At 41.0% G+C, this 125,930-nt stretch overlaps 4 protein-coding genes across 5 annotated transcripts; 2 read left to right on the top strand and 2 right to left on the bottom strand.

The window, feature by feature from the left end:
- The first annotated feature begins 6,053 nt into the window (after positions 1–6,053).
- Positions 6,054–61,676, top strand: LOC118398336 (probable ATP-dependent RNA helicase ddx6). 2 transcript variants are annotated; one of them, XM_052470639.1, is made up of 14 exons: positions 6,054–6,295; positions 7,934–8,913; positions 11,468–11,531; positions 11,648–11,752; positions 12,134–12,263; positions 19,889–20,035; positions 25,738–25,832; positions 26,142–26,264; positions 31,940–32,068; positions 37,707–37,823; positions 38,938–39,001; positions 41,786–41,887; positions 42,019–42,240; positions 46,809–61,676. In XM_052470639.1, exons 2-13 carry the CDS (start codon positions 8,726–8,728, stop codon positions 42,225–42,227), a joined length of 1,473 nt encoding a protein of 490 aa, XP_052326599.1. In that variant the 5' UTR covers positions 6,054–6,295; positions 7,934–8,725; the 3' UTR covers positions 42,228–42,240; positions 46,809–61,676. The 2 variants fall into 2 exon arrangements, with proteins under 2 accessions (XP_052326599.1, XP_035649465.1); XM_035793572.2 differs by lacking the exon at positions 6,054–6,295 and adding an exon at positions 6,538–6,766.
- Positions 61,677–70,937: 9,261 nt separating this feature from the next.
- LOC118398337 (apolipoprotein Eb-like) lies at positions 70,938–78,765 on the top strand. The gene is made up of 6 exons (XM_035793573.2): positions 70,938–71,040; positions 71,393–71,456; positions 71,703–71,856; positions 75,325–75,612; positions 75,942–76,098; positions 77,829–78,765. Exons 2-6 carry the CDS (start codon positions 71,414–71,416, stop codon positions 77,997–77,999), a joined length of 813 nt encoding a protein of 270 aa, XP_035649466.1. The 5' UTR covers positions 70,938–71,040; positions 71,393–71,413; the 3' UTR covers positions 78,000–78,765.
- Positions 78,766–79,813: 1,048 nt separating this feature from the next.
- On the bottom strand, positions 79,814–94,486 carry LOC118398338 (uncharacterized). Its single transcript, XM_035793574.2, has 4 exons — positions 94,340–94,486; positions 93,119–93,183; positions 92,774–92,923; positions 79,814–92,658 (listed from the first exon to the last, which is right to left on the bottom strand). Exons 3-4 carry the CDS (start codon positions 92,873–92,875, stop codon positions 83,833–83,835), a joined length of 8,928 nt encoding a protein of 2,975 aa, XP_035649467.2. The 5' UTR covers positions 92,876–92,923; positions 93,119–93,183; positions 94,340–94,486; the 3' UTR covers positions 79,814–83,832.
- A 184-nt stretch (positions 94,487–94,670) lies between these two features.
- On the bottom strand, positions 94,671–98,569 carry LOC118398339 (myoneurin-like). The gene is made up of 2 exons (XM_035793575.2): positions 98,268–98,569; positions 94,671–97,418 (listed from the first exon to the last, which is right to left on the bottom strand). The coding sequence occupies exon 2, from the start codon at positions 97,333–97,335 to the stop codon at positions 96,277–96,279; it is 1,059 nt and encodes a 352-aa protein (XP_035649468.1). The 5' UTR covers positions 97,336–97,418; positions 98,268–98,569; the 3' UTR covers positions 94,671–96,276.
- Between the last annotated feature and the right edge of the window lie 27,361 nt (positions 98,570–125,930).

The following is a 125,930-nucleotide window of genomic DNA, read 5'->3' as shown; positions in this document are numbered from 1 at the left end:
GGCTGTAATGTAATAAAATGTGTAAAAGGTCAATGGGTCTAATACTTCTGAAGTCACTGTAGGTACTTTGTGTGTGTGTGTGTGTGGTGAAGCTTGTTTATGTATTTACAATATAGAACTACAGTATTGTATTGACAAGGTGATGTTGACCAGCAGCGGATGAGTGTGGAAATGACTTGGTTGAACATGGACATGTTTTTGTTTGGGTTACTGTTTTGAACAAATATGTATTTAAGGCTAGATGTCAAATGTACTTACTACTTACAGAACACAACAATTATTATCTATTACCTTTCATGACTGACAAACTTTGGAACACCAGTCATCTTTTTTGGCTTGGGGATGCCTAATACAGACAGGCATGTCTGTTCTATGAAATATATTCTCAAATGTATTCTAAAATATTTTATTTTCTCTGTTACTCTGTGTGCACTGAACTGACATGCATGAGTATTGATGACACTCCGATGTTCAGATTAAGGGAATGAAGTAGTCTATAATGCGCACCACACAGTGCTCAAATCTGTGTGTAGCCTACTGTAGCTGCTGGGAAAATGTATTCAAAGCCTATATTTTATCACTCTGGATGTAACTTTTCAGTGCTATTTTTGTATTGTTATTAATGAAACAAAACCAAACAACCCCATAGTAGAAAAGTTGACCTAGTAGAAGTTACCTAGTAGAAGTTACCTAGTCAGCTTGTGTGTTCATTCTCGAGGCTCATTGAAATTGCTAGAGCCATAGGAGGGACAGATGTATTCTGACAAGCAGTCAATGCACAACAATGTTTAATGCAATCGCAGGAAAACCTTTGAAAGCCGTTTTGGCCTTTGTTAAAAGAAAGAGGGGATCCCAGTTTTACATTACTACCACGTTCATAGTAGTGTCCAATGGGGTAAATGCAGTTAGCCACTACACTTCATCAGTTGGTCTACAGGTGATAATTCTTATTGCCGATAGCACATCTGATAATACAGATAGGCTGATACAATGTTAAAATATATTTTCTACCTTTTTTACCAAGATGTTATTAGACCCATTTCTGGAGGTTTTATCAAATGCAGACAGATACTTGGTTCGTTCAACATAGTTAATTTTACAGACAAATAAAACCATGTGAAAAATGGCAGTGAAAACATATGCGCAATTTTTTAAAAATATAATAACCATCAAGTAAACTTGAATCACGCGATGATATGGTATGTGGTGCTCCCACTGCGACTCGGGAAACCATACAGTTTATTAGGCTACAGATTAAATAAAATAGGAACTTCACAGAGTGGTGAAAATGCACAGTGATCTTTCCATTAAATATCGAGGGTCTTATTCTGGTGACATGATGATCAGTGCTTGACTGCCGTTTAAGAAATACATATATTTTTGCTCTTATCCATAATAATAATCTCATCATGTAGACTAGTCTACCTGCACAGTATCTGCCAGCTTTTGGCTAGTGCACACGTGCCAAGACTAGAGTAGGCACTGTCGTGTCTTTATCATTAACTGAAGAATTCATAGTTTTTATCAAAGATTCTCTGTAATTAATTATTACGCGATTAGACTGATTAATCATGTAACCGTAATTACTAGGAAGTCGGGGCACCAAGGAAAAATATACCGATTTATAAAGTTATCATTTCCTTTAAAATAACTTTTCAGATATTTTATCTGATCAATTAGTCTTCGAATGAATTAATTATTTACTTTACCTCACGTTAATCTCATTCCAAACGTTGTAAATTGTTGGTTATCTGCACGAACCCAGTCTTCACTATGAGTCATCCATACATCAATTGTCTTAAATCATTTATTTATTACTAAGTCATTCACAGAAATGCATAAACAAACAAACAACCAAGTGTAACCATGTGGTTACATGAAATGATAGAATGTTCCCTAGTGGGCTAAACCGGCATGGCGGCTTGTTAGACAAAAGGGGAAGTGGGGGTCGACTAAGAAGTCACTACAAAGTGATAATTATAACAATTGAAATGCTAATCCTTTGCACATGAACACTCACTAATTCGGGAACAATTGCAATCAATATATATATTTACGCTCAGTGTGTCGTCTTGAACGCTGGTGAAAAGTTCATTTATTTTGTAGAATTGTCCGTCTCTCTCTCTCTCTCGGTTGTGGTTAGAGGGGATTGTTCAGAGTGACATTCGTTATAGGACGAATGTTTCGTCGGTTGTTGTTCTTCGCGTTCAATGATACCGAATTCCTAGCTGCAGACTAGTAATTAATATCAAAGACTTGTTCTTATTCTGTCGGTATCGATAGTCTAAGAGTTTAACCACGTGGTATGGTTAAAATATTCAGCAATGGTCTACAACCTTTGTCCTTCTGATGGGGAAAAACATGGTCTGCAACCTTTAGCCATCTCGTAATTGAGGTAATGTCGGTCTGCTGATCGAAAACCAGAGTGGGGGTTTTATTCGGAAGGGCCGAAGAGTGCTGTCCCAGGATGTCTGACCCTAACTGGGCTCAGGGGCGTCCTCTGATTTAGTTCAAATTAAAAAAAATCTTCATTAAACAGTCCAAAATCATATTATACAAACAGTATCATACTCACTCATTCATCTTATACAACAATTAGATGTAAACCTCATATCTGAGGCTATTATATAAACAGCGTTATGGTAATGTGGCCACACCGTCTCCCATGAGCTTCCGCAAGTTGTGACAAACGGACTAGTTCGTAGCTGGATTCTTCACCGATCTTTTATACTTTCTCCGGAACGTGACATTTGTTCGTACCTCAAGTTCTGGAAGGAAGGTGGAAGGATTTCCTTTGTTCTCCATGAAAATCTACTCTCTATATACTGTGTGTCCATGAGGAGATTCTCAGGAATTTACGACGTCTCTCTGACCACAGCAACCTAGTTGAAGGAGGAAAGGGGGAGGCAGGGAGAGGGGGATGGGCTTGCTATACCCAAAGAGGCCAAAGTCATGACAGCACATTTGCTATTTAACGCAACAGTGTTTGTGACAAGTGACAACTATCGGTAGAGTTAAATGCGATGGAAACACATTGAACTTTAGATTTTTATTTGGTACATGAAAACTTAGCGCACACAAAATGTACTTTTTTTGCTTATGTCACCATGCACTGATTTTTATCCGAAACAAGTCTGTTTGTTGGAAATGCACCACTGGTGGACCACTGGTGCACCACTGTATATTTTCTTTATCTGGGTGGAAGGAAACCTAGCTACTGTCAACATTGACACAGCTAACCATTTCTTGAAGTTATGTATTTTTATCTGGATTGTAATAATAATTCATTTAAAGACATGCTCTGTTACTTTGGTGACTAAAAGTATTTTTAAAACCTCCAGCTTTGTGCTGGATGTGTCAATGTGTAGTTCATATATGCATAATCTGATCATAATTACTGTTTTACCTTGATTAGCCACAAAATCCCTTGTTTGAAGGTGACTGTTTTCTTGAAGCTGTGCCTAGCCATTTTCCCTACATTTCCCCCAACGTGGACGAGCTCCCTAGTAATTTGAGTTCTAACCAATGAGCTTCAGCCCCTCACATTTGAGTGACAGCTAGTGTCCTGCCCAGCATAGGTGGCTGGTGTCACCTTAATTAGGGAGGACGGGCTCACAGTAATGGCTGGAATGTTTAGAGGGTTCCATACCCCCCAAAGGAAGTAAGTTAATTCAGTATGTAGAAGACCTCTTACTGTGTTCTGAAACTTTAAAAGCATGCGAAGTCGACACCAGAGCTCTGTTAATGTTCTTAGCTGAGAATGGCCACAAAGTCTCAAAATAGGGACCTTGGACATGATGTCACTTCTAATGGGAGACAGTTGAATGCTGAAAGAATTCAATTTATTTTGGCTATACCATTGCATGTTACTAAGCAGCATATGTACACCCTTACTGGGAGAGCAGGGTACTGCATGGCATGGTTGGCCGAATATGCTCAAGTAGTACAACCACTTGCTGATCTCATCTACGGCCACAAGATGGTGGCGAATGACCTCATTAAGTGGACTTAATGTTGTATTTTGACAAGGTTGAAACAGATTCTTATCTCAAATCAAAACAGTTTATTTGTCACGTGTGCCGAATACAACAGGTATTACAGTGAAATGCTTACTTACCGGCTGTAACCAATAGTGCAAAAAAGGTGTTAGGGAGCAATATGCAAGTAATGAAATAAAACAACAGTAAAAAGACAGGCTATATACAGTAGCGAGGCTACATACAGACACCGGTTAGTCAGGCTGATTGATGTAGTATGTACATGTAGATATGGTTAAAGTGACTATACATATATGATGAACAGAGAGAAGCAGTAGCGTAAAAGAGAGGGTGGTGGGACACAATGTAGATAGCCTGGTTAGCCAATGTGCGGGAGCACTGGTTGGTCGGCCCAATTGAGGTAGTATGTACATGAATGTATAGTTAAAGTGACTATGCATATATGATAAACAGAGAGTAGCAGCAGCATAAAAAAGGGGGTTGGGGGGGCACATAATGCAAATAGTCCGGGAAGCCATTTGATTACCCGTTCAGGATTCTTATGGCTTTGGGGTAAAAACTGTTGAGAAGCCTTTTTGTCCTAGACTTGGCACTCCGGTACCGCTTGTCATGCGGAAGTAGAGAGATCAGTCTATGACTGCGGTGGCTGGGGTCTTTGACAATCTTTAGGGCCTTCCTCTGACACCGCCTGGTGTCGAGGTCCTGGATGGCAGCCAGCTTAGTCCCAGTAATGTACTGGGCCGTATGTACTACCCTCTGTAGTGCCTTGCGGTTTGAGGCTGAGCAATTGCCGTACCAGCAGTGATGCAACCAGCCATGCTCTCGATGTTGCAGCTGTAGAACTTTGAGGATCTAGGGACCCATGACAAATCTTTTAAGTCTTTTTCGTGCCCTCTTCACGACTGTCTTGGTGTGTTTGGACCATTCTAGTTTGTTGTTGATGTGGACACCAAGGAACTTGAAGCATGCACCCCTGTGGAGCTCCAGTGTTGAGGATCAGCGTGGCAGATGTGTTGCTACCTACCTTCCAAAGAGCCTGTGGTTGTGGAGGTGGCGTATGATGGTGCCTTTTAAATCTGGTGACCCCAAGATGCCACCAAGGCCTGCAATTCTTTCACAGTGATTCTTGGGGATTTTGTTGCTTCTCTCACGATCCCCCTCCCTATCCTGGGGGGCAAAATGCATTTGCGTCTTCTACCTGTGAGGTTTTCAACTGTTCCATATCTTTTTGAATTTTTTAATAATTGCCCCGACAGTGCTCAGTGGTATATTCAATCGTTTGTGGATCTTCTTGTAGCCATTACCAGATTTATGAATCTGTCCCTTTTGAACTGACAGTTCTTTTATTTTCTTCATGGTGTTGGATGACAAAGGGATATTGCATGCGTGTTACCTCATTTTTATACCCTAGTAAAAAAAGGAAGTGATGTAATGGCTCAATTTAGTTCCTTAACACTTAGATACACTTAAATAAGTGGATTTTTAAAGTGGCCTTTTATTGTTGGTAGCACAAGGTGCACCTGTGTAATGATCATGCTGTTTAGTCAGCTTCTTGATATGCCACAACTGTCAGGTGTATGGATTATCTTGGCAAAGGAGAAATGCTCAGTAGCATGCATGTAAACACATTTGTGCACTAAATTTGAGCGAAATAAGCTTTTTGTGCTTATGGAATATTTCTGGGATCTTTTATTTCAGTTTATGAAACATGGGACAAAAACTTTACATGGTGTGTTTATATATTTTTTTCAGTGATTATACACGATAATTCTAGCAATACTAACATATGACCAACTGCTCAAAAGAGTAGTAGTTCGGCGGAAGCAGAATGCTGTGAACCTTTTACCTGGAAATCCTTTTATGATGTTGTGCAGGTTTTTATTTTTAGTATTTTTTAATTTTTAATTTTTTATGTTATTATTAACAACAAATCCATACAGGAAGTACATGTGGGAACAATTATATGTGAATAATATACAATGGACAATCGGGGCTAGGGGCGGGACTAGGGGTTACAATATCACATTACACAAGGACCTTAATGAAGTGGTTGGCAGGATAATATTTATGAATAATGATAAGGAAACTTCTTTAATTTTGTTATCAACTAGGTATGTGTGTGGCAACATCCAAACTTTTTTCCAACAGATATGATCAATAAATCCATTCCAATAAGGCATGACATAAGGTATAGATAGATACAACATCCTCCTGAAACAAGGTTCGTATTGCTCTGTTGAATGGACCAAAAGAGAAACAAATCTTTCCTACTGATGAGTCAACAGGGTCAACGGAAGGTAGGCGTATTCACGTTCCTGAATTTTAAAAAAGCAACACCTGAGGGAATGGCATCTAAAACAATTGCAAAATCTTTAGGTGTTACAGGGACCTTGTAAAGTGATAAGAATTCCTTATAACTGAGTAAAAGACACTCTGCATTTACCAGTTGGCTCACCAATAGGATATTATTTCGGAACCAATATTCTAGAAACAAAGAAGTATTTTTATACAATATATCCCGAATATTCCATATATAATATCTGTGTGGAGATGATGTTGTGTAGGTATCGTATTGCAATAGTAGATGGCAGCATCGTTTTGAAACGGCATGTGATTTCAATCGGAGAGGACGAAGAAGAATGCGACCATGTTGAATTAGCAAGAAAAAAACACAATAGAGACGGTTTATTTGGAGTGAATGTAATCTAACGGTAAAGTGTCGATCTGCCGCAAAAAAATGTGATATATAACATCAGAGGGATAGAAAGGTGAGCGTTTCGGTCTTTCGTGTTCAATTTGCATTAGCTATAAATATTTCAAATGAGTCGACTTTCGCTAGGCAAGCTAGCTAATCCTGTCAGACATTGAAGACGACTGCCCGGTAGCCATCCAAGTTGACGAAACTGGCTAGATAGCGAGCTAGCTGGCTAATGGCAATTAACTATAACGTTAACCTGGCATAAATAAATCATATATAACCACTTTCATCTGTGATGTAATGCTAGTTAAATAAATTAGTATTTACAGTACTGTTATGTAGCTACGTTAGCCAACTTGCATGTTTTCGTCAAAGCTGGCGTGGCTAACGTAACGTCAGTAGCTAGCTAACGCTAGCTAGATGGCAAAGTTAACTGGCTAACTAAATATCTTCCTCTAAAGTTGGCACTATGAATGGCCTTTGTCGCACTAAATCAAATCGCGCACGAAGCTAACTGTTACTAACTGGAACATTAGCTGACTTCCTATCTTTATTGGCCTAGAACGGCACCCCTGTTGTTCGATCAGTTTTCTAGCTATAAAATTAGCTAACTTGCATCGAATGTCAGTGCTAGCATAGCTACTAACGTTATTTGGCTAGCTAGGTAGGTCGCATCTAACTATTCATTTTCGTAGCTAACGTTATGCCAGTTACTTTTTTAAATTAAATTGTCCATACATTTGGACTTTCATTTAATTCAGATGCTTCTAATATCTTCAAAGTCATTTAAAACTTTGCACGTTATACCGGTCCCACATTCTGTTGACATTATAGCCTGAAGTTTCGCACGTCTATGATCTGGTCCCTAACTGTATGCGCTTGTAGTGTAGGCAACTCTTTTGTCATCTGTGGTCATGCCCTACACGAGTTGACTAGAATACACTACAGACTGATCCACCGAGCCAACACTAGACATTTACATTTACATTTAAGTCATTTAGCAGACGCTCTTATCCAGAGCGACTTACAAATTGGTGCATTCACCTTATGACATCCACCTTGTGCCTGCCAGCCAAATACGTCTTTTATATTATGTAGTTGGGGACTTGAACAAAATGTTTGGGCATCTATTCTACATTGTATTAAGTTTTAACGTTAAAATTTTAACAAAGTCTAGGGCTTGGCCTATATAGTGTTCATCCTGACTACTAAATCAATTGTTCCTTCTTCCTGTCAGGTGACACAGGCTTGAGCTGAATACCGCCTGACTCGCACACAAAGCTACACACTTTGACAGAAGACCTGTGGTGTCAACAAGAGAGGGAGACCCAGCTGAAACAAACAGGACAGACAGAGGGGATCGTAAAGCTGTTTTGCGATTTGGACTACAATTACCCTTTATTTGATTTTCAACATCAGGAAACTACTTTCACATGTGGATGGACATGTATATACACACAGAGTGGAAAACAAATATTGAACAATAAGGACCATATGATTTTGGATAAATATTTGTACAAAGGTTTGAAAAACCATTTACAAGGACATCGATGTTGCGCAATTCAAAGGGACTCGACGCAAAGCAAGGAAATGTTTAATCAAAGAAAGAGATTTAACTTTTGAACAAAGATTATATTACTGATACTACTCCCTCGGTTCAAATTGTCTTAGCAGTTCTATTGCAGGACTTAAACTCCTTGATACTTGTTTACATACCATTTTTTAAATTTTGTGTGCAGGTATAAAATATTTATGCATTTGAATGCATATAGCTCTTCATTTGGAAGAGCTCTTGTGTTAAGACTTTTCATACGTCAGTAAACTCTGTAGGGGACTAAACTGCATGTGTGTGTATATGAAAGAACTACAAATATACTTATGTTGTAAAAGCTTTGGACTAAAAATAATGGAGGATATTGTTGAATGCTTTTTTTAGACATCTACTTTTGAAGAGGCTTTTTAAGAAAAGGAAGAAAAAGCTAAGGGAGGGTAAGACGTAAATCTTTGAGAGTAAAAACAAAGGAAAGACATGGCATCCGCAAGAACGGAGAACCTTGGCCCTATCGGCATGGGACTGAACAAGCAGAACGGGCAGCTCAGGGGGGTGCCTAAACCGGCCTCTCCTCAATCAAGACCCCTCGTCCTGGGCTCTCTGTTAAGCAAGGCTGTAGGTGCACCCCAGAAAGCAGGTGCTTCCCTGGAGGGAACTGGCATTAGGTACACATTTCTCTTACACACCTGTTTCACCCCAATTGTGTGCTGCTCGTATAGTATATTTTACTTTCATACCAAGTGATTACCCAGTAGAGTTTTAGTTTTTTTTTTCACAACAGCAGTGAGTGTGTTCAGGTGTTTTCTTAATACCCTCTTAGAAGACCTGCATGGTTCTGGTACTGGTTCCGACCAACATTTTCACTTATAAATCGCTCTGTGGATACCATGGATCAAAATGGCTTGCGTTGAGCAATAGCCTTGGTTCCCACGGACACTAGTTTTCTGAGCCTGTGTGATGCAGGATGTGACATCTGAAACCACTTGAAGCTGGGATGTCTCTTCTACCATTTAATTTGCTCTTCTGACTGTCCATTAACTTCTGGTTGAACCCTACATCACACATGCCTGCAGTCATTATGTCGTAGTGCAGCAGGAGTGAGTGGTTTCATCACGGTAGCACATTCAGAGATCGATTTGTAGCCATTCATCTAAATTTCAGATTTTAGAGCTCTGAGGTCTTCACAGCGATGGGGGCAGACGTTCTGATCAAGAGGGACCTTTAGAAAATATGCACATCTATATATTCTCCACTAAACATACACATATGTATTTTAGTTAGTCAGGTCCATAAGTATTTGGACAGTGACACTGCATCATTTTGGCTCTGTACGCCGCCACAATGGTTTTGAAAGGAAATAATCAACATGTGCTTTAAGTGTAGACTTCGTTTTTAATTGAAGGGTTTTGTCAATTATTGTATGAACCGTGTAGAAATTACTTATTTTTTTATATATACATAGCCCCCCAATTTTAGGGGCTCAAAAGTAATTGGACAAACGAACAATCATAAATTAAATTGTGAGTTTTAATACTTGGTTGCAAATCCTTTGTATTCAATGATTGCCTGAAGTCTGGAACCCATAGACATTACTAGATTCTGGGTTTCTTCCCTGGTGATGCTCTGCCAGGCCTTTACTGCAGCTGTCTTCAGTTCCTGCTTGTTCTTGGGGTGTTTTGCCTTCAAGTGAAATGTATGCTAAATTGGATTCAGTTGATTGACTTGGCCATTACAGAACATAATACTTCTTTGCCTTAAAGTATTGGGTTGCTTTCGCAGAATGCCTCGGGTCATTGTCCATCTGTACTGTGAAGCGCCGTCCAATGAGTTATGAAGCATTTGGCTGAATCTGAGCAGATAATATAGCCCTAAACACTTCAGAATTCATCCTGCTGCTTTGTCAGCAGTCACATCAATGAATACAAGGGAACCAATTCCATTGGCAGTCATACATGCCCACGCCATAACACTACCTCCACCATGCATCACAGATGAGGTGGTATGCTTCAGATCATGGGCAGTACCTTCCCTTCTCTATACTCTTGTCTTCCCATTATCCTGGTACAAATTGATCTTTGTCCATAGGATGATGTTCCAGAAATGTACATGTATTTATTTGTATTTTTTTAGTTTTTTTGGCCAACTCTAATCTGCTATTCCTTTTTTTGAGGCTTACCAATGGTTTACATCATTTGGTAAACCTTCTGTATTTACTCTGGTGAAGTCTTCTCTTGATTGTTAACTGACACAGTTACGCCTGCCTCCTGGAGGGTGTTCTTGATCTGGCCAACTGTTGTGAAGGGTTTTTTTCTTCACCAGGGAAATCATTATTCTGTCATCCACCACTGTTTTCTGTGATCTTCCAGATCTTTTGGTGTTCCTGGGCTCACCAGTGCCTTCTTTCTTTTTAAGAATGTACCAAATAGTTGACTTGGCCACGCTTAATGTTTTTGCTGTCTCTCTGATGGGTTTGTTTTGATTTCAGCCTAATGATGGCTTGCGTCACTGGCAGTGATGACTCTTTGGACTTCATATTGAGGGTAAACGGCAACAGATTGCAGATGCCATACTTGAAATCAACTCGAGACTTTTTTTTTATCTGCTTACTTGTAAATGAACTAATGAGGGAATAACACACACCTGGCCATGGAACAGCTGAGCAGCCAATTGTCCAATTACTTTTGGTCCCTTAAAAAGGGGACAACCACATATAAAAGTGCTGTAATTCCTACACTGTTCACCCGATTTTGGATGTAAGTACCCTCAAATTAAATCTGAAAGTCTGCACTTTCAACTCATATTCATTATTTAATTTAAACTCCAATATGCCGTGGTAGACAGCTAAATAATAGTAGCTTGGTCAATGTCCAAATATTTATGGACCCGACTGTATAAGGAAGGTTAAATCTTATAGATGCTGGTTTTATAATTTGATAATACTATATTTATAAACATGTAATTTCAAGCCTTATTAATACAGTTTTGAATAGGAAATACATAAAATATTTCATTTTTATCATATTTGTACTTTAGCTTGTGTCCTCAAGTGACAACTTTTTTTTACCTGAAAGGTGGGATTGTAACCTTTTGAGCATGCAGCATTGCTAGTTATTGTTTAGCCCTCTCATGAGGGCCCACATTTTTTGGGATTACATAGATGACATTTTCGGTTGCATTTAACTGGTTAATTGCACTCTTCTCATTGGTGCCCTTCATCAGATTTGGAGATGACTGGAAAAAGAGCCTACAGCTCCCTCCCAAAGACACTAGAGTCAGAACCTCTGTAAGTCATGGTACAATGCAGCATGCTTTGTTTCACAAACTCACAGGATGTTCCCAGTGTAATTTTAATCAAATCTGGTACTTCTGATGTCTAACCTCTTCTTTGCTGTGTCCCAGGATGTAACATCCACTAAGGGAAATGAGTTTGAGGACTACTGTCTGAAACGGGAGCTCCTGATGGGCATTTTTGAGATGGGCTGGGAGAAGCCCTCCCCTATCCAGGTACGACACTCACTGGGAGCTTCTCTGCCCACCGATCACCTTTGAAACTGGGGGATTCCCTTGCTGTAAATTGGCTCCTGTTTCTGATGCCTATACAGCTACTTTAATGTGATGCGCTTGAACTTTTGTATCATTTCAGCCAATAGTTATGAGTGGTGCTCACGAGCCATAACAGGGCCCCGTTTTTGTGTACTACATCATCCATTTCATATGATATGTTAAGAATTTGTTGAGTTTAAGATTCTGGACTTTAAAGTCTTTAAAGTTCTGCATAACTGAAGTCTTGACTTTTGGTGGTTTGTCATAGTGATAATGTTACATTGTTTTTTTGTTACATATTTTTTGCTACAATATGTTAAACCAGAGTTTGTCACCTTTCAGGAGGAGAGCATTCCCATAGCCTTGTCAGGACGAGACATCCTGGCCCGAGCCAAGAATGGAACAGGGAAGAGTGGGGCCTACCTCATCCCCATGCTGGAGAGAATAGACCTGAAGAAGGATTATATACAGGGTGAGATGAGGCGCTTCACATTACTCTTTCCCTCCTTTTTTTTTACTCTACTTATCTCTACTACTCACGGCTCCAGGCTAACATTTTCCCCTGGTACTTAGGGCTGTGGCGATCATAAAGACAACCGGTCTCACAGTAATGGACTGTTAATTAACAAACACATTTAGCATCTCCTGGCCTCCGCATACAAAAGCTGCTGATGCACGCCTTATGTTTTTAAAAAGTAATACATCAATTTGATATACACCATCACAATACATCCATTATTTTAGGCGGGTCTAAAGAAACATGATATAAAGAAAATGTATTTCAGAAGAACAGAATGAGTTGGCCTACTGTATGTTATCTGGCTATGCGCCATGCCATAGGCCAGGGATGGGCAACTTTTGTAGACCTGTGGACCAATTTCACAGAATAGCATGAATTTAGTTATAAAATTGCAACATTTTTTTCTCTACCACATGGCAAAATGTGTAGAATTGCAGCGAACTTGCTTTAAAACGGCAACATTTATTCTAATTGCTGGAAATGTATTTTATATACGGATGTGGGCACGCAGACCCACGAGCAACTGCGGCCCCTCAGTTCCATTTTCTTTTTGTGACCCCCAATCGAAGTTGCCCATTCCTGCAATATGCTTGTTCATTAAGCAGACAATATACAGTGTGCTTAAGGCCTGTGCCATTGTTTTATATTATGATTTTATAGTAAGAATATAATTGAACATAGCTGAATGAAATGGAAAGGATTTTTCCCATTCAGTAGTTATTTGGCAGCTTTGATAGTGGTTTTTGCGTGAGATTTTATTTATTTGTCCATACGGACAACTTAAATCTATATTTTTGTTGTCAGGCGATTTATTTGTCATTTTTATTGTAGACCTACATTGACAGGCCCCAGCGGTCTTTATATCATGCAGTCGTGAGATGCGATTTGAGTTCAAAGCAAGCTGCGTGTGCACATTTGTTGATATTCATTGCTAGTTAGTGAGTCATTTGCCCAGTTATAGCTAATTTTTGGTCAGCAATGAAAGTCCAGGAAAAGTCATGGTATGTGCATCATCTGCCATGACCGAGGGTATCACATCTGCTGCAGGCGCAGTTGATGAGCTTATTTCTCTAGTCAGTTGTTCGAATGGAGCTAGATAGTGTGTTCATGTTTCAAACATGTTCTCAAATGCCATTGAAATGGCAGCAACGCTATGACAACCAGCACATTCATGAGCATGAATTACGACTTTCCTCAGTACAAAATCCTTGACAACCCACTGTGCTGTCAGACTCGGAATGCTCATGGGGCTAATATCACTGGTCCAAATGTCAGTCGTGAAGTTAATAGCAGTGACACGATTACTGTGTAACTCCGGTAGGACAACATCTGAAAAATAGAGCACTTGGTATTGTGTACCAGTGCTTGACCAGTTGGCGAAAGCCAACATCACCCACGACAGAGAATGGTTGATTGTCAAGGGTAACAAATTCCATTACCTTGGCTTTAATGGATTAAGCCTTTGAGTTCTCTCGCTGAAATTTTCTTACTGTTTCAAATGGCTGTTCCATATGCACTCGAAAAGCGTTTGGAGGCCGCTTTCCCTCCGGTTTGTTTTTCAAGCCATCCGGGTAGGCTACTATAGTTATTTCATACCACACACCTGGGTTAGAGGGACAATAGAGCCCTGACTACCAGGCCAGTAGTGACGTGATGATCGTTAGCAAGTTGTTTTACCAATGCATGTCCAGTGTGCGTAAGAAGAGATAACCGTGACTCAGCGGTCACATGGAATTTTACTGCCGTCATGACTGCCAGTGTGGAAGTAATACGTCACCGCAGCAGCCCTACTGATGCCATTAACTTTTTCATTTGGTGGCAGCGGGCCATGACTTGGTCGCACCAATCTTTCATCCCGCAATATAATTTTTGGGTTGTCTTTCGCAGTGATTTATTGAAGTGTTAAATACCATCTCAGTAGTTATATGTTTTCATCATGTGTTCCTGTTTAAGCAGGAATGCATGATTCAAGATATTGATGTACAACCTAATCCAGTGATAGTCATGAATTTTTAGTTGACAATTAGGTTTTACTGTTAAAATAGTACTCCAGTTTTTTGTTCAATAGATATTAATTTGCCTACATGTTTATGTGCACTAATATAGGCTGTTTGGGGCTAACATGCTGACCACACCGCTCATATGCGTTGCAAAATTACATTTACACATTATTTAATCATTGCACTACTAGTGAGCGTCTGTGTAGCTAGGCACTAAACTCAAACTTGATATTATTTGTGACACTAGATGCGCTGCAAGTCCTGCCTCTCCCATCTCCTCATTGGTTTTTAGGAGTATATATATATATATATATATATATACGTAGTGATTGAAAGATGAACTGAGGTCCACACTCAAGTCCAGTTGGTGGTATGCACCTTTTAAAGTTGCTTGCCAACCGCCATAGAAAGTCCAAAGAAGAGCACTGAAGGAGGAGAGATTACTAGAAACTAACTAAATTTACCTTGTGCATTTCAGGTAAATTAACAACCCAATGTTTATATTCCAGGACAAATCATCTAGCAAACGCAAGCTAGCTAGCTAAATTGCCATAAATGTTTGCTTTTTGACCTGTCCCAAAATTTATGTTGTTGGTTCAGAGTTAATTTTGATATTTTAACCTGTGTTTCCTGATCGCATGCGAGCTGTCTGGTCAGCATGTAATTCACCACTTAAGTGGAAACTCAAAACACATTAGCTAGATTGCTAACTTAAATGTAATACCCACTGGTAATAGCCATATTAATCTGACTGTATATGTAATGCCCTAAATAAACTTAGCTGTCGTAGTCTACTACCCAATGAGGACCATGCACTCGTAATGGCCAATGTGCTCTCCGTATCTCAAACCTTATCAAATATTTTGCTATAGAGATCAAACTTCAGTTGAGAAATAAAACATCTACATACAGAAATCTGAGAACCTCTCCAGTTGTAACAACAAGTATTACAGAGGATAAATATTTTTCCCAAAATGTGGATTTTGACATTTATGCAATCCAGGGTGCATTTATTTATTCATTTATTTTCCCCTGGAGCGAAGTGGGAGAGTGTCAGGGCAAACACTTTCATTACAGGAATCATGAGGATAATGCGGCAGCTCTATCCTTGAGCTCAGTGTGAATGTTGCCTGTATTCATGGCTTCTGGTTGGGATGTGTACGTACAGTCACTTTGGGGGGGACGTCATCGAGAACTGCCCAGTGACACGAGCCTACCAGACAAGCTAAATTACTTTTATGTTCGCTTTAAGGCAAGTAACACTGAAACATGCATGAGAGCATCAGCTGTAGGATGGTGTGATCACGCTCTCTGCAGACGATGTGAGTAAGACCTTCAAACAGGTCAATGTTCACAAGGCCGTAGGGCCAGACGGCTTACCAGGATGTGTACTCCGAGCATGCGCTGAACAACTGGCAAGTGCCTTCACTGACATTTTCAACCTCTCCCTGAGTCTGTAATAACAACATGTTTCAAGCAGACCACCATAGTCTCTGTGCCCAAGAACACTAAGGTAACATGCCTAAATGACTACCTACCCATATCACTCACATCTGTAGCCATGAAATGTGTTGAAAGGCTGGTCATGCCTCACATAAACACCATTATCCCAGAAACCCTAGACCCACTCCAATTTGCATACTGCCCCAACAGATCCACAGATGATGCAATCTATATTGCACTCAACACTTCCCTTTCACACCTGGACAAAAGGAACACCTATGTTAGAATGCTATTCATTGTCTACAGCACAGCATTCAACACCATAGTGCCCTCAAAGCTCATCACTAACTAAGTACCCTGGGACTAAATACCTCCCTCTGCAACTGGATCCTGGACTAACAACACATCCGCCACACTGATCCTCAACACGGGGGCCCCTCTGGTGCGTGCTCAGTCCCTTCCTGTACTCCGTGTTCACTCCCAATGAGATGGCCTATAGGGAGGAAGTCAGGTTAAGAGCTTCAAGTTCCTATGCGTCCATATCACCAACAGACTACCGTGGTCCAAGCACACCAAGATAATGGTGAAGAGGGCACGACAAAACCTATTCCCCCTCAGGAGACTGAAAAGATTTGGCATGGGTCCTCAGATCATCAAAAGGTTGTACAGCTGCCCAATCGAGAGCATCCTGATGGCAGTGATGCAACCATAGTACGGCAACTGCTTGGCCTCCAACCGCAAGGCACTACAGAGGGTAGTGCGTACGGCCCAGTACATCACCGGGGCCAAGCTTCCTGCCATCCAGGACTTCTATACCAGGCGGTGTCAGAAGAAGGCCCTAAAAATGGTCAGACTCCAGCCACCCTAGTCATAAACTGTTCTCTCTGCAACCGCATGGCAAGCGATACCAGAGCGCCTAGTCTAGGTCCAAGAGGTTTCTAAACAACTTCTACCCACAAGCTGTAAGATTCCTGAACATCTATCAAATGGCTACCCAGACTATTTGCGTTGCCCCCCTTCTAAACTGCTGCTGCTCTGTTATTATCTATTCACTTTAACGCATGCATAGTCACTAATAACTCTACGAATGCATAGTCACTTTAATAACTTACCTACATGTACATATTACTTTGACACCGGCTCCCCCTACATGTGGACAGACTCTGTATCGGTATCCCCTGTATATAGCCCCGCTATTGTTATTTACTGCTGCTCTTTAGTTATTTGTGCTTCTATTACTTTTTAAAGTTTTTTTCTTAACGTCTGCACCTGTTGTATTCGGCACATGTGACAAATAACATTTTATTTGAATTTGCAATTTCACCTTTGAGCAAAACACTTGGGTGAACCTTTGGAATCATGGAAATAGAAGATTTTTCTAATTCCGTTGTTAGAATATAATAGTGGGCACTTTGAATACAGTGTTTGACTTGACAACAAATGAAAATGCCAGGGAGCAGTTATTGTGACAGGGTAGGAACCAAAATGTCTGTTTCCTAGGGGATGCTATAATCTTTGGCTACACTGAATGTGAATGTTTTCTCTTAGCTACTTCATGTAGCTAACATATTCTTGCTTCATGTATTCCTCTCTGATTTATTCCTAAACTGGGGTACGCGCAATGCTGTCGGGGGTACGTAAATTAAAATGTGATTCACATTTCATATTTTAAAAAATGTTAAAAATTCTCCTCACATTTTCAAACAGTAAATTTATATCTTCCAACGGGGCTATACATTTGGGTGAGTATTTTTTTTCTCAGAGTATCCTCGTTTCACTTCCAAAAATAAAATTGAACCATCTAGTGTTCAACGAAATAACACCATAATGTCAAATACAGGTAGCTTAGTCAAATAATTTTAACATCCAATCACATTAACCATTACTCTCTTGCGGGAATACCACTAATGGAGGAGCCAAACGTAGCTCCTGCTTATGTTGGTATCTGTACTGATGGCGCGAAAGCCATGACAGGGAGACACAGTGGAGTGGTAACGAGCGTGCAAGCAGTTGCTCCCGATGCCACTTGGGTACACTGCAGCATCCACTGAGAGGCTCTTGCTGCCAAAGGAATGCCTGACAGCTTGAAAGATGTTTTAGACAATACAGTGAAAAATGGGTAACTTTGTAAAAGCAAGGCCCCTGAACTCTAGTGTATTTTCTGCACTATGCAATGATATGGGCAGCGACCATGTAACGCTTTTACAACATTTTATTTAACTAGGTAAGTCAGTTAACATTCTTATTTACAATGACAGCCACCCCGGCCAAACCCGGACGACACTGGGCCAATTGTGCGCCATCCTATGGGGCTCCCAATCAAGGCCGGTTGTGATACAGCCTGGAATCGAACCAGGGTGTCTGTAGTGACGCCTCTAACACTGAGATTCAGTGCTTTGGATGGCTGCGCCACTCGGGAGCCCAGAGAAGAGTGCTGGTTATAATGGAGCAAAGTATTGACACATTTTCTTTGAGAGCTTAAAGTTCTTGACTGACCATAACTTTCACTTGTCTGACCTCTTGCACGATGACGAGTTTCTCACACGACTGGCCTATCTGAGTGATCTGAATCTAGGATTACAGGGACCCTCCAGGGACTATATATTCAATGTGCGGGACCAAATTGAGGCGCTGATTTAAGAAGTTGCAGCTCTTTTTTTTTTTTGTCTGCATTAACAAGGACAGCACGCAGGTCTCATCTCTGTATGATATTTTGTGTGAAAATTAACTCAAGCTTATGGACTATGTCAAATGTGATATAGCGAAGCACCTGAATGAGCTGGGTGTGCAGTTACTCAGGTACTTTCCAGAAACGGACGACACAAACAACTGGATTCGTTATCCCTTTCATGTCCTGCCTCCAGTCCACTTGCCCATATCTGAACAAGCAAGCCTCATTGAAATTGCAACAAGCGGTTCTGTGAAAATGTAATTTAATCAGAAGCCACTGCCAGATTTCCAGATAGGGCTGCGCTCAGAGTATTCTGCCTTGGCAAATCGTGCTATTAAGACATTTTATGCCATTTGCAACCACGTACCTTATGTGAGAGTGGATTCTCGGCCCTCACTAGCATGAAAACTAAATACAGGTGCAGACTGTGTGGAAAATGACTCTCTCTCCCCAAATACAACCCAACATTGCAGAATTATGTGCATCCTTTCAGGCACACCCTTCATTACCCTGTGGTGCGTTATTCACATTTTTTTATATAAACAAATAAGGTTTTATATCTAAGATGGTTAAAGAGCAAAATGATTGATTATTTGTGTCCTGGTCCTATAAGAGCTCTTTGTCACTTCTCATAAGCTGGGTTGTGACAAACTCACATTTATTAAAAATAGTGTGTGTGGGGCAGGCTTTCAATGATGTCAAAAATCTACATTTGAGAGTGCGCTGGAGGGGGTACGCAGCTGGAGGTTGAATGTTTGAAGGGATACTGGACTATAAAGTTTGGGAACCACTGATTTAGAAGATACTGTTGCACAAACAACATGCTGATTTTGGTCTAAACCATCACTGGCATTATCAGGCTGTATAGCTAATTAAATTTGCTCTGACTCCGTTCATTTAATTAGCTAGTGATTCACATTAGCAGCTAACAATATTTGGCCCAACTTGCTAAGAAAAGACAAACTAGCTGTTTGCAGATGTAAGAAACAAACTAATGGTGTAATTATAGACCGCTAGTGGATCTACATTAAGAAGTAAAGTGAAAACGGCATTGTTGTCATCAAAATAGTTGCATGTTGACCATGCAGACTGAAAGCAAGTGTCTAGTGGTTAAGGATCAACGGTGCGCTCCTTGGGTGATGGGGCAGGGCTAGGTCTGTTTGGAAGGAGGAATGGAGGGAGAGAGCACAGAGAGGGGTGACTCAAGTAACGAAGTAAACTATAAAAATGGACATTGTGCACAGCATGTCATTTTAACAAACCAATCATGCAAATACCATTTATAGAAGGTAAAGTAAAAACCCCTGCATCAATACCGGTATATCGTAAAATACAGTATACCGCCCAGCCCTACTGCGCCCCTCTTCCTACTTTTCCCTCCCTCTCTGCCAAACCTCTGTCTTGCACTTTCGCTATCTATACCTCTTATACTTACCCATATCCACTTCATCCTCTCTCCCAAGCTATTGTGATGGTGCCCACTCGTGAGCTGGCCCTGCAGGTGAGCCAGATCAGTATCCAGATCAGCAAGCACCTGGGCGGAGTGAAAGTCATGGCCACCACAGGTGGTACCAACCTGCGAGATGACATCATGCGCCTGGACGAGACTGGTAAAGACCCAACAGCATCACATTGTCACTTCATACCAAGAGTGGTGTCTTGCGACGTGTACACAGTTGAAGTCGGATGTTTACATACACTTTGGTCATTAAAACTAGTTTTTCAACCACTCCACATTTTTTTTTGTTAACAAATTATAGTTGTGGCAAGTCGGTTAGGACATCTACTTCGTGCATGACACGTAACCTTTCCAACAATTGTTTAGACAGATTATTTTACTTAGAATTCACTGTATTACAATTCCAGTAGGTCAGAATTCAGAATTCAAACCAACAGAAATCTCGAAATTAAAATTCCTCAAACATACAAGTATTATACACCATTTTAAAGATAAACTTGTTGTTAATCCCACCAGTGTCTGATTTCAAAAAGGCTTTAAGATGAAAGCATACCATGCGATTATGTTAGGTCAGCACCTAGTCACAGAAAAAACACAATTTTTCCAGCCAAAGAGAGGAGTCACAAAAAGCAGAAATGGAGAGAAAATGAATCACTAACCTTTGATCTTCATCAGATGACACTCATAGGACTTCATGTTACACAATACATGTATGTTTTGTTTGAAAAAGTTCATATTTATATCCAAAAATCTCAGTTTACATTGGCGTGTTTTTTGCAGAGAGCCACATCAATTCAATTCACAGAAATACTCATCATAAATGTTGATGAAAATACAAGTGTTATACATGGAATTAAAGATATACTCCTCCTTAATGCAACCGCTGTGTCAGATTTCAAAAAAGCTTTACGGAAAAAGCACACCATGCAATAATCTGAGTACAGAAAGACCTGACTATATATATATATATATATATATATTTTAATTTTTTACCCTTATTTAACTAGGCAAGTCAGTTAAGAACAAATTCTTATTTTCAATGACGGCCTAGGAACAGTGGGTTTACTGCCTGTTCAGGGGCAAACGACAGATTTGTACCTTGTCAGCTCGGGGGTTTGAACTTGCAACCTTCCGGTTACTAGTCCAACACTCGAACCACTAGGCTACACCACTAAGCAACATCTCGAGACATCAGTCAGGAAGTTAAAGCTTGGTGGCAAATGCGTCTTCCAAATGGACAATGACTCCAAGCATACATCCAAAGTTTTGAAAAATAGCTTAAGGACCACAGTCAGGGTTTTGGAGTGTCCATCACAAGTCCCTGACCTCATCCTGTAGAAAGTTTGTGGGCAGAAATTAAAAAGCGTGTGCGAGCAAGAAGGCCTTCAAACCTGACGAAGTTACTCCAGCTCTGTCAGGGGGAATGGGCCAAAATTCACCCAATTTATTGTGGAAGGCTACCCAAAATGTTTGACCCAAGTTAACCAATTTAAAGGCAATGCTACCAAATACTAATTGAGTGTATGTAAACTTCTGACCCACTGGTAATGTGATGAAAGAAATAAAAGTTGAAATAAATAATTCTCTCTACTATTATTCTGACATTTCACATTCTTAAATAAAGTGATGATCCTAACTGACTTAAGACTGGGCATTTTTACTAGGATTAAATGTCAGGAATTGTGAAACTGCGTTTTAAATGATTTTTGTCTATGTAAACTTCCGACTTCAACTGTATACAGTGCCTTTAGAAAGTATTCAGATCCCTTTACTTTTTCAACATTCTGTTACGTTAGACTTATTCTAAAATCGATGAAATCAAACATTTTCCTCAGCAATTTACACAATACCCCATAATGAGAGAACTAAAACAGGTATTTAGGAAATTTTGAAAATGTATTACATATACACTGCTCAAAAAAATAAAGGGAACACTTAAACAACACAATGTAACTCCAAGTCAATCACACTTCTGTGAAATCAAACTGTCCACTTAGGAAGCAACACTGATTGACAATAAATTTCACATGCTGTTGTGCAAATGGAATAGACAACAGGTGGAAATTATAGGTATCTAGCAAGCCACCCCCAATAAAGAAGTGGTTCTGCAGGTGGGGACCACAGACCACTTCTCAGTTCTTATGCTTCCTGGCTGATGTTTTGGTCACTTTTGAATGCTGGCGGTGCTTTCACTCTAGTGGTAGCATGAGATGGAGTCTACAACCCACACAAGTGGCTCAGGTAGTGCAGCTCATCCAGGATGGGACATCAATGCGAGATGTGGAAAGAAGGTTTGCTGTGTCTGTCAGCGTAGTGTCCAGATCATGGAGGCGCTACCAGGAGACAGGCCAGTACATCAGGAGACGTGGAGGAGGGCAACAACCCAGCAGCAGGACCGCTACCTCCGCCTTTGTGCAAGGAGAAGCACTGCCAGAGCCCTGCAAAATGACCTCCGGCAGGCAACCAATGTGCATGTGTCTGCTCAAATGGTCTGAAACACACTCCATGAGGGTGGTATGACGGCCCGACGTCCACAGGTGGGGGTTGTGCTTACAGCTCAACACCGTGCAGGACGTTTGGCATTTGCCAGAGAACACCAAGATTGGCAAATTCGCCACTGGCGCCCTGTGCTCTTCACAGGTGAAAGCAGGTTCACACTGAGCACATGTGACAGTCTGGAGACGCCGTGGAGAACGTTCTGCTGCCTGCAATATCCTCCAGCATGACAGGTTTGGCGGTGGGTCAGTCATGGTGTGGGGTGGCATTTCTTTGCGGGGCCGCACAGCCCTCAATGTGCTCGCCAGAGGTAGCCTGATTGCCATTAGGTACCGAGATGAGATCCTCAGACCCCTTGTGAGACCATATGCTGGTGCGGTTGGCCCTGGGTTCCTCCTTATGCAAGACGATGCTAGACCTCATGTGGCTGGAGTGTGTCAGCAGTTCCTGCAAGAGGAAGGCATTGATGCTATGGACTGGCCCGCCCGTTCCCCAGACCTGAATCAAATTGTGTACATCTGGGACATCATGTCTCGCTCCGTCCACCAACGCCATGTTGCACCACAGACTGTCCAGGAGTTGGCGGATACTTTGGTCCAGGTCATGGAGGAGATCCCTCAGGAGACCATCTGCCACCTCATCAGGAGCATGCCCAGGTGTTCTAGGGAGGTTATACAGGCACGTGGAGGCCACACACACTACTGAGCCTCATTTTGACTTGTTTTAAGGACATTACATCAGCCTGTAGTGTGGTTTTCCACTTTAATTTTGAGTGACTCCAAATCCAGACCTCCATGGGTTGATAAATTTGATTTCCATGGATAATTTTTGCGTGATTTTTGTTGTCAGCACATTCAACTATGTAAAGAAAAGTATTTAATAAGAATATTTAATTCATTCAGATCTAGGATGTTATTTTAGTGTTCCCTTAATTTTTTTGAGCAGTGTAAAAAAAATAATAATACCCTTTTTACTTAAGAATTCAGACCCTTTCCCATGAGACTCAAAATGTAAGTTCAGGTGCATCCTGTTAACATGTATCATCCTTGATGTTTCTACAACTTGATTGGAGTCCACCTGTGGTAAATTCAATTGATAGTACATGATTTGGAAAGGCACACACCTGTCTATGTAAGGTCCCACAGATGAGGGTGCATGTCAGAGCAATAGCCAAGCCAAGAGGTCGAAGGAATTGTCCGTAGAGCTCCGAAACAGCATTGAAGGGGTCCCCAAAACCACAGTGGCCTCCATTCTTAAATGGAAGAAGTTTGTAACCACCTAGAGCTGACCACCCGGCCAAACTGAGCAAGCGGGGGAGAAGAGCCTTTGTCAGTGTGGTGAACAAGTACTCAAACTCACTCTGACAGAGCTCTAGAGTTCCTCTGTGGAGATGGGAGAACCTTCCAGAAGGACAACCATCTCTGCAGCACTCCACCAATTAGGCCTTTGTGGTAGTGGCCAGATGGTAGCCACTCCTCAGTAGAAGGCACATGACAGCCCACTTGGAGTTTGCCAAAGGGTACCCAAAGGACTCTGGCCATGAGACACAAAATTCTCTGGTCTGATGAAACCAAGATTGAACTCTTTGGCCTGAATGCCAAGTGTCACGTCTGGAGGAAACCTGGCGCCATCCCTATGATGAAGCATGGTGGTGGAAGCATACTGTGGGTATGTTTTTCATCGACAGGGACTGTGAGACTAGTCAGGATCAAGGGAAAGATGAACAGAGCAAAGTAAAGAGATCCTTGATGAAAACCAGCTCCCTCCAGAGCGCTCAGGACCCCAGACTGGGATGAAGGTTCACCTTCCAACAGGACAATGACCCTAAGCACACTGCCAAGACAATGTAGGAGTGGCTTCGGGACAAGTCTCAATGTCCTTGAGTGGCCCAGCCAGAGCCCGGACTTGAACCTGATTGAACATCTCTGAGAGACCTGAAAATAGCTGTGCAGCTAGGCTCCCCATCTAGCCTGACAGCTTGAGTGGATCTGCAGAGAAGAATGGGAGAAGCTCCAAATACAGTTGTACAATATACAATGGGGTTTGCAATAGACACCCTTGATAAACATGAGCAATAATGACTGGAAAATTGAATAATTGAATTACTGAGCCAATATTGACTGCTCAATTTTTAAAAATGTATTTAAAAAAAATCTCAAATGTTTTACGAGTTGGTTAACACCATTGGAAGGTATCTTAGACCATTTCTCCCATACAGTATATTTTATCATTCATCTGCGCTTATGGACTGCCCTCCAAGTTTTTAATGCGTTTAAAATCCAGAGACTGAGATGGCCTTTGCAAAATGTAGATTTTTGTGGCCAACTGGCCATTTCTTTGTGTGCTTGGGGTTATTGTCTTGCTGGAAGATCGACTTGCAATCAAGTGTCAGCCTCCTGGCAGAGGCAACTGGGTTTTTGGCTAAAATGTTCTGGTACGGGGTAAAGTTCATGATGCCATTGACCTTAACAAGGGCCCCCAATACCAGTTGAAGCAAAACATCAAAGATCCACCACAATATTTTACAGTGTGTCTGGGGTTATTTTCTGCTAATGCGTTCTCATTTCGATGCCTCTGGTGTGAGTGGCCAAAGAGCTCTATTTTGTGCAGAGAAGAATCCAATACGTACTGTAAATGATGATGGGGGGTGCTCTTTGATGTAATGTGGCTATTTTTCTTCCACTGGTCCTGGGGCCCTTAAGGTCAACCACATCATCAACCTTATCCCGTACCCAGGACATTTATCAAAAACCTGGTTGCCTCTGCCCAGGAGGCTGATACTTGAACGCAATCTTCCAGCAAGACCGTAACCACAAGCACACATCAAAATTCACAAAGAATTTGTCAATTGGCCATAATCAACATTTTGCAATGGCCATTTCTCTCTCTGGACCTGAAATACATCTGTGGTTTGAATTTAAAAGAGCAAGTCTGTAAGCTCAGCCAAAGGATATCAACAATCTGGAAGGATTCTGTATGGAGGAATGGTCTAAGAACGCTTGTAGAACATTTTAGAAAAAAGCTCAGTGCCGTTATCCTTGCAAAGTATGGTATTGCAAACATGTGTCAATCATTTTGACCCCCTACCTTTTTTGAGAATAAAGTTTTGTTAATTACTACTAATTGTTAAACAAAATCTCCTGAGCAATTGTATTAGTATAATATAATTTCCGATTTTGTTTTGCGCATTAGATATAGTGCTGTATTTGAATTATTTGTCATTTTTGCTAGTCTTTATCAAGGATGTCAATTATGGACCCCACTGTACACTACAAGCAAGTCACACAATCTCAAAGCTGTACACTTGCGCATCTGTAATGGTGGTGTTTCTGATATTTATTTATTTTTCACTCTCAGTGCATGTGGTCATAGCCACACCTGGCAGGATCTTGGACTTGATAAAGAAGGGCGTGGCCAAAGTGGATAGAGTTCAGATGATGGTGATGGATGAGGTGAGTGTGTGTGAATACATGTGGCACTTGAGTCAATCAACCACTCACTATACTCAGCTACTGTAGATGACTCCAGAGAATCAGTCCATGAGCTATTTTGTTACAAGCCACTCAATATTCTTCATCAGGGCCCATCAAATCTGTTCTGGTGCATCTATCTACCAAAGAGGTTCAAAGGGCTACATGTAATATTTTTCCCCTGCAACCAGCTCCGTATGTCAATTACATACTAGTAGTAGCAAATTAATTTATACTTTTTAGAACGCTGCTAATGCTCCTCTTAATAATAATGTAATATCTTCCTCACAGGCGGACAAGCTGCTGTCTCAGGACTTTGTGGTGCTCATCGAGGATATCATCAGCTTCCTGGGCAAGGGCCGTCAGATCCTGCTGTACTCTGCCACCTTCCCCATCAGCGTGCAAAAGTTCATGGTGAGTAGTGCCACATGGCGTTGAGCCACAAGTTGGCAGCCATGTGGTCTCACCAACAGGCCAGTCTGTTTTGCTCTTCCATAATGATACGATATACAGTGCATTTGGAAAGTATTCAGACCCCTTAACCCTTGCCTTATTCAGACCCCTTGACCCTTGTCTTATTCCCAAATTTATGAAAAAATATACATCACTTATACACACACTACCCCATAATGACAAAGCAAAAACAGGTTTTTTGATATTTCTGTAAATTTATTACAAAAATAAGTATTCAAACCCTTTGTTGTGAGACTCGAAATTAAGCTCTGCATCCTGTTTCCATTGCTCATCCTTGAGATGTTTCTACAACTTGATTGGAGTCCACCGGTGCTAAATTCAATTGATCGGACATGATTTGGAAAGGCACACACCTTTCAATATAAGGTCCCACAGTTGACAGTGCATATCAGAGCAAAAACCAAGGAATTAGGTGGAAGGAATTGTCCGTAGACCTAGACAGGATTGTGTCGAGGAACAGATTTGGGGAAGGGTACCAAAAAATGTCTGCAGCATTGAAGGTCCCCAAGAGCACAGTGGCCTCAATCATTCTTAACCTCTTGAAACTAGGGGGCACTATTTTCATTTTTGGAAAAATAACGTTCCCAAAGTAAACAGGCTATTTTTCAGGACAAGATAATAGAATATGCATATTTACATTTACATTTAAGTCATTTAGCAGACGCTCTTATCCAGAGCGACTTACAAATTTATAGCCTAACTAGACGATAGGCTATAAGGCCTGGGGAAAATTGTGTAATTTAAATATAACTTTAGGCTACTTTGGTAAATATATATAATTGACAGCTTAGAATAGAAAACACTCTAAAGTTTCCAAAACTGTAAAAATATTGTCTGTGAGTATAACAGAACTGATATTGCAGGTGAAAGCTTGAGAAAAATCCAATCAGGAAGTGACTCTTATTTAGAAACCTCTGCGTCCCTATTGAGCAGTGAAAGGGATATCAAACCAGATTCCTTTTTCTATGGATTCCCTAATGTGTCTAGTGTCACAAGACATAGTTTCAGGCTTTTATTTTGAAAAATTGGCGTGAGTGACAACATTGCGTCAGTGGTCACCTGGTGGCTCTCAGAGTGATATGTGCGTAATAGACAAATGCAGCCATTGTTTCTCTCGCTCCTACTAAGAAGCCAACTGACCCGGTTGATATATTATTGAATAGATATTTGAAAAACACCTTGAGGATTGATTATAAAAAACGTTTGCCATGTTTCTGTCGACCATTATGGATCTAATTTGTAATATTTTTGTCGTGACCGCAATTTCCGGTCGATTTCTCAGCCAAACGTGAAGAACAAACGGAGCTATTTCGGCTACAAAAAATAATCTTTATGGAAAAAAGGAACATTTGCTATCTAACATGGAGTCTCGTGAGTGAAAACATCCGAAGCTCATCAAAGGTAAACTATTTAATTTGATTGCTTTTCTGATTTTCGTGACCAAGCTGCCTGCTGCTAGCTAGGCATAATGCTATGCTAGGCTATCGATAAACTTACACAAATGCTTGTCTTGCTTTGGCTGTAAAGCATAATTTCAAAATCTGAGATGACAGGGTGATTAACAAAAGGCTAAGCTGTGTTTCAATATATTTCACGTGTGATTTCTTGAATGTGAATATTTTCTAGTAATATTTTTTGTCTTTTGCGTTATGCTAATTAGTGTCAGTTGATGACAATTCTCCCAGATCCGGGAGCGGTAGTTCCAAGAGGTTGAATGGAAGATTTTTGGACTCTTCATAGAGCTGTCCACCCAGCCAAACTGAGCAATCTGGGGAGAAGTGCCTTGGTCAGGGAGGTGACCAAGAACCCAATGCTCACTCTGACAGAGTTCTAGAGTTCCTCTGTGGAGATAGGAGAACCTTTCAGAAGGATAACCATCTCTGCTAGACTCTAACAATAATGGCCTTTTATGGTAGAGTGCCCAGACAGAAGCTACTCCTCAGTAAAAGGCACATGACAGCCGGCTTGGAGTTTGCCAAAAGGCACCTAAAGGACTCTCAAACCATGAGAAACAAGATTCTCTGGTCTGATGAAACCAAGATTTAACTCTTTGGCCTGAATGCCAAACGTCACATCTGGAAGAAACCTGGTATCCTCCTTATTGTGAAGCATGGTAGTGGCAGAGTCATGCTGTGGATGTTTTTCAGGGACTGTGAGACTAGTCAGGATCAAGGGAAAGATGAGCCGAGCAAAGTCCAGAGCAATCTTTGATCAGGACCTGTCTATGGCAATGGTTCACCTTCCAACAGGACAACGACCCTAAGCACACAACCAAGACAACTCAGGAGTGGCTTCGGGACAAGTCTTTGAGTGGACCAGCCATAGCCCGGAATTGAACACGATCAAACACCTCTGGAGAGACTTGAAAATAGTTGTGCAGCGTCCCTCCCATCCATCTGAATTTGAGAGGATCTGCAGAGAAGAATGGGAGAAACTCTCCAAACACAGGTGTGCCAAGCTTGTAGCGTCATAGCTAAGACAAATTGAGGCTGTAATTGCTTCCAAAGGTGCTTCAACAAAGCACTGAGTAAAAGTGTCTGACTACTGAGAATGTGATATTTCAGTTTTTTTTTTATTTGAATACATTTCAGAATACAGCTGTACCATAACAAAATGTGGGAAAAGTCCAATTGTCTGAATACTTTCCAAATGCACTGTACAGTCGTGGCCAAAATGTTCAAAGTCTGCTGCCTCAGCAATTTGCATATACTCCATAATGTTATGAAGAGTGATCAGATGAATTGCAATTAATTCCAAAGTCCCTCTTTGCCATGCAAATGGACTGAATCCCCCCAAAACATTTCCACTGCATGTCAGCCCTGCCACAGAAGGACCAGCTGACATCATGTCAGTGATTCTCTCTTTAACACAGGTGTGAGTGTTGTCGAGGACTGGAAGGCTGGAGATCACTCTGTCATGCTGATATAGTTTGAACAACAGACTGGAAGCATCAAAAGGAGGGTGGTGCTTGGAATCATTGTTCTTCCTCTGTCAACCATGGTTACCTGCAAGGAAACACGCGCTGTCATTGCTTTGCCCAAAACGGGCTTCACAGGCAAGGATATTGCTGCCAGTAAGATTGCACCTAAATCAACCATTTCTCGGATCATCAAGAACTTCAAGGAGAGCGGGTCAATTGTTGTGAAGAAGGCTTCAGGGCGCCCAAGGAAGTCCAGCAAGCGCCAGTACCGTCTCCTAAAGTTGACTCGGCTGCGGGATCGGGGCACCACCAGTACAGAGCTTGCTCAGGAATGGCAGCAGGCAGGTGTGGTGCATCTGCACGCACAGTGAGGGACGACTTTTGGAGGATGTCCTGGTGTCAAGAAGGGCAGCAAAGAAGCCACTTCTCTCCAAGAGAAACATCAGGGACAGACTGATATTCTGCTAAATGTACAGGGATTGGACTGCTGAGGTAAAGTCATTTTCTGATGAATTCCATTTCCGATTTGTTTGGGGCATCCGGAAAAAAGCTTGTCCGGAGAAGACAAGGTGCCCCCTGCATTGCAGCCCGCAGAGTTTGGACTACATGTTCAGTCTGACTGATTATAGCCTTATTATCCACTGACTTGTTAGCCCACTAACAAGCCAGGAAGCAAAGTCTGCACACACTATATATGGCAGGCGTAGTTGGAGAGTATCCTGGTGTTGACAGTCCGTTGTCTGAGTCTGCACAGGAGGTACAGTTGTTGTTGGTGTTTTTATTTTTATTGATGTTCTGCCTTAAACGTGTGTGCTGTCCATGTTTGTTCCCTTGTACTTAACTCAATCTCTACACCACCCAGGACTAGGTGGCTCATTGATTTCCGGAGGAAGGCAGACCCAATGTGCAGTTATTTTGTTTTGAGTCTGAGGTAGTTATTGCACTAGTCATGAACCATGTTTACTTCTGTTTTGGAAATGCAGTGTGTCATCGGTGAGGTCGACACGCTGTCATCTTCATATTTCACTGCCATGTTATATAGCCTACACCTTAACAATATGCATTACCTTATATTACATTTTCAATACCTTGCTTATTTAGACAACTCTAAAATAAATAAGATATGAAGAAAATGTAGTCTTTTTCAGAAGAACAGAATAGCATACTCTTGAGTTGTCCTGGTGTGGCTATGGGCTACATTTAGCAGACAAGATTTGCTTAGAATTCCGGGGCATTATTTTATAGTATGAAGAATACAATTGAACAAAGCTGAATAAAATGTGAAGGATATTTTCTTCACAAACGATTTGAGGGAGCGCTTACATGCGGCTATTCTGTGTTGAGCGGTTAACAAAGAAATAGGTATTCCTATATGCTTAATTTAGAGTTATTAATGTAACTTTAGTAGTTCTACAAATGTTGGGCTCTGTTTGGATGTTTTAATACATTGTAAGGCTGCATGATGCGACTAATGATTTGAAAAAAGTAGCTTGAAAGGCATGAACTCTGCATTGTTTTTTTCACAATTTAACAAGTACTTGATAATACCTAGAATTTCATGGCGGGATCCCCTTCATGTGGCTGTAATGCACCCTAAAAGAAACCATGCCGTCTACGGCCAGTGGCCATTGTGCCCTTCTCCCTGAGTGCTCCGAAGCACCTCTCACTCACATGGCTCTCCATGTGACTGGGTCTTTCTCACAGGCTACAAGTGAAGACTGACGCAACTGCGCGCGTCCTTATCCATGTTCCGTTAGCGGAAAACACTATCAAAGGTGACCGCAAATTAAATAATGCATGTAATGATTTTATTATAAAGGGGCATTTTTATGGTGAAAATGAACTTCCCCAAACTTGAAACTCATGCACTGCCAGTTAGGCTCTTACAGCCCTTGTAAAGTGGATTAATGTGCTTAATTTTCATAAATTCATTTAAAATCCTACAATGTGATTTTATGGATTTTTTCTCTTATTTTGTCTGTCATAGCTGAAGTGTACCTATGATGAAAATTATAGGCCTCATCTTTTTAAGTGGGAGAACTTGCACAATTGGTGGCTGACTAAATACTTTTTTGCCCCACTGTAGCTTGGTAACCCCCCCCAGCTTAGACAGATCTTCGATGTCTGCCAGCTCATCTGCGCTTTCCTTCAGTAGCTGTCCCTTGATAAAAAAAAAATTGTCTGGTCCTTTTCGCTTTGTTGGATTTGACTCTTGAAGACCTGTCTCACACCTCAATGGTTTGCTCCATCCAAGGCGTAGAGGTTCAGTTGCTGCCTCTGGCTTTCTGTTACAGTGGAAAAGTCATCATTATAAAAGTGTTGTTTATTGACAAACTGGTCCTTGTCATTTTTGTTTTTCCCTTGGGGTTTCTTCTTGGCTTGCCCCGGTAGGGTTTGCAAGGCCCTGCCAGGCCTGCTTGAGGTTCACTGTGTGGAACATGGTTCCACTAGCTTTTTGTAGTTGTCCTTAGCTTGGGTTATATGTTTTTTTTCTGTCTTTTGCAGGGTTTTCAGTTCTTGGTTGCCAGCAGAAAAGGCTGTCTTTTTCGTCTACAAGGGTCTAAGCCGTGTGTGTAGGCAGGCGCACATGTGTGTAGTTATTCCAGCATTGATTTACTCAGGCACTTCCATAACCCTCTACTCTCCCTTTTTTTATTTCCCTATCCCCACTCCCTGTCTTCCCTCTCTCCTCCAGGCCAAGCACCTGCATAAGCCCTATGAGATCAACCTGATGGAGGAGCTGACTCTGAAGGGCATCACCCAGTACTACGCCTACGTCACTGAGAGACAAAAGGTCCACTGTCTCAACACACTCTTCTCCAGGGTAAGCCTTGGCACTAATCACCACAAACACATGTGAATGTACATGTAGTCTGGAATGTGGGCACAGATTAGTATACCATAGAGCCTTTACAGGCAACCTTTATTAACATTTGTCTAACTCTGTAGTTCCCAAACTTTTTATAGTCCTGTACACCTTCAAACATTAAACCTTCAGCTGTGTAGCACCAGGTTCAGCGCACTCAAATGTTGTTTTTTTGCCATCATTGTAAGCTTGCCACACACACACACACACATGCTATACAATAATACATTTCTTAACTTCTTATGGCTGAGATCCCGTTACCAGGAGCGATATAACAACATCCAGTGAAAGTACAGGGCGCCATATTCAAAAGAACAAATCTCATAATTAAAATTCCTCAAACACACATGTATTTTATATCGTTTTCAAGGTAGTCTTGTTGTTAATCCCACCACAGTGTCTGATTTCAAATAGGATTTACGGGGAAAGCACCACAAACGATTATGTTAGGTCACCAACAACTTACTAAAATACACAGCCAATTTTACCAGCCAAAGAGAGTGAGAGAAAAAGCACAAATAGAGAGATTAATCACTAACCTTTGATAATCTTCATCAGATGACACCCATAGGACTTCATGTTACACAATACATGCATGTTTTGTTGGATAAAGTTCATATTTATGTCAGAAAATCTGTTTACATTGGCGTGTTACATTCACTAGTTCCAAAAACATCCAGTGATTTTGCATAGCCACATCATTCAACAGAAATACTCATCATAAATGTAGATGATAATACAAGTTATACACATGGAATTATAGATATACCTCTTCTTAATGCAACCACTGTGTCAGATTTCAAAAAAACTTTACAGAAAAAGAAACCCATGCAATAATCTGAGATGGCGCTCAGAAGTAAAAACACCACAGCCGCAAAGATGGCGTCAACATAAACAAGAAATTACATGATAAATATTCCCTTACCTTTGATGATCTACATCAGAAAGCACTCCAGGAATCCCAGGTCCACAATAAATGTTTGTTTTGTTCGAAAATGTCTGTTATTTATGTCCAAATACCTTATTTTGTTAGCGCGTTTGGTATACATATCCAAACACTAATTCTGGCCAGCGTTATACTTCGAAAAGTAATATTACCGGTCGAAGAAACATTTCAAACTAAGTACAGAGTCAATCATTAGGATGTTTTTATCATATAGCTTCAATGAAGTTCCAACCGGAGTACTCCTTCTTGTCTTCGTGAGCAATGGAATGCAAGTGACTACCATGAGGAATAAACATGATCAGAAAATGGCTGACTGCCAGACACCTGACTGATTCTGCTATCATTCACTCCCACAACATCATAGAAGACTCATTATAATTTCTATTGATGGTTGACATCTAGTGGAACCCCTAGGCAGTGCAACATCATTTATATCTCAAGGGGATTTCATTGGGGACTCTGGTGAATACATACAAAGCTCAGATTTCTGACTTCCTGTTTTGATTTCAACTCAGGATTTTGCCTGCCATATCAAATCAAATCAAATGTTATTTGTCACATACACATGGTTAGCAGATGTTAGTGCGAGTGTGGCGAAATGCTTGTGCTTCTAGTTCCGACAATGCAGTAATAACCAACAAGTAATTGAGCTAACAATTCCAAAACTACTACCTTATAGACACAAGTGTAAGGGGATAAAGAATATGTACATAAAGATATATGAATGAGTGATGGTACAGAGCGGCATAGGCAAGATACAGTAGATGGTATTGAATGCAGTATATACATATGAGATGAGTATGTAAACAAAGTGACAGTTAAAGTGGCTAGTGATACATGTATTACATAAGGATGCAGTAGATGATATAGAGTACAGTATATACGTATACATATGAGATTAATAATGTAGGGTATGTAAACATTATATTAGGTAGCATTTAAAGTGGCTAGTGATATATTTTACATTTCCCATCAATTCCCATTATTAAAGTGGCTGGAGCTGAGTCAGTGTGTTGGCAGCAGCCACTCAATGTTAGTGGTGGCTGTTTAACAGTCTGATGGCCTTGAGATAGAAGCTGTTTTTCAGTCTCTCGGTCCCAGCTTTGATGCACCTGTACTGACCTCGCCTTCTGGATGATAGTGGGGTGAACAGGCAGTGGCTCGGGTGGTTGCTGTCCTTGATGATCTTTATGGCCTTCCTGTGACATCGGGTGGTGTAGGTGTCCTGGAGGGCAGGTAGTTTGCCCCCGGTGATGCGTTGTGCAGACCTCACTACCCTCTGGAGAGCCTTACGGTTGTGGGCGGAGCAGTTGCCGTACCAGGCGGTGATACAGCCCGACAGGATGCTCTCGATTGTGCATCTGTAGAAGTTTGTGAGTGCTTTTGGCGACAAGCCAAATTTCTTCAGCCTCCTGAGGTTGAAGAGGCGCTACTGCGCCTTCTTCACGATGCTGTCTGTGTGGGTGGACAAATTAAGTTTGTCTGTGATGTGGACGCCGATGAACTTAAAACTTACTACCATCTCCACTACTGTTCCATTGATGTGGATAGGGGGATGTTCCCTCTGCTGTTTCCTGAAGTCCACAATCATCTCCTTAGTTTTGTTGACGTTGAGTGTGAGGTTATTTTCCTGACACCACACTCCCAGGGCCCTCACCTCCTCCCTGTAGGCCGTCTCGTCGTTGTTGGTAATCAAGCCACCACTGTTGTGTCGTCCTCAAACTTGATGATTGAGTTGGAGGCGTGCGTGGCCACGCAGTCGTGGGTGAACAGGGAGTACAGGAGAGGGCTCAAAACGCACCCTTGTGGGGCCCCAGTGTTGAGGATCAGCGGGGTGGAGATGTTGTTGCCTACCCTCACCACCTGGAGGCGGCCCGTCAGGAAGTCCAGTACCCAGTTGCACAGGGGGGGGCCGAGACCCAGGGTCTCGAGCGCGATGACGAGCTTGGAGGGCACTATGGTGTTAAAAGCAAATTGGAGTGGGTCTAGGGTGTCCGGTAGGGTGGAGGATATGGTCCTTGACTAGTCTCTCAAAGCACTTCATGATGACGGAAGTGAGTGCTACGGGGCGGTAGTCGTTTAGCTCATTTACCTTAGCTTTCTTGGGAACAGGAACCATGGTGGCCCTCTTGAAGCATGTGGGAACAACAGACTGGAATAGGGATTGATTGAATATGTCCGTAAACACACCAGCCAGCTGGTCTGCGCATGCTCTGAGGGCGCGGCTGGGAATGCCGTCTGGGCCTGCAGCCTTGCGAGAGTTGACACGTTTAAATGTTTTCCTCACGTCGGCTGCAGTGAAGGAGAGTCCATGTTTTATTTGCGGGCATTGTCAGTGGCACTGTATTGTCCTCAAAGCGGGCAAAAAAGTTATTTATAGTCTGCCTGGGAGCAAGACATCCTGGTCCGTGACGGTGCTGGTTTTCTTTTTGTAATCCGTGATTGACTGTAGACCCGGCCACATACCTCTTGTGTCTGAGCCGTTGAATTGAGATTCTACTTTGTCTCTATACTGACGCTTAGCTTGTTTGATTGCCTTGCGGAGGGAATAGTTACACTGTTTGTATTCGGTCATGTTTCTAGTCACCTTGCCCTGATTAAAAGCAGTGGTTCACGCTTTCAGTTTCACGCGAATGCTGCCATCAATCCACGGTTTCTGGTTTGGGAATGTTTTAATCGCTGCTATGGGAACGACATCTTCAACGCATGTTCTAATGAACTCGCACACCGAATCAGCGTATTCGTCAATGTTGTCGTCTGACCCAATACGGAACATATCCCAGTCCACGTGATGGAAGCAGTCTTGGAGTGTGGAATCAGATTGGTCGGACCAGCGTTGAACAGACCTCAGCGCGGGAGCTTCTTATTTCTGTCTGTAGGCAGGGATCAACAAAATGGAGTCGTGGTCAGCTTTTCAGAAAGGAGGGCGGGGCAGGGCCTTATATGCGTCGCGGATGTTGGAATAGCAATGATCCAAGGTTTTTCCAGCCCTGGTTGCGCAATCGATATGCTGATCAAATTTAGGGAGTCTTGTTTTGAGATTAGCCTTGTTAAAATCCCCAGCTACAATGAATGCAGCCTCCGGATATATGGATTCCAGTTTGCAAAGAGTCAAATAAAGTTCGTTCAGAGCCATCGATGTGTCTGCTTGGGGGGGAATATATACGGCTGTGATTATAATCGAAGAGAATTCCCTTGGTAGATAATGCGGTCTACATTTGATTGTGAGGAATTCTAAATCAGGTGAACAGAAAGACTTGAGTTCCTGTATGTTGTTTTGGCCACACCAAGTCACGTTAACCATAAAGCATACGCCCCTGCCCCTCTTCTTACCAGAAAGATGTTTGTTTCTGTCTGCGTGATGCGTGGAGAAACCAGCTGGCTGCACCGTCTCCGATAGCGTCTCTCCAGTGAGCCATGTTTCTGTGAAGCAAAGAACGTTACAATCTCTAATGTCCCTCTGGAATGCTACCCTTGACATGGACTCAAAACATCCAATGTTTCTCTATCAACAATTGATATTGAGAGTGAAAAACCAAAATTAATTTAAACAAAATACAGCAGTATAGTTTGAGTAAATATCAAACATGTCTGCTTTCTTTTTTTTTAGGGCCCCCCTTTGTTTTATTTCCCATTATTTGACCGTGTATATTGGCAGAACAGTGCACTACTTTCTCTTGTACACTAAGGACCTGGGGAAGAATAATGTGCCTATTTAATGGCTAGTGGAAAAAAAGAGTAGTTGGAGGTTTCTTTTTTTCTTTTTTTTCTAAAAGTAGCTCTCATGCTAGAAAAGGTTGCAGACTCCTGATTTAGATATCCTTGAGTTATACAGTGTTTCAAAGTAGGCAACAGTGTTTTGAATGGTGTACAGTGAGTGAATTTTAAAGCAAATAGTGTTAACAAACTAGCATAGCCTACCTATGTATTTTGCTTAGTGGCGCGCACTGTTGAGTTTTGGCCACATGAGCGATGCAGTGGTGTTTGTCTTACTGTAACCTTATTCTATGCTTTTATATTTGTTGCTTCTATGTAGGAATACTATTGTGATCTTGCAGACATTTGATCTAACTTTAGTTAACACGCACCATTTGCCTGAGTAGCCTGTTCTTTACTAGCCTGGGAACCAGTCTCTTTAGCTAATCCAGCCAAAGAGACTGGCCTTCCTGCCATCTTCAAATATGAATATTCTATAATGAGTTTGAGGAGAACAGAGGATTTGATTATGTAAATATTGGAACTTTTTTTGTTTGTCCAGACGAAAGTCTGTCGACGTTTGCTAGCTCATGTCTAAATTCTCACACTAAATACAAAAACTTGCCTAGCTAAAAGCTTCTTTTTTTACATTCAATTTTTGAGGGACAAATGTTGTCATGGGAAAAAAAATGAGCAACTCTGCCGTAAATGAACGTTGAGATTGCCGAAAGGCCAATTTCTTTGCAATGTCCGGGAAAAGTTGGAACCACAGCCACTGATCTTTTAAACCCACTTCAGATGTGTTTACATTCATGTTAAACCATTGCCTAAGACCTGCCAGAACCCTGTATTTGTTTTTGTTTTAGGCTTTGAGATTCTCATTATAATGAAAAGTGCTATATGAAGTACATCTCTTGATTGTTTGTTTGATTGTTTTAACATTTCCTTTCTCAGTTGCAGATCAATCAGTCCATCATCTTCTGTAACTCCACCCAGAGAGTTGAGCTGCTGGCTAAGAAGATCACCCAGCTGGGCTACTCCTGCTTCTACATCCACGCCAAGATGATGCAGGTCATCGATTTAGATTCACGTTTATTGTCCTATAAGAGGAAAATCTGCAGCCACTTTAAAGGAAGGGAAACGTTATCAGGGGTTGAAACCGAAATTATTTTCCAATTTTTTTTTTTTTTTTTTTTTACTGTTCCGACGAGCAAAATATGGTTCTGAACCCATTTAATCCCCAAAAGAGTAACGGCTTATCTTTCCTTTCTGTTCCTTTTTTAAACTTCTGAAATTGTATGTATTTTTTTGCTCGACATTTGAAGTAATTTAATCAGTGTAGATAGATCAGCTTGCTATGGAGCAGGCAAGCTATTTACATGCATTGGACAGACGAGTGAAGGATGCGAATTAAATTTGCCATGTCGAGCGAGGGTGGAGGAGGCTTTGCTTGAAACGCCGGGCATCTTATGACATGTATCTGAATTAGGCCCATAGAATTATACCTACGAAGGAGTGGCTTCTATGAAGGAACTTTGAATGTTATTCGAAGTAACAAGCTTATGTGTGCAGAGCGGCAACAGAATTAAAATGAAAACGTCTTACCTTACTGTAGTTAATAAATCCAATGTGAAACATTGTCACTGCATTATTCTTAACTAGCATTGAAAAGGTTAATTCAATCTTTAATTAAAAATATATCTTCCTAACTTCTGAATCACGCTTGTAACGTCAGTAGGCTACTAGACTATGCTTCTGAGGGGCAGGTTGCCTGCACACACTGGCAAAGATTTTCTGGCAGGCAGACACTGGAATACGTTTGAGTGACAGAGTGGGCTTTGTTTTATTGTGGGACTTGCCCTGAATTTGTAAAATGTTATTAACCGGTTCCCATGCTTTTAAAATAAAACTGTATAGATCACTTTCATTTGTGATTCTGTTCCCTGAACCGGTTCCAACTCCTGATTTTTATTATTATGGTCTACAAACCATACCAGATTTAATGAACAGATTTGTTTTTATTGTCATACAAGAGAAAAAATCTGACCAACGAGGAGACTACCTTTGGACAGAAATATGAGGAATATATGAGTTTGTGCTAGTCAATGTATGGGAGCCGTGAGAAAATATGCAATTCTGAGGTTGTGTTCAGTGCTCTCATGCAGTGTTCTTTTAATCCTCACAGGAGTACAGAAATCGTGTGTTCCACGACTTCAGAAATGGACTCTGCAGAAATCTTGTCTGCACTGGTACGTGTCCATGGGGCTCTAAAGTGCGACCATTTTGGCATATGCTCCTAAATATTTAGCTGTGCGACCTGGAATATTAATTTGGGAGCACCATTGTGTCCAGAAAAACTAGTCTGACTTGTGAATCATATCATCACTTGTAAAATGGTGCCCAGCATAAGAAATGGTGCCGTTTCTAGCGACTTTTTATAATCAGTCGCATACCTCAAGTAGCCTAGGCATGTATATTATTTTGTGTCCTAACTAAAGTGGCCAAAAAAGCATCTTTAGGGATCTGACCCTTTTTTTTATAAAAATATATATATATATTTTTTTCCCCCGCCTAAAATTACATACCCAAATCGAACTGCCTGTAGCTCGGGACCTGAAGCAAGGATATGCATATATTTGATACCATTTGAAAGGAAACACTTGGAAGTTTGTGGAAATGTGAAATTAATGTAGGAAAATATAACACATTAGATCTGGTAAAAGATAATACAAATAAAAAAATATGCGTTTTCTATTTTTTGTCCCATCTTTGAAATGCAAGAGAGGCTTTAATATAGTGCAGTTTAGGCGAAAATGCAAAGTTTCAGATTGATCCAATGAAGCACTGCAATAACAAACAATATTTTGTATCAAGTCTGCCAAAATGTGCTGAATTGGTCAATTGATACATTTTCAAGTACATAACTATAGAGAACAGACAAAAATGATATGGTAATACAAAATATAATTTTACACACTCCCAGGAATGTCATAAAGCTTTCATGCCTTTCAAGCTACTTTTTAGTCGCATCATGCAGCCTTACAATGTATTAAAAATCCAAACATATAGCCCAACATTTGTAGAACTGAAGTTACATGAATAACTCTAAATTTAAGCATATAGGAATACCTATTTCTTTGTTAACCGCTCAACACAGAATAGCCGCATGTGCGTGCACGCACACTCCCTCAAATCGTTTGTGGAGAGAATATCCTTTTTATTTTAATAATAATTCTAAGCAAATCTTGTCTGCTAAATGTAGCCCATAGCCACATCAGGACCTAACATAAGGACAACTCAAAGTATGCTATTCTGTTCTTCAGAAATAGACTACATTTTTTTCATATGCTTCTTCAGACCTGTCTAAAATAATGTATTTATTGTGAAGGTGTAGGCGATATAACATGGATTTAGGAAGCCAGGAGATGCTAAATGTGTGTATGTTAATTCACGGTCAATTACCGTGAGACCAAGTTTTATTTGTGTGACAATCACTGGCTGACAAAATTTGGTGACCGCCACATCCCTAGCAGCAACCTATCCTCTATTTATTTTCTAAAACTGATTTGAAGGGGAAGCACTAATCATGTTTATGCAACCAAATAATCACCCTTTAGAATACTTCCGGAACTAACTTCATTTTTTATAATAAATTGAGAATCAACAATAGAAATTGGCCCACGCTAGTCGTCATTGATTGGGATGCATGTGAAGTTGCACAGTGGTTTTATACCAATGAGCGACCCGACCAAACTCAGAAATGTGACTTTCATTGAGTCTGAAGCAGTAGATCTGGTGTGCTATTTCTATGCTTCCCGTAAAAAAATGTTTTTATATAACTTTAGTTTTTGTACATCAGCTAAATAAATAAATAAATAAATACATTTATTTTGTTATCGGAAAGATATTTCACCGCGGTTCAGATGGTACAATGATTCTCAGCCCGTGACAAAATTAAGTGAACTTGGCGGTATACTGTATTTCGATTTTTACATTCTGTAACGATATTTGAATGTTTGGTTAAGTGATATGCCGTGTCACTTTTTTATTGTTTTCTCCACTACTTGAGTTCTGTGTCTCTCTGTCTCTCTCTCTCTATGTCTCTCTCTCTGTGTGTGTGTGTGTGTGTGTATGCCACTTTCCACACAGACCTATCCCCGCCCAGTCACTCAAGGAGCGCATTTGTTGTTTCTTGACCACGAGACACTTACGTTCAGTCTGCATGGTCAGTGCAGCACATGCAACATTGTTGATCCCAACGATGCTGTTCTCATTTTGCTTCTTAATATAAATCCACTAGTATTCTATAATTACACTTAGTTTGTTTCTTACATCTGCAAATGGCTAGTTTGTCTTTTCTTAGCAAGTTGGGCCTCAATCGTGTGAGCCGCTAATCGCTAGTTAGCTGGCTATACTGAGTCAGAGCAAACGTAACTAGCTATACAGCCTGATAATACCAGTGACGGTGTAGATCTAAATTAGTATGTTTGTGCAACAGTGCCTGCTAAATCAGAGGAATATGCAAAGCGTGAATAGGTTAGCTACATGAAGTAGTTAAGAGAACATTTAATGTAGCTAAAGATTATAGGGTCCCCTAGGAAACACTTTAACACTTCGGTTCCTACCCTGTCACAATAATTCCACCTGATATTTTAATTCGTTGTCATGTAAAACAATAGTGTTCGAAGTTCCCACTATATTCTAATTATTTTACATTTGAGTCATTTAGCAGAAGCTCTTAATTCTAATCCAAAGCGAGGTAGGGTCACGGGCTACTCATCAAACAAATGTAGAACTTTTGTCATTCAAAAACATAATGCCATCACTTATTTTATATATATATATACAGTGATATATTTTGGCTATGTCTCACCAGCCCTGGGCAAACTATTTTATACTTTTTGCAACCAGGAAATGGCTGAGCAAATTCTGCATATGAATTTGACTGAATATTTTGTTTGGTTATATCAGATTTTACATGGGTATGTAAGTACAGTTGATTAAACTGTTTTATGGTTTACTGTTTGAAACAGATCTCTTCACCAGAGGTATTGACATCCAGGCCGTCAATGTCGTCATCAACTTCGACTTCCCCAAGAATGCTGAGACATACCTGCATCGCATCGGACGATCAGGTATGGAAACCTTTTTATGTGCTTCTTTTGGTATTATGTCAATGCTTTCTATCTTCTTGTAATTTCTGAATGCTTTGTTTTGAGAACATGGCCACATGCTCATTCCATCCCTCTGTGATATTGTCTCTTAGGGAGGTTTGGCCACCTGGGCCTGGCCATCAACCTGATCACCTCTGAAGACCGCTTCAATCTGAAGTCCATCGAGGACCAGTTGGTCACCGACATCAAGCCTATCCCTGGCAGCATCGACAAGAGCCTGTACGTGGCAGAATTCCACGCCACTAACCCCAATTGCGAGGAGGGGCTGAAGGAGACTGGCCGTCAACAGGTGGAGCCCTAGAACTCCTCAACTGGTGAGTCATTCCTCAGAAGACTAGTTGGATCCAGTACTTAATTGTTTAAAAGGCAGTATTTTATTTGTATATACACTGCTCAAAAAAATAAAGGGAACACTTAAACAACACAATGTAACTCCATGTCAATCACACTTCTGTGAAATCAAACTGTCCACTTAGGAAGCAACACTGATTGACAATAAATTTCACATGCTGTTGTGCAAATGGATAGACAACAGGTAGAAATTATAGGCAATGAGCAAGACACCCCCAATAAAGGAGTGGTTCTGCAGGTGATAACCACAGACCACTTCTCAGTTCCTATGCTTCCTGGCTGATGTTTTGGTCACTTTTGAATGCTGGCGGTGCTTTCATTCTAGTGGTAGCATGAGACGGAGTCTACAACCCACACAAGTGGCTCAGGTAGTACAGCTCATCCAGGATGGGACATCAATGCGATCTGTGGCAAGAAGGTTTGCTGTGTCTGTCAGCGTAGTGTCCAGAGCATGGAGGCGCTACCAGGAGACAGGCCAGTACATCAGGAGACGTGGTGGAGGCCGTAGGAGGGCAACAACCCAGCAGCAGGACCGCTACCTCCGCCTTTGTGCAAGGAGGAGCACTGTCAGATCCCTGCAAAATGACCTCCAGCAGGCCACAAATGTGCATGTGTCTGCTCAAACGGTCAGAAACAGACTCCATGAGGGTGGTATGAGGGCCCGACGTCCACAGGTGGAGGTTGTGCTTACAGCTCAACACCGTGCAGGACGTTTGGCATTTGCCAGAGAACACCAAGATTGGCAAATTCGCCAATGGCGCTCTGTGCTCTTCACAGATGAAAGTAGGTTCACACTGAGCATGTGACAGAGTCTGGAGACGCCGTGGAGAACGTTCTGCTGCCTGCAATATCCTCCAGCATGACCGGTTTGGCGGTGGGTCAGTCATGGTGTGGGGTGGCATTTCTTTGGGGGGGGCCGCACAGCCCTCTATGTGCTCGCCAGAGGTAGCCTGACTGCCATTAGGTACCGAGATGAGATCCTCAGACCCCTTGTAAGACCATATGCTGGTGCGGTTGGCCCTGGGTTCCTCCTAATGCAAGACAATACTAGACCTCATGTGGCTGGAGTGTGTCAGCAGTTCCTGCAAGGGGAAGGCATTGATGCTATGGACTGGCCCGGTCGTTCCCCAGACCTGAATCCAATTGAGCACATCTGGGACATCATGTCTCGCTCCATCCACCAACGCACCACAGACTGTACAGGAGTTGGCGGATGCTTTAGTCCAGGTCATGGAGGAGATCCTTCAGGAGATCATCCGCCACCTCATCAGGAGCATGCCCAGGCATTGTAGGGAGGTCATACAGGCACGTGGAGGCCACACACACTACTGAGCCTCATTTTGACTTGTTTTAAGGACATTACATCAATGTTGGATCAACCTGTAGTGTGGTTTTCCACTTTAATTTTGAGTGCGACTCCAAATCCAGACCTCCATGGGTTGATAAATTTGATTTCCATTGATCATTTTTGTGTGATTATGTTGTCAGCACATTCAATTATGTAAAGAAAAAACTATTTAATAAGAATATTTCATTCATTCAGATCTAGGATGTGTTATTTTAGTGTTCCCTTTATTTTTTGGAGTGTATTTGTATTTATATATAGTACCAGTCCAAAGTTTGGACACACCTACTCATTCAAGGGTTTTCTTTATTTTTACTATTTTCTACATTGTAGAATAATAGTGAAGACATCCAAACTATGCAATAACACATGAAATCATGTGTTAAGCAAAACAAAGTATATTTTCTTTTCTTTAAAGTAGCCACCCTTTGCCTTCATGACAACTTTGCACACTCTTGGCATTCTCAACCAGCTTCATGAGGAATGCTTTTCCAATAGTCTTGAAGGTGTTCCCACATATGCTGAGCACTTGTTGGCTGCTTTTCCTTCACTCTGTGGTCCAACTCATTCCAACCCATTTCAATTTAGTTGAGGTCAGGTGATTGTGGAGGCCAAGTCATCTGATGCAGCACTCCATCACTCTCCTTGGTCAAATAGCCCTTACACAGCCTGGGGGTGTGTTGTCATTGTCCTGTTGAAAAACAAATGATAGTCACACTTACACCATCCCATCTGGTTTGCGCTATCACTGCAGAATCCTGTGACAGCCATGCTGGTTCAGTGTGCTTTGAATTTTTTTTAAATCACTGACAGTGTCACCAGCAAAGCACCATCACACCACCACTTCCATGCTTCACGGTGGGAACCACACATGCGAAGATCATCCGTTCATCTACTCTGCTTCTCTCAAAGACACGGCGGTTCAGACCAAAAATCTAAAATTTGAAGTCCAGACCAAAAGACAAATTTCCACCGGTCTAACATCCATTGCTCTTGTTTCTTGGCCCAGCAAGTCTCTTCTCCTTATTGGTGTATTTTAGTGGTCGTTTCTTTGCAGCAATTAAACCATGAAGGCCTGATTCAGGCAGTCTCCTCTGAACAGTTGATGTTGAGTTGTTAGTTACTTGAACTCTGACGTGTTTATTTGGGCTGCATTTTCTGAGGCTGTTAACTCTAATGAACTTATCCTCTGCAAATCAAATCCAATTTTATTGGCAACATACGTGTATAGCAGATGTTACTGTGGTTGTAGTGAAATGCTTGTGTTTCTAGCTCCAACAGTACAGTAATATCTAACAAAACACACAAATCTGAAGGATTGGAATTAAGAATATATAACCTTTAGATGAGCAGTGTCAGAGCAGCATAGACTAAGATACAGCAGAATAGAATACAGTATATACATGAGATGAGTAATACAAAATATGTCAAACTTATTAGTGTTCTACTATTAAAGTGGCCAGTGATTTCAAGTCTGTGTATGGGGCAGCAGCCCCTCTGGACTGGTGATGGCTGTTTAAAAGTCTGATGGCCTTGAGATAAACGCTGTTTTTCAGTCTCTATGACCCAGATTTGATGCACTTGTACTGACTTTTCCTTCTGGATGTTAGCAGGGTGAACAGGCAGTGGCTCGGGTGGTTGTTGTCCTTGATAATCTTTTTCGCTTTCCTGTGACATCGGGGGCTTTAGGTGTCCTGGAGGGCAGGTAGTTTGCCCTAGTGAAGCGTTGGTGATACAGCCTGACAGGATGCTCTCAATTGTGCATCAGTAAAAGTTTGAGGGTTTTAGGTGTCAAGCCAAATTTCTTCAGCCTCCTGAGGTTGAAGAGGAGCTGTTGCACCTTCTTCACCACGCTGTCTGTGTGGGTGGAGCATTTCAGTTTGTCGGTGATGTATATACCGGAAACTAGAAGCTTTCCACCTTATCCACTGCGCTCCTGACGATGTGGATAGGGGGGTGCTCCCTCTGCTGTTTCCTGAAGTCCACGATCAGCTTATTTTGTTGATGTTGAGTGAGAGGTTATTTTTCTGGCACCACACTCCTAGGGCCCTCCTTCCTGTAGGCTGTCTTGTAATTGTTTGAAATCAAGCCTACTATTGTTTTCGGACGTAACTCTGGCTCTTCCTTTCCTGTGGCGGCCCTCATGAGCCAGTTCCATAATAGCACTTGATGGTTTTTGCGGCTGCACTTTCAAAGTTCTTTGCATGTTCTGTATTGACTTACCTTCATGTCTTAAGGACTGTCGTTTCTCTTTGCTCATTTGAGCTGTTCTTGCCAAAGTAAGGACTTTGGTCTTACTAAAGAGGGCTGTCTTCTGTACACCAACCCTACCTTGTCATAACACAACTGACTTGCTCAAACACATTAAGCATGAAATAAATTCCACTATTTAACTTAATAAGGCACACCTGTTAATTGAAATGCATTCCAAGTGACTACCTCATGAAGTTGTTTGAGAGAATGCAAAGCTGTCATCAAGACAAAGGGTGGCTACTTTGAATCTCAAATAAAATGTATTTTGATTTAACACTTAGTTTTGTTATTAAGTGTTATTTCATATTATCCTTATATTATTATATTATCCTTGAGATGATTATTTCATATCATCTCAAGGATGAGATGCATCCTGTTCCATTGATCATCTGAGCTCAATTTTGTGTCTCATAGCAAATTGTCTGAATACTTGTGTAAATAAGATTTTATTTTTATACATTTACAAAAATGTCGTGTGTGTGTGTGTGTGTGTGTGTGTGTGTGTGTGTGTGTGTGTGTGTGTGTGTGTGTGTGTGTGTGTGTGTGTGTGTGTGTGTGGAGATTGAGGATTTTTTTATTCAATCCATTTTTAGAAAATAAGAATAACGTAACAATATTTGGAAAAAGTAAAGGAGTCTGAATACTTTCTGAATGCACTGTATGGCTGACATGCCAGTGAAAATGGCTAATATTTTAGGTCACCCCTAACGTGGATCTGAAATGGTCAGATGGGTGTAAGGAATATGGTCAATTCCTCAGATGGCAAGCTGACTCGATTACCATCTTCCTTATGTCTATCAAATAACTGTGGCTATAAAAGGGATATGGGATATATTTGTGTGTGTGTGTGTGTGTGTGTGTGTGTGTGTGTGTGTGTGTGTGTGTGTGTGTGAGACATATATTTTTAATCCTTGCCACTTATCTTCCATCCAGGACAACAGGATGTACCCGGCTTTTGCACAACATTCAGCTCTTGCAGCTCAGGCACCTCTTCAACTTATCTTTTCTCAATCTTCAGAACTTGGCACATGGATGTATTTGTTTTTGCTGATTTGTATGTCCTGTTCTTGTTCCCCTTTTATTTTATTTTATTTAAAAGATGATTGCATTTTTTGGCTAAAATAGTCTTAACCATGTTGTTTTGCACCAAAGGTAACTTGCCAAATGCACACTGAGTTATCAGTCCTTTTTTGGCTTAAGACACATAGGCTTATGTTTTTTGGATTGTATCCTGGTATTGCAAGGTAATAATCAGCTGAAAAACTTGAGATAGTTGAGGAACATTACCTTAAAAAGAAAAGTAAGAACCATGTAAAATATTGATCCAAGTTGTATTGTTTCCTGCTGAATACATCATCCACTTTTATGGCTAGTAGGTTTGGGCAATATACTGTACACTGGGATATTATATTTCGAAATAGTGACTGATTTTCAAAACTGTTTCAACTATGTTTTTGGGGGGGATTGGGGGCACCTGGGGGCTGCAGGGTTGTGTGCTTATAACTATACGAAATCTATGATGTCATTATAATTTAGATCCACCTCAGGTCTCCAGCTTTGCATTTGGTTTGCTAACTTGCTATAGGTACCTAAGTGGCTAGATGTCAAGATCAAGCTTCTTGGTTACAGCAGACATTCTAACCTGGGTACCAGTCTTTTTAGCTAACATTCCACTCCTTGCCACTCCTTGTCATTGCCAAAGACGGGCTTTTCTGCCATCTTCAAATATGAACATTCTATCATTAATGAGCTCGAGGAGAACATAGGAGTTGTTCCTAATTCGATAACCCCCACCTCTCTCCTCCAATCACAACGGTTATCCTAATATTGGAACTCAATTTTTTTCCCCTCCTCCACAGAACATAAACTCAGCAAAAAAAAATACATCCTCTCACTATCAAATGCATTTATTTTCAGTAAACTTGTTGAATCTTATGTTCATACAAATATTTACACAACTGAGACATAAACTGAACAAGTTCCACAGACATGTGACTAACAGAAATGGAATAATGTGTCCCTGAACAAAAGGGAGGTCAAAATTAAAAGCAACAATCTGGTGTGGCCACCAGCTGCAGTAAGTACTACAGTGCATCTCCTCCTCATGGACTGCACCAGATTTGCCTGTTCTTGCTGTGAGATGTTACCCCCACTCTTCCACCAAGGCACCTGCGAGGTCCCGGACATTTCTGGGGGGAATGGCCCTAGCCCTTAATCCACAGGTCCACCCTCCATCCACAGGTCCCAGACGTGCTTGATGGAGTTGAGATCCGGGCTCTTCGCTGGCCATAGCAGAACACTGACATTCCTTCCTTGCAGGAAATCACACACAGAACAAGCAGTATGGCTGGTGGCATTGTCATGCTGGAGGGTCATGTTAGGATGAGCCTGCAGGAAGGGTACCAAATGAGGGAGGTGGATGTCTTCCCTGTAACACAGAGCATTGAGATTGCTTGCTATGACAACAAGCTCAGATGCTGTGACTCACCGCCCCAGACCATGATGGACCCTCCACCTCCAAATCGATCCCACTCCAGAGTACAGGCCTCGGTGTAACGCTCATTCCTTCGATATGCGAATCTGACCATCACCCCTGGTGAGACAAAACTGTGACTCGTCAGTGAAGAGCACTTTTTGCCAGTTCTGTCTGGTTCAGTGACTGTGGGTTTGTGCCTATTGGTGATGTTTTTACTAGTGATGTCTGGTGAGGTCCTGCCTTACAACAGCCCTACAATCCCAGCCTCTCTTCGCCTATTGTGCACAGTCTGAGCACTGATGGAGGGATTGTGTGTTCGGTGTAACTCGGGCAGTTGTTTCCATCCTGTACCTGTCCCGCAGGTGTGATGTTTGGATGTACCGAACCTGTGCAGGTGTTGCACATGATCTGCCACTGCGAGGACGATCAGCTGTCCGTCCTGTCTCCCTGTAGCGTTGTCTTAGGTGTCTTACTGTACAGACATGGCAATTTATTGCCCTTTATTGCCCACATTTGCAGTCCTCATGCCTCCTTGCAGCATGCCTAAGGCACATTCATGCAGATGAGCAGGGACCCTGGGCATCTTTCTTTTGGTGTTTTTCAGAGTCAGTAGAAAGGCCTCTTTAGTGTCCTAAGTTTTCATAACTGTGACCTTAAAACCCGCTACCTACGACAACAGCCGGTGAAATTGCAGATGTTCAAAATACAAAAATCGTAATATTAAACATTCATGAAAATACATAATTTAAAAGCTTAACTTCTTGTTAATCCAACCGCGTTGTCAGATTTCAAAGGCTTTACGGCAAAAGCATACCATGCGATCTATCTGAGGACAGCGCCCCACACAAAAATACTTTTTCAACCAGCACATGCATCACAAAATCACAAATAGCGGTTAAATTAATCACTTACCTTTGAAGATCTTCCTCTGTTTGCAATCCCAAGGGTCGCAGCTACACAATGAATGGTCATTTTGTTCGCTAAAGTCCTTCTTTTATATCCAGAAAAGTCTGTTTAGTTGGCGCCAATGATCTCAGTAATCCACTCTTTCAACATGCATACAAACAAATCCACAAAGTTACCAGTAAAGTTCGTCCAAACAAGTCAAACGATGTTTCTAATTAGTCCTCAGGTACTCTATCTAAATAAACTATAACTGAGTGTAGTATGTTGAATAGGGAAGATGAGTAACAAAGTGCGCACACCTCATGCACGTGCCAACAAGACCACTTTTCTAATGAGAGAGTACTTGGAGTTCTTCAAACTACAATCTTTTCACAAAACAACCCTGAAACCCATCTAGTGGAAGCCATAGGAACTGCAATCTGAGTCCTATCTATTTGTATATCCCATAGGCAACCATATGAAATAACCTGTGACCTCAAAAAAATATATATATTTCGGATGGATAGATTTTCCTCAGGTTTTTGCCTGCGATATAAGTTCTGTTATACTCAGACATTATTTTAACAGTTTTAGAAACTTCAGTGTTTTCTATCCAATGCTACCAAGTATATGCATATCCTAGCTTCTGGACCTGAGTAACAGGCAGTTTACTTTGGGCACGTCAGTCATCCGAACAATAACCAGCCTCCAAAACAGGTTAATTGCCTACCGTCTGTAAGCAGTTCGTGTCTTAACGACCGTTCCACAGGTGCCGGTTCATTAATTGTTTATGGTTCATTGACCAAGCATGGGAAGCAGTGTTCAAACCCTTTACAATGAAGATCTGTGAAGTTAATTCATAAAAAATCGAAATATCTTTGGAAGACAGTGTCCTGAAAAAGGGATGTTTCTCTTTTTGCTAGTTTTTTTGTATCTGGTTGCTGAGCAACTTTTAAAAAATTGTCCAAACGAAATCAGTCTGTCAGAAGTTGCTAGTTCACGTCAAAATTTTCTAAGTAAACCAAAACTTAATTGCTTTGATTTTAGATGCATTCAAGATCCTTGTTGCCTAAATTGTTTTGTGCGTCTCAAAAAATCTATTGTATTTTTCAAATAGTGCCCCTTGTGTGCACTTCCGGTAATACAGTATACCCCAGTATGGTACAAAAAAGGTATGAAAATCTGGATAGCACCCAACCCTAAAGGGGTGGGTTCTAAGCTACATATTTAATTGTTTTAAGATGGTCAAAGAAAGGCAGTGAATAACAGTCCCCCCAAAAATGTAAAGGAAGTTTGTTCAGAAGTTTCAATCCTTTATCTGAGAGATGTAAGAAAGATCAGGGAATGTTTTAGTTTTTTTATTACATGTACTTATTCTCTTATTTTAGGCACTAAACTACAGTATCTCCATATACTTCCATTCCTTTAAAAAATATATATATTTACTGATACCGGGGACCTTCAGACGAGTCGTGAGGCTTGTGGGCATCCTAAAACTGAACACCATCGTGAGAGTCTCAGCTTTCCACAGAGGAGACATATTAGTGTGCATCCAAAACCAATGTTTTTGTGAGAAGACTGGTTTTACGGGATGTGTAATGGTCTGTCAAACACCGCTCTAACTCTGCCACCTTGCACCGCAGATGCCGAAGTGTGATATCGGCGGATGCTTAAACAGACTGCTTTTGATGGGGATTTTTGTATTGTTAATTAGATTTCTGCAAGGATGTTAAACAAACCAGAGTCATATTTATAAAATGCTTTTCGGCAAAAGCATACCTAGCCCAGAACATACCTAGCCCAGAACATAGCCCAGTTGACAAATTATTACAAACAGTAACCAGACAAATTATTACAAACAGTAACCAGCCAAGCAGAAGTGTTACAAAACTCAGAAATAGAGATAAAATTAATCCCTTACCCTTTGATCTTGGTGGTAATCAGAAGACATTCATTTACTCAATAAATGTTCCTTTTGTTCAATGAAGTCTCTTTATATCCAAAAACGCGAACAAAACTGAGGTTTTCTTCAGTAATCCACAGGCTCAAACTCAGTCAAAACAATCAAAAAAAAAAAAATCCAAATTGTATCCGTAAAGTTCATAGAAACATGTCAAACGATGTTTATATTCAATCCTCAGGTTGTTTTCTAGCATAAATGATTTATAATATTTCCACCGGACAATAACGTCTCCAATATAAAAGGTAAACAAGAAATGCACATGCGCCTGAAAAAAATCTGCGTCACGTTAGGGTCCACTCGTTCAGACTGGTCTTACTCCCTCATTTATAAGAATACAAGCCTGAAACGATTTCTAAAGACTGTTGACATCTAGTGGAAGGCATAGGAACTGAAAATGGAGTCCTAAGTCAATGGATACTGTAATGGAATTGAATAGAAATCTACAAAACAAAAAAACTACTATTTTTCTCAGGTTTTCGCCTGCTAAATCAGTTCTGTTATAGTCAGACACTATTTTAACAATTTTGCAAACTATAGTGTTTTCTATCAAAATCTACCAGTTATATGCATATCATATCTTCTGGGCCCGAGTAGCAGGCCGTTTAATTTCATCATGCTTTTCATCCAAAATTCAGAATGCTGCCCCCTACCCTAGAGAGGTTAAATAAATGCCTTTAAATTAGATTCCTTATTCTTTCCCCCTTTGTGCGCTGGACTGAAGTAGTTGGCAGGGACACATGGCCCCATTCAAACATTTAAACTTGTCTTTCTCCCAAGATACGGTGCCTTCGGAAAGTATTCAGACCCCTTGACTTTTTCCACATTGTTATGTTAAAGCCTCATTCTGAAATGGATTAAATACATTTTTTTCTTGAATCCACACAGTACTCCATAATGTTTGCACATACAGAAGTATATTTCAAATTGAGCTCAGGTGCTTCCTGTTTCAATTGAGCATCCTTGAGATGTTTCTACAACTTGATTGGAGTCCACCTGTGGTAAATTCAATTGATTGGACATGATTTGGAAAGGCACACACCTGTCTATATAAGGTCCCACAGTTGACAGTGCATTTCAGGGCAAAAACCAAGCCATGAGGTCGAAGGAATTGTCCGTAGGGCTCCGAGACAGGATTGTCAAAGAATTCTGCAGCATTGGCTGTCCCCTGTGGCCTTCATCATTCTTAAATTAAAGATGTGTGCAACCACCAAGACTCTTCCTAGAGCTGGCTGCCTGGCCAAACTAAGCAATCGGAGGAGAAGGGCCTTGGTCAGGGATGTGACCAAGAACCTGACAGAGCTCCAGAGTTCCTCTGTGGAGATGGTTGCCCTTCTGGAAGGTTCTCCCATCTTTGCCACACTCCACCAATCAGGTCTTTATGGTAGAGTAGCCAGACAGAAGCCACTCATCAGTAAAATGCACATGACTGCACACTTGGAGTTTGTCAAAAGGCACCTAAAGGACTCTTGACAATGAGAAACAAGATTCTCTGGTTTTGATGAAACCAAGATTGAACTCTTTGGCCTGAAATGCCAAGTGTTTCGTCTGGAGGAAACATTGGCACCATCCCCAGGGTAAAGCATGGTGGTGGTGCCAGCATTGTGCTGTGTGGATGTTTTTCAGCGGCAGGAACTGGGGTCTCGTCAGGCTTGAGGGAAAGACCACGCAGGAGTGGCTTCGGAACAAGTCTCAATGTACTTGAGTGGCCCAGCAAGAGCCCGGACTTGAACCCGATCGAAGATCTCTGGAGAGACCTGAAAGTAGCTGTGCAGCGCTCCCCATCCAACCTGACCGTGCTTGAGAGGATCGGCAGAGAAGAATGGGAGAAACTCCCCAAATACAGGTGTGCCAAGCTTGAAGCGTCATACCCAATAAGAATTGGCTGTAATTGCTGCCAAAGGTGTTTTTGTTTTGTCGTTTTTACGGTGTGTGTGTGTGTGTGTGTGTGTGTGTGTGTGTGTGTGTGTGTGTGTGTGTGTGTGTGTGTGTGTGTGTGTGTGTGTGTGTGTGTGTGTGTGTGTGTGTGTGTGTGTGTACAGTTGAAGTCGGAAGTTTACATACACTTAGGTTGGAGTCATTAAAACTAGTTTTTCAACCACTCCACACATTTCTTGTTAACAAACTATAGTTTTGGCAAGTCGGTTAGGACATCTAATTTGTGCATGACACAATTTTTCCAACAACTGTTTACAGACAGATTATTTCACTTAGAATTCACTGTCTCACAATTCCAGTGGGTCAGAAGTTTACATACATTAAGTTGACAGTGCCTTTAGACAGCTTGGAAAATTCCAGAAAATTATGGCATGGCTTTAGAAGCTTCCGATAGGCTAATTGACGCCATTTGAGTCAATTGGAGGTGTACCTGTGGATGTATTTCAACGCCTATCTTAAAACTCAGTGCCTCTTTTTTTGACATGGGAAAAAGAAATCTGCCAAGACCTCAGAAAGAATTTGTGGACCTCCACAAGTGTGGTTCATCCTTGGCAGCAATTTCCAAACGCTTGAAGGTACCACGTTCATCTGTACAAACAGTAGTACGCAAGTATAAACACCATGGGACCATGGGACAAAGCCATCATACCGCTCAGGAAGGAGACACATTCTGTCTCCTAGAGATGAATGTACTTTGGTGCGGAAAGTGCAAATCAATCCCAGAACAGCAGCAAAGGACCTTGTGAAGATACAGGTGGAAACGGGTACAAAAGTGTCTATATCCACAGTAAAACAAGTCCTATATCGAACTAACCTGAAAGGCCGCTCAGCAAGGAAGAAGCCACTGCTCTAGAACCGCCATAAAAAAGCCAGACTACGGTTTGCAACTGCACATGGGGACAAAGATCATACTTTTTGGAGAAATGTCTTCTGGTCTTATGAAACAAAAATAGATCTGTTTCTAGGGAAGGCTTGCAAGCCAAAGAAAAACATCCAGCACAGGGGTGGCAGCATCATGTTGTGGGGGTGCTTTGCTGCAGGAGGGACTGGTTCAATTCACAAAATAGATGGCAACATGATTAGGGAAAATTATGTGGATATATTGAAGCAAAATCTCATGACATCAGTCAGGAAGTTTGGTTGCAAATGGGTCTTCCAAATGGACAATTTTCCCAAGCATACTTCCAAAGGCTTCGAAATGGCTTAAGGAGAACAAAGTCAAGGTATTGGAGTGGCCATCACAAAGCCCTGACCTCAATCCTGTAGAAAATGTGTATGTTAACTTTTGACCCACTGAGAATAAATAAAAGCTGAAAAAAATAATTCTCTACTATTTATTCTGACATTTCACATTCTTAAAGTGGTGATCCTAACTGACCTAAGACAGGGAATTTTTACTAGGATTAAAATGCCAGGAATTGTGAAAAACTGAGTTTAAATATATTTGGCTAAGGTGTATGTAAACTTCCGACTTCAACTGTATGTATGCATGCATGCATGTATGGGGGGATTTAATCAATTTTAGAATTGGGCTGCAACATAAGATGTGGATAAAGTCAAAGGGTATGAATACTTTCTGAATTCACTGTAGATTCTTGTAATGGCTCACTAACACCAGCCATCCATTCCCGCTTACATTCACATGCCTTTTGCCACTCAAGTGCCTTGATTACGCTCCCATATGCACTCATTTCATCGGTCTTTCTCTCTCACACCACAAACAGAATACAAGCACAATTTAAGCTGAATCAAAACAATGGTTTATTCAGAGATAATTATGCAAGTAGAAAGTTCGGTGTGCACTCCTAGGGAATCTTGTTCCTGTTCGAGATGTTGTTCAATAACCAAGGCTCAAACTCTGACTGACATCATCTAGAATGTGAGTACTTTTAATATAAACATCGCAGCTTTTACTTAGATGCAATGTGATTGTTTTCCTGTCACAGTAATCAATTGTGTGGAGAAGATAAGATATAAATCCGATGTAAAACCGCATAGGTAACTAGACTAGGCCCATTGTAAAAACTGTGGATGTAAAAACTGTGGCCTACAATTAGGTTGCTATAGCACAGGACAAGAATTTACCTATATATATATATATATATAAACAATCTCAGACCAGTACAGGAGCAGTCCATGAAAAAGAAAGTTACAGTAGTGTCCAATTACTGAGCTTGTGCTGCATTTTATTCCCTATAAAGTGCACTTCTTTTGACCAGGGCCCATAAAGTAGTGAACTATATGGAATAGGCACATGTCTGCAGCTATGGAAAGAACTGGTGGAATTTACCATCTGATCAGTCGTATGCATCCAATTTCTGAAAGATGCACAGGGTATTGTTGGCGATTACGATTCGTTTTTAATTTTTTTACCTTTTATTTAAGCAAGGAGTCATGCTGAAACCATGGTCTCTTTCCAAGATGAGCCCTGAATGCACACATCAGTAAACACTACATATCTAATATATACTGAACAAAAATACAAAAGCAACAATTTCAAAGATTTTTCTGCATTAGTTCATATAAGGAAATCAGTCAATTGAAATACATTTATTAGGCCCTAATCTATGGCTACAGAAAATGTATCCGTTGGTCACAGATACCTTAAAAAATGTAGAGGCATGGATCAGAAAACCAGTCTGTCGTGCTGCATGAGGCAAATGGTGGTCCCATCTCCTTTTCATAGTTGATCAGGCTGTTGATTTTGGCCTGTGGAATGTTATCCCACTCCTCTTCAAGTTGCTGGATATTGGCAGGAACTGGAACACGCTGTCATACACATTGATCCAGAGCATCCCAAACATGTTAAATGGGTGTCTGGTGAGTATGCAGTCCATGGAAGAACTGGGACATTTTCAGCTTCAAAGAATTGTGTACTGATTTTTGTGACATGGGGCTGTGCATTATAATGCTGAAACATGAGTTGGTGGCGGTGGATGAGTGGCACGACAATGGGCCTCGGGATCTAGTAACGTTATCTCTGTATTCATATTGCTATTGATAAAATGCAATTGTGTTCGTTGTCTGTAGCTTATGCATGCGCATACCATAACCCCACCACCATGGGGCACTCTGTTCACAACGTTGTCATCAGCAAACTGCTCGCTCACACGACGCCATACACGTGGTCTGCGGTTGTGAGGGCGGTTGGACGTACTGGCAAATTCTCTAAAACTACATTTGAGGCAAATTATGGTAGTGAAATTAACATTGAATTCTCTGTTGGACATTCCTGCAGTCAGCATGCCAATTGTGCGCTCCCTCAACTTGACAGCTGTGGTGTTGTGACACATCTGCACATTTTAGTGGCCTTTTAGTGGCCTTTTACCACAAGGTGTGTAATGATCATGCTATTTAATCAGCTTCTTGATATGTCACACCTGTCAGGTGGTTAGATTATTTTGTCAAAGGAGAAATGCTCACTAACGGATGTAAACAGATTTGTGTATAAAAAAAGAGAAATAAGCTTTTTGTGCGTTTGGAACATTTCTGGGATCTTTATTTCAGATCATGAAACATGGGACCAACACTTAACATGTTGCATTTCATATTTTCAGTATACATATCAATTACACTATTACTTGAAAAGCAAACACAAAATAATACGAAAATAAATATCAAATGAAACAAACTCGATCTTCTGCCTGAATTGCCCTAGAGGCAATATTGCAGTTTACTTTGTGCAAAACAACATGGTTTAACATATTTTTAAGACCTGCTTTTTCTTTCTCAATGTAAGGGTCCCTTAAGTCATCTTTTTTGTTTTTTAGGTAGACGTTTCATGTTGGTAAGACTGGCCTAGTTTTGTGGGTATGTCTTTAGGGTAAGAGTCTAATTAGAATCGATATCCTAAGTGTGTTTTTTTTTCATCTCCATAATGGCAATTTTAAAGTTTAAATGTATTAATTGTTGGTATTTACTGTGCAGCCCAATGGTGCATGCCAAGCCCAAAATGTATTTTGACTAAAAACGAGGTAACAAACCATGCTTTTATTTTCAAATCTTCAGAGCTCTTGAGTGTGCTGTTCCTCACTCTGGCTCTGATACATATGAGCTGAGAACTTGGCAGACCTCTCATTTGTTATCTCTGCTATTCATTAGGACCCTGGTGTTTTTTAATTTAATTTTATTACATTTCAGACAGTTTTGTTATTGTGCAAGGCTGAGGGACTAATCTCATGTGGCGTGGGTTTGCTCACATCAGAATTATATATGAAAGCGAATTGTAGCATCTTCAAACTGGCAGCTGTGATATTTTCTTTGTCCCGCAAAAATGTTCGATGCGGATAAAAGCAGATGCATTATTTTTTTTGCTTTTAAATTATTTTTGGAAATGTTTGCTGAGGAGGGAGGGGGGCAGTGCTTTGGGGCACTAGGTTTGTGTGGGTTTGCGAGCCACATTGTCTTCAATATGAGGTGCTGAGGCATCTTGAATATTTTCTTTACTCTGGTACTTAAAGTGGAACTGAGATTTTCAGCAACATGAAACCTTATTAATCTGTTCATATACACCCCCAGGAAGAATATTTAATATTTTCTGACGATCGAGCACTTAGATATGGACATTTTCATTAATTCATAGAATGTTTAGTAAGGCATTTGTCAAAATTCTATAGCAGTTTAGAGTGGGAAAGCGGCCAAGCGTTGGCTAGCCGTTCAGTGAAAAAGAAATACCTGCCTGTCAACTTTTCATTGCGTACTGCCAGTAGACTTAAATGGTTCTTCACCAACATCTTCAGTGTTTTAACCAAATCATGTCTCATTTGCTTTACAGACAAATCTTATGTTTTTGAGAAAGTAAATAAGTTTAATACTAACATATGAATAATTTAGGTAAAAAGTTGGATATTAAATGTGTGGTGTCGCACAGTCTAATTGTACAATATACAATGTGTCCCACAATTTAAAAAATAAATAAATATAGAAATACACAATCGTGGACAAAAGTTGAATGACACAAATATAAATTTTCGCAGTCTGCTGCCTCAGTTTCTATGATGGCAATTTGCATATACTCCAGAATGTTATGAAGAGTGATCAAATGAATTGCCATTAATTGCTAAGTCCCTGTTTGCCATGCAAATGACCTGAATCCCCAAAAAACATTTCCGCTGTATTTCAGCCTGCCACAAAAGGACCAGCTGACATGTCAAAAAACCAACAACTGAAAGCAAAATGTATAGAACTGTAAACAAAAATAAGACATCAAAAGCAAAACCCATACACTTGTAAGCAAATAATTTTAAAGCGCAAGCAAAACTCTGACAAAATATTTGAATTCCCTGTCGATCAACATTCGGCGGTGTTGGTAACTGGTTCGCCATACACCTGCGCCGGACGTTGTGCAACAGGTAATTCATATGTTTACTTAAGTAGTTAGTTTGTCATTAAATGTATTAGATATACATGCTTCTAATAGCCGTACGTTATTGACCCGTGACTGACAATTTTGAAGTATGTTAGCAAAAATCCTAAAACGAGGTGACGTCAGACTTAAGTATGCAATAGAAAAAAAGCGGCAAGAGCGTAGGCAAAATCTATTCAATAGGATTGGTGGCTTAGAAAGTTTTTAACCAAAAAAGATTTTTGCATTCGTTTTCAAATATTTTTTAAATAATTTGTTTGTTTTGTTCTCGCTTTAAAATTATTTTGGGTTTTTGCTTTTGATGTCATTTTGTTTACAATTCTATACATTTTGCTTTCAATTGTTGGGTTTTTGATTTCAACATCCATTATTTCATCCCGTCCTCGAATATATAGCGTTTACGTTCTCAACTTTATTTTACATGTTCACAATTGGTTTTATTTTGAATTCAATACATATGGTGTGACATTGTCCCCATAGTGGCATGCCTGTACACCTTCCCTCCACTGTGAACTGTAAACGGGACAAACGAAAGCAGCGAAATGTAAGTTGAATTGACCGACGTGAGCCCACGAGGCTGTAATTTCATAAAGTAGACTCAACTGTTGACTGATTTTATACTCTTGTGTGTCCTATTCGGCTGGCGGACCTTGTGTTTGGAACGTGCGCTAGCCAACATTATTACTGGTGCAGCAGGGTAGCCTAGTGGTTAGAGCGTTGGACTAGTAACCGGAAGGTTGCAAGTTCAAATCCCCGAGCTGACAAGGTACAAATCTGTCGTTCTGCCCCTGAACCCACTGTTCCTAGGCTGTCATTGAAAATAAGAATTTGTTCTTAACTGACTTGCCTAGTTAAATAAAGGTAAATTACTGACTTGTGATCATTGCCCCTGCATGTTTTATTGTATTCTCATTCTTAGTTGCAGTCGTCCGTTTTTGTTCAAAATATTGAGTCATTGAAACTGAAACGGTGCATCCTGAGTGGGTTGTGGCAGCCAGCAATGTACCAGGCCAGCTGTGATTGACAACCTAATAGGAATCTTTTTTTTATTGGGGAATTATATTAATCATGCATGGAACTGCATTCATCTATTCTTTCAACAACCAATAATGCCTTATTGTAAGTCATGGAGTTAAGTCAAATAGTACCTCTTATAAAGTTGGTTTTGAAGCATAAACAGGGATTTTGTTTTATTTTGACTGATTTATATGAATGTTTGTTTCATGTCTGCAAAGTAGTTAAAATGCTGTCAGTTCCACTTTAAGAACTCCAGCACGACAGTGGACCAACCAATAGGGTTTGCAACAGATCTGACAGTCAACACATTTGTAATTTCTCCCAAATTACAAAGAAAGTATAATATTTTGATCATGTTTTTTTTTAATGGAGAGTGCTACCCCAGCTCAGTCATACTGGTTAGCTAGGTCAATCTTTTTACGAGGTGGTTGGTAATCATTTTGAGGAAATTGGTTTGTAAATTATTCATAGTTCACACAAGTCGTTTACAAAAACAGTATGAATTTGCTTCATTGGTAGAGTTGAAATATATCCTTTTTTTATACTGACTTACAGGATTTATATTGAACCTAAACCAAAAAAATAATAATTTAATGTTTTTGTGTGCTTTGCGTGAGTGACTGTCAGTAAGGGTTTTATATGTGCGTGTGTATTGTAGAGAGAAGGGTGGTGTGTGAGAGACGAGGTTGGTTGGTGTGTTTGAGAATAAGTTAGTGTCCCGTCACATTTGTTTGTTGGTGTGGATGTGATTGCCTGTGTGTCTGAATATGAATGACTGTAAGATTGTTTGGGTGGGTGTACAATTGGCTGAATGTGAATGTCTGTATGCAACTGTGTTTCTGTCTGCTTGTTTGTCAGTGATTGTGAGATTGACATACAAGGTCTTTTAATACCCTTATTTCTGTTTTCCTGGCCTGTTTTCTGACAGAATAACACTCGCCTATATAGTGTAAACCCCAAACTTGCCCAAGGCAGAGTTTGCTTCAGATTCCCCTAACCTAATGTTCTTTCCAATCAATTGGCACAAAGGGGGCTAGAAAATGGGCAATGTTAGGTGTTGAGACCGAGTATTTGGTCTGTCAGTGGGTAAATGTCTTTGTATGTCAATGTCTAGTCCTGTGTATGCTCTTGACCATTGAGTCAAGTTGTGACCGTGTGAATGAGTACAAATGGGGGAGGGAGGGTTCAATTGTTTAAATTCAAGATGTTTGGAAAGGGTAATCATGTTCATACTCTTTAAGAACACGAGTAAGAACTAGCCAATAAGACCTATGGCGGGGAATGGTGGAAGGGGTTTGGGGTACAATGCAATAAAGGCAACAAATGATGGTATTGCAGCATTGGTTTTGGAGAAAATAAACTAGTAAAGAATTCTGAAACCACAATATCCCTGATCCCCAAATTGCAATACAGCTAATTGACAGTGACGCCTCATGTATCTCCAGTTGCACCAATTCTGAATTGGATGTATAGCTGTGTTGTGCTTTTCTAATGCAGAGTCATGTTACATGCCGAGACTGCATTCAATAAACTGTGAGACTTGATTTGTATTCTCTTCCTGGAACCTGGATAGGAACGACTGGTCCTGAAATTCTAATTTGCTTGCTGAAATTCACACCCTTAATTGACCCATTTGTAACTGCAAAATTACTTGTTTGGTAAAAATGTTCACAACACCTTGAATGACGAGTAAAACATTTTCTGTAGACATTTTCAGGGGGAGAAGCCATTTTGGAATTCAGTTGTCCTGTTTTTTTCTGCAGTTCTTGTATGTGGGAATGTACACCTTGGTGGCTATAACTTTTTCTTTCTCATTTGTTCTTTTCAAACCTGTTCAGTCCCAGGAGTGAGAATTGCAGAATCAGTTTTAACACTGACACTTTGACCAGGTAGTTTTCTGATGTCTTACAAATCAGACGAGTAGTCAGCCACGATATTGAAACATGTACGGTTGTTCTCCTGATGATAAAGTCGATGGGTAAAGTGGCATCATTGATTCACTTACAATGCACCCCCCCAGTCTCCCTAGAATCATAAGCAATACAAGAAGCGTATTTTAAATGTTTATACTTCTATCACTCTGTCCTAAACTGTAGTTTAATGACATTGGAATTAATGCAGGGGGTTATAAAACATAATAAAAATGAATTTGAATTCAAAGTGTGTGTTTTTCATTGTTGCTGTCTTGAAGGCTTGTGTACATACCAGGCTGTGTGTTTGGATTTGACAGCTATGTGTGAAAATACCACAATCACATTTTGTCACATGCCTCATAAACAACAGGTGTAGACTAATAGTGGAAGGCTAGAAAAAATACTTTAGTCTGTCTGCACTTTCAGCTATGTAGGATTACATTTTTACATTCAGCAGATGTTCTTATTAACCAGAGCAACATATAAAGTCAGTGACTGCTCAGGTCATTAGTGTAAGTGAAAGGTAAAGCTTCTATAGATATTGACAGGATTGTGTCAACACAGCACATATTACACAACACTTGTGTTTGTTAGTGGTTGAGAATTTCTGCAAGTTAAAAGTCCACTCAGCAGAGAAAGATGGTAGGGCTGGGCGGTATTCTGTATTGCACTATATGCTGGTAATGCTGCACTGAACGGTTTGAGTTTTTACTTTACTTTTTATAACCGTCTTTCATTGTTTTGCTAAATGTGATATGGAACTCCGCCACGTATAATGTCAGTTTTTATAGTTCACTCCATTTGCTACTTGAGTCGTCTCGCTCTCCTGCTGCTGCATGCCGCTAACCACAAAAAGCCCCCTGTCACACAAGGAGAGAGCAGTTCTTCAAACAGAAGTTCACTCTGCATGGTCAGATTGATGCAACAAAGTTGGTGACATGCCGCTTTGCACAAGCATTCTATACACTTAGTTTGTGTATCTACTGTCCGCAAACTACTCTCTGCTAGTTTGTCTTTTGTTAGCAAGTTGTTGCTAAAATAATTGTTTAGAGGCTAATCAATAGTCAGCTGGCTGGCTAGCTAGCTTGCTAAATGTACTAAGAGTCTGAGCAAATGTAGCTAGCTAATACTGCCTGTTTGTGCAACGGTATCATATCAGAGTGGAATAGGGTCCAGCTGCAACATATCTCAGAGCAGTCTGTCATGTGAACATTTTCCCAGCGTGAAATAGCTACCCACTTTGGTGTGATGATTTCCACCTTTTAATCACACCATTCATATGGTGAATGTGGTACCACACGTGTAGTACGCGTTACCTTTTTGAATAGTGATTCCGAACTAGAAGGCCAAAGTTCAACTGCCATTACTAGGCTTCCATTTGCAGTCTTGGCTACATGGAGTAATATTATCTAGATTCACGTACAGGTAAATCTTTTGTTTTCGCTAGGTTTTTGTTCTTCGGTGGGGTTTTAATGGTGGACTTACAACCCAAAGAGGTGTGTTTCTGCCACCTACTGGATGTGGTGATTCTAAGTGAATACACCCTAAATCAAGCTTATCCAACTGGCCGAATTTGGCCCGTGGTTGGTTTTATTTGGCCCCGCAAGTTTTCTCTGCAAAATAAATAAATAAGAAATGTAAGTTTCATTCCAGATGCCTAACAGTAGACCGATTCAGACCAAACACACGGCCGGACAGTAGGTTGTACATACGTTGAATATGTTAAAATGTAAATGTGTGACTTGTGTAATAACTTTTCAGTTTTTTTTACTGCATGTAATATATTGTGTTTGTATGCTGACGTTTGCAAATTAATTTCCATGTAAATTGACCAAGTACCATGTAAATTTTAAAAAGTACCATGTAAAATGGATTACATTAATTTGTTTCCTCATCAATCTACACACAATACCCCATAATGACAAGCGAAAAGTTTTTATTTCTTGAAAATAAAAAACCTTATTTACATAAATATTCAGACCCGTTGCCATGAGTCTCGAATTTGAGTTCAGGTGCATCCTGTTTCCGTTGATCATCCTTGATGAAGACTATCTGTGTCCTGAAAGGCACACACCGGTCTACAGTATATAAGGTTCTGCAAAAAAAAAACAAGCCATGAGGTTGAAGGAATTGTTCGTAGAGTGCCGAGACAGGATTGTGTCGAGGCAGAGATCTGTGGAAGGGTACCAAAACAATTCTGCAGCATTGAAGGTTCCTAAGAACGTTGTGGCCTCCATCATTCTTAAATGGAAGAAGACTCTTCCTAGTGCTGGCCGCCAAGCTAAACAGCAATCGGGAGAAGGGCCTTGGTCAAGGAGGTGACCAGGAATCCGATGGTCACTCTGACAGAGCTCCAAAGTTCCTCTATGGAGATGGGAGAACCTTCCAGAAAGACAACCATATCTGCAGCCAGAGCCGGGCGGCCCTATACGCTCACTACGCAAGTTGCGTAGGGCCCCGCCAATTGCGCAAGGGCCCCGCCTCCCCCTTATGTCAAAGCGGGAGTCAATGTTTACAACTTCGATGAGAGGATGAAGCGGAACTATCCTTCTGGTCACGAAAAGAAAAGGGGGAAAAAACACCATGAGAGTGAATTGCGGGACAGCAACATAAGTGCCATGAGATTTTCAATGACCACAGGAAAAGGCGGGCCGAACAGGCCTCCATTAACATTGATGGGGCTGTAGTGGAGCGGGTCAAAAGTTTCAAGTTCTTTGGTGTCCACATCACCAACGAACGATCATGTTCCAAACACACTAAGACAGTCGTGAAGAGGGCACGACAACAACTTTTCCCCCTCAGGAGACACAAAAGATTTGTCATGGGTCCCCAGATCCTCAAAAACTTCCACAGCGGCACCATCGACAGCATCCTCACCGGTTGCATCACCGCCTGGTATGGCACGGCTCTACAGAGGATGGTGTGGTGTGCCCAATGCATCACCGGGGGCAAACTCCCTGACCTCCAGGACAGCTACAGCACCCGATGTCACAGTAAGGCCAGAAATATAATCAAGGACATCAACCACCCGAGTCACGGCCTGTTCGCCCCGCTATCAACCAGAAGGCGAGGTCAGCAAAGGTGCATCAAAGCAGGGACCGAGAAGCTGTTTTTCAGTCTCTATCTCAAGACCAATCGGACTGTTAAATAGCAATCACTAGCCGGGTTCCAACCGGTTACGCAACCATGCCCCTTAGAGGCTGCTGCCCTATATTCATAGACTTGGAATCACTGGCCAATTTAATAATGTTTACATACAGCTTTACTCATCTCATATGTATATACTGTATTTTATTTGACTGTATTTTAGTCAATGACACTCCGACATTGCTCAGTCTAATATTTATATATTTTTTAATTCCATTATTTTACTTTTAGATTTGTGTGTATTGTTAGATACTACTGCACTGTTGGAGCTAGGAACACAAGCATTTCGCTACACCCACGATAACATCTGCTCAATATGTGTTTGTGACCAATACAATTTGATTTGATTCATGACAACTGGGAACATGGAAAAAAACAAGGTTGAATCATGACGTCAGTGATTTTCAGGTCGGAGCTTTAGAAAGAGCCCGAGTTACCAACTTGGAATTCCGAGTTGGATGACCGTTCAAAACGTACTTTACCAGTCGGAGCTTGTTTTTTTTTTCTTCTGAGTTCCTAGTTGTCTTGAACTCACTGAAGTCTAAGATTTTCCAGTTGTTTTGAGAGCGGCAGAAGTCATGCTAGATTGACAGCAGGGCCAATGTTTTCAACCTTTTCTAGCCCATGGTGTGGTCGCAAGTGAATGTTTAGCTTGGAAAAGAGACCCTTAAACCCAGAATTGGACCATACACCTACACTGAAGAGGAGGCTAGTGATTGCTTTGCAACACTTGCACTTAGCCACTGATTCCATTCAAACCACTCATTGTTGAATTTGGAATTTCCAACTATAAAATTTCCAACTATACATTCACGTGCACATGCATCTATCTATTCAATGTTATCATGATTTGTTATAAGACATATTATACTTTAGTAGTCCACATGACCTGGTGATGTAAAAGTTTAAATTACATTATCTTCCATATTCCTAGAAATACCTTTAAAAATGTATATTCCTTCAAAAATATTGCCTACAGTTACCGTGTAAGGCACTGCAGGGTTGGGTGACCAGGGTCATCTGGGACTGCCTCCTGGGGGAAATCAGGCATGTGAAGACTATCTGTATCCTGGGTCACTTAATGAGGATAGACACGAGGACCAGCAGTGGCTCTGAACCTCGCCACCGTGTGTCAGAAGTGAGGTCTGCTGCTCTGCAGGATGTTTCAAGGATGGAGGCAATCTGTGTGCGAGAGATCTTCACCTCCTACTTCTTTGAAGAGGGTGCTGTTCCCTGGCAACACCATAGACTACACTATGCACAACCTAAGGCTCTTTTAAGAGCCATCCACATTGCAATAAGAGTTTTCTTCCATTCCTTCTGGAAATAATTCAGTATTTTTCCACATTTTGTTACGTTACTGCCTTAAATAGATTAAGTTATTTGTTTTCCTAATCAATCTACACACAATACCCGATAATGACAAAGCGAAAACTGTTTTTTATAAACATTTGCAAATGTATAAAAATAAATACAAGAAAGATAACTTATTTACATAAGTATTTAGACCCTTTGCTATGAGACTCGAAATTGAGCTCAGGAGCATCCTGTTTCCATTGATCATCCTTGAGATGTTTCTACAACTTGACTGGAGTCCACCTGTGTTTAATTTAAATTGATTGGACATGATTTTGAAAGGCAAACTCCTGTCTATATAAGGTTCCACAGTTGACAGTGCATGTCAGAGCAAAAACCAAGCCATGAGGTCGAAGGAATGGTCCGTAGAGCTCCGAGACAGGATTGTGTCGAGGAACAGATCTGTGGAAGGGTACCAAAAATGTCTGCTGCATTGATGGTCCCCAAGAACACAGTGGCCTCCATCATTCTTAAATGGTGATTACTCCATAGTTCCTCTGTGGAGATGGGAGAACCTTCCAGAAGGACAACCATCTCTGCAGCACTCCACCAATCAGGCCTTTATGGTAGAGTGGCAAGATTGGAAGCCACTCCTCAGTAAAAGGCACATGACAGCCCGCTTGAAGTTGGCCAAAAAGCACCTAAAGGACTCTAACCATGAGAGTCTGATGAAACCAAGACTGAACTCTTTGGCCTGAATGCCAAGCGTCACTTCTGGAGGAAACCCTAAGGTGAAGCATGGTGATGGCGGCATCATGCTATGGGAATGTTTTTCAGTACAGGGACTGGGAGACTAGTCAGGATCGAGGGAAAGCTGAACGGCGCAAAGTACAGAGATCCTTGATGAAAACCTGCTCCAGAGCGCTCAAGACCTCAGACTGGGGCAAAGGTTCACTTTCCAACAGGACAACGACCCTAAGCACACAGCAAAGACAACTCAGGAGTGGCTTCGGGACAAGTCTCTGAATGTCTTTGAGTGGTCCAGCCAGAGCCCAGACTTGAACCCGAACAAACATCTCTGGAGGCCTGAAAATAGTTGTGCAGCGACACTCTCCATCCAACCTGACAGAGCTTAAGAGGATCTGCAGAGAAGAATGAGATAAACTCCACAAATACAGTTGTGCCAAGCTTGTAGTGTCATGCCCAAGAAGACTCAAGGCTGTAATTGCTGCCTGAGGTGCTTCAAGAAAGGGTCTGAATATTTATGTAAATGTGATATTTCAACAATATTTTTGTTGAAATTATTTATCATTTCTAAAAACCAGTTTTTGAATTGTCATTATGGGGTGTTGTGTGTAGATTAATGAGGGGGAAAAAACGATTTGATCAATTTTAGAATAAGGCTGTAACCTAACAAAATGTGGAAAAGGTCAAGGGGTCTGATCACTTCCCGAATGCACTGTACACCACATGACCATAAGTATGTGGACATGTGGACGTCAAACATCTCATTCCAAACTCATGGGCATTAATATGGAGTTGGACCCCCTTTGCTGCTACAACAGACTCCACTTCTGGGAAGGCTTTCCACTAGATGTTGGAACATTTCTGCGGGGACTGGCTTCCATTCAGCCACAAGAGCATTAGTGAGGTCGGGCACTGATGTTGGGCAATTAGACCTGGCTCGCAGTCGGCGGTCCATTCCCAAAGGTGTTTGATGGGGTTGAGGTCAGGGCTTAACCCCAGCAGCAGACATTTTTGGTACTCTTCCACAGATCTGTTCCTCGACACAATCCTATCTCGGAGCTCTACGGACCATTCCTTCGACCTCATGGCTTGGTTTTTGCTCTGACATGCACTGTCAACTGTGGAACCTTATATAGACAGGAGTTTGCCTTTCCAAATCATGTCCAATCAATTTAAATTAACAACAGGTGGACTCCAGTCAAGTTGTAGAAACATCTCAAGGATGATCAATGGAAACAGAATGCTCCTGAGCTCAATTTCGAGTCTCATAGCAAAGGGTCTAAATACTTATGTAAATAAGTTATCTTTCTTGTATTTATTTTTATACATTTGCAAATGTTTATAAAAAACAGTTTTCGCTTTGTCATTATCGGGTATTGTGTGTAGATTGATTAGGAAAACAAATAACTTAATCTATTTAAGAAAGTAACGTAACAAAATGTGGAAAAATACTGAATTATTTCCAGAAGGAATGGAAGAAAACTCTCGATAAACCATTTCTGTATGGACCTCACTTTGTGCACAGGGGCATTGTCATGCTGAAACAGGAAAGGGCCTTCCCCAAACTGTTGCCACAAAGTTGGAAGCACAGAATCATCTAGAATGTCATTGTATGATGTAGGGTTAAGATTTCCCTTCACTGGAACTAAGGGCCCTAGCCTGAACCATGAAAAACAGCCCCAGACCATTATTCCTCCTCCACCCAACTTTACAGTTGGCACTATGCAATGGAGGTAGTGTTCTCCTGGCATCTGCCAAATCCAGATTTGTCCGTCAGACTGCCAGATGGTGAAGCATGATTCATCACTCCAGAGAATGCGTTTCGAATGGAGGCTTTACACCACTCCAGCCGACGCTTGGCATTGCGCATGGTGATCTTACACTTGTGTGTGGCTGCTCGGCCAGCTTCTGACAAAACAGTTATTGTGCTGATGTTGCTTTCAGAAGCAGTTTGGAACTCGGTAGTGAGTGTTGCAGACCGGTTCTGTGAACTTGTGTGGCCTACCACTTCGCGGCTGAGTCGTTGTTAATCCTAGACGTTTCCTCTTCACAACAACAGCGCTTACAGTTAACCGTGGCAGCTCTATCAGGGCAGAAAGGTGGCATCCTATGACGTTGGAAAGTTGAAAGTAACCGAGCTCGTCAGTAAGGCCATTCTACTGCCAATGTTTGTCTATGGAGATTAAATGGCTGTGTGCTCGATCTTATAGACCTGTCAGCGTCGGGTGTGGCTGAAATAGCCAAATCCACTAATTTTAAGGGGTGTCCACATAATTTATTATGTAGTGTTTGATATACACTGTGTACAAAATATTCAGAACGCCTTCCTAACGCTGAAGCTCTGCTTTATAGTGCGATTGACAATTAAAGGCATTATATTCCTGTGGTCGGGGAGAATTCATTCATGGTAAACGCTATATGTCGACTCAATCAGAAATGACTTTTAAATTCTAAAGCGGATCTTCTGCGATACAGATTGAATCCAGGCCTTTAAGGCAATGTTCCCACATTAGCAGAGACTGCATTCATGGTAAATTCTACATATATCGGTTCTGTCTGAAATTACCTTCACATTTCTATTGCGCACTCTGTAACGCTTCAGCGATACAGATAGAATATATCCCCAAGTATTGTATCAAAGGACACTTCTCTGCACTAAACATTTTATAGACCGATGCTGGATGTAGATATTTCTGTATTTAATTTTCAATACATTTGCTAACATTTCTAAAAAGATGTTTTCACTATGGGGTATTATTGTGTGTAGATGGGTGAGAAGAAAATCTATTTAATCCATTTTGAATTCAGGCTGTAACACAACAAAATCTGGATTTAATTTGTATTATTTAACCTTTATTTAACTAGGCAAGTCAGTTAAGAACAAATTCTTATTTACAATGATGGCCTACCAAAAGGAAAAAGGCCTCTTGCATGGACAGGGGCTGGAATTAAAAATAAATTAAATTAAAATATAGGACAAAACACACATCACCACAAGAGAGACAACACAACACCACATAAAGAGAGACCTAAGACAACAACATAGCATGGCAGCAGCACATGACAACACAGCATGGTAGCAACACAACATGACAACAACATGGTAGCAGCACATGGCAGCAGCTCAACATGGTACACACATTATTGGGCACAGACAACAGCACAAAGGGCAGGAAGGTAGAGACAACAATACATCACACAAAGCAGCCACAGCTGTCAGTAAGAGTGTCCATGATTGAGTCTTTGAATGAAGAGATTGAGATAAAACTGTCCAGTTTGAGTGTTTGTTGCAACTCGTTCCAGATACTAGCTGCAGCGAACTGAAAAGACGAGAGACCCAGGGATGTGTGTGCTTTGGGGACCTTTAACAGAATGTGACTGGCAAAACGGGTGTTGTATGTGGAGGATGAGGGCTGTAGTAGATATCTCAGATAGGGGGGAGAGAGGCCTAAGAGGGTTTTATAAATAAGCATCGACCAGTGGGTCTTGTGACAGGTATACAGAGATGACCAGTTTACAGAAGACCGTAGAGTGCAGTGACATGTCCTATAAAGAGCATTCGTGGCAAATCTGATGGCAGAATGGTTGATGTAAATTGAGAAGAGCGTGAGAATAATGGTAGTGGTAATAACACTGCAATAACTTCTCACTCACTGTTCATTACTCCAATGAATTCCTATCCATGTGCTAGTGTCTGAAACACTGACAATGACTTCAAAGGTCAAAAGTATTCCAGGTTATAGACAGGATCAAGAAACATTGACCAATGTATTGGAGACCAATATAAACCATGACAGCATAAGACTTGCTGGCCAAAGGCCGCTAAACAACATTACATATCAGTGTGATCTGAGCGTTCTGATTGATATCAGGCATGCTCTCTGCATTCTTGTCATTAAACATAAACCTTTGGAATAGTACATTGATAGGACACTTTCCAATTGGCTGAACACTATGAATACTGACAATTGGCTTTCTTTACTCGTCCGTCTCCTTACCTCGATCTGAAAAGATAGGGTCGGTTAAACCGGTGACCAAGGGATTTGGTTTCACCTTTTAAGTCTCGTATTAGGGGCTTTTTTTCCTAATATGCAACCTTTTAAGTCACATATTAGGCGCTTTAGTGGATGCTTTTACTGGACCGTATTAAGCTGTGAATCACCTTTATGTATCATGTCTGTTCTTTTGAGGGTGCTTGATAGCGTTTGACAGTGATAACAGCTTGATGGTGCGACGTGGAACAAAATTATAATCCAGCAATAAAAAATGACAACGCACTTTGTGTTGGGAACTTCGGACACAGGTTGGCCATTCACCGGTGCTTTTATGGGATCACTTCAGAGCAATCAAAGTTGTATAAATACTCAGTGAGCGTCTGTCAGTGTTGACTTACCGTAACATCACCACAGAGGATCTCGAAGGTCAGTTATTTACTTAATGTATCTTATTTTTTAATCACCCGATCATTGTTGTTTACCTTTCAAGATAGACAAAATTATACTATTCGTACCTCCGTAAACAAGAAAAGTGTGAATACTACTAATATTCATTGATTCCATGTTGTGTAAGTAGTGCTCGGTTTGTTTTTGTAAACTAAGAAAGTTCCAGTGCATGAATAAGGGCATTTATAAAGTCCTGTATATCATTGTCATAAATCAGTGATTCTGTATATAACACAAATCAGTGATCCTGTATATAATATTGTTATAAAATCACTGAATCAGAGTGGTATATTACTGTTGTATAAACAGATATTCTCCATTATGTTCACAGGTGTATTGTCAGCAGATCACCATGAAGGTTGTCGCAGTAATCCTGGCTCTAGCAGTCCTCTCAGGTGACCTTTTACTTCTACTGAGTTTGTGTCCAAAATACCACCCTATTCCCTATACAGCCTGGTCAAAAGTAGTACACTAAATACGGAATAGGTTACCATTTGGGATGCCGCCTACCTAAGATAATCAATCATCAGCTCTAGAAAAACATATGTTTTCTGAAACATTACCCAACAGGATAATTGACAGGGGCAATACAAATGACAACTGGTTTTAATCAATCGATTGCTCCATTCTCTTAACTATAGGCTGCCATGCATGGGTGCTACCCATGCAGGATGAGCCCCAAACTCCCTGGGAAAAGACAATTGACCAGTTTAAGGACTACATGGCAGATCTGAATACTAAGGCTGATGAGAAGGTGAAGAACATCAGGGCCTCCCATCTCAGCAGAGAACTGGAGTGAGTTTATTTCTGTGCCAATTTACCTTTACTTTCCTACAGTTGGCCATTAATCCTTGGCAAAAATATTTTAAGAAATATGATGAAATATCTCCCTGATGTGCATTTAGCTTCAAGCCTTTTTGCAGATGTCTTCAATACTATTGTGGATAATCATGCTCCCTTCAAAAAGTTAAGGGTTAAAGGTAGATCAAATGCCTGGTACATTCTGGAATTATCATTCAAGTAAGAGATGATGCTTGGGTCAAGGTCAAGCACACAGGTTTAGGCCCGGACTGGCAAGCTTTTAAGCAACTGAGGAATCATTGTGTAAGTCAAATCAGAAAGGCTAAATTATTATGTAACCGCTCTTTTGGATTTTCATGGGATCCTGGCTAAATTCTGGAAAACTGTCAATCCCTGAAGAGTTCTACTTCCTCCTCTGCAACAACAAATTTAATTCAGAAACTGGCCTTGTTACAGGACAAAAGGGATGCATATTATCACCACTTTATTTCAGGAGGCTCTTAGAAGTTATTTCAAAGCCTATTCACAATGATGCTGATAGAGGAAACTTGCTGAATGATCAGAGAAATTATGGGCAAAGCTTTTTTTTTGCCTATTTACAGAAAAAGAGGTCCTGGATGCTTTGCTAGCAATAGACAACAAGAAATCCACCGGGGCCGAAAAATTGGATCCTGGTCTGCTTAAGTGTGCAGCGCCCATTATTGTTGGCTCAATAACACACATTTTCTATTTATAACATTATCAGGAAATATTACAAAATTATGGAAATCAGCTCTTGTGCTGGGCGGGAATAGTAGTGTTCCTTGTCTAGCTATGATTCTTGAATCCTTGGTAAATGTAGAACTTTGCTCTTTTTTTATCTGAGAAATGTTTTTGAATGTAACTCAATCAGGGTTTAGGCCTGAGCATAACACTATTACAGCAACCAATTTAGTTGTTAATGATCTTTAGACGCAAAATGAAATGTGCTGCTTTGTTTTTGGACCCGTTGAAAGATTTTGATACTGTTGATCATGATTATTGAATAAGTTGTCCTCAATAGGCCTAAGCTCTCACACCTGTTCATGGTTATCTTAGTGACAGAACTCAGGCCATCGTGATTGATGGGGTTAAGTCTGAATTTCTTGTACATGAAGGTGTACCACAGGAGACGATTTTGGGACCTGTTCTCCACTATTTATACAAACACCATTGGTCAATCTGTTAAAAATGTTAAACTTCATCTATATGCAGATGATACTATTATGTATGCTATTGCCCCGGCTGTTGACTTGGCTGTGTCAAAACCTAAGTCAGATTTTACAACTATGCAGTAATCCCTTACTGATTTAAAACTTGTGCTAATTACAGACAAAACTAAATACATGTTGTTTTCAGACTTTCGTAAGGATGCTTCAGATGAACTACATGTTCACTCATTAGATGGTTCTCCAATCGGACGTGTTCCCGCATATCAATACTTAGGCATTTGGATTGATATGGATTTGACGTTTAAAAAACATATAGATGAGTTAAGATTTAGAGTTGTCTTTTTCTACAGAAACAGATATTGCCTTTCTCTAAGCAGTAGGACGCAGATTATTCAGACAACCTTTTTATCTGTTCTTGATTAAGGTGATATTATCAGCTGCTACTACTTTTAAACATTTGGATGCCATCTTCCATAGTGCCCTTTGTTTTGTTACAAGTGACAGTTTTGATACTAATCACTGCATCCTGTATCAAAAAGTTGGCTGGTCTTCGCTAAAGACCTGTAGATCTCTACATTACTCCCTTTTTGTTTACAAGGCCCTACTTCATAAACGTCTGTCTTATATAACTTTGCTATTGAAGTATAGTCACCTGAGTTGTCTGACCCGTTCACAGGATTGGTTAACTCTTGAGGTTCCTAGGGTCTCCACCGAGCTAGGTGAATCTGCTTTTAGTTTTAATGCACCGTATTGCTAGAACAAAATTCTAAATACATTTCATCTTGATGTTCTGGTGCCGTTCGTGCAATTTAAAGTATTGATTGGGACTGACTTGTGGAGGAATGTATCTGTTTTTCTGGGTGATTTGCAATGTTTTATTTGTTCTTCCCATTACTGTGTTTTTGTATTTTAATGTGTATACATATACAGTTCATTCAGAAAGTTGATACTCCTTGACTTTTCCCACATTTTGTTATTCTAAATGGATTAAAATGTAACATTTACATAAGTATTCAGACCCATTACTCAGTGCTTTGTTGAAGCACATTTGGCAGCATCGAATCTTCTTGTGTATGCTACTACAAGCTTGGCACACCTGTATTTGGGGAGTTTCTCCCATTCTTCTCTGCAGATCCTCTCAGCCTGGGGAGCGTTGCTGCACAGCTATTCTCAGGTCTCTCCTGACATGTTCGATCGGGTTCAAATCCGGGCTCTGGCTGGGCCACTCAAGGACATTCAGAAACCCGTCCCGAAGCCACTCCTGCGTTTTCTTGGCTGTGTGCTTAGGGTTGTTGTCCTGTTGGAAGGTGAACCTTCACCCAAGTCTGAGGTCCTGAGCGCTCTGGAGCAGGTTTTCATCAAAGGATTTCTCTGCACTTTGCTCCGTTCATCTTTCCCCTCGATTCTGACTAGTCTCCCGGTCCCTGCTGCGGAAAAACATCCCCACAGCATGATGCTGCCACAACCATGCTTCACCTTAGGGATGGTGCGAGGTTTCCTCCAGAAGTAATGCTTGGCATTCAGGCCAAAGAGTTTAATCTTGGTTTCATCAGACCAGAGAATCTGGTTTCTCATGGTCTGAGAGTCCTTTAGGTGCCTGCCAAACTCCAAGCAGGCTGTCATGTGCCTTTTACTGAGGAGTGGCTTCTGTCTGGCCACTACCATAAAGGCCTGATTGGTGGAGTACTGCAGAGATGGTTGTCCTTCTGGAAGGTTGTCCCATCTCCACAGAGGAACTCTAGAGCTCTTTCAGAGTGACCATCAGGTTCTTGGTTTTATATTTTTTCAAATTTTGAGAAACCTGCGCTTGCTTTGTCATTATGGGGTATAGTGTGTAGATTTATGAGGAAAACATTTGATTTCATAAATGTTTGAATAAGGCTATAACGTAACAAAATGTGGGAAAAGTCAAATACTTTCAGAATGCACTGTATTGTTTGGATATCATGTGTATATTTAGGTTGTATATATAGGGCGCTTTTGTAAAAGAGACGTACATCTCAATATGTCTTCCCTGTTAAAATAAAAAAAAACATTTAAAAATGTGTATTTTCACCCAGTCCAAAGAATAACACTCACCTATTCTGATGTATTTGATAAATGTCCACTGAGTGTACAAAACATTAAGAACACCTTCCTAATATTGAGTTGAGTCAGATTCACCTGGTCAGTATGTCATGGAAAGAGCAGGTGTTTACATTGTTACATTACAAATTAAATAGTAATTTAATAGGATCTATGTGTTAATAAACCTGTCTGTTTTCCCTCCCAGTACCCTGATCACAGACACCATGTCTGAGCTGAATATGTACAGTGATGATATGAAGACCAAACTGGGACCTCTCGCTAAGGACGCCGCTGAACGTCTGGGCAAGGAAGTGCAGCTCCTTGTTAACAAGTTGCAGGCTCACATGACTGAAGCTAAAGACCGTACCACAGTGTACACCCTGGAACTCCAGACCATGTTGGAGCAGAATGCCAATGACGTCAGTCACAGGGTCAACACCTATAGCCGCAAGCTGAACAAGCGCCTGAGCAAAGACACCCAGGAGATTTGCAGGTGTGACAGAGAGAAGGCAGGAGCTGTTTGCCAGACTAAATCAATTAAAGTATTCAAGTCTTTAGATTGAAGTTTGATTGAAGATTGAAGTCTTTAGATTTAAAGCATTGTCTTATTGTGTCTAAATGTTGGCTGTTATGTCATAATTCATCATGTATTGTTCACAGATTAAAAAAAAAAAACATTCAATACTATTTGCCTGTCACATAAGTAGTCGTGCACATAGAGGGAGGCATTTAACTGCAAACAAGTTCTAATGAAATGGAATGCTTTACCTTACTTTGACCAGTACCTGTCTTTGACATCTCCTTCCTCTTCACTCATTTTAGCAAAGTGACCACCTATTTCGAGGAGTTGCAGTCTCGAACCACCTCTGGTGTGGAATCCGTGATGGATCGCGTTGAGCCTTACTATGTCCAGATCCGTGAGCGCGCTGAGGATAAGATGGCTACCCTCAGCAAGCTGCTGGCGACCCAGGCTGAAAAGGTGAGCACTGTCTGTCTCAGTAAGTAGAGCAAGGTGCTTGCATTGCCAATAATTGTGGGTTCGATTCCCGCTGGGGCTACCCATACAAATAAATGTATGCATGATTGCAAGCGCTTTGGATAAAATTGTCTGCTACATGGAAGATACAGTGGCAAGAAGAAGTATGTGAACCCTTTGGAATTACCTAGATTTCTGCATAAATTTGTCATAACAATAGACAAACACAGTGTGCTTAAACTAATAACAAACAAATTATTGTATTTGTCTTGTCTATATTGAATACATCATTTAAACATTCACAGTGTAGGTTGGAAAAAGTATGTGAACCCCGAGGCTAATGACTTTTCCAAAAGCTAATTGGCGTCAGGAGTCAGCTAACCTGGAGTCCAATCAATGAGACGAGATTGGAGGTGTTGGTTAGAGCTTCCCTGCCCTGTAAAAAATACTCACAAAATTTGAGTTTGCTATTCACAAGAAGCATTGCCTGATGTGAACCATGCCTCTAATGAAAGAGATCTCAGAAGACCTAAGATTAAGAATCGTTGACTGGAAAGGGTTACAAAAGTATCTCGAAAAGCCTTGATGTTCATCAGTCCACGGTAAGTCAAATTACCTATAAATGGAGAAAGTTCAGCACTGTTGCTACTCTCCCTAGGAGTGGCCGTCCTGCAAAGATGACTGCAAGAGCACAGTGCAGAATGCTCAATGAGGTTAAGAAGAATCCTAGAGTGTCAGCTAAAAACATACAGAAATTTCTGGAACATGCTAACATCTCTGTTGATAAGTCTACGGTACGTTAAACACTAAACAAGAATGGTGTTGATGGGAGAACACCACGGGAGAAGCCACTGCTGTCCAAAAAAAACATTGCTGCACATCTGAAGTTTGCAAAAGAACACATGGATGTTCCACAGCTCCTCTGGCAAAATATTCTGTGGACAGATTAAACTAAAGTTGACTTGTTTGGAAGGAACACACAACACTATGTGTGGAGAAAAAAAGCACACCAACATCAAAACCTCATCCCAACTGTAAAGTATGGTGGAGGGAGCATCACGGTTTGGGGCTGCTTTTCTGCCTCAAGGCCTGGACAGCTTGCTATCATCGATGGAAAAATCAATTCCCAAGTTTAGCAAGACAATTTGCAGGAGAATGTAAGGCTATCTGTCCACCAATTGAAGCTCAACAGAAGTTGGGTGACGCAACATGACAACGACCCAAAACACAGTAAATCAACAAAGAATTGGCTTCAACAGAAGAAAATACGCCTTCTGGAGTGGCCCAGTCAGAGTCCTGACCTCAACCCGAATGAGATGTTGTGGCATGACCTCGAGAGCGGTTCACACCAGACATAAGAATATTGCTGAACTGAAACCGTTTAAAGATGAATGATCCAAATTTCCTCCTGACCGTTGTGCATGTCTGAAAACGTTTGGTTGAGGTTATTGCTGCCAAAGGAGGGTCAACCAGTTATTAAATCCAAGGGTCCACATACTTATTCCACCCTACACTGTGAATGTTTACACGGTGTGTTCAATAAAGACATGAAAATGTATAATTGTTTGTGTGTCATTAGTTTAAGATGTCTATTTTTGTGACTAAGATGATCAGATCAAATGTGATGACCAATTTATGCAGAAATCCAGGTAATTCCAAAGGGTTCACATACTTTTTCTTGACACTGTATTATATTACAACTAGCTGCACCTAAATGGCATTTATTATATCAGGTGAAGGACAAGCTTGAGTCCCGGGCTGAGGAGGTCCGCGAGCAGCTGGAGAAGACCACCGAGAACCTCCGCAGCAGCCTCGAGGACAAGACGGAGGAACTACGCACCTGGTTCGACCCTTACGGCCTCATAATCCGTGATAAGGCTAAGGCCATCATGGAGACCATGTAAATCAACATACCACCATACAGGCTTAGGGTGGCGGTCTAGTTCACGCACTATGTCACATATTTCACCCAAGTTAAAAAAATATTTTTAAAAAGGGAAGGGAAGTTGCCTTTCAGAAACCATTTAGTTTGTCACTCCATTCATAAACAAGACATAATGCATATTTGGCTGAGCACAGAGCTTTTCAGACTTGTAACAGGTTTCCAAGATCAACCAAACAAATCTACTTGTGTTAATATCCTCTCTCCCTCATTGTCATCCACCTCTACAAAAGGCACCTTTCCAAGGCCGAGCTGATAAAGTTCACTGAGATGCACACTCTAGCCATTACTGCTTAACATCAAAATGTATATTAGCGGTAAAGAACAGTTGTGGTAGGGGAATTGTATAAAGGGCTTTGTGAGTAAGTAATAATTTAAAAAAACATACATTGGTGAAAGTCTGTCAATCCAATAAAAACATCTATACTAATCTGTGAATTGTTATTCTTATTTTAATTTTGTTTCTGGTGTCCTTTGACAGCTCTTTGGTCTTGGCCATAGTGGAGTTTGGAGTGTGACTGTTTGAGGTTGTGGACAGGTGTCTTTTATACTGATAACAAGTTCAAACAGGTGTCATTAATACAGGTAACGAGTGGAGGACAGAGGAGCCTCTTAAAGAAGAAGTTACAGGTCTGTGAGAGCCAGAAATCTTGCTTGTTTGTAGGTGACCAAATACTTATTTTCCACCATAATTTGCAAATAAATTCATTAAAGATCCTACAATGTGATTTTCTGGATATTTTTTTTCTCTCATTTTGTCTGTCATAGTTGAAGTGTACCTATGATGAAAATTACAGGCCTCTCTCATCTTTTTAAGTGGGAGAACTTGCACAATTGGTGGCTGACTAAATACTTTTTTGCCCCACTGTATGACATGATAATCATCATAAGCTACGTTTCCATCCAATTGGCAACAGATTTATGTGAATATTCTCAAATCTGAATTGAAAAACGTGCACATTTTCCCACCAAAGGTGTTTCAATTACAGATATGGAGGACTCGGGGCCCAAAAGCCCGTTTTAGCATGGGCAGCGCCATCGAGGACTTTCACCATCTTGAGGTAGTCAACTGGGTGGGACTTCCTATGGGTTAAGGAAGGATCACATAATTTGTATTCAGACCCTTTACTCAGTACTTTGTTGAAGCACCTTTGCTACAGCCTCAAGTCCCCAGCAAAAGGTGCACCTGTGTAATAACCATACTGTTTAATCAGCTCATTGATATGCAACACTTGTCAGGTGGATGGATTCTCTTGGCAAAGGAGAAATGCTCACTTACAGGGATGTAAACAAATTTGTGCACAACATTTGACAGAAATAAGCTTTTTGTGAGTATGGATCATTTCAGGGATCTTTTATTTCAGCTCATGGAACCAAAAATAAATAAACCACTTGCTATGTATTGGAAATGTGCATCAACTTCATCACCGTCCATCACTTGACCATGAAGTTATTTAAATCTGCTTATAAACGCTAATGCTTTTCTCCATCGCACTGGTAGTACAACGTAGCATGTCATCACGTGACTCCCAAGTTTAATTTGACATGGCTTATTATATAAATATTTGCCCATAAAAAGGAGTTTCCACTGCAACTGTGGGATATATATATATTTTTTAAAGATCCCACCATGTTGAAAGAACAAATTGTCTGTGGCGACACGTCGCGTTTTAATCCCACGTCTTCATTTTTTATACGGCATGGCTTTACTTGCATAAAAACTGTGGATGGAAACGCAGTTACTGTGGAGAAACTTCAGCAGAAACAACACACAAGTCAAAGTCAAGATACTTTTATTGTAAGATAACTGTATATAAAAACTTTAAAACTTTTGCATTGATAACGAGACAGCTAAAGAATGAAAATGATCAGCACAGAATCAATATAACAAATCCTTTCCATCACATCTTTGTGTTGACAATAGCTTTGCTGTACAGTGCTTAAAGATGCAATGAGTAATGTTTACTGAATGTCCAGTGACATCTTTGACATTTGAAAATGACTAATTACAATAGTGTCACAAACCACACTTCACATTTCCAGAAAACAAAGATGGTAAGTAATCACCATTTACCAAACAATTGACTGTTTGGAAAGCAGATTTAACCGTTACCCCAAAAGGACACAACATAGGGTGTTTTCACATTTGTTCCCTTTCAGCCAATATTTGTGAACTCTGTGCAGTTTGCTTAATTTATTGTACATTGTTAACACTCCAGAGAAACTCAAACCCCTCAAAAGAGCCCCCGAAGCGAACCGAACAGAGATCATCTCGAGAGGTGGTCTGAGTTGGGTTCGCTTGAATTCTGTGGTCCGGTCCCCATTTTTAGGACAATGTAAACACAAAAGTCCCCAGGTTCGCTTGTAACTATTCCCACACAACACACTAGACTACAGCAACACTGTTTCCCCTGCCATAAACCCTTACATTGGTGCCACGAGAGATGATGGAAGAAAACAAATGTGAGCTGTTTTTGGATATTGACTAGCAATTGTCAAGGATGCACAGAAATTCCAAAATGTGTGGAGTTTTTAGTTCAGATTATTGGTTTGCAATATGTGCTCTATATGCTAAGAGAGCTTTATAAGCTTTTTATTGATCGTGGGGTTTGAATAGTGTGAGAAGACAACATAGGTTGTGAGAATCACAACCTACAACCACTATTGTAAAGTGGCTGTTCCACTGGATGTCATAAGGTGAATGCACCAATTTGTAAGTCGCTCTGGATAAGAGCGTCTGCTAAATGACTTAAATGTAAATGTAAATGTCTATAAAATCTATTCTAGCTCTTAAAGGGGAAGTAGCCTACATTGGGTGTAAAATGTTCAATTACAGCATTATTTAATCTGCAGTTACTCAATTGCTATTTGTTCTGTTACCAATAATATTTACACGTTAATCGTATCTTCTGATTACAGTTATGTCTCATATTTGAACTAAAAGCAATCTATTAGCTTCCAAACTGTAAGTATGTATATCCAGCTGTCCCATAACACATTGTGATTGAATGGCTTGTCCTGCATTGAGTGAATGTTGGAAAAAGATGTTGGTTCTTTTCAAAAACATAGCAATGTGTATGCAAAAAAAGAGTCCACAAAATATAGGTGAAGTGAACTGGTAAAAGAGTTGAGTCCTCATGCAAAGACAAGGGCAGTGTAACTACAAAGATAACAACATTTTGTTACCCTCCAGTTGCCTTTAAAAATATTGGTTATTTTAAAAGAGGTGTGTTACAACATCTACAACGTTAAACATAAAAAAAACATGTACAGTGCATTCTGAAACTATTCAGACCCCTTGACATTTGAGACGTTGTAACGTTACAGCCTTATTCTAAAATGAATTGTTTTTCCCCCTCATCAATCTACACAATACCCGATAATGACAAAGCAAAAACAGGTTTAGAAATGTTTGCAAATGTATAAAAAAAAGGGAATATACCTTATTTACATAAATATTCAAATCCTTCGCTATGAGCCTTGAAATTGAGCTGTTTCCATTGACCATCCTTGAGATGTTTCCACAACTTGATTGGAGTCCACTTGTGGTAAATGCAATTGATTGGATATGATGTGCACACACCTGTTTATATAAGGTCCCACAGTTGACAGTGCATGTCAGAACAAAAACCAAGCCATGAGGTTGAAGGAATTGTCCGTAGAGCTCCGAGACAGGATTATGTCGAGGCACAGATCTGGGGAAGGGTAGCAAAACAAAATTCTCCAGCACTACCGAAGAAGTTTGGAACCACCATGACTCTTCCTAGAGCTGGCCACCCGGCCAAATAGAGCAATCGGGGGAGAAGGGCCTTGGTCAGAGAGGTGACCAAGAACCCGATGATCACTGACAGAGCTCTAGTTCCTCTGTGGAAATGGGAGAATCTTCCAGAAGGATAACCATCTCTGCAGCACTCAACCAATCAGGCATTTATGGGTGTGGCCAGACAGAAGCCACTCTACAGTGAAAGGCACATGACAGCACGCATGGAGTTTGCCAAAAGGCACCTAAAGAATCTCAGACCATGAGAAACAAGATTCTCTGGTCTGATGAAACCGAGATTGAACTATTTGGCCTGAATGCCAAGGGTCACGTCTGGTGGAAACCTGGCAACATCCCTATGGTGAAGCATGGTGGTGGCAGCGACATGCTGTGGGGATGTTTTTTTAGCAGCAGGGACTGGGAGACTAGTCAGGATCGAGGGAAAGATGAACAGAGTAAAGTACAGAGATCCTTGATGAAAACCTGCTCCAGAGCTCTCAGGACCTCAGACTTTGGCGAAGGTTCACCTTCCAACAGGAAAACTTGTACTTGAGAGGCCTAACCAGAGCCCGGACTTGAACCCTATCGGATTTCTCTGGAGAGACCTGAAAATAGCTGTGCAGCGACGCTCCCCATCCAACTTGACAGAGCTTGGGTGGATCTCTAGAGAAGAATGGGAGAAACTCCCCAAATACAGGTGTGCCAAGCTTGTAGCGTGATACCCAAGAAGACTCAAGGTTGTAATTGCTGCCAAAGGTGCTTCAACAAAACACTGAAAAGGGTCTGAATACTTATGTAAATGTAACATCATTTATTCATTTTTTTGGCTCAAATTTCTAAAAACCTGCTTTTGCTTTGTCATGATGGTGTTTTGTGTGTAGATTGTTTGAGGGGGAAAAAACAATAGATTCCATTTTAGAATAAGGCTGTAATGTAACAAAATGTGGAAAAAGTCAAGGGGTCTGAAAGGGTACTTTCCAAATGCTCTTCCAAAAAGAGAACAAATAAGACAGGACAGATTGGAGTAACTGTTTAAAAAGTACGACAAGTTCGTAATCTATTCAAAAGGCACATTTTTGTAGTACTGTACAACTTGGGGGTGGGGGGGAGAAAAACATATTCCCCGGATATATTCAAATAATATGAATAATGTTTTTTTTAAAGGAAAAAAGTTCATGTCAACGTTAAACAAATAATCCACTGAAGGAATCCACCTCTCAAATTGGTGATAGTCTGTTCTGTGATTATTTTCACCATGGCATGATTTAACTTCTGGTCCAAAATTGTGTTGTGCCGCGTCATCACAATAAAGTTTTTGTCTTTGGAGATATGAAATATGCTAGTTTGTTATTGCCTAATGCTTTTAAAACAATTACCTGCACTCCAGATTGCCAAATCAGACAATAGATGACATTGACATACTAGTCTAGAACACATCCAACAGTCTATATTGTCATGACAAAGTATATATTTCATTCAAACTCAAAGTGCACCGTCAGATCAATGTCCTTTAACTACCATCACGCAAAGCGACCTTCACAGTGCAGGCAGTCATTGCGTTGCCATAGCAACCTCACTCACAATTTTGAGCAAGACAATCTCCACCAGGTTGAACATGGTGAGATTGTAACTCCTAAAATTAATAGCGCAGTGTGTTTCAGGGATTTTACAGCCGACTAGCTACTTCACATGCTGATATTGATTTTGATATTATCGTGTGTAGCTATGTTTTGTAGCTAGCCAGCAATCCTGTCCAGAGAGAGCTCCAACAGATTCCTACAACAATTATCATATGTTGCTTCCTGCCTTATAACGACAAAATGCAAAAGGCGTTATTTAACAATGTAAATCATAGTAATTAGGGGTTTTGTGTGGATTATTCCTTTAACCATTGCTATAGCTATTAAGACAACTATGGTTAACTCAGACAACTATGGTTAACTCAGAAACAGATCATACTCTTCAGATGTAAATGACCAATATCATCAAAAGCAATTATATACAATAGTGGAATTGTGAAAATATGTATTGACATTCACTTCACCCCCCTGGCATGATGTATGTAATGCTCATGTAGCTCTGACACGTCACTAAATGTTACCCAACAATCCGCACACTCAAAGGCATCATACCCCCACTTTTTGCCCCTTGGTATCACAAATGTTGAGGCTCTAAAGAAAGTATCATGATCACCCTTAGACTTGTCTCGTATTTGGGCTGGTGCATTCTGAGGACCTTTATCCAGGGGACAGGGTGAGGGTGGTTCATGTGTCGACATGTGTGTGGTGTCTGTTTGGGGCTTTGGTGTACATTGAGTCGATTCATCAGTAAGAACACATGAGGAGGGATATGAGGGCTGAGGTAAATCAGAGTTGCTTGCCTCACAACAATCATTGCTAGGGATGATTTGCCCTTCATGTTCAAGGGACACAGTGTTACAGGGTGTGTCGTAGACTGAGGATAAGCTAATGTTTAGAAGCTCTTGAGGCTCTTCTTCTGTGTCTGAAATAATGACTGATGGCTGTGAGGATATTTTAGGGACGACATAAAGACGATCAGGGTTAGGATACCTATACATGTTCCTTTTCTTTAACGGAGGAATTGGTATTGTCTGAGGGGATAGCAGCGTGACTCTCTGTCTTGGCTTGTTTGAAAGCTTGGAGGTAAGGGATGCAGAAACATAATTAGCTGAACTGCTGCTATATGCTTTTTCCCCCCCAATAAGATGGCAAACCTGATGGGCTTGGAGCAAGTCTGTGGTTGTAAATCTGGCATTACATTTTCCACAACGATATGGAAATAGAAGTGGTTCCAATGGCCCTTCAGGGAGAGGGATAACAGGGCGGGCTTCGTGAGCCTTCAAGTGATTCTGTAAGGCTTGGTTACTAGGAAATGGGAGCATGCAAGGGAGACAGTAGTGCGAGCTAGCACCTCTGTGTAAAAGACGATGTTTCTCCAAGTTTCTGAAACCGGTGAACTCCTTTCCACACGTGTCACATTTCAGGCTTTCACGCGGCTGGTGATTTTCACACAGATGGGTATTTAGGTCTTCTTCAATGACATAGGTTTTGGGACATAATGGACAAGCATATGGTCTCTGTGCTGCATGTTCCTGCATGTGCTCCCTATAGGAGCCAAAGAAGCGAAACTCTAAATTGCACTGATTGCATGAGAAGCTACAGCGTTTTTCTCTGTGTAGTCCCTGATGCAACCAGAGCTTGTTCCACTGGTTAAAGGATTTTCCACATTGTCCACATGAATACCTGTCAAAAGGGGCATGGGTCTGTAAACAAGAGCGAACACCTGCAGGCTGTTGAACCACACGTACGGAATTACAGCTCATTACAGAAGGGGAAGATAGAGCAGGACTTGCACGCATGGAGTTTGAGGGAGAAGGATGGGGTCTGGGGTCTGGGGTCTGGCAAGTAGGTTTGGGGTTTTGTGGAAGCACATCTGAGGAATACTCCTCCATAGTTTCCGGAGGTGGCAGAGGCTCAGGCTCCTTACATTGGGGATGCTGGTCATCCAAAGATAACATTTCCTGACTATCATTGTACAGAGAATCAATTTCAGGCTCAGGCGTCTGATTCTGCAGAGATTGGGGTTCGTACCAGACCTGTGACAAGGACGAAATGCATGCCCTCTCCTCTCCACTTGATTTGCAACAAACTTTACAATGAACACATAATTCCGTGACCTGGTCATACAGTTGTCCACAGACCTCACAAAGGTTTTGCCTGTTATTAGTGTGCGTTTGTAGATGAAGAATGTACTGACACCAGTGACGATTAAGTTGTTTGCAAATCTGACATTTAAAGTACATCGGGGTATTAATCTGCCCATCAGTCCTTTGTTCCACCAGGAACCCCTCAATGTCAACCTTGTTTCCATCTCCCTCATATCTAGCCTCAAAACACACTTTGGAGACTTGATGTGTGCGCAAGGATGAGAAGACACTAAAGGCCTGTCCACATTGGTTACAGAAGAAAGGCATCTCTCCTGAGTGCATATGAGAGTGGGTTTTAAGCTCCCTAAGCAGAACAAAGCCCTTTCCACACACAGAGCAGGCATACGGTTTAACAGGCCAGTGTGTTTTTTCATGTGCATTGAAACTTAAGAACTTGCTAAACATCTTGCCACAGACTTTGCAGGTGAAACGACTCACTCCACTGTGTGTTTGCAGGTGCATCTTCAATGTGGCCTTGCTGAAAAAATATTTGAAACAAGTGGAGCATCTAAGGGTTTTCCTGCCATTAAGAGAGACTGGGGAATCTATATAATCAGCGCAAGATTGGATCTGAATTTCTCTGGCTCTTCTCGTTTTATTAATCAAACTGAACCTCTTGGTGCCCTTCATGTGGATCTTTAAATGATCAATCAAGTCATCTTTGTTTGGAGACTGAGTGACGCAACATGGGCATTGCATGAGTCCATGTTGTTTGTGGATGTTTGAGTGCGAGTTGAGCTTGGAGAGCTGAGCAAAGCTCTTGCCGCACTTCTGGCACCTGTAAGGCTTCTCACCTGTGTGAATGCGCTTGTGAATTGTGTATGCTGATATGTGACGAAATGAGCGACCACAGAAGTGGCATGACATTGGTTTCCTTGTCTTAAAATGTTGCTGAAGTACACTTGAATGCTGTAATTTAGCACCAGCTGTTAGGAGTTGATCTCCACAGTTGATCTCCCTAACATTAACTACATTGTAATCGTTTGTTACTGCTTTCACTTCTTGTGCTCTACATTCTTCTTGTTCAACACTTTCCAATGTGTAATTTTCCATTAACGAATTACAGAGGCTTGTGTTGAGTCCAGTGTTGTCAATGGTAGACTGAATCAAAACATCAAGCCTATTCCCGGAGTTCACTTTGGAGAGTGGTCGTTTGGATTTCACTTTTGTAGCCCATCCAGTTTTATTTCTCCTGCGTCTCTTTTTCACGCCAGTCACTTTATGAGGTAATTTTGTGAGATGGGGTGTTAATTGGGTAGATTCAATTTGCTGGATTCCTTGTATCGGCCCTGCATCAACAGAGAACATTGTTTGTGAAGATATGGAGGTTTCAAATTCTTGCCCTGAAATACTGGGGGAAATAATCACAGTTTGTGAGGAGAAAATGTTGCTGGATACATCAATGATCTCCCATATGTCATCTTGCTCTTGTTTAAGAGCAATGTCTTCAATCTTCATTGCCTTGGATGCTTTAGTGTGCCTTATTAAGGTTGACGACGCTGGGTTCAAATTGTGCTTTTTCCCTCCCTTAGAAGTTCCCTTTGATTTACAGCTCTGTGTCTTATTCACAGAAAGTTCCCCGCTAGTGTTTGACTTCTGCTCTCCACATGACAGCCGTTTTGCCATTCTCAAAGTTCTTTTCTTGAATGGCCGACCTTGTTTATTTTTCAGTGCTGTTATGGTGGTCTGAAAATCTTGCCCCACCATCTCTTTTACAACTGATGTGGCCACTGTCGGTTCTTCCGTAATGGTCTTGGATTTTTTCTTACCCTTGTTCTTCATTCTCTGATTCTCCAGTAAGGACGAGTCCACTAATACAGAGCTATTTAGGACTTCTATATCTGCATTAACAAAATCAGTACTTCTGGTGTCAACTTTTCGCTTTCTTTGTATTTCTGATATATTACTGACACACAGAGATGTTTTTTCTGAGGACATATTAATGCATTGCTGTTCACTGGGAACGTTGGTGGTAGATGACATTTTTTGCAATCTCTTGGAAAAACGACCACCTTTTTTACGTTTTGGAATCACAGTACTGATTGTGTCTATTGCAATAGACATAGAGCCCCCTGCTTCATCTATAGGGACTTGTAAAATGAATTTGTCATCTGTTAATGCATTGCCATCCTTCACCTGAGATTGGCTGTGTTTACTTTGTGGATTCACATCGTCTATTTTGAGAATTTTGCCTTTCTTCCCTTTGCCGTCTTCTTTCCCCCTATTTTCTGGGCTTTTTTCTTCCTCAATGAGTTCCTCTTTTACAAATGCTGATAAGAATTTGAGAGACATGTTGTCATCTGTGATATTCTTATCAAGACCTGTGCCTTTTGGTCTCTGAGGTTTTATCGTCTTAGGAGTCCTCATTTTATGTGACCGTTTCTCTATACAGTCAGCACTCACTAATTCAGTAATCTGTCCTTGCACTGCAATTGAGGACACTGTTATTGATACAGGACTGGTAGGGTTATTGGTGAGATCTGATGCAACCGATAGAATTACTTGATCTTGCATCGACTCAGTTGTGATATGTGAATTAGATGTGTAGGGCAGTCTGGAATTTCTTCGATTGGATATTGGACGGCTTGATCCAGTCATTTTTTTTCTCACTTTGGAGATTTTATAAGTATCAAGAATATTCTGAACCTGGTCCACATGTGTGAAATTGGTAGGCATTTCAGAGTATCCATATTCCATTCCAAGAGAAAGTTTTGAACTTGATGGGGTTGGAGTTATCTTCCTTTTCTTGGATGCCTTTGAAATATACTTTTTTTGTGTGGGTGTGACACATCCACTGTTAGATTCTGACTTGATCTTTGATGCCAGCGAAGAAACTTGGTTGGGATGTTTATCTGAGGTAAGCGTTGCTGCTTGTTCTGATATGGAAACATTGCTGTCCTCTTCTTTCAGATTCTTTTTTGACCCCATACGTGGTTTGCGCTCTGTTTCCATATGTTTTTCCATCACTGATGTCACTGTTTCTTTTTTATGTTTAACTACATTGTTATTGCTTTTCCCATCACACTTTCCTCCTTGCTTTGCATGGATAAGGTGGGGAGGCATTTCAAGACATCCAACTTCTGCACCAAGAGAAGGATTTGAAGTTAGCATAGCTGCTCTTTTAGCGTTTGCTGGGGGTGCTTTTAAAGGGAGGTCTCTTTTCCTGGATGATTTTGACTTATTTGTTGTTGCCATTTCAGGTATGATATGTTCCAATCCTGATTCTGTCTTTGTCTCTGATGCTAGCAAAGAAACATGCTCTAATGCATTGTGGTCATGCTGTTTTAGCTGGCTGTCTGAGATAGTGTATTCTACTTGATCTGGTTTGGAAACACTCCAGTCCTCTTTTTTTAGCTTCTTTCTTGGCTCTTTACGCTGACGTGGTTTGTGGGCTGCTGTTTCCAAATGGTCATCTGTAATTGATATTTCATGCTTTAATACATCATTATTGTTCTTTCCATCACTCTTTCCTCCTTTCTCTGCTTGGTTAAGGTGGGGAGGCATTTCAAGATATCCATCTTCACCTCCAATAGAAGGATCGGAAGTTAGTACAGCTGCTTTCTTATCAGTTTTAGAGAGTTTCCCTTTATAGCATGCTTTTGACTTATTCTTTGTTGCCGTTTTGGGTATGGCTTGTTTCAAGCCCGATTTTGTCTTTCTTGATGACAGAAAATAAGATTGAGGTAATTTACTATTGTTATGCTGTTCCAACAGGTTATCCAAGGCAGGAAAGGTGGTTGGTTCTAATGGAGCAACATTATCAGTCTCTTCTTTTAACTTATTTTGTTGATCCTTAGGTTTGAGTGGTTTGTGGAGATCCTCAATCACTGCATCTATAAATGCTTCCACATGTCTCATTTCATCCATTTGTGGGATTTCAGGACTTCTATGTTTCTCTCCAGAGTAGTTTATATCCAGAGTTGACACCTGTGCTTTCTCAACTTTCTGTGGAGGTCTTTTTCTTTCTTGACAAGTAGTGGAATTCTTCTTAACTCTTTTGGATGGCGCATGCACTGTGTCAGATGAAGGACCTGAAGTTGGCATAGATGCTTTCTTATGATTTTTCAATAGGCTTTTTGACGTATGTTTCTCTTTCATGCATATTTTCGACTTTTTGGGTAGGGCATTCTTGATTCTGCCCGATTCTGTCTTTATTTCTAATGTCAGCAAAGGCGATTGGGATAATGTACTATGGTTATGTTGTTCAAACAAGTTATCTGAGGAAGGAAAGGTTGAGTATGCTGATGCAGAAACATCACTGACCTCTTTTTTGTGTAGATCCTCGGTCACTGACTCCATCACTGCTTCCATTTGTCTTGTATGATCCACTTCTGGCACATCAGGACGCATATATTCCATTCCAAGTGAAGAATCCAGAGTTGATGCAGAAACATTGCTGGCTTCTTCTTTATTTTTGTTTCTTTGATCCACATGTTCCAGTGGTTGGTGAACATCTTTAATTACCGACTCTATCACTGCTTCCACTTGTCTCATTTGATCCACTTCTGGCACATCGGGACGCATATGTTCCACTACAAGGGAAGGATCCAGAGTTGGCACCTGTGCTTTCTCAACTTTCAGTAAAGGTTTGTTTCTTGCCTTACACATCTTTGGAATATTCTTTGTAACCGTTCTCGGTCTCGGGTATACAGTGTCAGATTCTGTCTCAATCTTTGATGGCAGTAAAGGCGTTTCCTGAGATGCACTGTGATTTTGCACCTGCAACTGGCAATCTGAAACAGGAAGGGCAGTTTGATCAGATAATAGGACAAGTGCCTTTTCTGTACCTTTTTTATGTTGAACCCCACGTTTCCGTGATTTCTGGGAGTGTGGCACAGTAGGTGCTGAAGTCTTGGAATACACGGCATCCCTATTAGTCTGGGTATGTATATCTCCCTGAGGAATTCCATTTGTACACGGTAATTCTGATACACCACGAGTTCTAGGCACCCGTTTGCATTTACTTTTGGATCCAATGTCTTTCTTTGTTTCTTTGTCATTCCCTGTAGAGGCAATCTCAGCAAGGGCCTTGGAATCTAGTGCAAATATTGGAGGATGTGGGACTGCAGTGGTCATGTTTTTGTAAAATGGTGTGTTTTTCTTCAGGGGTTTTCCACCTCTGTGACTTTCCTGTTGAGGGGAAATATCTGCACTACATAGAGGAATGACAGACAACGGTGAGATAAGAGTTGTGTCCTCCAATTTGAGAATGGGTTCAATAAGATAGGATGAAACTGGTAACACTGGTTGGGTGGGCGTGTGTGTGAGGATTTGCATCTTTTGAACAGTTTTTGGGGTCGCTTTACACGTTCTGCTGGATTTTCTTGAGGTGCTTGTAGGTGAATTTGATGCCACGGTTCTTGTATCCGTCTTCTTTACTTTTGACTTGGGGGGGTGATAGGCAGGGACCTGCTGGAATTTTGGAACACACTCTTCAATCATGCCACAGTTCTCTATATCATTAGATCCACCTTCCTGTGCTATGGCTAGCAGTTTAGCCATTTTAAACAATGTCTTTTTCTTGAATGGTCGACCAGCTTTCCGCTTCAATTTCAGCACATCCTCAATACTCTTCAGTCCTGAGAGAGCTTGAGTTCTCGGAGTCATTTCCCCCTGGTTTCCTACAGCTGATGTGTTAGCAGTGACATATTTGATTTCCCTCCTTATGACACTTGGTGCCCCCTGGTCTTTTTTAGTGATAGACAAGTCAAAGCATCTAGACATCACACCAGGACTTTTACCACTCCCTTCTGTAAAGTTTTTGGAGGGTTCTCTTTTTCGGTGTTCCTTCAAATTGTTCTTGACATCCAAGATACCAGTGTCTGACAAGAATTTGGGCTCTGTTTTTATATACAAGTATTTAGGCTCCATTTTTATGTCAGATGATTGTAGTGGAGTTGCATCTTGAGAGAGTCCCAAATTACAATTTTCTTGGTGTGTAGTGCTGCTACTCTGTGACTGAGTGGTCAAGAGGCTGCTCAGAGTCATTCTGTTTCTTTTGAACGCCTGAGTCCTTCTATTTCCTGCTTTGGACGTTATTGCTGTATTTTTTCCAGGTATCTTTTGTACTTTCAATGCATCCTCTGTGTTATCATCAAATGAGCAGACAGTTTCGGACAGCACCAATGTGTTTTGTGGCAGAGCTTGTACTATAGGAGAATCTTTCCCCTCTGCGGCAGTGGTCGATTTCAGCGCCGGGACTTCTTCTTCTGCTTTTTGTGTGGTCTTTGAAGTTCTCTGTCCTCTGGGCGGTTGGATAAATTCCATAGAAATGTCTTGTCCAGTTATTTGAGATTGAGATATTATGTCATCTGAATGTGAAATAGTAAGGTGGTTTGAAGAATCAGATGTTGAATTGCATCCAAAGCTTGTGGCACTTGAGGTAGTTGGGGGAAATTCTAACATTTCATCCCTTTTCTTCTCAACTGTTTGTTTGCATGAGGGTGTTAGATTATCCTTATTGCGAGTCACCCTGGATATTTCTGTGGCATCTGAATCCCATTCTTGGGCAATTGCTGAAAGTTTAGCCATTTTCACTAGAGTTTTCTTATATGGCTGACCAACTTTTTGCTTTTGTTGCTTTTCCATCACAGGCAAAAGTGAATGAAAGGATATTTTCTCTTTTCCTTTTTTGGTTTCCAAAAGTGGTAACATTTGATGGGATACATCAGCATAGGCTTTCTCATCCACTACCGCTCTTGAATATTGTCCGGGGTCACTTAGAGAAGAGTCTGATAAAGAAGATTGCTGTAACTCAAGGTCTATGGGTGACTGTGTGACAGTTCCCTTTATATTTTTTGACAGATTGCTTGAAAAGGGGGAGAAAGAAACTATAGTACCGATCCCCACTGCAGCAGAATCTCTACCGGTCTTCTTTTTTACATCAAATCCAGAAGCCAAAATACAACTTTCCTGAACATTGGTTAGGCCCACAGGGCATAATCTTTCTAAGAAAGGGGAACACTTATCTTGGATGACTTCTGTTGCCCCCCGTTGAAGAGCTTGAGCCTTGATCTTTGAATGACTGTGGATGTCAGAAAAAGGACTAGACTCATCTTCATTCTTCACCTTAAATTCGGCCATATTCTTCTTATATGTTTTGTCAGTCAGGACCTCTTCTCCCCCTTCTGCTCCCTTTTGACAAAAAATGAGAATGGAGTACAAATAAGTGATTATTATTGAGGTTGGAATAAGGTCTATAAAACATTTACATTTCTGCTTTGTAATGTTGTTTTTAAGGATGTCCTACTTTGTGTTCAGTGATTTTCTGACATGAATGGCTTGGTATATTTCTAGTTTCATCTGTTGAGTAGTCTCCTGCTTCATCTATGCTGTCCCAACTCTTCTCCATGTTGTCAAAGGCTTCCAGGAGAACTTGGACAAGAAGTTCATCTGCAACCTTCATATGAGAAACAAACATAAAATACATTGTCCACTATGTTCCAAATAGAGCAATCTACACAACAACACTTATACAAGTAGCACTTATATCAGTGCTATTGTATGCAAAAAAAATGTATGTTGGCAATGGCATCATTATGATTAAAATAGCCTTCTAGGATATATAATTTTGAAAAATATGAAATGTACTTACTGCAGATCATATCCAGACGCCTTCAGTTATCTGGGAAAAGACAGGTGCTCCTTGGTTGGCTATGGCTAAAATATAAGAATTAATACATTATATGATATTTGTAAACACACTAACTTTTGTTGTTGAATTTGTGATACATCATTTGATATATTGTAATATTAGTACAGTATAATGTAGTCCAAAGGCCGGCAGAGTCGTTTCATCTTACCATCAAAAGGGAATATATGCAGCCGCTATACACTCGTTTCCCGTGGACCTGTTCGTGGATAAAACATTATCCATTCAGGCTGCAAAGTGGTCAATTTCCTCCTCAACTCAATTTAATGGCGAGAAGGGGGGGACAAAAAAATCTGGGAAAATGTGTACTTTCTTTATGAAACACAATTTTCTACTACCATGCTACAGTGCTAATACTAGTCCCGGATGCTAGCCATGATACTAGTATCACATTCAGATAATCAGGTTGCAGCAGTCTGTTTTTTCACTACTAATCAGATAGTTTCAAAGCTGTATTGTGGACAGGGACTAGCATTTGCCACTGTAGCATGGTGTGGAAAGAAAGTATGCAAAGAAAGTATGCATAATTTCCTCGTTTTTTTTCTGCCACCTCGCTATTAAAACTAGTTAAGGGGAGAATGTTTCATGTACGAACCTGTCCATGGGGGGGATACGAGTGTATAGCAGGCTGCATAGATTCCCATTGGACGGTAAGAAGGAACGACTCAATATCGCCATCCGCCGGACTTTTGGGCTAGGCTAAGTATAATGAAGCAAACAGTGAGATTTACTATGAACCAAATCCACCCTGCACCATCCTAATTGGTACGGTCCATGAAACACGTGCATGCCTGTGACCACAACAAATTGTCCATATTATTGTACACATTGATTTTGTGAGTGCACTGTTTTCAGATTAATATTGTGTAGCTAATTAATTTAGCCTGATGCATAGCCTAGTCGGTGGACTGGAGAACATAGCTAGCCGACAGGGTTTGTTTATTCAACTAGCTAGGGTGGGGGTGAAAAAGACTAAACTGCCATCACACCAGATGGTTTATCATTTTAATGTATGTAGTTTAAATGATACAAGCACGTGTCACTCGGCACAGAATCATAACCTCTCTAGCTACTAGTGTAACGTGTAGCCTACTAACTGTAGCTAACACAGGGCTACCATCACCGTACATTCCCACTCCCCCCGTTTCATATGCATGCACGTACCATTAGCTAGAACGTAAACTCGTGAAGTCTCTGATCTGCAAAATTACGAAATCGAGATACATTTAGGAAACAACGTCAAAGACGCCCATTTCGAAAGTAATTTCATTCGATGTTGTTTTCCTCTGAGAACCATCTGAGGACCGGAAGTTGGTGTCTAACCATGCGCGACATAAGCACCGAGTGGGTCCAATAAATGGAGTAAACGTTCCACCAAACTTTTTATTCCTGACCAGCCACGAATATAAGTTTCTATTAAAATTGACTTTTATTCACCATTCTGCTTTTCAAACAATTAAGCTTCACAATCCTATAAAAATAAAGCCCATATAAATCATATTTAGTTTTTTATTGAGATTAAAAATAAAAAAAACATCAACAAATAAAACAAATCTTGACATTTCACTTTATTACAGCAAACTTTCAAAATATTTTCTCTGGAACAAAACTCAAATTCACATTATCCTCTAATTAATGTTTGGTGGCTTCACATACCTATTTCTAATTACAGAGATAGATGCAGTATGTTTTACAATATGTATGTTTTTATCTGTATAGTTCAACTGCATTGCCAAAAACATTATTACAAGACAAGAACATTGAATTAATCGAGGCAACATAGAATAAGAGCCAGACCAAGTTGAAAACATGAAATTGTAAGAAACTTGTTACAGGAACGTGAAATCATACAAATTATAGATTTTGCTGTGTACCTCAATTACGATTTCTATATTACAGAAACTACAAAGTTGCAATGCAGTATGAACTGATATTGTCATGCACACAATTCATTAAAGAAATGAATAGCAGGCTAGAAGACATGTTTAACATACATGCAATCCTGAACAACATTTACATACAACTTTGCCCAGTCTGTGAAACCAAGCCATCCACTTCAGTTGAAAGCCAAGTAATAAAAAACAAGTAAAAGAGTTGACAGCTGACAGATAACAAAGTCTTAAAAATAACTATGAGTAGTGATGTTTAGTGAATTACAAGGATGATACTAGCTAACAAAAAAAAACTCACAGTAGACAATAACTATACATCTTCTGGGAGAAATCTTAGTGATGATTGGATTGGAAGTTCACAGTTACCGTCTTGACACCACAAGGTGAAGTATGCAATGACCCAAGTGAAAGAAAGTGCAACTATGTTTAATGGCGCCGTCCCAAATGGCACCTTATTCCCTTTATAGTGCTCTACTTTTGACAAGGGTCCGTAGGCTCTGGTCAAAGTAGTGCACTTTATAGGGAAGAGGGTGCCATGACAGTGACAGTAACAAAATCTGTATCGAAACAAAGATGGCTGGGAAGGATAAGTTGTTACATTCAAAGCTTTGGCAATTAAGGGAAATAAAATTACAAGACATTAGCATTTAGAAAATTGCAGACCCTCAGGAGAGATAAGGCAACAATTAAAAGTATGGTATTCATTTTTTTTTAATTACAGCAAACAAAACACTGATTTAACCCATTTTAGCTTCTTATTTACATATATGAGTAAATAGACAATTGATTCATACATTCCTAATCTTTCCCACATTGTAACATTTCGGATGGAGATGAAGAAACATCTCAGTTAAAGCTCAATGAGAATATCATGACCTAAAGGATGAGCATGGAATTAGAAACAGTATCCAAATGGGATAAGTCTGCACAGACCAATACATTAACAACTGTCGATGAAATTGTCTTCACATCATTCGAGCTATGAAAAAAATAAAAACGATTCACGTGGTTTCCACAAACCATCAACAATAATAGCAACAGCAAATAGACACGTAGGTTAATTGAGAAAACTAAAGAGTTAGGTAAAAGCTATCCCATTAATAAAATGTTAAAAACATGTCCATTCATCCTACAAGATGCTACTGATATTTTGTGTTTCCCGGCAACAAGGTATGTTGTCTTGTTCAGTCTGCTCCACCTAGGTTCCTTTTACTTTAGAACCTTTTTGGTTGAGCCAGGCTTCCTGCCCCTCCTTTTAGAAACAACCCCCACCTTCTTTAGGGCTGCCGCCACCTTACCAGGTTTGCTAGGCTTGTGATGATCACTGTGTGGATTTATTTCCTCTTCAACTGGAGACAAGTCTTCGTCCTCATTTTTCTCTGCATCTTCCTCCTCCTCTGAATCATAAGTTGTATAATCAACTTTCACAGTCTTTCTCCTGCCTCTTCGCCTCTGGGCTTGGATGGCAGCTTCATCTAACACATTTGCTTTACCATTGGTGCAGCGGTAAAGCTTTACTATTGGAGAAACAGTGCACCCCCGTTTGGCTGGGGGTGCACTATTGGAACTATCCTTCTCTGCTGCTCTCTTGGCATTGTTTGCTAGTACGGAGCCTAAGGGGCGGCCCCTCTTTCGCGGGGAACCATCTTTAACGGGTGGCTTGGAAACTTTAGAGGTTGGAGGTGGGTTCTTCCGTAAGTGGGCACCTTTACCTATTATTGCCTTGCGTGGACGGCCTCCTCCCCGTGGCTCGGCAGAGGTGGCTGGGGGATCCATGCAGGGATGGATGCGCGGCCTTCCGAGAGGCTTCGACACTCTTGATCCCTTAGGTTGGCTTTTCGGTTTCTTTCTCTTTTCTTCCTCCTCAGTTGATAGCGGGTTCTTCCTCGGCCTACCCCTTTTTTTTGGTTGTTTAACTTTTTGGGGCCGGCCATGCTTCAGAGGTGCAGTTGGCTCTGCTGAAACAGCATTAGGGTCAACCACTTTACGTGGCCTGCCTCGTGGCTGCTTGTCTAGTACCCTCAGTATCTTGGGTGTCTTAGAGCCTGATCCTTTGGGCCTTCCCTTTCCCCTCTTAGGTGGTATGGGGTTGCCATTAGACAATGCTTCACCTAACTCCTCATCACTACCAGTATCAGAGGCAATTATCTGTCCTTTTTCCGACACTGTTGCCCCTTCTTCCGACATTGTTGCCCCTTCTTCAGACATTGTTGCCCCTTCTTCAGACATTGTTGCCCCTTCTTCAGACATTGTTGCCCCCTCTTTCATCTGTTTTCTTGCAGCCTGGCTCCTTTGTTCTGTCCTTCCAGCTCACTTTCTTGGAGGGCTAGTGAACTACTTAGGGCTTCCCACTGCAAAACACACATCTCCAGAAAGTTACAAAACAAACAAATGTTGTTTGTGCACCCCCTCATTGCTTCATAAAACTGACCTACATGGGCACGAGAAAGTTTAGCTAACATGTATTGCAACATGCACAACCTAAACACTGATTTTGTGTTTACTGATTTTTAATTTATGTATATGGTAAGGTGCACAATACTAACAAAATCTGATATGAACGTCTCCATGACATCCCTAATTAAGGTTACTGCATTCAAGCGATTCTGAAATCTAGCTAGCTAGTATCCTGAATCAGTGATTGTTTTGGTTAGTAGTAGTTAGCTAACTTTACCAGCTGTTCGAGGAAACATAATATGAATATTTTAGGACAGGGTTTCCCACACTCGGTCCTGCCCACCCCTGGGTGCACATTTTGTTTTTTCCTAAACACTAAATAGCTGATTGAAATAATCAAAGTTTGATGATGAATTGGATATTTGAATCAAATGGGTAGTGCTTGCGAAAAAACGTGCACACAGGGGGAGGGAGGGGCCCAGGACCGAGTTTGGGAAACCCTGTTCGAGAAGTAACGTTAACTAGTTAACTAAATGGACTTGAAAATAAACTAGCTAATTGGCTCTACGTAGCATCGCCAGCTATTTCGCTAGGTAGCTATCTAACTCGTTATCTTGACAAAGCCAACTAACTAGCTAGCTAGTTAAATAAAGGTTAAATAAAAAATAAAATAAATAAAAGCTAACATGCGGTAGCACGAACGCTTGCGACAGCCATGGATAACAAGCTAGCTAGCTGACGCCGTTAGCTTGCTAGCGAAGCTAGTTTAATGAAAATACCACACTGCGCAGCATACGCCTCACCTTGGTAAAATCCTTGGTTAGATATCGTTTAATCTCATGAAAATTGACAGATGGTTCATTTGTCCTTGTTGTTGTTGTTTTTTAGCTAGCTAGCGATGTAAATTTCAAACGGAAGTTGTGGGGGCTGATTTGTAAACCCCTACCACTAAGGGCAAGTGGGACCACTTTTTTCAGTTCCGATCCTTGAAATCAAAAATGTGTTGTCTATGACCTCTTCCTTCACAGGACACTGATGACACTTGTGGTTAGTACTACACCTAGAGAGTTCGCCATAGTCTTTGATGCTATTCCATCTGGAACTCTCATGTCGTTTAGAGTTGTAACCAGACCTCATTTTCTTGACCTACTCTCGCTTAATCCAGTTGAGTCTCCAAATAGGAAAAATATGTTTCTCCTTGCTCCCTCAGAACAACAGGTCTATACGTGCTTTATTTCAAAGGGATATTGTATCCATTCCTTATGTAATATCTGTTGGGGAAAAGTCTGGTTATTATCACACAAATACCTGCTTGTTAACAAGGTCAATTAACAAGGTCAAAGAGGTCTCTTTCAGAATGATCAATAAGTATTACCCTGCAAATCATTACCTGAAGAAACTCAAAAAAGACATTAACTGTACTTTTTGTGTTGAGCATCCAGAAACAGTTTTGCATTTATTATGGCATTGTCTACATGCAAAGAAATTATGGAAAAATATTAGTTTTATAATTGTTAGTTTTATAATTGTTATATTAGTTTTATAATTGTTCATATTCTTGATGACTTTTTTTTATGGGAGAATGTGCTGCTCGGTTTTCTTAACTATAAAAAGGATACAGAAAAATAATGTAAATTCACTAGTGAAAAAACACTTCTGTGTTTTTTATAAGGAATTCGAGCAGTACATTAAGACCATTCCACATTCTTCCAATAAGAAAGCTGTTCACCTCTTAAGGATCGGACCCTTTTTTTCAATTTTCGCCTAAAACGACATACCCAAATCTAACTACCTGTAGCTCAGGGTCTGAAGCAAGGATATGTATATTCTTGGTACCATTTGAAAGGAAACACTTTGATGTTTGTGGAAATGTGAAAGGAGTGTAGGAGAATATAACTCATTAGATATGGTAAAAGATAATACAAAGGGAAAAATCAACCGTTTTTAAAATATTTTTTTGTACCATCATCTTTGAAATGCAAGCGAAAAGCCATTATGTACAGTTGTGGCCAAAAGTTTTGAGAATGACACAAATATTAATTTCCACAAAGTTTGATGCTTCAGTGTCTTTAGATATTTTTGTCAGATGTTACTATGGAATACGGAATTATAATTACAAGCATTTCAATAAATGTCAAATACTTTTATTGACAATTACATGAAGTTGATGCAGAGAGTCAATATTTGCAGTGTTGACCCTTCTTTGTCAAGAACTCTGCAATCCGCTCTGGCATGCTGTCAATTAACTTCTGGGCCACATTAACTTCTGGGCCACAACTTCTGCAATCTGCTCTTGCATGCTGCCACAGCCACATAATCAATGCTTGGAGTTTGTCAGAATTTGTGGGTTTTTGAGGAGTTTCCTGGCCATGGACCCAAAATATCAATGTTTTGTTCCGCGAGCCACTAAGTTATCACTTTTGCCTTATGGCAAGGTGCTCCTCATGCTGCAAAAGGTGTTGTTCATCACCAAACTGTTCCTGGATGGTTGGGAGAAGTTGCTCTCGGAGGATGTGTTGGTACCATTCTTCATTCATGGCTGTGTTCTTAGGCAAAATTGTGAGTGAGTCCACTCCCTTGGCTGAGAAGCAACCCCACACATGAATGGTCTTAGGATGCTTTACTGTTGGCATGACACAGGACTGATGGTAGCGCTCACCTTGTCTTCTCCGGACAAACTTTTTTCCGGCTGACCCAAACAATCGGAAAGGGGATTCATCAGAGAAAATGACTTTACCCCAGTCCTCAGCAGTCCAATCCATGTATCTTTTGCAGTCTGTCCCTGATGTTTCTCCTGGAGAGAAGTGGCTTCATTGCTGCCCTTCTTGACACCAGGCCATCCTCCAAAAGTCTTCGCCTCACTGTGCGTGCAGATGCACTCACACCTGCCTGCTGCCATTCCTGAGCAAGCTCTGTACTGGTGGTGCCCAGATCCCACAGCTGAATCAACTTTAGGAGACGGTCCTGGCGCTTGCTGGACTTTCTTGGGCGCCCTGAAGCCTTCTTCACAACAATTGAACTGCTCTCCTTGAAGTTCTTGATGATCCGATAAATGGTTGATTTAGGTGCAATCTTACTGGCAGCAATTTCATTGCCTGTGAAGCCCATTTTGTGCAAAGCAATGATGACGGCACATGTTTCCTTGCAGGTAACCATGGTTGACAGAGGAAAAACAATGATTCCAAGCACCACCCTCCTTTTGAAGCTTCCAGTCTGTTATTAAAACTCAATCAGCATGACAGAGTGATCTCCAGCCTTGTCCTCGTCAACACTCACCGCTGTGTTAACGAGAGAATCACTGACATGATGTCAGCTGGTCCTTTTGTGGCTGGGCTGAAATGCAGTGGAAATGTTTTTCTTGGGATTCAGTTCATTTGCATGGCAAAGAGGGACTTTGCAATTCATTGTAATTCATCTGATCACTCTTCATAACATTTCAGAGTATATGCAAATTGCCATCATACAAACTGAGGCAATAGACTTTGAAAATTAATATTTGTGTCATTCTCAAAACTTTTGGTCACGACTGTATTATTGCAGCCCAGGTGCCATTTAAATTCTGTCCGCAAGATGGCAGCAGTGTATGTGCAATGTTTCAGAATGATCCAATGAACCATTGCATTTCGGTTCAAAATTTTGTAACAAGACTGCCAAAATGTGCCTTATTTGTTTATTCATAAATTTTCATGTTCAAAACTGTGCACTCTCCTCAAACAATAGCATGTTATAATTTCACTGTAATAGCAACTGTAAATTGGACAGTGCAGTTAGAGTAACAAAAATTTGTCAGATATGCTTGGGAAATGTTCTTGTTACTTACAACCTCATGCTAATTGCATTAGCCTATGTTAGATCAACCGTCCCACAGGGGACCCACCAATCCTGGAGAAGTTAAAACAATCAATATGTGTGCATCTTTTAAGGTCTTTGTATAGTCTCTAATTTGCTGTACCCCCTAGCATATGTTACCATTGTCTGTTTGTATACTACTTGTATGCATACTGGTTTTTCTGTAATATATAAAATAATATATAAAAAATAACTTGTGGTTACTCCTTCTATTTAGTTTTGTTTTTTTTATGTTCATAATAGCATCATGACCTCAAATTGAGTTCCCATGGGGGACCAGTATGAAAATGTATACACTCACTACTGTAAATTGCTGCTAAATTTCAATAAGATATTTAAAAAATAAACCAATTGAAAGCTGAAGAAAATGCATGCATGCGGTTGCAGTGTCCCCTTGTGGCTACTCTGGAGAAGAGCTGATCTGTCCATCATGGCGAGTGAATATTTTATCCAGTGCCAACAGCAGCCAACCCTGCTAGATCTTGTACAGTACCAACAGCAGCCAACCCTGCTAGATCTACTCGTCTTTGGATAATTACAATTAATAGCTCATCAATTAATTTGTTATTCATTGCTAGATTTACCTTTTTTTCTTGAGACTTGTCTTGAAATTCCAAACTTTTAGATATAAATATATATATATAAAAAGTAGTTTATAGTATTGTAGCAAACAGAGGGACAGGGACATAAACCTGTGTCACTGGTGTGTAAGGTAAACATTGCGCCAATAGGGTAACCCACTTGGAAATTGTAGCGAGGATTGCTACACTGCCCCCTCGGAATGGGAAGGCTCATGCTCATACTACTTCTGACACCAATGTAGCGAACGGAGGGACTGGGCCATGAACGGCAAACAAACACCCTATGGCTCATGCCAATAGGATTAGCCCACTTGTTGGGAATTGCAGGTGGCTCATTAGGGACCTACAGTATGGTTGAGAACTTTTACAGCAACTGGATAAAGTAATGGCATAGGTAACTTTAGAAAACTTTAGAAAAAATGAAAATATACAGTATACCAGACACTACTATTGTTAAACTTTTTAGAAGGCTTGATTTTTGCACGACTTGATACCCTACACCTTTCTTTGGCCAGAATAGAAAGACAGGAACAAGACTGATGGATGGAGGGAGAGAAGGGGTTTATGAGGAGGGAAGGAGATTAAGGGAAAGAGCCAGAATAGTTATTAGGTAATGGGCGAGTGACGGAAGCAGCCTGAATAAGAAAAAAAAGGCAAATTGTGTGTGTGTGCATGCGGGTAACCCTGTACGTGCCTCTGTGTGGGGTAGGGAGAGAAGCAGGACTGGCTGTTTAGTGTGGTGCCAGGACAACAACCTCCCCCTCCATGTGAGCAAGACAAAGGAGCTGATCGTGGACTACAGGAAAAGGTGAGCCGAACAGGCGCCCATTAACATTGACGGGGCTGTAGTGCAGCGGGTCGAGAGTTTCAAGTTCCTTGGTGTCCACATCACCAACATCACCATCACCAACACTATCAACCACTATCATGGTCCAAACACACCAAGACAATCGTGAAGAGGGCACTACAACACCTTTCCCCCCTCAGGAGAGGGTACCCAGCTCCTTAAAAAGTTCTACAGCTGCACCATCAGTGGTTGAATCACTGCCTGGTATGGCAATTGCTTGGCATCTGACCGTAAGGCGCTACAGAGGGTAATGCGTACGGCCCAGTACATCCCTGGGGCCACCCAGACTATTTACATTAACACGGCTGCTACTCGCTGTTTATTATCTATGCATAGTCACTTTATACCTACATGTACAAATTACCTTGAAAAACCTGTACCCCTGCACATTGACCCAATACCAACCGGTACCCCCTGTATATAGCCTCGTTATTGTTATTTTATTGTGTTACTTTTTTATTTATTTTAATTGTATTTTATTTGGTAAATACTTTCTTAACTCTTTCTTGTACTGCATTGTTGGTTAAAGTAAGCATTTCCCTGTATCTGTTGTATTTGGCGCATGTGACAATTAAAGTTTGATTTGATTTTGATTTGATAAGAAACAACCCCAGAGAGACTGTATGTTGAACCCTCTTCCCACTAATACCCCCACCACCTCCCTGCGTTATTTGGCATTGTTACGAGACAGGTCTGCTGATGTAGGCAGTTAATAAAGCTTTTCAGCAGCAGGGGCAAGCAACAGTGGCAAGCTGGGTGCTAATGTGTCTCGGCCTGTATCCCCAGCAAATGGCACAATCAATATCAACTGTCCCAGGATGCACAACCACTACCAGAGGGCCAGAGAAACAACCAAACTGCCAGCCAGGGTTGGATAATGTAAGGTGATTGAAATATTCTGCTTTTATAAAATATTATGCTGTTTTCAAAAGCTTGCTTCTAGAATTCATTTGTTTCTGGGTTAGTGAAAATAAGAGTAATTAGAGAGTAATTTACATTTATTTTTGTACAATATATTAGTACAATTTATTGTACAAGAGCTTCCTTTTCATGTCACCTATTTTTGTTTTCAGTAAATTATTTTGATACCTACAGTCAGGAATAAAATGATTGGCACCCTTGATAGAGATGAGAAAAAAAGACTGAATAAAATATATAATACAAATACTGAGCAATATTGTGTTGAAAAAAATTGGGAAATTATTTTATTTTGTTGCTCAGAGAAAGATGTTGTTTATCCAAATGATTGGCACCCCTGTTTTCAATACCTCACCTTGCAAGGATAACGGCACCGAGCCTTTTTCTAAAATGTTTCATGAGATTGGAGAACACATTGGGAGGGATCTTAGACCATTCCTCCATACAGAATCGTTCCATATTCTCGATATCCTTTGTCTGCTCTTATGGACTGCCCTCTTGAATTCAAACTACATGTTTTCAATGGGGTTCTCAAGTCCGGAGACTGAGATGGCCATTTCAAAATATAGATTTTGTGGACAATTAACAATTTCTTTGGTGGATAATGATGTGTGCTTAGAGTTATTGTCTTGCTGGAAGATCTATTTGCGGCCAGGTTTGAGCAGAGGCAACCAGGTTTTTTGCTAAAATGTCCTGGTACGGGGTAAAGTTCATGATGCCGTTGATCTTAACAAGGGCCCCAGGACCAGTGGAAACCAAATAACCCCATAACATCAAAGATCCACCACCATATTTCACCATATTGCTCAGTATATGTATTATTTATATACAGTCTTTTTGCTCATCTTTATCAAGGGTGCCAATCATTTTTGAACTGACTGTATATCTATTCAGTTATTGCACAACAGGTACGTACATAGGTCCACCATAAGTAAAATATATGCATAATGTATATCATGTACATTGTTGATATACATGATTAAGTGACAGTGAATATTACAGTTCCCAATACCAGTAAAATAATTGGAACAACCAAATTAATCACATTTTATGTTACTTTATTGAAATGAAACATGTTTATAGCAACCCATCAAAGTGTTCTGTTTTTATTGATTTGCAACACAAACTCAACAATAACGGACACAAGATGACTATAAAAGTCTATTCAGTCTCTGAAAGGACTTCCATTGTCATGTATTCAGCAGCTTTTAAAAAAAAATTACCTTTATTTTACTAGGCAAGTCAGTTAAGAAGCAATTCTTATTTTCAATGTATTCAGCAGCTTTTTTTTAAAAATTTGACCTTTATTTTACTAGGCAAGTCAGTTAAGAACAAATTCTTATTTTTAATGACAGCCTAAGAACAGGGGCAGAACGACAGATTTGTACCTTGTCAGCTCAGGGATTCGAACTTGCAACCTTCCGGTTACTAGTCCAACGCTCTAACCACCAGGCTACCCTGCAGCTGGGCAGAAGTCTTGAAAGTTCTCCTACTTAAAAGAGGTACACTTCAACTATGACAGACAAAATGAGAAAAAAAATCCAGAAAATCACATTGTATGATTTTTAATGAATTTATTTGCAAATTATGGTGGAAATTATGGTCTAGAAATGTACACGTTTTGTGCGCTTGTCGGAAGCAGTCAGTCCCCTATTGCTGACTACACATGATCTATACCTGGGCTAATGACTCACTAACTAGCAAATGATATTAACAAAATGTTCTCTCGCTCTGATCTCAAAAGAAGCGCATCTACTCACAACCGCTCATGCCGTTAACAGTCCAAAGTAAATGGCACAGATCCATAAATGGCAATGATCTATTTGCATATAGGCCTACTGCAGCTCTGATTGGTTACGCCGCACTGGTATGTGTGTAGAGTATGAGCTGAGTCGTGCGTGTCAATGCAATCTTTCTCCTATGCGTTCTGCCAACAACAAAATCTATTGGATAATTAGATTTGCATTGAAAGTGTCTAATATTGCGTTGATTCGATCACAATTGCCACAGTAAAGGGAAACATTGGTGGTGTTACCTAACAGGGAAAACTCTAGAAAGAAAGTTGAGTGAACTTCAATTTCATGCTTCTCTCCATGGGCTGATACTGTATTTGTTGTGCGCGGCAGTCCGGGGAGATGCGCTGCAAGAGGGAACGTAGGTCATGACCCTTAGCGTTCTTCTTATTGGACCATATTAGTGGTCAGAGCACAAATCCGGCCAATAGGGAATGCCCCTCCAGTGGTATCCCATTGGTTGCTCATGGCGTCTAAAAAAACTAATACAATTTAACCAGCAACCCCCCACAGTTTGGAGAATAAACAGAGCGCCAGAAATGTGTTAAATACGTAAACAAAAAATAAATAATACATTTATCATTACATAGAGGACAGAGAAAAACCAACCCTCAATATAATTTGGGTTGCCAATGTACATTAGGGGATGATAATCTCATACTCGGCAAAAAATTACATCTGATTTAGAAATGAAAATTAAAGACAAATAAATCACTATTTTAGAAAAAGCCCATAAACAATCTTACAGGGTAAAGAAGAAAAAAAGGACGGAATTTAAGCAGGAATACGATCTTTTACTTTGAAGAGATCCAACAACTACAGGTTAAACTCAAATAAAGCATGCTGTTTAATGGCAAATCAACCTGGTAAATATCTCGCAGCTCTCACAAAACGAATACATGCTAAATAAGTTATAATTTTAAAAGATAAAGATACAAAAGCACTACTTAGAAACAACGTGATTTTAAAAGATTATCTGAAAATGTATGTCAATCAGAATTGAACAACAGTTGGACATCCTATAGCATTCTTAGACTCAACAACTCTGAAGCAATTATCAGCAGACAAACAAATAATACCTAAAAACGGAGATCACCCAAGAAGAAATATTAGAAACATTTGCATGGAGAAAAGCACCTAGAATTCTACTCAACATTTTGAGACAAAGTAGCCCCCCTATTTACACAAATGACAGCACACATCACTCAAGTTGGTAGAGCATGGTGCTTGTAAGGCCAGGGTAGTGGGTTCAATTCCCAGGACCACCCACGCCAAAACGTAAGCAGCTTTGGATAAAAGCTTCTGCTAAATGGCATATATTATATTACTCAATTCAGTATTTCCTAGTTCCATGTATCAAACAGTTACTTCAGTTATATTGAAACCAGGAAAATCTGGATAGTCCCGTGCTGATTATAGACCCATACGTTAAATAAATTGTGACAATAAAATAATAACAGAGCTTATATGCAATAGAATGGTAAAAGTCTTACCAAACTTGATACATATTAATAAAACAGGGTTTATAAAAAAATAGACACCTACAAACAAATACAAGAACATGTTTCAGTTTAATACAATACACACAAGATATAGATTCATCGATAATGGCTGTTGATGCCAAAAAGGCTTTTGATCATCTTTAATGGCCTTTTCTATTCAAAACTTTGGAAGCTTTTAACTTTCCAGCTAAAATAATACATTTCAAATAAATATTATATAAATGTCCTGAAGCAAAAATATACACAAATAATACATTATCTCATTAAATTGCTTTGGAAAGGGTCACAAGACAGGGATGTCCCCCCTCCACCCTCCTGTTTGCACTGGCAATTGAATCGCTTGCTGAAAGAATTAGACAGGACCTAAACGTAGCAGGTATCAGTATTGGTAACCATGAATATAAGCACATTTTATTTGAAGATTATCTTCTGATATACCTGACCAATACTGAAAGCTCAATGCCCCCTTTTTGCTACAAATATTTTCAGAATACTAAAAAATCTCATGATATAAAATTAACGTGGAAAATTAACGAAATAATGGCAATATAAAAAAAAGAACTAAAATCTACAGAAATCAGTGAAATAATTAGGATAATTAATAAGTGACATCCGACAAAACAAATATATATTGAACAAAAATATAAATGCAACATGCAACAATTTCAAATATTTTACTGACTTACAGCTTATATAATGTTCACAGATACCTTTAAAAAAGGTAGGGGCGTGGATCAGAAAACCAGTCATCATCTGGTGTGATCACCATTTACCTCATGCAGCGCGACATATCTCCTTCTCATAGAGTTGATCAGGCTGTTGATTGATTGTGGCCTGTGGAATGTTGTCCCACTCCTCAATGGCTGTGCGAAGTTGCTGGATATCGGCGGGAACTGGAACACGATGTTGAACACGTCAATCCAGAGCATCCCAAACATGCAGGCCATGGAAGAACCAGGATATTTTCAGCTTCCAGGATTTGTGTACAGATCCTTGCGACATGGGGCCGTGCATTATAATGCTGAAACATGAGGTGATGGCGGCGGATGAAAGGAACGACAATGGGCCTCAGGATCTTGTCACGGTATCTCTGTGCATTCAAATTGCCATAGATAAAATGCAATTGTGTTCGTTGTCCATAGCTTATGCCTGCCCATATCATAACCCCACCAGCACCATGGGGCACTCTGTTCACAACGTTGACATCAGCAAACCACTCGCCCACACGACTCCATACACATGGTCTGGGGTTGTGAGGCCAGCCAAACTCTCTAAAACAAGGTTGGAGGTTACTTATGTGACAAAACTCCAAATTCTAGTGGCCTTTTATTGTCCCCAGCACAACGTGCACTTGTTTAATGATCATGCTGTTTAATCAGCTTCTTGATATGCCACTCGTCAAGTGGATGGATTATCTTGGCAAAGGAGAACTGCTCAATAACAGGGATGTAAATACATTTGTGCACAAAATATGAGAGAAATAAGCTTTTTGTGCATACAAAACATTTCTGGGATCTTTTATTTCAACTCATGAAACATGGGACCAACACTTTACATGTTGCATTTATATTTTTGTTCAGTTTATGAAGATAACTTTATTCTATTACTCAACAATATGAAAGCAGATCAAATTAAAAACAATAATCTTTCCATAAATCTTACAGGCAGAATAAACCTCTTTAGAATGGCATGGCTCCTAAGGATTTTGTATTTATTTAAGCAATATAAATTACCCCACCGAAGACATTCTCTAAAAAAGTATTCTCGGTCATAACAGAAATTCTATGGTCTAGTAAAATATTGACATTTTCCTAAGTCGGAGGGTGGTTTTAACTTTCCAGTCTTGGAATTGTATCAACTCCCTACTCAATGCTTTTACTTGTGACATGCAGTTAAATGCACTAAAGAGGAACAATTGGCATACTCATGTGCATACTCATCCCCAGAATCTTTTTAAGTGTCTATTTTCAAAGGATAAAGCAAAGAACATTAAAAACTTCATAGTTAAGAAAACTATAACAATATGGAAGAAAATTGTTGTACAAAAACCAATATCACTCCCTAAAAACACAACCTTATGGCCAATCCTTTGCTTTCAGCATTCCACGATAACTTGGTCCACATGGAAAACTAAAGGCATAGACACCGTAAATTACTTGGTAAAAGGAAATACATTTATTTCCATTACAGAATTAAAGTAATTTTGGACTGAACTCATTCAAGGGATTTTCTTTATTTTTCTTATTTTCTACATTGCAGATTAATAGTGAAGACATCAAAAATACATCAAAAATAATAGTGAAGACATCAAAAATGCCCTTCGAAGCCGGTGTTTGAAGGATATATTGGCACGGTTTGCTCGACTTCGTCTCAGGCCTAACAACACCGGTGCCAGTATTTAAATCCAAACACTGGCTTCTCTGGTATTATCACATAAACAACAACTCCTGGACCTCTCCAAAAGTGAGTCACCGAAGGACAATGTCAAAAGAGATTATCTATTGAGTCCGCACAGAGCCGACTGTTCAATGCCCCATATATTGAGCATTATTTTAGTGGGGAGAATGTAAAAAAATAAATAATAATCTCCCCAATTTCATTATATCCAATTGGTAGTTACAGTCTTGTCCCATCCTGCAACTCCCGTACGGAATCGGGAGAAGCGAAGGTCGAGGGCCAAGCCGCACTGCTTCTTGACACACTGCTTGCCGAACCCGGAAGCCACGCGCACTAATGTGTCGTAGGAAACACTGTACAACTGACGACCGTGTCAGCGTGCATGCGCCCGGCCCGCCACGGGAGTCACTAGAACATGATGGGACAAGGACATCCCGGCCGGCCAAACCCTCCCCTAACACTGACGACACTGGGCCAAATGTGCGTCACCTCATGGGTCTCCCGGTCATGGACGGCTGCGACACAGCCCGGGATCTTACCTGGATCTGCAGAAATGCCTCAAGCACTGTCGGGAGGCCACGTGGTGAGAAGTTTATATAATGGTTACATTGAAAAGAACGGATTAATGCGTCAATTGTTGTTTTGTATATCAGTTCATAAACCTGATCCCATGGTATTGGGACATCAAAAATCTGTTCCCAACTATCTTGAATTTTATGCAGAATAGTTAAATGAAACTGATACATTTTACGATTTATACTATTCATTTTAAGCCATGCCTGGTTTTTCATTGGAGGCAGAAAAAACAATTAACTCCTTTCTCTTTTGAGAAATTGTCTTTCATTTTTGTCGTAGAGCTGTAATGAGTTATATATATATATATATATATATATATATATATATATGCCATACATACCTTTGTTAATTGCTTGTGTGACAACATTTTACCATCCTGATTTACAATGCCATTCATTGAACATGATACCTTCCTTATCCATATTTTCCAAGAAAATTGGTCTTTCCTCTATCTAGTACATTGAACTTTAGCGATATTATTTGCTAATAGTACACATATGATTATTCTATTAAATCATTTGGTGAGGGCAACCTACTGGAAATGTAAATGCTCAAAACTTGTTTGATATACTATCATTTCACAATAACACATTTTCTTGTAACACAAGTCATATTTTAACACATTAAAAAAGCATTCCACCCGTCTTTGCTTTCACAAACACCTTAAAGGTTGTTTGGAGTGCCTTTTTAGTTTCTAAATACATTGCAAATGCATTGGACACAGGTTATCAAGTCATTTCACATGCAATGGAACATGTTACAATTCTGGTAGGGTAACTGATGCTTTTGGTGATGATACTTCCATGCTTTCTTGCTTATTCATCTGATGACATCTTCTTGATCCCGATTATATCATTCAACCCCTATTCTATTTTTTTTTCATTCACCCAAATTCTGATGAACATGCATGCAGCCTTGTTCCCAAGGACCTCACCTGTGACCTTTAAAGTAATCACAGGTTAAGGGTCTCAGGGACAACGAAACACCCGTAGATATGTCTCTAAATAGACTCATGTGAATCTATTTGAGGATTAAAATACAACACAACAAAGATAATAAGAGTATATATAATATTAGCACGTCACAATCAGAGGCATTGGTTGAGTGATGGTGGGAGGTGTATAAAGGCTTTTGTTACAAAATGGAGAACAAAAGTTAATGGTAAACTTACTTATGACGTCCCCTGAAAGTAAGAGTCAATCTGACACTAGTTTGGATACTATAGTGTTGAGTGTGTTCTTGGGTTGATGGACGGCTCCACCTCATAATGGCTCATAAACTCCAAACTTGCTGGAGATATTACCTGAAAGAGGAAAAGAAGACAGGGGTAAGAAATAATTGGGAGGTACTGATACACAGAACTATTCTAGTGTTTTCATTTGAATCATTCAGGGACACAGGATACGGGACATAAAGATTTTGTATATGCATTTCATTCCTGTCCATCCAATATCTATATACAGTGGGGAGAACAAGTATTTGATACACTGCCGTTTTTGCAAGTTTTCCTACTTACAAAGCATGTAGAGGTCTGTAATTTAACTGCGAGAGAAGGAATCTAAAACAAAAATCCAGAAAATCACATTGTATGATTTTTTTGTTATTAATTTGCATTTTATTGCATGACATAAGTAGTTGATGCATCAGCAAAGCAGAACTTAACATTTGGTATAGAAACCTTTGTTTGCAATAACAGAGATCATGTTTCCTCCAGTTCTTGACCATGTTTGCACACACTGCAGCAGGAATTTTGGCTCACTCCTCCATACAGACCTTCTCCAGAAGGTTTCGGGGCTGTCGCTGGGCAATACGGACTTTCAGCTCCCTCCAAAGAGATTTATATTGGTTTCAGGTCTGGAGAATGGCTAGGCCACTCCAGGACCTTGAGATGCTTCTTACGGAGCCACTCCTTAGTTGCCCTGGCTGTGTGTTTCGGGTCGTTGTCATGCTGGAAGACCCAGCCACGATCCATCTTCAATCATCTTACTGAGGGAAGGAGGTTGTTGGCCAAGATCTCGCGATACATGGCCCCATCCATCCGCCCCTCAATAAGGTGCAGTCGTCCTGTCCCCTTTGCAGAAAAGCATCCCTAAATAATGATGTTTCCACCTCCATGCTTCATGGTTAATATGGTGTTCTTGGGGTTGTACTCATTCTTCTTCTTCCTCCAAACACGGCGAGTGGAGTTTAGACCAAAAATCTCAATTTTTGTGTCATCAGACCACATGACCTTCTCCCATTCCTCCTCTGGATCATCCAGATGGTCATTGGCAAACTTCAGACGGGCCTGGACATGCGCTGGCTTGAGCATGGGGATCTTGCGTGCGCTGCAGGATTTTAATGCACGACGGCGTAGTGTGTTACTAATGGTTTTCTTTGAGACTGTGGTCCCAGCTCTCTTCAGGTCATTGACTCGGTCCTGCCGTGTAGTTTTGGGCTGATCCCTCACCTTCCTCATGATCATTGATCACCACGAGGTGAGATCTTGCATGGAGCCCCAGACTGAGGGTGATTGACCGTCATCTTGAACTTCTTCCATTTTCTAATAATTGTGCCAACAGTTGTTGCCTTCTCACCAAGCTGCTTGCCTATTGTCCTGTAGACCATCCCAGCCTTGTGCAGGTCTACACTTTTTTTCCTGATGTCCTTACACAGTTCTCTGGTCTTGGCCATTGTGGAGAGGTTGGAGTCTGTTTGATTGATAGTGTGGACAGGTGTCTTTTATACAGGTAACGAGTTCAAACAGGTGCAGTTAATACAGGTAATGAATGGAGAAGAGGAGGGATTCTTAAATAAAAATTAACAGGTCTGTGAGAGCCGGAATTCTTACTGGTTGGTAGGTGCTCGCTCCAACCTGACGGGTTGGAGCGAGCGGTCGCATCGCACTTCGCTCCGCAGGTAGTATAACTTTTTCATTACATTTCATTACATTTCATTATAGTACAACGGTTGATTTGTCTAATCTTAGCAATTTCTTCTTAGCTAGCTACATAGCCGTCCTTGTATCAAAGATAATTGCATAATTATCGTATTTCGTCGCCCTAACGTAGCCTTCACTGCTATTCGCCCAGCAGCTAGCCAGCTAGCAAACGCTAGCAAACGCCCACAGATTAGCAGCACTGTAGTGCTATTACACTATTACACTCAACTGAACGACTTGATTAGTTTAGTGTTAGCTAGCTACATAGCTGTCTTTGTATCCAAGATAATTGTGTAGTTTAGAGTGTGTAGTCTTGGAGTGATTATCTTAATTTACCGAGGTTAGCTAGCCAGCTATTTGTCGTCCTTAACGTAGGAGACTCTGCTAGCTAGCCAACAGCTAACAGCTAACAGCTAGCCAACGTCTACTGAATAGAACTCAACAACCCGGTCGCATTCACAGGTAGTATCACATTTTCATTTCATTTCATTACAGTACAACGGTTTGATTTGTTTGATCGTAGCTAGCTACATAGCTAGCTACATAGCCGTCTTTGTATCAAAGATAATTGTGTAGTCTAGAGCGATTTTCTAGGTTAGCTAGCCAGCTATTGTCGTTCTTTTAACGCAACGTAACGTAAACAACACTGCTAGCTAGCCAGCTAGCCCCGAATAGCAGCACTGCAGAAACTATTACACTCAACGGAACGACTTGATTAGTGTAGTGTCAACAACGCAGCTACTGCCAGCTAGCCTACTTCAGCAGTACTGTATCATTTTAATCATTTTAGTCAATAAGATTCTTGCTACGTAAGCTTAACTTTCTGAACATTCGAGACGTGTAGTCCACTTGTCATTCCAATCTCCTTTGCATTAGCGTAGCCTCTTCTGTAGCCTGTCAACTATGTGTCTGTCTATCCCTGTTCTCTCCTCTCTGCACAGACCATACAAACGCTCCACACCGCGTGGCCGCGGCCACCTAATCTGGTGGTCCCAGCGCGCACGACCCACGTGGAGTTCCAGGTCTCCGGTAGCCTCTGGAACTGCCGATCTGCGGCCAACAAGGCAGAGTTCATCTCAGCCTATGCCTCCCTCCAGTCCCTCGACTTCTTGGCACTGACGGAAACATGGATCACCACAGATAACACTGCTACTCCTACTGCTCTCTCTTCGTCCACCCACGTGTTCTCGCACACCCGAGAGCTTCTGGTCAGCGGGGTGGTGGCACCGGGATCCTCATCTCTCCCAAGTGGTCATTCTCTCTTTCTCCCCTCACCCATCTGTCTATCGCCTCCTTTGAATTCCATGCTGTCACAGTTACCAGCCCTTTCAAGCTTAACATCCTTATCATTTATCGCCCTCCAGGTTCCCTCGGAGAGTTCATCAATGAGCTTGATACCTTGATAAGCTCCTTTCCTGAGGACGGCTCACCTCTCACAGTGCTGGGCGACTTTAACCTCCCCACGTCTACCTTTGACTCATTCCTCTCTGCCTCCTTCTTTCCACTCCTCTCCTCTTTTGACCTCACCCTCTCACCTTCCCCCTACTCACAAGGCAGGCAATACGCTCGACCTCATCTTTACTAGATGCTGTTCTTCCACTAACCTCATTGCAACTCCCCTCCAAGTCTCCGACCACTACCTTGTATCCTTTTCCCTCTCGCTCTCATCTAACACCTCCCACACTGCCCCTACTCGGATGGTATCGCGCCGTCCCAACCTTCGCTCTCTCTCCCCCGCTACTCTCTCCTCTTCCATCCTATCATCTCTTCCCTCTGCTCATACCATCTCCTGATTCTGCCTCCTCAACCCTCCTCTCCTCCCTTTCTGTATCCTTTGACTCTCTATGTCCCCTATCCTCCAGGCCGGCTCGGTCCTCCCCTCCCGCCCCGTGGCTCGACGACTCATTGCGAGCTCACAGAACAGGGCTCCGGGCAGCTGAGCGGAAATGGAGGAAAACTCGCCTCCCTGCGGACCTGGCATCCTTTCACTCCCTCCTCTCTACATTTTCCTCCTCTGTCTCTGCTGCTAAAGCCATTTTCTACCACTCTAAATTCCAAGCATCTGCCTCTAACCCTAGGAAGCTCTTTGCCACCTTCTCCTCCCTCCTGAATCCTCCTCCCCCTCCCCCCTCCTCCCTCTCTGCAGATGACTTCGTCAACCATTTTGAAAAGAAGGTCGACGACATCCGATCCTCGTTTGCTAAGTCAAACGGCGCCGCTGGTTCTGCTCACACTGCCCCACCCTGTGCTCTGACCTCTTTCTCCCCTCTCTCTCCAGATGAAATCTCGCGTCTTGTGACGGCCCCGCCCAACAACCTGCCCGCTTGACCCTATCCCCTCCTCTCTTCTCCAGACCATTTCCGGAGACCTTCTCCCTTACCTCACCTCGCTCATCAACTCATCCCTGACCGCTGGCTACGTCCCTTCCGTCCTCAAGAGAGCGAGAGTTGCACCCCTTCTGAAAAAACCTACACTCAATCCCTCCGATGTCAACAACTACAGACCAGTATCCCTTCTTTCTTTTCTCTCCAAAACTCTTGAACGTGCCGTCCTTGGCCAGCTCTCCCGCTATCTCTCTCTGAATGACCCAGTCAGGTTTCAAGACTAGTCATTCAACTGAGACTGCTCTTCTCTGTATCACGGAGGCGCTCCGCACCGCTAAAGCTAACTCTCTCTCCTCTGCTCTCATCCTTCTAGACCTATTGGCTGCCTTCGATACTGTGAACCATCAGATCCTCCTCTCCACCCTCTCCGAGTTGGGCATCTCCGGCGCGGCCCACACTTGGATTGCGTCCTACCTGACAGGTCGCTCCTACCAGGTGGCGTGGCGAGAATCTGTCTCCTCACCACGCGCTCTCACCACTGGTGTCCCCCAGGGCTCTGTTCTAGGCCCTCTCCTATTCTCGCTATACACCAAGTCACTTGGCTCTGTCATAACCTCACATGGTCTCTCCTATCATTGCTATGCAGACGACACACAATTAATCTTCTCCTTTCCCCCTTCTGATGACCAGGTGGCGAATCGCATCTCTGCATGTCTGGCAGACATATCAGTGTGGATGACGGATCACCACCTCAAGCTGAACCTCGGCAAGACGGAGCTGCTCTTCCTCCCGGGGAAGGACTGCCCGTTCCATGATCTCGCCATCACGGTTGACAACTCCATTGTGTCCTCCTCCCAGAGCGCTAAGAACCTTGGCGTGATCCTGGACAACACCCTGTCGTTCTCAACTAACATCAAGGCGGTGGCCCGTTCCTGTAGGTTCATGCTCTACAACATCCGCAGAGTACGACCCTGCCTCACACAGGAAGCGGCGCAGGTCCTAATCCAGGCACTTGTCATCTCCCGTCTGGACTACTGCAACTCGCTGTTGGCTGGGCTCCCTGCCTGTGCCATTAAACCCCTACAACTCATCCAGAACGCCGCAGCCCGTCTGGTGTTCAACCTTCCCAAGTTCTCTCACGTCACCCCGCTCCTCCGCTCTCTCCACTTGCTTCCAGTTGAAGCTCGCATCTGCTACAAGACCATGGTGCTTGCCTACGGAGCTGTGAGGGGAACGGCACCTCAGTACCTCCAGGCTCTGATCAGGCCCTACACCCAAACAAGGGCACTGCGTTCATCCACCTCTGGCCTGCTCGCCTCCCTACCACTGAGGAAGTACAGTTCCCGCTCAGCCCAGTCAAAACTGTTCGCTGCTCTGGCCCCCCAATGGTGGAACAAACTCCCTCACGACGCCAGGACAGCGGAGTCAATCACCACCTTCCGGAGACACCTGAAACCCCACCTCTTTAAGGAATACCTAGGATAGGATAAGTAATCCTTCTCACCCCCCTTTAAGATTTAGATGCACTATTGTAAAGTGACTATTCTACTGGATGTCATAAGGTGAATGCACCAATTTGTAAGTCGCTCTGGATAAGAGCGTCTGCTAAATGACTTAAATGTAAAATGTAATGTAAATGTGATCAAATACTTATGTCATGCAATAAAATGCAAATTAATTACTTAAAAATCATACAATGTGATTTTCTGGATTTTTGTTTTAGATTCTGTCTCTCACAGTTGAAGTGTACCTATGATAAAAAAGGACAGACCTCTACATGCTTTGTAAGTAGGAAAACCTGCAAAATCGGCAGTGTATCAAATACTTGTTCTCCCCACTGTACCTTACGTCACCCCCAAGTGGTAGACAGACAGACAAACAGTTACTGTTGAAAGAGTCTGGCAGGCTAATTGTTTAAACTAACCAGACAATTAGTGTTTGAGGAGCATCTGATGAACATACAGTCATAAGGCTCCACTCAATGAGTGACTGTCCTCATTGAACTCAGTAAAACAAAACCGAAGTGTATCGGCTACACCGCCATGACGTACATACCGTGTGTACTTGTATGGCGCACATCAAAAGCCAGCTGTAGCAAGAAATGTTTTAAAAAATCTATGCATACATACATGTGCAAAGGAATACAAATAAACCCAACACAACAAAAGTGCATGGAGCATGTACTGCGCTGTCTGTGAAATTAGAACCCTCTTTCCTATTTTCCTCTTTGGTTTCCCCTGTCCCAGTTTTACGAGCTCCTCCTTTCTTGCCAAAGCATGAGAGCACAAGAGGGAGGTGGATGGAGAAAACCAGAGAGAGGGTGAGTATAACAAAAACAAATTGTGAAAAAAAAGAAGAAAAAAAAAGAAACTGTGAGAGAAAAATGTAAAGAGGATAAAGGAGGCTAGCCGAAGAGGTCAGATAGATAGCTTTCGATAGATAGGCTTACAGCCCTGAAAACAGGAAGACAGTGAAGATGGAGCAGTTTTCGATTATGTCCACTCACCATTTTGGCTCTAGCTGGTACTTAAGTGTGTTGCTTACATGAACACACATGACTGTGTGCACATACTGTACATACATACACAAGAGTGAGCCACACACACACACGCAAACATGCACAGTTGCACACACACACACTTGATTAGTTATTGATCCATTATCCCCCTGAGAAAAAATGTAATTATTCAATCGGTAAAGGAAATAAAGCACAATAAACCCTAAAACTGCTCCATCTTCACTGTCTTCCTGTTTTCAGGGCTGTAGCCTAGACAGTAAAATTAAAAAGGTGGCCGCTCTACTCCCCCAGCTTTCTTTCTTATTCGTCTCTCTCTCCTGCTTCTTTTCATCTCCCAGGCTCTGTCCCTGCCTGTTGTGGCTGTCTCCCTGTGCTAAGTCAGATCCCTAATTCTCTGGGCGATTAAAGTCCAAGCAGCCAGGGTGTGAGACAGGTACACAAAGACAATCACATTGATTCCATTACTGCTTCACCTATAGCCATAATTTCCCAACACAATACCACAAACAGCAGCCGGCGCCTCCATCTCTGACCCACTCCCTTGATAAATCTGTGTCACCTACATGCATCCCCCACACACAAACAACACACATATGCAAGCCTACAGTCCCTCTCTTTCTCTGTCGCCTGCTGACTCTCTCACCACTCTGTCCCAGCCTCCTCATCTCTGTCTCTCACTCCATTTCCCCTCATCTCAATATATTTCCTCTTCCTACTCCCCCCCTCTCTTTGTCTCTTTCTTTCTCATACTCTCACCCTTTTTTCAGGCGTGACGTCTTGTCTCGCCCATCTTGAAGTCTAAGTGTGTGCGCATGTGTGTCTGTACGTGTGTGTACGTGCACATGTGTGGTGTGTGTGCACGCTGCTGTGCTCGTGCATTTGGGAAAGAGAGCAAATGTGTGTGAGAGCTGGAGGGAGGGAGAGTGGAGGACGTAGGCATTAGCGGGAGCAGATAGACACTAATGCCCTGTTTTACATCCAGACATATTTCATTTTGCCGTACGTCATCTTCACAGAGTCTTGCCCCACTACTGAACAGTCAAGTGTAGCACAGATAGAACAATGGGACACATATTTCACTGGATGTGTAAATGTGAAGCATCCGGTTGGAGTTTCCACTCACTACCAGTGAGAAGAAGCCCACTGGCGGGCAGTGGGAGAAGATGGAACAAGATTTTGGCCGACATTCTGCAAATGTTCTCATCAATTTAACATTTGATCTCAATACAGTTTTCTGTTCCCAAAACTAGAATCTGTTAAGAACAGAGTGGACTAAGATTTGTAGACTTTACCCTTTGCAAAAGTTGTAAAAAAATTGCTCTGTTTAAAAGGAGTGCAAGGCAAACTGAGTTATTTCACATGCGCTTCACACTTCAATCTCAAATATAACATATATTTTTGATTTGTTCAACACCTTTTTTTGGTTACTACATGATTCCATATGTGTTACTTCATAGTTTTGATGTCTTTATTCTAAAATGTAGAAAATATCCAAACGTATGACGTAGGTGTATCCAAACGTATGACTGGTACTGTACATCTATCATCATCTCTACATCTGAACAACACTCAGTCCCTCTGCAGCAAATATGTCCCTAAGAATCTACCGCTTATAAATATCTCTTAATATAAATATTTTACAGTTAGAATCCCATCTATAATATGCATACATCTTCCATCTCTTCATAGATCATTTCTATTTGGCAGAGGCACATTTATCTTAACTGCACACATGAACAGGTTCACTGTGAAATGATTTTCATGTTACGTTGTTCACTTGTTCTGCACTACACTTGAGTAGCACTTTTAACCAACACAAGTTCAAGATAATTCCATGTGAGACAATTGGTTATCATATCAAGAATGGCTGACGGAAGAAAAGTCAAAAATAATAAAAATGCCCCAACAAGCCCATGAATGGCAGGCACACAGTTCCAAAATAGCAGACAATAGTTGGCACTAGTGCCATGCTGGGTATATTTCTTCTACTGGAGGAGAGACCAAGGCAGTCTTTCTTTGTCAGCGTAAAGAAAAGAACGGTGGCAGGCACAGATTGCTGATATATGCTCTTTCCCCTCCTTACTGGAGCACTGCGCAATGCGGATACTGACTGTCTGAGCCACTAGCCAGACACACTGGGGGGACTAAGGGGAGTGGAGGGGGGATATAAGGAGAGGAAGAGGAGAGAGGGGGAGGCGGTACGGTGGGGGAGCTCCCACACGAGCTCCCATGCATTTGGACATTTTGATACTAATGACCGTACATATTGTCACACTTCCTGCAACCACACAGAACAGCAGACTCTTGTGAAGATGGCAGATTTAAGAGATTACAGTATAACAATGCTCACAGTCCATTTTATTCAAAGGCAGAGGCCATATAATCCAGTCTGTGTGTCTTTTTTAAATGCAACTTTTATTTAGTTAGGGGAAACCAATTGAGACTAGGGTCTAACTTTCAAATAGTAAAAATTAGCACAGAATTAGCACTCCAACAAAGAAAAAACATTACAACCACAACAATCTCTTAATTCAATCCAAAAAAATGCAACTCTCATTAAGCACATCGAATATTAGAGTCTGTAGCGGTTTCAGGGGTTGTGTGGTGGATGGATGGTATGTGCCTGCGTGGTTTCTGTGTTTTCTGGCTGCCAGGACCATGGACAGCAATGACAAGTATTCCCCAGAGGCAGGACCAGGGACAGATCAGGGGAAACTTCCAGACTGCAGCAGAACAGCCACACCTGTCTCCTGTTGTAATTAGAGACTAAACTGCAAAGAGGTGAAACCACTCAGGGCCTCTACTTAACCGCGCCCTGGGTTTGCTTTCTTTGTCTTTCCTTTGACCCCGGCAGGAGAAGGAGAAGGAGAAGGAGAAGGAGAAGGAGGAGGAGGAGGAGGAGGAGGAGGAGGAGGAGGAGGAGGAGGAGGAGGCGGCGGCGGCGGCGGCTATTGGAGAGACTGAGCATACGGTGGAGAAGGAGGTTTACCGGAATAACCTAACTGAAGATTTCAACAGTGAACCCCAAAGGACCTTCCACTGGTGAAGACATATTTACTTTGATTGTTTGAGTTGTGTATATCAGGAACACTGCCGGTAGCTAATAAAGAATAAACTGTGTTAACCCTTCACGTGAACTGGTGGTGTTTGTTTGTAAGTGTAAACCCTGCCTTACCAAGAACACCATGACCCATTTATAATGGAAGAAGTTTGGAACCACCGAGACGCTTCCTAGAGCTGGCTGCCTGGCCAAACTGAGCAATCGGTGGCGAAGGGCCTTGGTCAGGGAAGGAGATAATAGCGCCAGCGGAGATGGCTGCCGTTTCACGGGCTCCTAACCAATTGTGATATTTTTGTATATTATTTTTTCACAATGTTTGTTTAACTTATTTTGTACATAATGTTTCTGCCACTGTCTCTATTGACCGAAAAGAGCTTCTGGATCGGTGTCCCCAAACCGAGAGTTGTTTCTAATGTGACTAGAATGACGTAAGTAACAGCCAACTTTCCAGGACATAGACATGTCTTATGGGCAGAAAGCTTAAATTCTGTCCAATTTACAGAAGCTATTGCAGTGGAAAAAATACCATGCTATTGTTTGAGGAGCGTGCACAGCAATAACTTTTATCACGACAACTGGTTTGATACCACCTCTGAAGGTAAATAATCTAGTTACATTCTATAATCTTGCTCCGATTTGTCATCCTGAGGGTCCCAGAGATAAAATGTAGTATAGTTTTGTTTGTTAAAATTCATTTTTACATTCAAATGTAGGAACTCCTTATTAAAACTTCTTAGGGCTGCAATCCAGTTAACGAGATTGATATGACAACAGCCAGTGAAAGTGTAGGGTGCCAAATTCAAAACAAATCTCCTAATTAAAATTCCTCAAACAGACATGTATATTATACTGTTTTAAAGGTAATCTTGTTAATCCCACCACAGTGTCCGATTTCAAATAGGCTTTACAGCAAAAGCACCACAAATGATTGTTAGGACACCACCAAGCCACAGCCATTTTTCCAGCCAAAGATAGTCACAAAAAGCAGAGAAGAGAAAATTAATCACTAACCTTTCATGATCTTCATCCGATGACACTCATAGGACTTCATGTTACACAATACATGTATGTTTTGTTTGATAAAGTTCATTTATAAAAAAATCAAATAAAAGTTTACATTGGCGTTCAGTAGTTCCAAAAACATCCAGTGATTTTTGCATAGCCACATCAATTGTACAGAAATGCTCATCATAAATGTTGATGAAAATACAAGTGTTACACATGGAATTATAGCTATACCTCTCCTTAATGCAACCGCTGTGTCAGATTTCAAAAAAGCTTTACGGGAAAAGCACACCATGCAATAATCTGAGAATGGCACTCAGAATTTTTTTTATTTATCCGCCATTTTGGAGTCAACAGAAATAACAAATATTCCCTGACCGTTGATGATCTTCATCAGAATGCACTCACAGGAATCCTAATTCCACAATAAATGTTTGATTTGTTTGATAATGTCCATTTATGTCCAAGTAGCTACTTTTGTTAGGGTATTTAGTACACAAATCCAAACGTTCGTGCAGTTCCAGCCAAACGTCGGACGAAAAGTAAAAAAAGTTATATTACAGGTCGTAGAAACATTTCAAACTAAGTATAGAATCAATCTCTAGGATGTTTTTATCATAAATCTTCAATAACGTTCCAACCGGAGAATTCCATTGTCTGTAGAAAAGCCATGGAACGCAGGTCGCTCTCATGTGAAATGCGCATTACCAGGACCTGGCTCTCTGCCAGACCACTGACTCAAAGTGTTCTCATCCGGCCACACATCAGTAAAAGCCTCAAGTTTCTAAAGACGGTTGACATCTAGTCGAAGCCCTAGGGAGTGCAACTTGAACCATATTCCACTGTGTATTTGATATGGCTGAGTTCAAATACTACAAACCTCAGATTTCTGACTTCCTGTTTGGATTTTTTCTCAGGTATTTGCCTGCCACATGAGTTCTGTTATACTCACAGACATCATTCAAACAGTTTTTAGAAACAAACTTCAGTGTTTTCTATCCAAATGTACTAATAATATGTATATATTAGCAACTGGGACTGAGGAGCAGGCCGTTTACTCTGGGCACGTTACTCATCCAAGCTACTCAATACTGCCCCTGCAGCCATAAGAAGTTTTATCAAGTCAGACGCAAAGGGTTTACTCCAGATACCAGGCCGGGTGCCTTGTTAGAATTCGTCGGCGAGTGTGTAACCCCGCCTCTGCCATCTGTCCTACTGGCCAACGTGCAATCATTGGAGGTTTTTCTTGCCTGAGGTAGAATATCTCATGATAAGCTGTAGACCACACTATTTACCAAGAGAGTTGATCTATATTTTTCATAGCTGTTTATTTACCACCACAAACCGATGCTGGCACTAACACCGCACTCAACGAGCTGTATAAAGCCATAAGCAAACATGAAAATGCTCATCCAGAGGCAGCGCTCCTAGTGGCCGGGGACTTTAATGCAGGGAAACTTAAATCCGTTTTACCTCATTTCTACCAGCATGTTACATGTGCAACCAGAGGGAAACAACTCTAGACCACTTTTACTCCACACACAGAGACGTGTACAAAGCTCTCTCACCCTCCATTTGGCAAATCTGACCATAATTCTATCCTCCTGATTCCACTGCATGGCCTAGCACGACTCTAACACCAACATTAAGTTTGCAGATGACACAACGGTGGTAGGCCTGATCATCGACAACGATGAGACAGCCTATAGGGAGAAGGTCAGAGACCTGGCAGTGTGGTGTCAGGACAACAACCTCTTGCTCAACGTGATCAAGACAAAGGAGATGATAGTGGACAACAGGAAAAGGACAGCCGAGCATGTCCACATTCTCATCGACGAGGCTGTAGTGGAGCAGGTTGAGTGTCAAGTTCCTTGGTGTTCACACCACAAACAAATTATCATGGTCCAAACACACCAAGACAGTCGTGAAGAGGGCATGGCAACGACTATTCCCTCAGGAGACTGAAAAGATTTGGCATGGGTCCTCGGATACTCAAAATGTTCTACAGCTGCACCATCGAGAGCATCCTGACTGGTTGCATCACCACCTGGTATGGCAACTTCTCGGCCTCGGACCGCAAGGCACTACTGAGGGTAGTGTGTACGGCCCAGTACATCACTGGGGCCAAGCTTCCTGCCATTCAGGACCTCTATACCAGGCGGTGCAGGTGGAAGGCCCCCAAAAATGGATGTTATAAGGTGAATGCACCAATTTGTAAGTCGCTCTGGATAAGAGCGTCTGCTAAATGACTTAAATGTAAAAAAAATGTATGCTTTAAATGTCTATTTCAATCTAATTGACATTGTGGTTACCCCCCCCCTTAGAGCAATAGAGCATTATAGCATAGACCTGACACTTTCTAAATGCCCCACTCTGTATAAGAACTGTCATGGGTTCTTTAGTCAACTGTTCATACTTACCACAAGGGAGTTGAGAGAAGGGGTCCATCTTTGACTGATGTATTGGTGACACCGCAGGGAAAGCTAGAAGGTTGTAGAGTTATCTCCGGACTGTTTATTATGCGAAACCATACAACCAACTACCTCACACTGCAGAGCCCTCTTAGAGCAGGGTCATCGCTGATGTCTGTCTTTAATGGCCTATCTGTTTCTCTGACCATGTCCCTTTCTTTGAGTATTTTCACTCTAAATACAGTCAGTGGTGGAAAAAGTACTCAAAAATCATACTTGAGTAAAAATAAAGATACCTTAATAGAAAATGACTCAAGTAAAAGTCACCCAGTAAGTTTTAAATATACTTAAGTATCAAAAGTAAATGGAATTGCTAAAATGTACTTAAGTATCAAAAGTAAAAGTATTAATCATTTCAAATTCCTTATATTATACAAACCAGTCAGCACAATTTCTTAATTTAAAAAAATGTACAGATAGTGTTGTAGTGAGCCTATGACTTACAATAATTTATGTTAAACTAAACATTTTTGTGTTTAGTGAGTCCGCCAGATCAGAGGCAGTAGGGATGAACATGGATGTTCTCTTGATAAGTCCGTGAATTGGACCATTTTCCTGTCAAAATGTAAATGGGAAATGTATGGAGTAAAAAGTACATTATTTTCTTTAGAAGTTTTCAAAAATATAAATAGTAAAGTAAAGTAGAGATACCCCCAAAAAATGACTTAAGTAGTACTTTAAAGTATTTTAATTCAGTACTTTACACCACTGAATACAGTATGTCTTTCACCTGATTGATCATCCAATTCAATACTTGTTCAAGTCAGCCTGAATAAAATGTTTATTTGTGTATTTTCTAAACAGGTTTGTGAACTTATATCCTAACATTATACAGGGTGGCATGATAGAACTCACAGACTCAAAGTGATCAACAATGAGTTTGGGTTAAGCAATGTATCCACCCAATGCATTTCTGTGGTATTGTCTCCCTCTTGTGGTAAATGACTGAACCTTCAAGATATTCCCTCTCCCTCACTCACGGTAATACCTTGGTTGAATCCCAAATGGCACTTTATTGCCTTTATAGCACACTACTTTTGACCAGATCTGGCACTATTTATGGCTCTTTAGGGAATAGGGTCCGATTTGGTACGCACTTTCACTGTCTCACAGCCAGGCACTCTATCTGCAGTCTGTCTGACCTACATAAACAATAATGTGGTGCATCTGAAATCTTCACCCCCTTGAATACGGAGAAAACTTAATTATTCTGAAGCAGCCTAGAAAGACTGGGTTCAGTCTCATAATTTTTCTCTCACTTTCTCTTTCGTCAACCACAAAAAGTACATTGGAATGGAAGTATTGTCGCTCTTTGAATTGTTAATCATCACTTTACTCAGGCAAAAGGGTCTGTATTCACTAGAATATCAATTGGTGGAAATAAGAGTGTGATAAAACAACATCCAATATAGTGTGTAGTGATTTGGAAATTATGTTATATGATTTGGAAATGATTATGGTAGATAAAGTACCTACTTTTAGCACACTTTCAATCACAACATAAAGAATTATTTTATCAGTGGAAATTATGTCTTAATAATCACTTGTAAATAATCACATGGGAGCACCTAAAACAGGGAGTACATAATATATATACTATACTAATATGTACTAATATATTATATTCCCTTTTCGCAATCCTTTCAATGATGCAGCACTTGCTCTGATGGTTGATCCTGTATTTATCCGGGTTTTCTTTTAATT

Source organism: Oncorhynchus keta, chromosome 19 (assembly GCF_023373465.1).
Source record: "Oncorhynchus keta strain PuntledgeMale-10-30-2019 chromosome 19, Oket_V2, whole genome shotgun sequence".
Lineage (NCBI taxonomy): Eukaryota > Metazoa > Chordata > Actinopteri > Salmoniformes > Salmonidae > Oncorhynchus > Oncorhynchus keta.
This window is presented reverse-complemented; position numbering and strand designations above follow the sequence as displayed.

Bases quoted from the DNA above. Each gene is read 5' to 3' on its own strand.
- LOC118398336 (XM_052470639.1), top strand. From the start codon at position 8,726: ATGGCATCCGCAAGAACGGAGAACCTTGGCCCTATCGGCATGGGACTG. The intron at 8,914-11,467 runs GTACACATTTCT...GCCCTTCATCAG, and splicing joins CTGGAGGGAACTGGCATTAG to ATTTGGAGATGACTGGAAAA. The intron at 26,265-31,939 runs GTGAGTAGTGCC...TCTCTCCTCCAG, and splicing joins TCAGCGTGCAAAAGTTCATG to GCCAAGCACCTGCATAAGCC.
- LOC118398337 (XM_035793573.2), top strand. From the start codon at position 71,414: ATGAAGGTTGTCGCAGTAATCCTGGCTCTAGCAGTCCTCTCAG. The intron at 71,457-71,702 runs GTGACCTTTTAC...TCTTAACTATAG, and splicing joins GGCTCTAGCAGTCCTCTCAG to GCTGCCATGCATGGGTGCTA. The intron at 76,099-77,828 runs GTGAGCACTGTC...TTATTATATCAG, and splicing joins TGGCGACCCAGGCTGAAAAG to GTGAAGGACAAGCTTGAGTC.
- LOC118398338 (XM_035793574.2), bottom strand. From the start codon at position 92,875: ATGGAGAAGAGTTGGGACAGCATAGATGAAGCAGGAGACTACTCAACA. The intron at 92,659-92,773 runs GTAGGACATCCT...TTTTGTCAAAAG, and splicing joins AGAAAATCACTGAACACAAA to GGAGCAGAAGGGGGAGAAGA.
- LOC118398339 (XM_035793575.2), bottom strand. From the start codon at position 97,335: ATGAAAGAGGGGGCAACAATGTCTGAAGAAGGGGCAACAATGTCTGAA.